We start from the raw sequence: 110,850 nt of genomic DNA, 5'->3' as shown, positions 1-110,850 counted from the left end.
TCATCCATTTTAAAGGTGAGTGCCCAGAATGACACACAGCATTCCAGATGAGACTCCAAACATTGTCTTACATAACTGCTTTAAAGAAAATGGTGTTTTCTGGTGGTTCTGAGATTTTTTTTTCTATATAAAACATCACTTCTAGTAGTTATATTTAGAAGTTCAAGGTTTAAATCATCATCTCTTTAACAAAAGGCTTTTATCCCATCTATGCAGATTACCTGTGTTCTAGCCCTGTTTTTGCCTAGAGAGTGAACACAACAAAGCTTTAGACAAATATTGGAAGTTTTATGTATGACAGAACTTTTCTAATGCTTTTTGACAAATTGAAAATTCCCCTCCTACCCATAGTTTGCTTTTGCTGCTATTCCTTTTGTTTCTGTAGAGACTGGAGGTTTACTTGAAAAAACAGGTTGAGTGTTTTTTGTGGGGATTTCTTTTTTTTTTTTTTTTTTTTTGTTTAAGGTAGTCACAGCTTTCTCATCTGTACGGGACAGTTAGCTGCAGGTACAGATATTTGAATGTTTGTGATATTCAGACAAACGATAACTTGAAAGACCTGCCTAGGATTAAAATTCTTGGTAGAATTCCTGGTTTTGCAAAACAGGGACAGACACTGCTTCTGTGTCTGTAAGAGTAGGGAGCTGAGTATAATAAGTATTCAAGGGGAGCACATGAGCAGTTACCCAAGTTTATAATTTTAACTATGACATTAAAGGAACTCCCTCATGGCTTCTAGAGGTGTGATCAACAAAGAAACTGTAGCACAGGGAAGCAAATTTCTTATTTTCAGGGCAGTAGCGCAGCCAACTCGGTTTGATATCACTTTCACCAAATGAAGTGCTTGTATTACATGTACACACAAAGATGGTGCAAATGGAAAAAAATTAAATAGGGAGGAAATACACTGCCTGGAGGCAGGTGACTTTGTAAGTGATGTGACCATAAAGGAAAAGGAACCTGAGGAGGCAGATGAGAAAATGAGACATTGAGAAACATGCAAGCAACTGAGAAGCAGATTTTGATGAAAGATGGGAAAAGTATGTTGAACAAAAGGGCAATGTAAATGCCTCCAAAAAAAACCTGTAATGACAGAGATGAGGGAACACAACACTTTAGAAAGTGAAAATGAAGGAAAAAACATAAAGCTAAAGGAGAAAACTTTGAGTATGAAAAGCTAATACTAGAGAAATTCTGTATGTTTTGAATAGAGAGCCCCTAGAGGTAACTTAAATAAGTCACAAACAGTGCAGAGCAAGGAGTGACAGTTTTTCCCACCAGAGAAAAATAAGGCACTGAGCAAACACTTGGAATCAAGGATATTTTTCACAGAGGAGAGAGGTTAAGTAATTTGTAGGAGGATCCTGTAATAATTAAGCAACATTTTCTCACACTGGTATTAAAAATTTGCCGGGTAAAAATGTTTGTAAATTTTTAAAAACATATTTTTACTCCTTGACTTCAAATTGGAGAAGCATTTTAAGACTTCAGTTTATTTCAGGCCCTGACAAGTTTAAGAGTTATCCACCAGACCAGGAGTTTATGGATGGGGAATATCTTTTATCATATTCTCCATAAACTGCTCTCTCTTGCAAAGAAAAAAACTAGAACAATAAGATGTATACAAGATTTTATTTTAATTTTTTCACAGACAGCCTGCCCAAATTGGTGTAGGCAAATAGTTTACAATTCTGTAGACTTACCCCAAGTTGACAGCCTGGTTCTGTGAACAGTCTCCTGTTCTAAAGTCAATGGGACTTCCCAAATGAATAAATATATTGAAATCTTTATGTATATGTTTGCAAGATCAGTTCCTATGCTGATAATGTAATGTGGAAGACAAATTTAAAAAAGAAATTTAGGAACATTTGGTGGTGTTATGTCAGCAAGTAAATACTAACCATCTGGTCTCTAGATTGCTAATCTATTTCCCCTGATTTTATGGTAGCATGCTTCCTGTGTCTGCAAGCTTGAGACTACATCATTAAACTTTTGTGTTGATCTTTTTTAATGTTTTAACAGAAACATTTGAAATACTTTGCCATTTTGGGTGCGAAATTTTCTTCCTATGCATGTTTCTTCTGGCTAAAAATTTTTCATTCTGTTGCAGCTTATTTTAAAGTATTTATTGAACAACATTTCTAATAAGGATGAATAATTTCAGCTATGTTCTTTAAAAAGCAGACCAGTCATCCACAATGAATGGCATCCAGTTATGTAGGGCTGACTAATTAGTACCGGTAATTAGGCTGTAAGATCTCAGTTTGATCCTAGCATCACATAGTACTAAGTTGAAGGGACCCTGTTCAGCCTTTCTTGGCTTTCTCTGCTGCAGCAGCAGCACCCTGGTCACTCATACTGAGCTTGCTGTCTACCAGGACCCTCAGGTCCCTCACCACAGAGCTGGTACCCAGCCAGACACAGATCCCCACCTGTGCTGCACTCCTGGATTGTGTTTTCCCAGGTGCAAAATCTTGTCCTTGTGCAACCTGTGTGCCAAGGAAAATATAGCTTGGATATTAGGAAAACCTTTTTCATTGAAAAAGTGATAAAGTTCTGGGATGATCTGCCTGGGGAGGTGGTGGAGTCACCATCCCTGGATGTGTTTAAAAAAAGACTGGATGTGGCACTTGGTGCCATGGTTTAGTTGAGGTGTCAGGGCTGGGTTGGACTCGATGATCTTTAAGGTCTCTTCCAACCTCATGATTCAGTGTATTCTGTGAACTTCATATGGTTCTTGGCAGCCCTCTATTCCAGTCTCTCCAGGTCCTCCTGCAGGGTGGCTCTCCCTCCCAAAGAGTCCACTTTTTCCCTCAGCTTGGTATTATCAGCAAACTTCATCAGGATACACTTGATCCCATCCAGATCAATTATGAAGATATTAAACAGATGTGAGCCCAATTTCCATCCCTGGGGGACCCCACTTGTCCCAGGCTGCCAGTTTGAAAAGGAGTTATTTATTTGCCACCACCCTCTAGCTGTGTCTGGCTAGCCAGCTCCCTATCCACTGCATGGACCAGTCCAGATCCTAATGCATCCAGTCAGTACTTTAGGAGAAGTCTCTGGGAAGATTCATTGAAAGCCTTGGAGACAATGTCCATTGCTCACCCCACATCAGCTGAGCAGGGCCTTGTGTTGTCAGAAGGTGATCAGGTTTGTCAAGCGTGACTTGCCTTTGGTGAATCCCTGCTGGCTTTTCCCAATCATGTGCTTCACTTGACATGTGAGAGCCCCCAGGAAAATTTGTTCTCCGACTTTCCCAGGGAATGGAGTAAAACTCACAGGCCTGTAATTTCCTGGATCCTCCTTTAGGCCCTTCTTGTAGATGGGCTGACATTAGCCTTCTTCCAGTTTTCTAGGACGTTCCCTGATATCCACAACTTCTCCAAGATTATGGAGAGCATCCATGGAATGACATCAAACAGCTCTGCTAAAACCCTTGGATGCGTAACATCAGGACCCATCAATTTGTAGAGGTCAGGCTCCTGTGATAGTTCACAGACAAGCTCTTCTTTCACTGACAGTCTGTTGGTGTTTCATAATCCTGGATTTTTGATCCCAGGACCTGTTCCCAAGGTGAAAACAGAGGTGAAGAATGTGTTGGGAATCCCTGCCTTTTCAGCACTGTGGGTGACCAGTTCACCTCTGCTGCTGAACAGTGGTCAGTATTTCCTTCTCTTTGTTGTTCATGTACCTGAAGAACCCTTTTTTGTGTTTTTGACCTCTGGCCAATTTCAATTTGAGCTGAGCTTTTGCTTTTCTAACTGCATCTGCCCACCCTGGCAATGCCCTTGTAGTTCTCCATGGGTTTTCCATCTCTGGTATGCTTCTCTTCTGGTTTTGAGCAGACCCAAAAGCTCACATTTAAGCCAAGGGAGTCTCTTATTCCACCTACTTTCCTTACCCTTAGAGAGCATGAACTGGTTTTGTACTTCCAGGAGTGTCCTTGAAAACTGACAGCACTCACAAGCTCCTTCATCTTCCATGATGAAGATTCCCAGGGAATCTGTCTCAACTGAGCTCAGAGCTAAATTTCTTGACTGCAAGCTGTTACCTTAGGGGTAAGCTCTGGATTGCTATGCATTGCAAGAAAAAAAAGAATTGGTGCATACCATTTAAAGGTATAAAATTTCCAACAGGCTGAAATGTTGAGAAGCACTTATCACAGCTTGAGGAAGGCTTGTTTCACTGAGGGAAGCTATAGGAATATCAATTTTCTACAAACTGAAAAGTAAACATATTTTAAAAATTAATTAAAATTACTTTAAAAACTCTCCAGGATCCTCATTCTTCTCCCTAGAGGTTTAACTATAATTTATCTTTAATTCAATATAATCAGATTAAATGCAGTCTGTTTTATGAATGCATAAAACCTTGCCCACATGAACTTATGTTAACTATAATGCCTATGCTTTCTTTAAACTTACATGAATAAGATTTTCTGTCTTTCCTTTTCATTTAACTTAACTTACAACTTCACTAAATGAAATACACCAGTGTTAAATCTTTAACAAAACTAACTGTCCACCCAGGGCTTAAATCTACAGCTCATCTATTCAATGATTTAAGCATATTTAGAGCTTGCTCACATTGGTTAACACTCAGTAAATAATGAAACCAAATTTCACCACAGTTGAAATGGCCTAATACAGATTATACCAGAAATGATGCACTTGTTTTGTGTCTCCTTGCTGCCAAGTTCTTGTGATTTGGTATGTGCATTCTCATGAAAACAATCCATGGCCTTATTTTAGGAAGCTGGTTAAAAAAGGCATACTGTATGTTGGAGAACTTTATTCTTAAGCAGACTTTCCTTCTGTAAGATTGCCTGGATGTGTTCATTCATGCAATGACCTCCATGCAACATCCCACAGGCACTGTGGTTTGCTTGCAGAAGGCACCAACACCTTCAGCTGAGACACCAGGAACCAGCTACAGCTGTGCCTCTGAATCTCTTGGCTGGAGACACAGCAAATTCTTCTGATCTTGGCTTGCCCACTCCAAACGAAATGGAATTACTTTTGACGTGTAAGGTATGTGGTTTAAGTCCACTATTAAGAAAGATGTATCTTATGAAAAAAAAGCATAGGCTAATTTTCTTTTTCAGATGAAATTAGGATGTTATGCTAGGCAATAACTTGAGGGATGCCAGTTATAAGGGAAAGAATGTGAAAATGCTTATAGAAGACCAGCCATGATCACCAGGACTTCAGCAGGAAGTGCCTGGGTCACCTGGTTCACGCAAGTCACAGTTGTTATATACTTAAGAAGGTGAAAGAGGAAGTAGGCTGGCACAGGTTGAAATAAATAATCCATCAGCATTCAACTCTTACCATGGAACTGAAATTTTAATAGGAGGCAAGACCTTAACCTAGTTCTGAGAGGAACTTAAGAAGCGATGTTGAAGGTAGTCAGAAGAATTCCACTCATGCTGTCAAGGCCAAAATGACTCTTAACAAATGAACTTTCATTTCAGAAGGTCATTTAGAATAACTGCAAGTCTATTCTTAGATGAAACTAAAGTTTCAGTGGAGCACAAAAAAAAAATCCTCTTTTAGGTAAGTATATCTCAGCGCATTTTATCTAAGTTTTAATTGCTGAAGTTAATCATGATGGGTTTTACCTGGAATAAACAAGTATCTTCTAAATTCATTTAAAAACCATTCAGAATCTAGTTATGAGGTGGGGGAAGATGTGGTGGTGGAAGTCAGTCTGAGCTAAAGCAGATTTGAGTGCCAGGGCAGAATCCTGTCATTCTGTGTTGTTAGGAATGGCTGCTGTTTGTACCAAAACCACCTTTGTGGCACTGCAGCCATGCCATGCCATGCCTTGTCAGCTGAACTTCAGGAGAAGAGATTACCACAAGCACAGCTGTATCTCTGGCAGGTATCATACAGACAGACTGAACTTGGTCCAACAGGACTTTCTGTCCTCTCCAAAGTTTGGAGGTAAAAAGCTTAGATGAGGAAATGGAAAAATGTTTGGACTTTGCCACATACTGACTAGAGCAAGGTAAAATGATTCTTGGATTAACTGCTGAGAGCAGAGGATCCCTTCTCCTCACTTTAATGCTACACAGTTTGTTCTATAGCCAGGGTCCTTTATCAGAGGAATTATGTTAAATAGGAACATGCAAAGTTGATTTCTCTATTACTCGTGTCTCCTCTGCAGTGCCTCAGGCTCTTATTTTCCCTCAGTGTCTTTTCCTGTAGCCATATATCAATATGGAGAACTCTCAGCATGTTTTTCCTGAGGTTAGGGATATGAAGGGCATTTTTAGACTGGCATTTGTCCCTCATCATCAGGACACGTGCTTAGTGATACCTCAGCCAGCAGAGTCCTGATGTATCACTCTTGCATGGTGCATGAACCTGCGAGTCACACTGGAAATGGCTTCAAAGAGAAAAAGAGGGAGACAGGAGCAGAACACTGCAGGATATCATGCATGATCCCAATTTAACTTGCTGTTTAGGTGCCAGGATAGAGCTTGCTTCCTCTGTGAGTATTGCAGAATAAGACAAAAATGACTTTTTTTGCATGGTACTTAGAACCACGAGGAATAACTCCTTGAGACATCCCTTTCCCTCACAGAACCAAAATTACACAGTAGTTCTTCAGAACATGTGAATTCAGCTGCTGGATGATGCACATTTTTAAGCCCAATAGAACTGAAGACACTCAGCTTACATGAGCTCAAAGGGACAAGAGACACAGCTTTAATGGAGCCACAAAGCCAGGTTAATTAGGCAATTTTGAATTAAAACATTAAAGCTTCAAGGCTTAAAGATCAAATAAACAAACCAAACCAACAATCCCTTTAAAGAGAAAAAAAAAAAAAAACCACCAGAATTTTTTTTACATTTTGGTGTATGTGTTTTAACAATATTAGAAGGTGTCCATGACACATTACAAAATAAAAAATGTACACTCATTTAGACTCAGCAAGGCATTTATCAGGAACTGAGGAATTTTGGGTATAAACTCTTTGCCCACAAGAAATAGTGGTGTAGAAGTTTCTGTGCTTTCACTGATAACAAGTAAGGCCAAACTCAATTCTTGGGTTTCCAGTTCTTGACAGAAGTGCATTAAGTGTGCTTGTGTCCTTGAAGTCAATATTTTAGCAGATGTTTTGGTTCTATATATTAGGGTTGCTCATCAGCACTGCAGGTTTAACATGACATCACCTTTAACAACATGTAGCTATACTTAAGGAAAGAAAAATTGTCATCAGTGAGCACTACTCTGTGCTTTCAGTTGTTGACTACAGCAAAATGTTTCATTTGAACTCTGTTAGTGAATTTGGGAAAATAAATACAGCACTTTCTATTGTAGGGGAATTAATTTTCTTAGGCTATTAAAAATTATATTTATATTGTGGTGCTTTCCAAAGGCACTGTCAGGACCAGGGCCTGGCTGTGCCTATTTTCACACAGAAAAAATTGTTCCAGACAGTTTACCATTTGAACCTTCAATTTTGCCAGGGGCACCATTCATATATTTAAATGCACAAAAGAACCTTTCCACACAAAATCTATTTAACTATATTTTAATGTTTAATTAAGTATCATAGTAGGTAAGGACACAAGTACAAAGCCGAGTAGATGCACAAGGATCAATCCTTTTAACATTAAATAGAATTTGGGAGGACACGTCCTCTATTGGCCAGTCAAGATTGAACAGGAGCAGTATCCATCCCCCTTTATTTCTACTATTTCACAGCTCCCTGTAATTGTTTTTGTACATCAGCATGCATGGATGGGAAACACTATCATCCAAACCAAAATGCATTTATACAAAAATATTTTCTTCCATTTCCCACTGCCAGGAGTGTCTCATACCAGGAAGAAAACTACGTTCAAAATAAAAGGAAAAGTTAGATGAACTAGTAGGCCAAGGTAGATCCTGATGGCTGTGTGTTCATACAGTCCCCAAATGTACATGTACAAAACATGATCTTTGCTTTGGAATTTAAAAAATAAGTTCTTTAACAATGACTTTGCTCCCAGCTGTGTATTAACTGGCCAAGCTAACTACACTGTATATGACACACAGTCTTCCCTGCTGTTCAGAACAAAATCAAGCTAGGAAGGTTGGAATCACATTTGTAAACTGAACAAGCATTTGACACTGATCACGTACATTTTTATTATTTTAAACAGCTTGAAAACATTAAATGATAAAAGTGATATTTATGTGAGGATTTTTCTGTATGTCTAAAAACCTTCCATTCCTTTAATTAAGGTAATTGAACAATGGTAATTAAAACCACAGACTTTGTGTCAGATGCTGGACTACGTTTATTTTCTGCCTTCTCATCTGGTGCTTGTGACAGCAATGATCACAGTCCATTACAGGATGCATTGTAAACCTCTCCAGAGGAAGCCTGACAGGCTGTTTGGTGACAGCCACCCCTGGTGTGATTGAGATGTCTCTATGCCCAACATTAAGCTACTTAGCTTCATAAGCCAAAGCTTTTCCAGCCCCAAAGCCACAAATCCTTATCACTTTGTTTCACACTTTCTTCCTTTATTGTCTCCAACAGTGGTGAGAACAGTAAGTTACAGCGGAGACCTTGTGTGGATTTTTGAGGGGCCATTAATCACCTTGTTCCAGATTATAACATGAAGTCTTAATCACCATTTCCAAAAGCACTGAAGCAAAGCACCGAATTCGTTCTGGATGAGTTGGATTTTTCTGACTGCAAGCAGGGTGTGTGAGCACACACACCTGTGGGCATGTCAGCCCTCAGCTCTCACTTCTTCCTTCCTGGGCATGACTTAAATAGGAAATTCTGCTGTGGTACAAAACAACCTTCAGTGAGGCCAGACTAATTACATGCTCCTGTGCTATTACAAAGGGCAAACAATTCTGTTAATTATCACAAATACAACAGGTTCAGGTATTTGGAAGGGGTAATCTGACACTGACATGGAGCAATTAGGTTAGAGTTAGCAGATTCTGATGGCACATTTTAGCATCCCTCCTCTTCGAAGCAAAATAAAACATAATACCTGTGTATCAACTCCATAAAGATTCAGTGGGAGACCTGCAGTTACCTCTGTGGGATACTTACCATTCCACTTGTCACTTTCCAAAAGATTTCCTTCAGTTTCTTCAGCTGTTTACAAGGTCAGACTGAAATACATTGTTCAATTTCCCATTCTATAGGCAAGGAGGTTGTGCAAGCCAGTCCTAGATCTGTTGGGGTAACACAGCAACAGAGACAGTGGCAAAAGATATAAAGTCTTGACAACCTCCTGTGGCAGCTGGAAATAATTGGGCTCTTAAGGGATGGCAACCCAAACCAACACCTTGGATTTGTGGAACACCATTCTCTACCTGTGACATCTTCCCAGCCAAAAGGATAAATAATTATAGCTTCTTTGGGCCAACTTAAATCACTGGATTATTTTTAAAAATTACTGTACCTCACCTGAAAGAATCAACTGTGAGGTTTAAAGTCAACACTCAACTTTCTTCCTTGAGTTTTGAATTTTTAGCCTCCCTAAGGACTTAATAATTACTTATATGAGACACAGTACATTTGAAGAAGTTTGGAAATTTGTTACACTGATCTGCCAGGATATCTTCTGTGAGGATGAGAAAAAGACATAATGCTTATTTTATTTGGTTATTTTTTTCTTTTCAGAAGCTTTTCGCATAAAACTGGATAAGAGAGATAACAAAACTGGCATCTAGGTTGATCTGAAATGTCTCAGATTGGTAGAAACCTCCTTGGGATGGACTGACAAAGAAAAAAAACAGCAGAATGAGAAGGTGAAGGCCAGAGTAGAGGAGCAGGATCCTCTGTTTTTCCAAAGAGCTTTTTCCTTTGCCCTGTGTTTTTGTTTTTCCTGAAGACTCTGGTATCCTGTAAGCACTTCAGCTCAGGATGGAATTATTAAGAAACAATTTCCTAGACTGGGTAAGAATTAGACAAATGACTGAAGTTAAACCATTAAGCCACAGTATTACAATTTAGATGCTATCTTACAGACATAATGGCTGTGGGATAGATATACAGCTCTGGAGACTGGGGAAAAAAACCAAAAATCCCCAGAAAAAGGTAAGAATTCTCCTTGAACTTGTGCCTGGTAAGTTCAGTGTCAGGTTTCCTGTGCATAGAGAAAAAAAATTAAATACCCCACATACAAAGGATTGCTACAAGTACATGTTAACAATTAAAGATTACATTCTTCTGCTAAGATCACAAAATGCTTTCAGGTTCTGTGGGAAAGTCAAAGAGATTTGGTTAATTCTACCCTTTCTCTGACTCTTATATTCTTTACGAGTTTCTTAACTGATGTTAACTTTTTTCCCCCCTCTTCCTATTTCTCCTATTTAAAATAAGAGCTGTCCCCGGTGTATTTTGAGCACCTGCTGCCTGTGCCCAGCTCCACCGGGCGGTGAAGCTGCCCCCTGGCACACACCTTTGTCCTTTAGGCGTCAGTGGCCCCTCAGTGCCCGCTCCGCCTCAGGCTGCCGGTGCAGGCAGTGCCCGCCGCTCCCTCACCCCGCGCTCCGTCTCGCTTTATTCCCGCCCTTCAAAGGCGCGGCACACCTGTCTGAGGCGGCTCCCAGCCCCACCTGCGCTCCGAGCCGCGGGCTGTCGGTCCCTCCCCTCACACGGTCCGGAGCCCGGGCTGCGCTCTGTGTCTCGGGTCCGCCGCGCCCGCGGTGCGGGTGCGAGCCTGAGCCCGGCTCCCGCTCCCGGCCCCGTTCGAACGGCCGCCGCCAGCCCGCGCCTGCGCACTGCCTGCCCCGCCGGAGCCCAGGGCGAGGCGAGGCGGCTCGGGGAGGCCAGCGAACTACGCGCCCCGTCATGCCCCGCGCGCCCAGCTCCCCACGGCCGGAGCGAGCGGGCCGCTCGCAAGGCACGCCGGGAGCTGTAGTCCTCCGGCGCGGGGCATTGTCTCTCCCCTTTCTCTGTCCGGGAACCCGACCGCCACCCCGCCGGGCGAGCGCGGTGACTGACAGCGCCGGACAGCCAGTCGCCGCAGCGCCGTGCGGCCGAGCCCGGCGCCGTCTCCCCGGTGACCGGGACAGCCGCTGCCTCGGCGGAGTAGCCGGAGTCCCGGGGGACAGAGGTGAGTGGGTCTGAGCGGGGCAGCGCCCACCGCAGCCCGCCCGGCTCTCCCATCCCCTTCGCCGCCGAGCGCCCGGCCCGGGACCCCGCTGGGATGCGGCGGGAGGAGCGGGGACGGCAGATGGACGGCGGGAGGGGGGACGGGGGGAGGGGAGCACGGCGGCGGGGGCCGAGGGGAGGCAGGGGGCAGCCGGGAGCCTTGGCCGCCCCTGTGCGCGCCCCTCGGGCTGCGGCGCTGCCCGCGACCCCCGGAGCGCAGCGCGGAGGGGGCGGCGGGTCCGCCCGCGGGGTGGGGGGGGCGCGGGTGCTCCGTGCCCTCCCGTCTTTTACCGCTTGATTTTTCAAATCGTCCCTGCGGGCTCAGGTGCCGCTTCTCCCCTCCCCGCAGCTCCACCCCCCGGGAAGCGGCTGCCCGGGAGCCGGGCAGTTAATGGGTAACCCCGCGGGGCGCTGCTCCGCACCCGCCGCCCCCCGGGTCCCCGCCGGTGCCCGCGGGACGGCCCCGCACCCGCCGAGGGCAGCGCCGGGAGCGTCCCCGGGAGCGGGGCAGCGGCGGCGGGGCCGTGCGAGCGGCTGTGCAGAGCCCGCCGGGCCCGTCCCGGTGTCCCCGTCCCGCCCGGGTGTCGCTGCTGCCGCCCCTAGTGCCGCCCCTCTGAGCGGCGTCCCAACAGTTCTGGAACGAATTTGCAAGAAAAGCAGCGGGGAAAATGCCTAACTGCGAACAAAACCTTTCCACCTTCTTGAATACGGCAGATAAATTAGTCTGAGTTGTAGGCGCATGACTGTCTGTACAATAGCTTTAGGAAACTGTGTCCTTGCTCACATGAGTCTTGTCAGACAAAACAGCGAATGTCCTGTTTGTGTTCCTTACACTTCGTACACTGTCTGCAGTGGGAGAAGAGTTTTTATTAACAACTACTTTTCAGCCTGCTGTTACTAACTGCAGTCAATATTTTTTGAATTATCACACTAGATACACCTAAAGGAAACATAATGGTCTGTCTTGCCAATTGTGGAATGCTGATGAGATTTTTTAATTAAAACATTGTCCTGCCCAAGTTTTCAAACAACTGGTAGCTGTCTTCTACAGGTTGTGCTGTTACATTTCTTGTGTAACTTGTCTATAAACACGTACCACATTTGAATAGTTAGTGGAATTCAAATGTGACAGCTTCATTTGAGCTTTGTAGGGACTTGGCATCAGCTCTGCCTCAACAACTGGCACCCATGCTGAAGTCTTTTGCATTACTTCAAGACCTGTGTGAGAGACGAGGGAACAGTCTCTCTCCTCTGTGCACTTCCACTTTGCATACTTTATTCTCTTGCAGTCCTACTATGAAAAACAAAATAAAGCCAGACAGAATGAAGCCAGACAGTGTCTCTGCACATTAACATGGATCCTGCAGTGCTGAGCAGCAGCCCATTTCCAGAGGCTTTTTGGGAGCTGGTGGTGGTCAGTCATGTACTCCTGATCTCCAGGGGCTGCCCCATGCCCTCTGCGCTGCTCAGTTACAGTTTAACATGGGCTGCAGCAGGAGCGTGCCTCCTGTTTCTGTTCTCTTTGTTGCTATGAGATAACAAGAGCAGGAGCAGGAAACAAACCACCTCTCTCCCTTGGAAGTAAGCAAATACATGTTATTTTCTTTGGAGCAGAGGGTTTGAAAATGACATGAAAAGCTAACATGGATATGTAGCAGCGTACCATACAGAAATGCAGTGTTTGTGGGATGCAGTACATTTCAACTGTAACTGGTATTTTTGCTGTATTATACCCCACAAAGAATTGATCCAAATGGTAGACCAGAATGCTGAAATCTTGAATGCTTTGTTTTGTTTTGCAGTTCTGTGTCAAAGCTGATGTGGATGGACAAATTATGTTATTTCAGATACCTGAACAACTCTTAATGTGCACATATTAGTGATTTTGCCAGAAATGTTCTGTGTAATATTTTGTAGTTATAAAGTTACAAAGCGTTATATCAGTGCAAGTGAATTGGTGTTTTTGTTTCACTGGATATGCTATATGTTTTATAATTTATTACAGGAAAAAAATATTCAGACAAGTTTACTTTGGAATTGTGGAAGTTTGTGCCACTTCTGTGCCATATCTCTTCAGCTCCAGGTTTCAAGTCTGCAAAGAAATTAGGAGAAAAGTTAGCAATTAGATAACTTGATAATTTAGTTTTGAACTAGTCTGTTAACAGTTTGACAATCAAGTAATCTCTGCTTAGGGAAAACATTTTTTTCATAATTGTTCTATTTGCCTGTCATGCCATTATTGCAGTAAAACATACTTGGAATGCTGAGGGTTCTTGCAGAAGAGATATATTTGTCCTTCGTCTTGAAGTTTCCTAGATAAATTTAATGAGATGTTGTTTGTCCTGGGTGTAATTAGCATAAAAATTGCACAGTAATATTCAGGTACTGAGGGAGGGAAGACGTGATCTAGTGAAGCAATACAGTTTGTCTTTGGTTGGTATTTTTTTGTTTTGGGTTTTTTAGATTCTAGACACATTAATAGCAAAAACCCTTTAATGTTGAATTAGTTCCTAATTTTGCACCTACAAAATTTCACAAATATATTAATAGCTGAAAGTCTTCATATATCTGGAACATCAGTATTAGAGGAAAGTAACATGTTAGCAGCCTGCTGTTTTGTCAGGTTTTTGAATGACATTTCATTATCAGTGGTTATCACTACAATAAATGCTTGATGTGTAAGGGTCATAGGTTAGGAAGGAAAATGGGTAAATTGACTTGTGAACAGAGTTGAAAGGAAAACCTCTCTTAGTAAATGCAGAATTGTGATGTAAGACAATGTTGGGGTTTGCCTCTTCCCAAGAGCAGCCTAACTCTATTTTCATTGTGTGTTTTTACAGTGGCATTTAAGATATTTTTTTATAGATTGGAGAGCTGTATAGATTAGCTGTAAAAAAACTGTTTTTCTTATCAACCACTTCAACATTATATGTTGAATCTCAAGTTTTTTAGTAACAACTGTTTTTTATTATATTTTTAAAAGGAGATTATTTATAATCTCATACTCTCTTAATGGTTTCCTTTGCTCTTGGAAGCTAGTAGCACAGTTTTAGGTGCCAGATACTATTGGGCTTTGTGGTGACCAGGTTAACAGCACAGATTCAGAGGGTACCCAGGGGTCACATTAGGCTATTCTCCAGACAGCTGAAAACAGAAATATTCACTATAAGGCAAATTGGAACATGTATGTATTCATGCTCCTAGATAGAAGGTTTTTATTTACCATTGGGCATTTGTTAGTTCTATTTTTGGGGGTTTTTTTGAGAACTATATTTTGAAATATTTAATGGCTATTCTCAAAAAGTAATAGACCTAATTAGAGATAGCTGAATGCGCAGTGACCTCTTGATTCCCAAGTTTAGCTCCATCAGGAAAGGGTCAAACAACATTTAAGATATGAGACAGGATGCCAATTGATGGGGCTTTCTTACAGCAATGTAAGAGTTAAGTTTGGTAAAATGTTTGCAAAGCACTTCTTATGTTATGATTTCCATTTAAAGGTTAGGTGTGAAGTTTCATTACTTCTTAAAGCCAGAGTGGGTTTTTTTTTTTGTCTCAAATTATAGGAAAAGTATTGTTAATGAAGCTGGATAATTGCTATATTAAAACAATTTGCAAAAATCATTCTACACTGAATAGTCACAGCTGCACCATGGAGACATAAAACCCTGATGTCCCTTTGTTAAAAAAACCCGAGAAACTAAACCTCAAAAAGTAAGGCCAGCTGGATCTCTTCTGGTATCTTGAAATCTGTCCTATTTTAGGTTTGGAAGGCTCCTGTGGAATTACATCCTTCAGTTGAGTATCTAGCACAATATTTGAGAAACAGCAGTGGTTTCTTAAATTTGGTAATCAAGGAGTTCAAATGTAGATAAGTAATTAAGACTATAATTCTAAATTGTATTTAAGTTTTGGTTTGGTTTTTAATTGGTAAAACTTGTGAAGTAATTGCCTTGTTTGTTCTAAGCCAGGCAGAAATACTGTGAAAGTAGTGTGCTGTGGATCTAATCACATTCTGAGTGTGGGTTTTTTATTTTTTCTGTAGCTGAGAGCAATGTCAGTAGGATTTCTTGGTCATTTTGACCATGCAAGTAGTGAGTGGGACACCACTAATTTACCACTTTAGATATGATAAAGAAATGTGTTGCCTCTGAGGGTATGTGTATTTATATCTTTCTGTGAATGTATTTATCTAAAATGTTGCCTGCATTTTGCCCAAATATGCAAGATACTTGCTTTCAAGCATGTTATACACTTTAAGTGTGTTACAATGTGACTGAGTTAAGGATAAGCCTGTGGACCAACTCAGAGTAATTATCGTCAGATTAGTTCTCACTTGCTCAGATGGAGTTTATTGCAATTTCATGTAGCTGCAGTCCCATGGGTTTTTCTGTCAGTCATCCTCCAGACCCTGGAAATGAGGATTCATATAGTGCAACAAGGAGATAGTTTCAAAAGTTGAACAAGTTGTCATTTCTTTTATTTGTATTAGTCATTTTCATGCATTTTAACCTGCTTAGTGGGGGAAACCTCTCTAAAACAATGGAATTTGCTCAAGTATATTTAGAACAAGACATCCAGACTTCAGTGCTGACACTAAAATGTAGTGAAATATTCTACTTCTTGCTGTTCGTACAAAGCTGTTATATGTTAATTGCAAAGTCATGTCTAGATTAATGCTGGCAGCATGTGTCTTTTTCACTCCTTTTTTTTTCTTTTATTTTTGAATGTTTAAGCTAAAGTAAAACACATGGGTGTTGGAATGATGGTCTGAAATGCATTTTTACAGTGTTTGCTATCTGACAAATTGTTTTGAGTAGATTAATTGATGGGTGTAACAGTAAATCTGATCTTGGATCCCTTTGGTCTGATACATGACTGAGTGCCCACTTGTCATTGCATATGTAAGTGAAATGTATGTAAGGAAGTTGGTCAGATACTTATTTTGAGCTGTCTTTACAGTCAGTGGAGAGATACAGGCAACTCTAGGGGTAATTAATCCCTTTTATATGATACATGTGGTACCCGTTTCTGTATGCTGTGTAAAGGGGGTGAGGTACAGCTGAGTAGATGAGCATGAGCTCTCATTTTTGTTTTGCTGGGAAAGGATGTATGAGCTTAAATAAGGATTTTCTCTATGCTGTAAAATGCAGTGGTAGTATAATGGTGCAGTAAGCCAGAAGGAAATTGAATAATAAGCAATGGGGGGGAGTTGGGGGAAGACATAACATGCTTAGTATAAAAAACACTGACTGTACATCAAAAGACTTGGATCCTGTTCTTTGCCATTCTGTCACGTTGTCATCTTGGACAGCCACTTTATTTACATTTGCAACTCCTTTCTTATCACTAAAATGAACACCGTGGTACCTGTTCTTTTCAAACTGTTCTGAGTGTTTTGTTAATTCTCTGGCAATAGTTTTTGGTTAGTTCACTAGCAATTTTTTCTCAACAGTAAAAGGAATACTTGGTGCTAAAAGACCGGAAATATGATGAGAATTAAAATGTCCTTTCTTTCTTTCTTTGTTTAGATCTTCATCAGATGGAGTGATACTCTTGAAACATGACAAAAAACTGGACTAAATAAAAATTTTCCTATTTTAGGAAAAAAAAATAAGTCCAAAATGTACAGACCAGGAGAGACGGTCAAACATCGCCTCAACATGCACGCTCCTCCACGGATAAGAAGCGTGGAAGTTGCTCGAGGAAGAGCAGGTTATGGCTTTACCCTCTCGGGACAAGCCCCTTGTGTTCTTAGTTGTGTGATGAAAGGAAGCCCTGCAGATTATGTTGGACTTAAAGCAGGAGACCAGATATTTGCAGTTAATGAAATCAATGTGAAAAAAGCCTCTCATGAAGATGTAGTGAAACTTATAGGGAAATGTTCTGGAGTCCTGCACATGGTCATTGCTGAAGGGATGAGTCATATGGATTCATGTTCAAGCGATGAAGAAGTTGGTTTTTATGATGGGAAGGGGTGGCTGAAACCCAAACCTGACTCTAAAGCTCTGGGTATAAACAGAGCTGAGAAAGTTGTCGAAGAAATGCAGTCTGGCGGCATTTTCAACATGATTTTTGAGAATCCTGCTCTTTGTGCTGGAAACTCAGATAATTCTGCACCAAAACAAAGATCATTTCCAGTTTCTGCTGCTATGAAATTTGAAACTGGCAATGAAAATGTAAGCAATCCAAATATACTGTCAAAGGAAGAAATAGCCAAAGTTCTGAATGATGATTCAGTTTTTAGAATCGGACTGGAGAGTGCAGAAGACTTTGGGTTAGATGCAAGCATTTTGAATGTTGCCATGATTGTAGGTTACTTAGGCTCCATCGAACTTCCTTCAACAACTGCAAATTTGGAAACAGAGAGTTTGCAGGCCATTCGTGGGTGCATGAGACGTCTGCGGGCAGAGCAGAAAATCCATTCCCTGGTGATGATGAAGATAATGCATGACTGTATTCAGCTCTGCAGTGACAAATCAGGTGTTGTGGCAGAATATCCTGCAGAGAAACTGGCATTCAGTGCTGTTTGCCCGGATGATAGAAGGTTCTTTGGCCTAGTTACAATGCAGACAAATGATGATGCAAGCTTGGCTCAGGAAGATGAAGGGGTCCTGAGGACATCTTGCCATGTTTTTATGGTGGATCCTGAATTATTTCATCATAAAATTCACCAGGGTATAGCAAGACGTTTTGGACTGGAATGTACAGCAGATCCAGATACCAATGGCTGTCTGGAGTTTCCAACATCCTCTCTCCCTGTCCTGCAGTTTATTTCTGTCCTGTACAGGGATATGGGGGAGCTGATAGAGGGAATGCGTGCAAGGGCTTTCCTCGATGGTGATGCAGATGCTCATCAGAATAATAGTACCAGCAGTAACAGTGACAGTGGGATTGGAAATTTCAACCAAGAAGAAAAGAATAATAGAGTTCTGGTGGTTGATTTAGGGACCAATCCAAGTAAACACATTCCTAGCAGCATATGGGAGAATCCAGTAGGAAGGGGACAAAATCAGCCTGCTTCCCATTGGAATGGCTTCTGTCATGAGCAGGAGGGAAACATCCCTTTGGAAGTAATTCAGAACGATAAGTCCCAAAATGTTAGCAAGCACTTGAGCCCTTCTGCTCGTATTGAAGTTCCATTGGTTTCCTCCCGAAATTCAGTGCCCCCGTCCAAGAAAAACGCTGCAGGGCTGGGCAATCAGAGGTGGCTGCCTGTGCACGTTTTGCAGGAGTGGCAGCATGGCAATGCCAGCGACCAGGAGTCCTACACAGACTCCACAGATGGCTGGTCCAGTGTGAACTGTGGCACCCTTCCTCCCCCAATGAGTAAGATTCCAGCTGACAGGTACAGGGTCGATGGCAGCTTTGGTCAGCCACAGCTAAAATCTCACAAAAGTGAATGGTCCAAGAAGATGTTCTGCATTCAGAACAAATTTGGCCCTCCACACAGTATCAGGAAATCTAAAGAAGATAAAAAGGTAAGAACATGCTGGTGTTGGTTCTTAACAGTATCAAAAAACCCCACACCCAAACCCATCTGCCTATGGTACTTTTGCACAGTAATATTTGCATATTAAAATTGAAAGGTGTATTATATAATTTACAAAATTTCAGATGAAGAAAATAATACCTTCCACTCTCGTCTGCAGAGGCATTTCATATTCCTCTTTAATTGAGTGCAGCTCTGGAATTGTACTTCTGCTGGAAGTGCTGTCTGTTAGGGCTTTCTCACTTTTCTTCTTGCCTCTTCATTGTTTCCAAATGTCTCAGTGGCACTGAAATGAAAAGGAGACATGACATTTTAGCAACTTCAGTTTCTTCTGACCTTCAGCTGCAAAAGAATGGAAAGAGTCTGCATCTTTAGTCTGGTTCCTTTTTGTAGAAGGCTGGCTTGCAAATGTTGTTATTTTACTGCCATCTATTTTTATAGAGATGTAGTCTAATCATTAGTCAGAAACCTGGATTATATACTTCTAAGTGACTAAGACTGTTTTATTACAAACTTCACTCCAGCAAACCTCTCAATACAAGTAGCATTAAAAACCAACATAAAAAATGAGTAGTGGTAGGTCACAAATCTAACATTCTGCCAGCAAGCCTCTAATTCAAATTTTATTCCAAATTACTGTTTCTTCTTGTTTTGTCTACTGTTAGACAAAATGAGGAGAGTTAAAAAACAAAACAAGGTGTGGGAAGAGTATTCAGGATGATTACATACCCTTTGTGACACACACATTTTGCTGTTGAGGGAGCTAATCTCAGGGGAGTCTGTTGTTGATAACTAGAATTCTGGTAAAGTGGAGGCCATTGTTCTGATACTGAAAGGATCAGCAGCAGTTTTGTATCTGAAATGTTTGCTGACTCCAGGGAAATACAGAATCTTATACTCCAAATTAGCCTTCGGGAAACTTTGTCATTCCAGGCTTAGTGTTCACCTTAACAATACACCAGTGTATAACTATTATATCTACTAGTTTGTTTGTTTTTATTTTCAGCACAAAAAGCATAAAAAAGACTGTACGTGAAAGTTTTGTGTATTGCTGGTATTATTGTTTCAGATGTCCATTATGCTATCCAAATCTGTTTTGAAAAAAAATGTGGTTTTTTCCTCACTTCATTAAAAATATACAACCACTGATCAAGTGGATGACAGTGGAGGTTCATTAGTTGTTTCATACTGTAAGAAACAAAACCTTTCTGGGGATTAGGTTGCAGAATTTAAGAGCATTTTGAGTTTGGTGTGGAAAGAGAGGATATTTTTTATTGCTTTTCCTGCACTGTAAAGCAAGCAGCGTTTGTCTATGTTCTATTGTATGCTTTTTGTGCTGAAAAGAAAAAGAAATAAATTAGTATGTATAATAGTTATACACTAGTGTATTGTTAAGGTAAATGCTGCTACAGGCAGCAATGTTTTCCGGAGCCACAATAAAATTAAATTTCAAGTGTTCTTAAATTCAATGTGATTCACACTTTCAGAAAGTGTGAATCAAAAGCTAAACAGCTAAACAGAAACATTAAATTTGTAAACACTGCCCACCCAAACCACTTAAGACTTAATTCTATCTGCTGCCCTGAAGTCTTTGCTGGTGGACCAAGGAAAAGTCCTCTTTATGTGCAGCGCCTGGTGCAGGTGCATGGTGGATGTTGGTCCCAAGTGCTGCATTGGATGCTGCTGAAATTCCCTCAGGGTCTCTGTAATAAGTTTGTGTCTGCAGTGTTGTCCACTACAGTAATATGGATTAGATGTTTTTCAGAAACACTTATTTCATGGAAGTCAAGATTATACTAATTAAAATCTCATAGCAAATTTTACACTTTGAGATGAAAGATGCTCTACATTTGGCTAAAGAGTAGTAATATTTCACCTACTGTATCATTCAGATCATCATAAACCAACACTAAGTATGTCAATCTTCCCTTTTGAGTCTATCTGATAATAAAATAGGCATTCTGTTCTTTGATTAATGACAAATTTGTTTGCAAGACACATTTAAAATGTTCCTACACGGCTTTAGCATTTAATCTCTTCATTAAAGTTACAGACCCTCTTTTGCATTTTAATTTTATTTTTCAGTATTATTGAAGGCTGTTGAAACTGATGAGAAAAGCTCATAAAGAATATTTGGAGTAATTCACAGAGATGAAGTTGTACAATGTTCTCATCTTAAATCTTTCATGTAAATGATCAGAGGATGTTATTACTGATTATCATACTCTGTTCTTCAGGTGCTGAAGAAATAGGGAAAATCTGTATTTGCATCTTAGAGCCCTAGTTCATTTTCATAAGAGAGAAATTCAGATTTTTTATTATTTTGTGTCAAGGGATGAGGTGAAACTGCCCATTCCTAACCATTATTCAGGTGGGTTAGCTCCTGTGTTCCAGAAAATTACATGTTCTCAACTTCCTATGACCTTTTTAAGTGGTAAGGATTTATTTTACATAGCTTGCTTAGACTCATTCCAGTCACAGAATAAAGTGTATAAAGTGGCCACATAGGATTACATTAATATTTTTACAACCTGGTGGCTGAGTCTAAATGCTGTCTTCATTTGGCAGAACAGCACTTTAATTGCTTTTGTCTTTTACATCAATACTGAAGGTAAAACATCCTATGACAGGGAATGTAGAAGCTGCTAGAGGGAGAAAAGGTTAGCAGAGGTAGAGGTGCTTGTGATGCACTCTGATTCCATATGAAACACTGTCTTCTTCAGAATTTTCATCACACATGAATTCCTGGATGCAATTCTGCTCTAGCAGAGCTGCTGTGCAGATAAACAGTGATGACCACAGCATGTAATTCTGAAAAATATGCTGTACTGTACAATGCTAGTGGGGGGTAAGATGGGCATAAACTGCTTCCAGATTTTATGGCTGCACTTACACAACATTTGTGAATTGTACAGCACGCAAGAGCAGATGTGAGAAAGTGTAAGTGAACATATCTATTTAAAATTGCACTCTCAAAACTGAGCCTGGGAAGTGCTTCTTGTGAGTAGGAATAGATATGGCATTTCAGACCTCTGTTGCAAGCAGTAAGCACATTCTTTGAGCTGTGTTTCCCCTCCAGTGATGGTGTTTTCAGCTCACAGACTAGAATTGTGATTAATTTTATGATAATTGGCAAACCCACTTTTAAAATACTAATTTTCTCTATATGGTGTTTTAAAATTCAATATAAGTGTGAATCGTAGAAAATAGTTTAAAATGCCTAATTTTGTTGTTAGTGGACACCATGAGGTTTCTTGTTTTCTTTAAAATGTAATTATGAATTATTGCCAAGTTACTGAACACATGCTTTCGCAATTGCTGTATTTAGTTTTTTTTCTAAAACCTTTTAAAAAGGTTTTTGTGCATGGCAAGAGAAGAACTAAACCAGGGATATTTGGTTCTAGTCCACCTCTTTTGACTGAGACCTACCAGAAGATATCTCTGGCCCTGTGCACCTCTCATACTGTTCCCTGTACTGAACTTCAACGTTTCTTGAAAGTGTCATGTGAACAGATTTCTGTTGAAGAAATTAGACAAGGAGAATTTCTGTTGAAGAAATGAGACCATCAATATTCTAATGAGAATTTTTTGGTGGCATCCATGTCTTCTGTAGGTCTTAGATGAAAACAAGCAAGGAGAGGCCTGATGATGTTGCTGAAAAGGCAAATCATGGAAGGCAAGATGTCTTTTAATCTGAGAACAATTGAGGAAGATTTCTGGTGACAGTGAGCTTCTAAATTGCTCTAAGATTGATGCTGGGTAGGGGTTGGGTATGCTCTGCTGAGGTCTGTGAGACAACATGAGCAGCCTGGTTATGGTTTAAATTGAAATGGAATAATTCCTGCTTTTTTGTTTGCAATTCCAGCTGCACTGTCCTGCCTTTGCTGTTGCATTGCTCTTTGCACCTTCTTTAGCATCCCACTAAGTTCCAGTCACTCACCTACTCGCTCCTGTGCATGATTTTTGGGTGACACAAGTGAAAAGCACCATAAGCAATCTGAAAACATCAGGGGATGTTGGAATTGGCAGGGGACTTGAGAAATTGCTGAGCAGGGAAGCATTCCTTTCCCTCTAGACTAAATTAATATAAATATGTTTGATTTTGTTCAACCCTCACTCTCTGTTTTCAGGCTAGTGCCTGGCCAAAAATATATCTACCCATTACTGTTTTAAATTAAGTTCTACTGGGAAAATACTCCCTTTTCCACTGGAAAGCTTTATAACAGTCAGTTTAGTCCTTGAGTTCTCTCTCCATAAGGACAGAATCCTAGGCATTGACCTCTCACCATTCTCTTTTAAAAAAAAGAAAGTCTGTTTTAATAGTGTGGCAGTGAGTATAACATTGAGATCAAAAGAGGTTTTACAACCTGAGCCTGATAACTGGCATTTGGGTCCTAGGTTTATTCGAAGTGAATATGACAAATCTATTGAAATGTAATTAAAAAGCTTTTTAAAATTTTGGGTATTGGCTTTTAGAAATCCTTTACTGTTTCACACTTATTATACTTCTCTCTCGATCACATTATTGTCTGTGCTGATGAAAAATGTCAATTTGTAGTTGGATCCTATTTGCAGATCTTAAAAGAAGACAAAATAGAAAATCTTATTTCATGAGACTCATTGGACAATAGTATTGCAGATGTGTGGGGTTTTTTAAAGTTGATACATGTATATATAAAATATTTCAACTGCTTGGTAACCTTCATAATTTCAGCTCCTGAAAATATTGTTAAAATGTAGAAGAGAGAAGATAGGCAAGCTGTACTATGGAGTTCACTAAGGCATCTTTCCCTGCTAATCTAGTTCATGGGCAACTATTTTTATTCCTCTGCTCTGTTCAGAAGTTTAACTGTAAATACTTTAGAGTTGTCTTTGTTTCCAAAGCAAGTGTTGCTGAAAAAGATATGCTGTTCAAGTTAAAAATTATTTTTCTTTTTGGTGATGAAAATCTGTAATTTGCTTCAGATCCAAGAGTTGCAGTTTTTTCTGTTGGTAACTGGTTGGTGAACTGACTGCAAAGCAGATATTTTAGATGCAGAGACAATGTTGGCAAAGCTTTGTGGTTCCCATATTTGTTTTTTGTTGTATAATTACATGTTTTTTTCTCTTTCCTTTAGAATTCTGTTTGCTCACTAGCTTAAATTGTTCCACCACAGCTGTTTTTGAAGCAGAATTAATGGCAGCTGGATTGCTATTCTTATGCAGTACAATTTAATGTTAACTTTTGGATTTTTATAGGCTTTGATCTGATTTGAGATCTACCTCTATACCTTAAAGAGAACTCGGGAAAAATCCCAAACAGCAAGCTAGATCTGAGAATGTGCTCATGTGAATTAATCTGCAAAGAGGCATCTGTAGGAAATAGGTCCTCTGCTTTTTGCTTAGAGAAAATGAAAAACAATTAAATATTTAGTAATTCCATGCTGCCTTTTCATATGAATTGTAATATTCTAAAATTATTTTAAAAATGGTTCTAGGATCTTCAAAGTGTATAAAAAACCCAAATAATGCTGGCTGTGTTTCTTTGAAAAAGAAATTAGATAAAAATCTGGACAGTAAATATCAGAGCGATGCTGACTTTTGTGAAATGTCCTCATTTCAAATTTATGTACTAGAAATAAAATGGCATGTAAAAAAATATTTAGCACAGAATGAATCGAAATAATGAAAAATGGCTTAATATTTATGTTTTAAACATAGAAGCTTTGAGATGGGAAATTATTAAGTTATTGTCTGTACTTAGAAGGATCTGAATTCCTTGCAGTTGAGAAGATTTAGAGGAGACAAGGAGTTGTAAAATACCAGTTTTTCACTAGACAAGAAATAGGGCCATATAGAATAAAGATCTTTAATTAATAAATATAAATATGGAATTGCTAAAACTTATGTGAACTTGTACTTTTGGCATTCCTGGTATCACTTGACTGATATATTCTGCAGTTTAATTAGTGTGGAAAGAAAACACCACATAATTGTACTTTCTGTGTAGTTTCATTTCATACCTGCTAATATTTATCCTGAGAAATACTAGCAGTCTTTCTCTCTACTTTCTCTTAGTGATATCATTTTTGTTTTAAACCTTAATCATCAATTCCTTACTTTCCAATCAGAAGTCAGCTCAGTCTTATCCCTTCCAAAAGTTTTTTCATAATTTTAATATAATTGGTTGCTGTATTTTTATTTTTGAGATGGGTTACCAGAGTTATAAGCGGTTTTAAAAATGTGTGGACAGACAATGTATTCATAAGGCTTATTTCTTGTTTGTTTGATCTTTAATTTTTTTTTCTTTTATGATGATTCCTGGTCAGAGTTTTGATTGTTAATGATTATTTGGCTATACTGAATTAATGCTCCCAGCTAATGGCTACCTAATGTTCAAGATGATTTGAAACTAGTTGTTATGTCCTTTTTGTGTATTTTTCTTCACATTTTCCCCTAGTATAGTAAGGTCTTTCTGTGCTTCTGCAATTTCCAACTATCAACTTCCAACTTATTGAAGATACTTTTATCTAGTTTTACTGAGAAAATGATCTTACTTTTTCATATGCATAAATAACATTGCCATTTTTGTTGGTTTTTTTTGGTTGGTTTTTTTTTTTTTTTCGTTTTTGTTTTTTTTTTTTTTCCTTTCTTTCTTGAAAAGGGATGAGGATGGTACGGAAGCGTAGATGGGTCAATGTTTTATGCCTAATATCCTTAGTACAGGAGACAAGCATTCAATTTCATTTACTTGGATGTTCATGTCAGGACAGTCTCTTTTCTGTGTCTTCCTGGAGTCCCTATAGATCTTATTTGAAATCTTGCAACATTCTTCATTGTATCATGGGCCAAACTGGGATTTAAAATGCCACTGTAATGATTAGAAGGGAGTGAAATGTGTTATTATCATCTGAGCAGCAAAGAAGTATTCTTAAAAGTCATCAAATCTGTTGATCAGCACTGGAGAATGTAGCATTGGAATTATTTGTCGTCCTGGTGTACCCCAACAACAACAACAAAAAAGGTAATTAGAGTGTAATTAAAGCCTGCAGAAAAGCTGACACTAAAGTTTGAATGATGATAGACCCATTTAATTAACCCTTTGTCATCTAACTGGGTTTTGTGAGGTGCTGTCCCTCCATGATGGTGACACAAGTGCAGGGCAGCCTGAAGGGTGTCCCTTCATTCTGGCTTTGTCCACAGCACCTGGAGCTCTCTCTGTGAGCACAGACACACCTGGAGCTCTGTGTGTGAGCACAGACACACCTGGAGCTCTCTCTGTGAGCACAGACACACCTGGAGCTCTCTCTGTGAGCACAGACACACCTGGAGCCCTGTGTGTGAGCACAGACACACCTGGAGCTCTCTGTGTGTGAGCACAGACACATCTGGAGCCCTATGTGTGAGCACAGACACACCTGGAGCCCTCTCTGTGAGCACAGACACACCTGGAGCCCTGTGTGTGAGCACAGACACACCTGGAGCTCTGTGTGTGAGCACAGACACACCTGGAGCCCTGTGTGTGAGCACAGACACACCTGGAGCCCTGTGTGTGAGCACAGACACACCTGGAGCCCTCTCTGTGAGCACAGACACACCTGGAGCTCTCTGTGTGAGCACAGACACACCTGGAGCCCTCTCTGTGAGCACAGACACACCTGGAGCCCTCTCTGTGAGCACAGACACACCTGGAGCTCTGTGTGTGAGCACAGACACACCTGGAGCCCTGTGTGTGAGCACAGACACACCTTGAGCCCTCTCTGTGAGCACAGACACACCTGGAGCTCTCTGTGTGTGAGCACAGACACACCTGGAGCCCTCTCTGTGAGCACAGACACACCTGGAGCTCTCTGTGTGAGCACAGACACACCTGGAGCTCTCTGTGTGTGAGCACAGACACACCTGGAGCCCTCTCTGTGAGCACAGACACACCTGGAGCCCTGTGCTCACCACTTGTTGCTTCCTGGAGAGCCCAGGGGATGAAGTCACAGCCAGCTCTGTTCCCAGCTCCCCCCAGATTCCTTTATCTCTTTCAGAACACAAGAAATCCTTACCCAGCATCTCCCATATTTCAGTCTCTCCTGTTGTCAGACCCTCCTTTTACAGAACTCTGAGTTTCAGTGTCAGTTTGGGTGGGGGGCACGTGGTGCTGGCAGATGAGGGGCAAAGGGGGGTCAGGACCTGCTCTGCTCCAGAGGGACACTCAGTCAGGGGAGTGGATGCTGAGGATGGGAATGGACAGGAGAGGAGCACAAAGCCACACCGTCCAGATCAGCATTGGAGACTACTATAGATGGCAGAATAATATTTATATCAGCTGCCTTTTTTTTTTTTTTTTTCTGTGATCCTTTCATTAATTTTTGCAATTTTGTGTGCGTCCCTGTTTCCCATTCCTTTTCAGAAAGGTCTAAATCAGGAACTTTCTTTCTGAAGTCTTAAACCTGCATTCTTTATAAAGATGAACTGCCAGTCCAGACTGACCTTCTGCTGAGGGGCTCAACAGCCAGGATTAAATTCAGTAAATTTTGAATATCCATAGAAGTTTCAAATTATATGGTCAGTGTATCTGGGCTCCAAACTGTTGTGCACTTCACCACACAAAGTCACAGAATCAAACCTAAAAACCGTGGGAGTTTTTAAAAGCTTCAAGAGCTGGAAATAGGACACATTAAAATTTGGTGATTTTATAGTTAGTATGATTAAGTTCTGTGACACATAGAACATACCAAATTCTGTTGAGCTCCTTAAATTGAGGCAAGCAGTTCTGTGTGACCATTCTAGCATGTGCATGATCCTTTGTATTCTCTTAAATGGCCAGGACATAGGGTAGTGTACTTATTCTACCTGAACTGGAGGAAAAACATTTTCTATGAAAATTAGTGCACAGTGGTAATGATGCTTTTGTCTTAGAGCTCCTAGAACTTTCTTCATCACATTAAATTACTTTCTTATGTTTTTTTAATAATTTAAACTTTTATAACTATTTTGCTCAATCTTGTGAGATTAACTTTTTGTTGTGAAACAGTTTTGAAAGCATAGTTCTATAAATGTAGATGATCAGGCTTTTTACACATTTTTGATTAGCTTCCCTTCTTATATTTTACCTTTCCTTCTTGCTGCTCTTCCATTGAGCAGGCAAACCCTCTGTCCCATCAGATTTAGTCCCTTTTAGTTTCCTAAACTTAAATTTAGTTTCCTCTCACGATCACAGACCATAATGTGTTTTCCATGAAAAGCTGTAAATTTGCTGGAAGCTGGCCTAAAGCCTCACAGTTTTTCTTTCTCCTTTTCTCCCCTTTCTGGATTCCTGCTGCCAGCTCACTGTATTTTTTGTTGTCAGGGATGCCAGAACTCCTAACAAAAATTCCCCCCTTCCTGAGTCTCTTGTACTCCAGTAGCTGCCTGTCTCCTCCCTTGCTAACCCTTCCTGCACCTCCAGCTTTAGAACTGGTACCAGAGGAGAGGAAATCTATTAGTGATACCCTGGCAATAACTGCAGAGAGGCACAAAGATTATTTAGCACAAAATGGAAATTTCAGGTTCTTGCATTTGTTGCAAAGTTACAATACTGGATAAATGCATTTGCTGGGAGATGAAGGAGCACAGCACAGCTTGTGCTATAGCTGGTAATTCCTTTAAGCTAATTGAAGATGTTTTCTGAAGGGGTTTGGTTTCTTTGTGTTCTGAATAATTGATCAAGTTTCATCAACTTTCTTCTGTGCACTCAGGCTCCAGGTTACAGCCACATACTGGCTGTCATAGTTTCATGTTGCATTTCTTTGGTAGTTCCAGCTTGAAAGAGTTCCTGTGGTGCTCAGGCCAGAGTTGGCAGTGAATATCATGAGTTATGCTGGCATGACTGTCTGTGGATCTGCCTTGGGAACAGGATTATTTAATCTTGTAAACTCTAGTTTACTGTTAGTGGAGATGAGGGCACAGCCTGCTGAATTTGTGAGCTTGCAGGAGAGGTCGGGGTGCGTGCAAAACCCTTAAGCTGCCAAAAATCTTATATGGAACTGCTGCCTAACTTGTTTATCTGTTAAAAATACTTTTAAGAGCCTATCCTTTTTTTGTTCTATCTTTAAATAATTAGAGTTGTGCAAATCATCTTATATTGGAACCTCTTTATTCTTTCTGTCCGTCTGTCTGCAGTCACACATGAGTCACATCCTTCTTCACTCCCTCTGCCTTGCTAATAATGAAGTACAATGTTTTCTGCCTTTTCATTTGTACTTTTCTTGTACACCATTCTTGTTCTCAGAAAGAAACCATTCTCACTTGGACATTTCACAAAATGCTGCTATATCAGTCCTCCTCTGGTGACCTGTTTTCAGTGCTCTCCTTGTCATATTTGCACTTGCCATTTCCTGTTTTCCTAAAAAAAGGGTAATCTAGTAATTTATTAGAAAAAAATAAAGGACTCAGACACCATTTAATTGTCCTTATTTTCTTATGATTGTACATTTTACTGGTATTTCAATCCATTCTAGTTTTTACTTTTTTATAAGAGTAGAAAAAGGAATGTATTTTTTTAGAGCATCAGTACCTTAATTCCTTTAATCCCTTGTTGTTTTTCCTCTCCATCTGCCAAATGATAACAGGATAAAGGCTTTTAGAGATACGTTCTTTTATACTTTCACCATCTCTGGAATAGTAGTGGCAGAGTGGCAAGTATCTGCATTGCAAATAGGAGAGGATGTATTGCTGTAGCACAGGCTTTTCACTGATCAACTTGTTTTCACAAATTTCTGTGCTTTTTGGTTGGCTTCTGGATTTCTGAAAGTTCTAAGGTGAAGGCACTTTGTAAAATGTCAGGTGAACTTCAGTTTCTAATTCTGTTCTCTGATAGAATTTCTTAGGTTTTCTTGACTATTTAGATATATTCAGAGTTTCACAGATTTAGCAACACTGTTTTTGGAAGAGAATATTTAAGGTAGCATAATAAACAGTTCTAGGGCTCATAGTCAATCTCTGTTAAAAAAAACCCAAACAACCCTGCAGTCTAATGTTCATGCAGCAAATGTCAGTGTTTTAGCTTGGCAGCTAATAGAGAATGTAGCAGCATATTTTTCATAGAGTGGTTTGGGTTGGGAGGGACCTTAAGATCATCTTGTTCCAAGCCCCATGCCACAGCCAGGGACACCTTTCACTGGACCAGGTTGCTCCAAACTGGCCATGTTTTTGGTCATACATGTATTGTTCTGAAATGGTTGTGAATAATTTAGTGGGTTTTAATATCTGCTTAATAGTGTAATAAAGGCTTTTAGAAGTACAAAGATTTCTTTATGTCTAACAGACTGCAGAAATGACATTAATATCAGTCATTGCACTAACAATCTCTATGTGCTCAAATACAGTGGATTTCTTTAGCTGTGCTGATTAGTACATTCTAGAAGTTACAATGGCTGTTTTCTGTTCAAGTCATGGATGCTTTTATTTCCAGCTCTTCACAGTCCCATGAAAAACATTTGCCAAAATGGTGCTGTTTGCTTAAGATACGTGATTCTTTCCTTCTTTGTGTGCATGTGTGCATGCACAGCCATTTTTTTAATTGATCTGGAGAAGGAGGTCAGCCTTCATAGTCTGAATGTCTGGAATAGAGTCAAGAAAAGATGAAAAGGGAGACTTCCCAGGAAATTAAATACTTGTGAATTGCAGTCTTTTTTGGTTTTTTAGTAACGCCCTCCTTAATTTTCTAGATGATTAATTTGATTTTTGAGAGCAAGGAAGAGTTTTTTGTCAGTTGAAAATATTTTCTTAATTGCAGTTCTTATCCAGATGGGTTGGGGAAATAGTTAGCTCAGTGCATTTTTCTATTTTGTAATCATTGCTTAAGCATTGTTTTATTCCCAGGGTCTCTTTTTTTCTTAACCTGTTGTTATCTTTACTGTTCCACCCAGGGCTCAGTAGTCAGTTTTGCATAACAATATAAAAAAACCATTCATAAAAAATTTGATTGGATACTAATTTACTCTCTCTTTTCTAATACCACACGATTTACAAGTTGGTTTTTTTTTGCTCTGTCTCTTTCTCTTTGTTATGCTTCTGACCACAAATAGGTAAGCAGCATTTATTTCCAAAATGGGACATCTGGTGGTAATTAATCTTATCTAGAATCTGCTTCTCAGTGGAATTTAATTAGATTTATCTTTAGGCAGTTGGTTCCTGTTCCTTCAGTTTGTAGTGTTAATGTTTCAAAAAATTTTTGAGTGCATGTTCTTAATCTCCCAGCATCATATATGGCAGTGTCTATATTTAAATAAATACTGGACAATTTATATTCTTTTTTGGGGATGAAACAGAATGAATAGGGAAAGTGTATTTGTTATTCTGAATAGATATGTCTGCTACTGATAGTTTTTCCATTTTTTTCCTTTCACCCTTTCATTTTCAATGAAAGCTGAAGTTCTCTCAGGGCATCCATCTACTTTTTAAGAAACACATCAAAGACCATTAAGCATCCGTACCATGTAACTGTTTCATTAGTTTCCAAGTACCAATTAATGATGCCATTAATTTGCTGAGTTGTTGGTAGTCTGATGGTTTTGTCACTAATTCTCAGATTAAAAATGAAAAAAAAATTAAAAAATCACAGAACTAGTGTGATCACACTTGACTAGCGGTGAAATTGAGTAGATGTAGATGTACACTCATGTTGTTCTAACAGAAAAATTTATGCAGGAGGAGCCTTGTTGATGTTTTGATCAGCAGTGCAGCAGCAGTAATGGATACAGCAGAATTTAGTCAGGGGTTGGGGTGAAGTTCACTGTGTGGCACAGATTAGGTGTAAGCTTTCCATCCACACAGGAAGGGCTGGTGTGGCTGTAGGGGATGAGGCAGGTGTGAACCACCTCAGCAGCACCTGCCTGGATGAGCAGATGATTTTAAAAGTTGCTCAGAAAGATGCTCAAAAAGACAGGAACTGTCCTCATTCCACTGGGTGTTGCTTGTTAACATTTACAGAGAGCAATTTTCTTCTCTTCACATTTATTTGATCATTTAGCAAAAGCCACCTAAGCTTGTTTATACTGCACATGTAAATGCTCTCTTAAAACCTTGGAAGCTAATATCCAGCTGCCAGATTTCCATGTTGCTGTGGCAGAACCTGCCCAATTTACTTCTCAGCCAATAAAAAAAACCAACCAAACCAAACCCTTAGTAAATAGAAAATTGGGAAGGAAAGAGATTTCATAGAAAAGGGATCACTTTTAATACTGAATGAAGTTGATCTCTCAAGCTTGTTGAGGGGATGAACCCTGCTGCATACTTTGGATCCAGCAAAGTTTTGTCTTGACAATTCTTTGAGCTCATAAACATGTTGGGAGCACTGGTGATGGCCAGAGCCCAGTTGCTGTAAAACAGTGATGTCTCCATGGGAATTAGCAAACAGGCAGTCATCTCTGAGGCTGTACAATGCTCTGGATGCTCTTCTCTGCTTTGTATGAGTGGTTGTTGGCATGAGGCTGTGAGGATGTGAAATTTGTGCTTGTTCTTTTGATTAATGTGATGTGTATAGACTTCCCAATGAATGATCAAAGGGGGACCAAAATATTCCAGAACTCAGAGCACAGAAGCTTGCCCAAAGGAAGAAATGAACACAAATAGAAAATTTTTTAAATATTACAAATCTGCCAAATGCAGAGCAATTATAAAAGTACTAGTAAATGTATTTTTAAGCTTACTGTAATGAAGAAAGATGCTGACATGAAACAGAAGGGAATTTGCTCTGATTTAAAGTCTTTTATTTTCTAAAGCAAAAAAGCATCAGTAGACAGGGAGGAATTTTCCCCACATTGAATGTAACAGTGAAAGGAATCCAAAATTTTGGGCACATAATCACAAGGTTTTGTAATGTAGTGAGTTTATGTACATCTGCTTAGCACCACTCACCAACTGTGCCTAATTTTAGGTTCAAGCTTACACTTTGCCATTTGGAATAAACTTGATATGTATATGCTGAGTAGCTTAACAGACATCTGGTAACTTTTTAGGGAGAAAGAGTATGATTATAGACATGAGAGAAAGCAGATTTAATTACTGCAGCACCAGTTCTAGTAATGGAACATCCAAGTGAGGGAGTTGCTTTCCTCAGAACAGAAGTTCCTGCAATTTTGTACTGTTGTGATTTCAAAAGTTGGACTTTGCAGTAGCAAGGCTTTTAAAAAAAGAGTAGTGAAAATAAGATTTTTAAAAATGTGGGGAAACATTTCAAGAGAAGCTGGGTGAGATGAGTTCTAGGATGGTAATTTCCTATAGAAAACACAAATATTTTGTAATTAAATGTTTTTCAGTTAAGACAGGAAAGAGCCAGGATCATCTTGCATTTATTATTGACATGTCTCGTGTGCATTTTAGCAACCTAACTGATGACTCATGTTAATACAGTAAATTAATGTGGAATGTTTAAGATATTTGACTTGAGACTGGAAAAGTCAAATATAATGAATTTTAGTATTTGATTTTACAGGGGCATAGTGAATGACCAGCTTGTTTTGAAATTGTGATCCTGTCACATTTCCTTACAATTCAGATCTCACTATGATCAGCAATGTACTAAAAAGAAATAAATTAATATATATTTTCTGAAAGGAAAATACATATTAAAGAAATAAATTAATCTATATATTCTGTTTTTTTTAGGGTGCAAAATTTGGACATTCAATGGGATTAAATCAGGCTCCTCCTCCACGTTCCTCTGCTCGAAGATCATTTGGAAGATCGAAGCGATTTAGCATTACTCGCTCTCTGGATGACCTCGAGGTAATTAACTTTCACTTAAAATTAGAAGTGAGTCTTAGAGAACTTATAGTATAGATAATGCTGATAATTGCTGAAAGAAAGTTAATAATGTATTAGTTTAATAAAGTTATTTGCTATCATATGACATTTTTGTGAGGGGAATACAGATTTCAGGTATCAACCTTTTTCAATATTTCTTTAATAGGCTACATCATGGCCATTCTTTCTGTGGGAAATTCTGACTTTATTTTTCATGTCATAGTTGATCCTGTGTAAATCCAAACAACACACTTTTGTTGATCAAAATGTTCATAATGTCCCAGAAATGAATGTATCATGATATATAGAAAAATCAAATGTTCATCATATTCTGGTTTTTGTTCAGCTGGTGAATTTTGACAGCAGTTGACAAAAGGGAATTCCTAATCAACTTGGTGATTTTGGGTCCTTTTAAGAGTAATATTATGCTCTTTTACATCTGGTTTAGCATCAGCTGATGTCTGGCTCTCAAAACCATACTAGCTTTGGAGGAAACAAGGAATGAAAAGCCATCCTCCTGTTCTCCTGTAGGAATATGGCTTCATTATATCTTCACTCCTAGTGTGCCTCCTCAGGAAAACCTGAGCCACAGTGATGTGAAGGTGAATGCAGAGATTCTTCCCTTGCCCTTTACCATGCTTACTTGGGGGAAGGCTGGTGACTGGGGAGAAACAAAAATCTGTGCAGAGCTCTTGGCACAGGAGCCATGCATTGCATTCTGCACCACCTCAGCAAGGGAGGGAGTGTGGCACACTGAGCCCTCCAAATGGGAAGGAGGTGTTTAAACAGCATTTGAGATGGGAGGAGGGAAGAAGGAGACACTCTGAGTTTTCTGCTGTGGGAAAATGTAGGAAGAACAGCATTTCACTCTGAACTGAAGGAGAAGGGAGCTCAGTGCAGGGGATGTTTAGGGAGCAGAATGTATGGAGGAGCTTCTGGCATGCTTAGGGAATGCAGGTAGGAACTGTAATTACCTATTTCTCAGATGTTTTTCTATTTTTCTGTTTTTCATGGTGGTCTATATTCACTGAACCTTTTAGAACCTTTTAAGTGTCTTGCTTTTTTTCTAGTTATAGAAAATACGTGATTTCTTTGCACTCATAACTTTAATACAGTAACTGCATAACTTAAACACAACAAGAACTTCTGGATAAAAGTGTTTGGGGACCATCCAGCTACATCTTTCTTAATCAGAAAATGGTGATACTTCTAATTTGAAAAAGTTTGCTGTTACATATATCCAGTTTAGACAGAATTTCTGATTGCAGTAAGAGTGAATTCTCTCAGAATACCAAAGAATCTAGTGCTAGCAATTCACATGCAACAGGAAAAACATGGTTCTTTCCTCTTCCCACAGTCTTACAGATCAAAATTTCATGCAAGTTTTTTGCACATCTCATGTTTTGAGTGTTTTAAACATCAAAAATAAAATTTAATTTCTGTTGTTGGAGCTGTTACACATTGTGTAAATATTCATTAAAACAGGCAGTTGGGACTTCCCATTAATTTCAGAAAGATATGATAGTTACTAGCCTAAAAAGTCACTTTTTCCCCCTCATATTCTAGCTGGTATTCATTAGTGACTGTAAACGGAGTAGCACCAACAGGAGGGATTGGGTCAATCTGTGTCCCAATGTTCTCATCATTACTGAGTTACTTTGGAAAGGGAAAATTTCATTCTAGGTCACACGATGAACTGGACAAAGGAATGGTCTGAATTCAAATCTGTATTTGGAGGAATGCCCTTACTACATGTAGCTGTGTGGGTGTGCACTGTTCTCTGTCCAGCTACTTCTTTGCGCTTTGAAATCTTTCTTTTGCTCTGCATGCTGTAAGAGAATGGTATCTCAGATATCCCAGCCACCAGGGGAAACAGCAATCCAGAGAAGAGTTTAAAAAGCTTTGTATGTCAAAATAAAATAATGTTGGGGTGTTTTAATTTTGGTTCAAACTTCAACACTGCTGCTTCAGCACTTGTCCCAAGTACTCTTACATTATGTGAGGTAGAACATAATGTTGTTAGTACATGTTTAGTTTATTTCAGGCCGTCTATTTAGGGGTGGTGGAAGAGGAAATAACAATAGCAGGAAATTCTTAGAGACTCCACCTTTGGAATAATGACCATGAGTGTATTGTATAGGTTGCTTGCTTGCTTTTGTGTTCTTTTCAGTTGTCTTGGCAGACTGGATTAGGTAATAATCCAAACATGAAATTTGGAAGTTAGTATGCTTCTCTGAGCTTTATGGGTTTGATTCCTGCTGGCATCCAAATTAATCTTCTAAACTGAGCAGTGTAAGTAGGTTCCATGGAGTTTCTTTTATGGGCATTTAACACTGTTCATTGCTTACAGGTCTAAAAAGGCTGTGTTTGGATTTTTTGTTGAAGTATGAGCAGTGTGTGAAACAGCAGCTGTCAGTGTTGCTGACTGCTGCCATAAGGTGGCGTGATTTCTTTGAAATTTGTTATTTATTTATTTTTTAAAGTGTCTGTCAAAGAATACAGTGTATTCATAGATATTTTAATAAATAAAAACATGATTTCACGAGAAAATGTCACTTTTTCTTTTAACTTGTTAGATTACTTCTGGCTATATGTGCACAGACAGAATTCTTGTAAGATTAGAATTAATGGTATTGTTGCCCCTCCTTAAATATTTTCCTCTTAACTGCAGAAGCTGTATTATACATAGAAAAAGCCAGACAAATTTGTAGGATTAACATCTTGGTGCTGTTTTTACTGATAGAAACTGTATACAAGATTTTTTTAAAAATGCAGGGATCAAGATGGGACGAGAGGGGAAAATTAATGGTGCATTTGTGCTATAATTGTGGTAGGGAGAAAGTCTCACAAAACAGAAAATGCACAATTTTATTTCTGAACTGTGGAAATTGTGCTTGTTCACAGCAGGTCTGATTATGATTAATTAGTCTTTAAATTGGAACTGAATTCAGAAAATGAGCATGTCTAGTATGTGCCCTAGTTATGCTGTTTTCACAAGAAATGTATTTAGAAAATTTTCTTTATTAAATTACAAGAAACCTGGTTTTGTTAAGAACAGATTTATCTTTTATCTAGCAATCAGTTTTTCTATGTGAACAATTTGTTGTTATGAAGAAGTGTCTATTAAAAACCATGTTAACATTCTGTGATTTGTACCAATTTTACTTTTTAGCATATTTGCTGATTCATATTTTCAAGGAGTAACTTAAGCTAAAAGTACCTTATGATTATTTAATATTTGGCTTAATGAGAGGGTGTGATCCTGTCTTTCTTCCCACTTTTCTTTCCTGTAGATAAATGCCACTACTCTCATCCTCTTGCACAATTCTGTTCTGGAAAAGATGTTTATAAATTTATAAACAAGTTAAAGGTGTCTCTGTGAGACTGCAGACAGTAGAACACTACCTATGTAAAAATTTACCTTAAGCACAGTAATTGTAATTCTTCTATTCATCACCAGTTTTGGTAACACTTTCAGCTGTAGCCATTCTACTCATCTTTTAATTTTTGTTGAAGTCTGTAAAAATGGGGGAACCTTGCAGTATTTTCTTGAAGTCAAAAAATTTAGGTTCTTCCTCACCAAGAAGAACATTCAAAGCTGTTTTTTCCTGAAAATAATTTTGGTACTTGTACTTTTTGCATTTCTCTGTGGTTAAAAATAGGGCAGAGTAGTATAATGAGAGACATAATCTCTTAGGGAAACAAGTGTCAAATTCTGTAAGTATTGTTAATTGATCATTTAATGCAGAGATATTTTTAAAATTAAAGATTATTTAATTCTTTGAACTAAGTATCAGGATAAGAAAAGATGGCTGCAGCTTTTCTTCTTGTTCTCATCCTGTTTAGGAAAGCTTAAAGCTATGTTTTATATTATAAACCACATTTGTTGTATCAAATTTCTAGAGTTTAGTAATGTTTTCAAAGTTGGAATGTATCATGTATTCCTTTTAAAAATCAGTGTGAAGGCTTTTGTTAGAATGTTCCATCTTAATTATAACCATTAATAATGTAGTATTATTAGGTGTTATTATAGATAATAATGCTTGATTTTTTTTTTTCTGTTTTGTTAATTCTACTGAATCAACTACTTTTTGCATTTCATCTGCTATTTGAAAGCATACAGCACATCTCTTTGGTATGAGATTTTATACTAATGGATGACATGTCTCTGCTGGATATTAGCTTTGGCATCTGTGGGTGGCAAAACTCCCCCTAAATGCTCATTTGACTTAATAAGGAGTTTTTAAGTGGGTACCTGTTTTTGTTTGACTGATTTAAATAATCAGACAAAGCTTACACAGGGAGATAATAGCTTATATTAGACCTACTAGGTATACTATGAAAATCAGACAAGAAGATCTAAACATGCCCCAAACTTTTCCCACCCTCTCATATGATCTAATAGAAAGTATTAACTCTTCCTGCAGAGGTTGATTTATTGATGTTCTTAAATCATCACCATGGCCACAATGCCACCACTATGGCAAGTATATGTTTTAAATCAAGAGACCTCTTCATTCCCAGCTTTTCACAGTGAATTCAAAATTTGAAAAGAATGTATAGTTTAATTTTACCTCTTGGTTAAAAATATGTTATACTGTGTACCCCCTTTAAGAACGGCATCTTTGGCAATATTTTGTCCAAATTTTTACCTAAGATACAACCAATCAATTGGCGGTTTTGCTGTCAGCTTTCATGGAAGGGGGAGGAAAGGCCAATTGTGAAATAGCAGTGCACACATGAGAAAATCTCCATTCTTGTATGTAAAAGGCAGTATTGTATTTTCAGCATGCTGATAATGAGTTCCTAAAGGTTTAATCCAGTCTCATGTGCGGGCACTCTGCAGTCTGAGTGCTAACACTGAGCAGCCCCTGAGGCTGCTGTGTTGGAAGCTTCATGGATCTGTGCCCACAGATGAGGTTCTTGTTTCTCTTCTCCCTTTGCACTGCTCCTGGAGCAGTGAGAGGTGTGCTTTGTGATTTCAGACTCCCTCGCTATACTGGCCCAAACCCTCCTGCTGGCCATGATGTCTGGCTGTAAACAGTGCAACTCAGTCATGGCATTACACATTGATGGTTTTACCTTGAATTACTGATGTGCTCATGGAGCTGATCAGTGAGACTTTGAAAACGTCCAGTGGTTTGTGCCAGGCATTCCTCTGCTTTGTTCAGGCCCTGTGCTGAGCAGTCCTGGCTGGAGCTGTTCACCTGCTGGGCTGCACAGTGGCCACACAGCTCAGTGAAACACTGCCAGGACATGGGGATTGCACTGTCTGGGCTGCCATGCTGTCCAGCACCATTTGGTTTCACATTTGCTTCTCTAGACTGCTCTGTTTAGAATTTCAGACTCCCCAGAGGACCATACTCAGGCTTTTACTTTGGTATGTGGGATCTTATCAGGTAGTTTATTTAAATCTCTTTAAGGAAGGAAACATCATGCTAGTAGTATACATTTTTCTTCACAGATTGTGGTCTAGCATTACTGTTAAGTTTTTGTGGTATTTTATACTATACCATAATTTTAAAAAGATTTTCACTATCTGCTCTTAAGTTTACATTTATAGACTTTTTCATGGAAAGTTGTGCTCCTGACACTGTTTTGTAGTATCTGACAAAGATGGGTTGGTCAACAGATCAACACAGTTGTGTGCAACCTCTTAATTGTGAATTTGAGGTACTTATTTCTCTATATAGTCCAGAATGTTAAACTGTGGGGTTTTTTTTCCCCAGACACTGAGAATAATGGGATTAATTTTCTGTTACTTCAATTCGTGAAATGATCATCCTTCAATAATGTTACTGTTTACTGTTTTCTCCTGCTTTTGTGTTATTTTCTTTACTTCAGATTCTGGAGAAATTTGCCATTTCAATTTGCATGTAAGAAGCAGAATAGCCAGAGAATGTGCTGAGAGCTGGATCTCATCTCTGTGTTTTTTGTGAGGTGCATAAGGGCAGTGCTCATCACAGCAGTGCTCACCCCATGCTGTGGTGCTTGAGAAGAAACCAACAGTGTTGCCTAGGATGGATTCCTTAGGGAATGAGGTCCCCATCTGTGCAAAGGCAGTTGGGACAGTACAGAGAAATTTCTTCTTGAGGAGGCAATCAGTAGATTGTCTGACCCTGCCACTCAAGTGCTTGTCACTGTCATATTTGCTGAAAAATCCCTTTGCCCAGGATTTTTCTCCTGGGAAGCTGAGAAGCCTCAGAGAAAAAGGAAAACAATATTATCTTATTTGCTTCTCCTGTGTTTTGCTGCTTTGGAATGTGGTTGGAGACTGTTTATGCAACATGTGAATTGTTTTTCGCTTAATGACCAATCATGGTCAGGCTGTGTCAGGACTCTGGAGAGAGTCACGAGTTTTTCTTTAGTATCTTCTAGCCTTCTGTAAGTATCCTTTCTCTATTCTTTAGTATAGTTTTGTATAGTATTCTTTTATATAATATAGATCATAGAATAATAAATTAGCCTTTTAAGAACATGGAGTCAGATTCATCATTCCTCCCTTCCACATGGGTCACAGAAAATACCACAAGTGCTGTCCCAGCCTTATTGCCTCCAGGCTTGGCTCTCCAGCACAAGCCCATTTCTGCCACAGAGCCAGAGACACAATATGTGCTTTCAGGCACTAGAGATAGACTTGTATTCTGTATAAATTAATTTTCTTGTAGTATCCAGTACTGCCATTCTCAAGATGTGTGTTTAAGGGGACACAGGTGAATTCACAGGCTGTAAATACCTCTGCAGTTTGTGGAACTACAAGGATCAGACAGGATGAGCGAGTTCAAGTAACCACCTGCAGCTACAGAGGGGTTGCATTCCTTAGCTCAGCAGTGTAAGATACTGGGATTTGGCTTTGGCTCTGTTATTTTGGTTCTGGTTTCCTTGAGTAGTGACAGAACTGTCAATGCTCACACAAATGGAGCTCTTGTTAGGTTGGCAATCTCTCAGGCGTGTCTTTCTCCCCAACCTAGCGTTCTTCAAAAATGTGGCTTACTCTCTTTGAACTGAAACTGTTCCCTCTTCTGGGTCTGAGGCATGTGACATTAAGGCAGAATAGTGCTAGTTTACTGCACTGATTCTGAAATGCAGAACTATTTGTTGCTTAAGGTTGATCCTTACTGCAGTTTCTTATATTACATTTGTTGATTCCAGGGCATCTTTTAAGGCTCCTCCCAAGAAGGTGAGCAGTGAGGTGATGCTACTCCAGGTAATGAGGATGAGAGCAGTCTCTGAAGATGAGACCAGGCTGCTTTTATAAGTCTGAATAACTGGGCAACAAAATGGCAGATGAAAATGTATGCAGATAAATGTAAAGTAAAACAAATGAGGCAAAATCGCTCCAGCTTCATATAACAAATGATATATATGTTTCTCAGCAGACTGTTTCTTCTCAGAAGTGATGTCTTTGAGTTATAAGGGAGAGTTGCATGTAAACAACAGCTCAGTACAGTAGCAATGAAGCAAAATCCTGTATTACACATTATTACAGAAGGAATAGATGATTCCATTGCATACAACTGTGGTTTGTTTTTCCATACCTGGTCTCTTTATTTTAAAATGTTCTGATATATTAAGAGAAGAAAAGATTTAGAAAAGTGTAAGGAAGAGTGGAAAATCATGGGTGGCATAGGAAAAGTAGTTGGGATTGATTGCTCATCTCTCCTTCGGGACAAGAAGTCGACACCATTAATTAAAGATAGCTGGAGCCAGGAGCGAAACAAACAGGAGAACACGACTGTTCACGTGGGAGGTGAGCTGGTCTGTGGGATGCCTCACCACTGAGTGCTGTGGATGCAAGAAATTTGCATGTCCTGGAGGGAAAGTGGACAAGTATTTGGAAAAGAGAGCCACTGGGGGTTATTAAGGAGACAAGCTATACCAGGCTGAGGAAATCTCTTGAACTAAAAATACCTGGAGTCTGCGAGAATGTCATCAGGGAAGTGTCTGATATGCTGCCCTGTGCTGCTTGTTGGTAGACTTCCATGTGTGGCCACTACTGGAAACATAATCCTGGCTTTGATAAACCCATGTTCTGACCTGATTGTGTGCAGAGATGTGAAGGTGGGCAGTGCCTTTCCCTGCCTGTAGGACTGTGGTGTTCTCTTGGCACAGGAGCTGTGCTGCCTTTCCCTTGCTGGGAGGTTGTTGTGCAGGGCTGCAGTACCTGCTGGTGCTGGTGCTGGTGCTGGTGCCTGCCCTGGGCACTGGAAGCATTCCCGTTTGTGCTGCAGTGCTGTGGGGATGGCTCTGGCCACTGCCCTGCCCAGAGCTGCTGCTGCTGCTGCTGCTGCTGCTGAGATTGTCCAGGCAGCTCCTGGGACGAGTGGGAATGAGGAACTGCCTGACTGGTTTGGCGCCGCCGTCCCTGCCCTCCCTCGCTGCTCTTCCTGTTACCTGGTGTGTCTTTTGACATGACAAAATAATAACTAAGGAGGGGTTTTTGCTCTATGATGAGACCTGGTTGATGTTTTTAAGGCTTTACTGAGTGAACTGGATTGGTTTTTCTAGAGCATAATCACAGAATAGGTACAGCACATATTGATAGCATCTGCAAATTGTTTCTGGTTCTCTCATGCTTAAACTGTTGGGATTTTGGGTAGGAGTTTGTACCACCTAATTTTCACTGTCCTCAGGCATTTATCTGTACAGGGAAACTACAGAAACAAAAAGGAGTCAGCTAGAACTTTTACTAGAAGCTTTTTATTTACTTACTAGTATTTCTTATTCACTATTAAATCATTAAAACATTTCACTAGTACTTCTAAAACTTAAAATATACAGCAAAAAACCCATCCGCAACTTCCCTCTGGACAAAGGAACTGCTGAAGGATAATGTTTAAGGATTATTTTTGGGCAGAAAGTGCATGATTTTTTTTTCAGAAAATGCACAGATATTGCAGGTCTGTCTGGAGAGTAGGTGTGGTATTGAAAATTATGAGAGTAATGTTACACTTGGAACATGATCCTCGTAAATGCCAATGCTCTGCTTATTCACAAGAACACGGAGAGTTGTGGTAGGATGAGATAGATTGCACAATCTGCATACATGTGATTGTAATCACTCCAAGACACGTACCTACATGCCAGAAACTGCAAGAAGTTTGCTGTGAGTCTTACATGTTTTAACAGTGTATTTTTAAAAGTATTTTTAGATTACATTTTAATTATTTTTAGTAGAGATTGGTGACTCTGTTCATTCAGGTAATATGCTCATCAAAGGGGAATGTATTAAAAAAGGGAATACTTTGGATGAGAAAGCGATGTTGACTCAATGCTGAAACAAGTTTGGACAAACCTTTAGGACAGAGTCCTGTTGGCCCTCATTGAATGCATTTTACATTAGCAGATTCCTCAGCAGGGCTGTTGTCTTTACAGAAGCTTTATTGTTACGCAGGACCTGCCTAAACACCATTTTGAAAGCTGCCTGTTCCTTTTGATGAGAAGATACAGAACCAGTACTGAGGGCGGGGAATGTGCTGGGGAGGGAGGAGAATGGGAGAGGTGTTGATAGGGCAGCAGGCAGAGAAGCCTCATTTTTTTACTGGACTCTGGAAGAAGTAAATATGTGTTCAGAAAGAGCGTAATAATAAAGTTGAAGGGGCTGTTTCTTAACAATGAGCTATTAAACCATTTATACATGGAGAAAACTTTTACTGATAGTCAAGTGTCTGTAAGTATAAAGTTTTGTTTGTCTAAAGCGAGCAGAAAACAGGAATATGGTTTAATGAGTAGTCTTCCGAGCTAAGAAATCTTGCAGTGAAATATGGTAAATTATGCTTCTCAGGATTCAATGAGGTTTTAAAGAGACAAAGTTCGTAAGTATAAGTATTTAAGTTGACTTTCTATATAAGCTGTTATAAAATTAAGAATACACCATTTTTCTAGCCATGTTTAAAATTCTTTTGCATTGTATTGTTTTTAAAGTGAGTGTAGTAGATAAACTGATATTTCTGTAAGTTTTTTTATAAATCTTTCAGTTAATTTTTATTATTCTTGCACGTGTTTCCGTAAAGCAAAAATGTCTTTACAGATATGTTACCTTGTAATTGTTACACTGGTTTTTTATAAGTTCTGCAGCTAAAGGGATTTTTCTTCTTCCATCTGGAATTTTATCCAATAAAACAGAATCCAGATGGTGTGAGTTATTAGAATAACTGAAAATAAATGAAAGGTATTTATAGAATACAAAATTTCTGAGGTGTAGAGACTTAGATCAGTTTTGGCTTGTTGTTGCTCAGAAAACATTTATTTTGCAAGTAAACATACTAACTGTGTTATCAAATTTTGACATTATAGTCTTATTTTTTCTGTCTATATATCTCAGTATAAAATTGTCTTAAATGCTAAAAGTATGGCAGCAAAATTTTCATATTTTAAAATCAGGAGGGAAATAAATAATTGCAAAGCATGGGCAAAATATTATATGCATTATTTACTTATAATATAGTAATTTTCATTCTAACTTTTACATTGATTTCCTCAAAATCTATTATTTTTTTTTGGGCTACGTCAGTAGTAGGAAATTCAGAAGTGACTAAATGTGTTTCAGTGATCTGTCACTTAATCATATCCTCTTTAATATGCAGTTTAAATTTAGTTTACTGTTGGACTGCAAGTTACCTTCCATTTGGATGTGCAAGTAACGCTGTTTCTGCATGTTTTTATTATTGGAGAGAATTCAGTTGTCTTAAAATGTTGATTAACAGAAGGGGAAAATAAACCCAGGAATTGTTCACAAACATTTTTGCAAAAGTATATTTTTAAAATTTTCATTTACCAGTCCTGGAGAATTATTTTTCAAACTTTGAAATATGGATCATAGAACCAGATTTTTTTTTTAGAGTGGATTTCTGGATGGCAAACCTTGAACTTAGTACTTGAGAACGTGCACGGGAGTGTGAGCAGTGTGGCAGACAGCAGAGGGCACTGGAGCAGTGGTTTGCATCATTCCCTTTGCTTTGCAGGATTTGCTGTGGGGGAAGTCTCAGTGTCTGACAAGGCAGCTTGTACTTCACTTATTTATACACCAGCAAGTTCCAGCTAGTTCTGCTTCAAAATATTTTTGTTAATATTGCATTGGAATAGGAAGGGCTCTTATTTCAAAATTCATAGAGGGAATCCACAGTGCTGTAAATGAGAGAATCTTTCCTCTTCTCATCAGTAGCACATATGGGATCTGTTTATTGTTGAGTAGCTGGCAAATTGTTGACAAAAATATATTTAGACATGTTACAGAAAATTTGGAGAATTAGGGGAAAAAACATTTTATTTTATGGCAGAGTTTTCTTAATTTTAGTGTAGGCTTTTTGATGCTTCTGCTTTTTATTTCAGTAACTGGGATCAGTGAGCTAAATCATGTTCTTAAAATGTGGCTGTCATGCAAGTAGTTGTTACTTTAATATGACATTAAAAAAAATCAATACTTGGTGAGATTTAAGATCTTTGGTGGTTCATTCTGCCAATGTCTCATTTAACTTAGTACTCTGTGTGATGAGAAGCTGGTCCAGGGGATTGCCTCTTTCTGGTTGCCTGGTGGTTTTTGTGCCTATTTTCTTCTTTTAGGAGTCAGGGATATAATAAATCCCATTAATCTTCTGACAAGTTAAAACTTATCCAGGCTCCCTGTCATTCGGTCTTTCTCTTCAGCTTTTTCTGCTCTGAAAACAAATGTACAAAAGCAAATATGAGCAGGAAGTGGAGGGAGGGTAGGAGAGAAAAACAGATCAACCTTATCTGGGGTCGCTCCCCCTTCCCACAGTTTAGCTCCTAAGCAGATGGATGTGGGTTTACAAATGTCGTCTTTGGTGGAGCTGAATAAGGCTTTTAAAGCTGTTGTACCATATTTTAACACTTCCCATTAATAGCTTTGCAAATTAGCACTCCTTCTGCTTTTGACCTTTGACCTCTGAGTTGCCTGCCCAATTTACAAATATGCTACTCAAAATCAGAAGATTTTATATCTGTAGCTGCTGAAATAAGCTGTGAAAATGTAGAGGGATATGAATTTTTTAAAGGGCTTTCAGTGCCACATGACACTTCATAGCCATGATCATTATGTGCTGCTGCCTAATTGCTAGAGCTTATTTTTCAGTGTTGGTAGAGCTGCTGTATGGAAAAAATGGGGATGTGTAATGTAATGCTTAGTTCAGTGAAACAAAATCAACAATTTGTCATGTCTGTTTAAAGGAAGGGATTATGAGGTTTACAGTGCCTAGAATGTGTAAAACATTGCCCACCCACAGCGTTCCCAGCAATGTTCGCTGCAGTGGCTCCAGTGAGCTGCTGGTCTTGCAGCTGCATCCCACTGTTGCATGAGGGGTCAGTTTCCTCTTATTCCTTCTTGTGGGTAACATTTTCTCCTGTTAAAATTGTACAAGTACTTTTGGTCTTTCCAGATGATTCCTAGAGGATTTAGCTTGGGTACTAAGTGTAAGTGCTATTGATAAAAGTCCTATTTTGTGTTACCCCAAAGGGATGTTCACAGGAAAGTTCTTCAAGCACTTCTGATTGTGATTATTGTGCACCTGATTATTTGTAATGTTGTTGCTATTTGATTAAAGTATTGACAATGAAAATATATTCTGCATCCCACTTGGTTTAGTGTCAAAAAAATGCAGTATTTAAGCAGCTCTGGCATTTTTTCTTTATGAAGTTGCACATTTTTAATACTTTTCCACACACAGTAAAACTGTTCTGTGCAAGAACCATAGGGCACTTGCTTCTGAAATCCTAGAATAATGGAGGGTGTAATTTGTAGTTTTTAAAAGACATTTCTTCCTGTCTACCCACCCATTTGTTTCCATTGCATTTGTCATGGTATTAAATGCTTGGAGGAGCATTCCAAACTGCAGTGGTGTGCCTATTCAAACAAGTAATCAATCAAAAAAATTAACTTTCCGTCACAGCAATTGGCTTATGTCTGTAAAATTCTAGTTAGAATAGGCTTCATCTGCAAGGAAATTAAATTTCTTCCCTGATCACTCTAAATTAAATGGAGAAGATTAAGTTTTTCTGTTAACCAAGTCTCTTCATCCTAAGTGCAAAATGAAAAGATGTGCAGGCTTTTACCTATTGGATGTAGCAAGTCAGTCTCACCATGAAATATTGAGTAAAGGCTCTTCTCTTTCTCATTTTCTCTCTTTGTAAGTTCCAAGTAGCATTTGCCTTTTTCACAGGGTGGTTTCTGTATTAGGGGCTCAACCTGGGAGCTGCACGGCTGTGGGGGGTTCCACATGCTGCACTGAACAAGGGAGAAAGTTCCTCTTTCCTAAATGCACGTCCACCTCGGGCTTAAGGACATCCCACTGGCGTAAAAATGCCCAATAATCTCTCCCGGATTGCCATTCTGGGGTTTATTTTTAGCAGAAAATTGTGTTCTGATTGCTTTAAAAATAACAGCAGTGAATGATTTAGGTACTGTCAGTGTTGTGGACAGCAGCAAACTTCCTGAAATGCTGTACTTTCCATATAGAGTCTCTTGAAGACACCGCTGTCACAGGCAAGTGAATTGCACTTCCCTCTTTCATTACAAGGAGCCTCTTTTGCTCTCTGTTCCTCAGGCTCTGTGCACAGAACTCTCTTGACATCAGCTGAGCACAGGTTCAGGTCCTGAGGGAGGAAGGGCAGAATAGAAGTTGGTTTCTGCAAGAAGAATTTTGTCTTTAGTGACAAGAGGCTACTCCTAGGTTTAATGAAATGTGCCAAGTCTCCTTGTACAGCAGATTTTTATGTGCAGTGTTAAGCACTGAAAAGTTAAGCAGAATGGACTATTTGAGGTCCTATGTTGTTCTGGCTTGCATTATGTAAACCTCTAAAAATAGTGATTTACTATGTAAATGTTTCTCTAACTAATGTTAGGGTGATTTAACTAGTGTTTTTTTGGAGACTGTCTTGGAAATCTGTTTTATTGAATACAGGACTACCATAGGGTTCAGCATCATTTTATTTTCCTGATTTGTTATAGGAAAAGATCTCAAATACAATCAGCATGATTTATATAAAATGATCGAGCTTTTCTGGTGAGAGATAATTGAGATCTAATCTGAATCCCTGACGAACCACAGCTTCCTGCATTGGCCTGTTGCTATTGGTAACATAAAGGGAGTAAAATAGAACTTCATACGAAATGCCTTTAAACTTTACTGGCATGTACAGGCATGGAACAGCGCTGAATTTTTGAGTTTAATCTTTGAGAAGCCGACGTGTTAAGGAAATGCTTTTTCCATATTAAGTGAAGATGAATTTAGGAAGAGTGCTGCTAGGAAAAATAACTGCTGTTTCTTATGAGGAGCGGGTAAGTGATGTGAATTATATTTAGCTAAAGCAAGGCATTGTTGTAGTGAGAAATTAGAATAGGCTATTGTTATTGGCAAGAAATTAGAGAAGAATGGGATCAGCTTCAGAATGCTTTTTGCTTATCCTTTAAGCTTTTTTACTTTAAAGTATTTGAGTTAAAATTCCTTTGTAAATGCAAACATTGGGTTTTATTCTAAGAGAAAAGTAATATTGTTGTACCAACTAACACTGAGATTTTCATTTGTATTTATGAACTATGCACAGTATGTATAAAGCTAAAATCCCAGTATGTGTAAAATATGTGCCTATTATTTAATTATGTGCAATATATTTTGTATATACTTTCTGTACCATTATATCAATATTGTATCTTTAGGTAAGGCTGTATATATTTTGTATATATCTTTATAAAAATAATTTTAGGGATGGATTTGGCACTTACGGTGCTGTGTTTATAAGTGATAAGATTGGTTTTGTTTGGGGTAAAAAGTTGAACATTTATTTCTTAAAGGAATTCCAAATGTCACATCATTTATTCTTCATATATTGTTTTTATAGATTCAAATATTTGACAAAATTATATGGAATGTATTCAGTAAAGTTATTCTACAGTAGTTGTACAGTATGTTTTTCTTCAGAACTCTTACATATAGAATGCTTTTGTGTTAACTGTTATAAATGCAATTTGGTGGTAGAGAATTGTAAAGTGAAATTGTGTAATAGTCCTCCTTTAAGTGGCATTCTGAAGGGGCACTCTTCTCAAAGAATTCTAAATCATTACATTAATTGCAATAACATTATGAATTGGGGATAAAAAGCCTGTAATGTTATGCTACTTTTTAGGTGAGAAGTGCATTTGAGTTTTTTTATTAGAAGGAAAAACTAGCAATAGTTGATGAGTAATGTGGCTTTATTTTTTTATTTAAAATGTTAGAATTGTATATACCATATTTTGAGGCACGATCTCCCTCCCCATCGAGAGTCCACTGGAGTTCGTGGCATGAACTATGTTGATGCTGTAATATATGTGAAAATACATATATCTCATGTAAATCCTGGAGTGATGTGACTGAACACCTGGGGATCTGATTATAATTCATACATTGGCAAAAGGAGAAGTTGATTCAGTTTTTTTAAGAAGTACTTTGAACAAAGCTAGATGCAAGCAGATGGTGAGCTGAGTGATAGGCTTTCCCTGAGATAAGTGACAGAATGGTTCAAAGTTGGCTCTTTGTATTCAGCCTGAAAATCTTCAGATCCCAGCAGACTTCCTAGCATTATCCTCTATACTGAAATCATATGAGAAAATTAGTATAGAAGATTGGTGGAGCTAGGTGTGCTGTTCTAACCTGGAAGGCTTATTTACAGAGACTTTATAAAATAGTGTGTGAAGTGATGTTGTGCTGGGTAAGTTACAGATCCTGGCAGCACTCAGAGAATTCTTTGGATGCAGCAAGCGATGCCTGCATTGCAAGAAAGTGTGCTTTGGAAAGGCAACAGAGAGCTCATTTTTAATCCCTTTTATTCCAAATCTTTCTGGATGCTGAGGAAAAGAATAGATATTTCTGTTTAGTCTGTGATTCTGTCATTGTTAGAATAGGAGAGAGAAATAACATATTCACTCTCCTTACAGATTTCACCCTGTGTGTCTCAGGAGGAGTGGGAAACAGAGATGTTTCTTGGCTCAGGAAGGCACTCACCCCCACTGTAATGGCACAGATGATTTCATGTTGCTCCATTTTATTGCTAAGGCCTGGCATTCCCAGTATGTGTCACCCCTCAGTATCCCCCTCTTTCCCTTTGTTCTACTCCAGTATTTGAGCATGACTTCGATTTGAGTAACAAATCTTGAGGTGGAGAAGAAGGAAATTTTTGTATTCTGTTGCCTGAGTAGTTGTGCACATGGATTCATGTGCTCAATATAATCTCTGGGCTATAGGTGGGGTATTTTTTGGTTTCTGCAGGATGTTGTTATGGCAGAATTGGACAGTACCAAGTCACTTCTCTGGGACCTGATCCATGCAAAATGGAACATTTAAGATGGAACTAAGTGGATAAGAGTTTCTGTCACCTAAAGATGTCAGCAGACAAGCTTCATGTGGGGGTGCACACATCTAGCAGGTTATAGGCCATGACAGCTAAAAGATACAGCCTGTTCCAACCTTATGAACTTTGAGCCTTATGAATTATTCTCTTCTATGCCCTCTCTCCCTTTGTACCGTGTTGTTGGTGCAGGGTACTATGTTGTCTACTTCTGTTCTGGGAGAAAAATTAGGCACTCACACAAAGTAGTTTTCTCCCTGATAATTACTGTAAGCTTAAACTATTTTAGATTTGTTGCTAGCAGATCCTGAACACAACATCAAAAGCTCTCAGGCCCTTCTGGTTTTTCCACCTAGCCAAGAGAGATGATGCAAAGGAAAATGTAACATGTTTTCTCTTATTCAGAACTTTGTGCTATCAAATATATGCTGCAGCATTTGCCAGTTTAGAGAGACCTAGAGCATCTTTTATGCCGAATGGTAACTGGGAAGCCACTCTTCAGCTTGCTGGCCCTGCCACTGAGCTTCCCTCTCAGATCCTGCCCTGAAGTCCCTGGAGCACAGTTGCATCCCCCAACTTTGTGGGGTGTGTGTCTGTAAAATTCAGCTGCTAATCCAGCTAGATGAGCGAGCAGAGTTCCCATTAAGGGATATACTGGAAGGCATTTTAGCTTTCCTAAATTAGATTTTGTTAAATTTTGGTAATTTTTTGCCATCAGATTGCTGGCATATATCATGGGCTTCTTCCTAAACCAATTTGGTAACTGGGGTAACTGGAAGAACCAATTTCAGTTCTTATCTGGTTGTGAAAGATTTGATGGTTTCATACAATTAGATTTTATCTCTTGATGATAGCTCATAGGTACATTCACAACATATATGTTCTGGCATTTTAATTAAATGCTTAAATACTTTAAAAAATATCCTGACATTAGCCCTGACTGGCACAGTGTCATGCCCTGCCCTTCCCCCTCTTTCAGAAATGGCTGCCTACAGGAGTAATTAAATTTTATATCCTTCTCATACATATGTTTTTCAATAGGTGGTTCTTAATATGTGTGCAGTGTTACATTTCATCAAATATTCAAACTTTTTTGTGTAGCACATCAAATTTTGTCCTGAAGAGCCTCCAGTGGTGGGAAACGTGAGTGCTGAAGAATGAAAAAAAGCCCCCAACATAAACTGTATTTTTAAAATGAGATCATCATAGTATTTGAAAAAATCTGGTCTTGCAACTTATACCTTTCAAAGACAAATCTAGACAAGTTTCAGCTGAACAGTTTAGAAGAGAAACTTCTTTGTCTGAATGTGGACTGCATGCAATTTCTGACAGGTTTAAACTGAGATTTCTGAGTACTCACAAACGTAGTTTGAACATATTACTGTGAATTCTTGCACAGTAATTACAAGCTTTAGTTTCTAGGCTTTATTGAATTAGGTGGATTTAGTTACACAGATGAATTGAAGGAAATGTTCTCAAGATATATTTTATTCTGTGATCTATAGAAATAAATGGATAATGCCTGGAACACGATAGGTGTATTTACTGACTGTAATGCAAAATATATTCATCCTATAGGTGCTTTTCTAAAATGATCTGACATAAAAATTACTAAGGCCCTGCTTGGAGAGATTTTAAGATGCTGGTATATGTAATGTAACAAGGCATTTAAAATAAACAAGCAAAACGAACCTGTGGTGTGTCAAAAGTTCACTGCATTAACTTATGCTAAATGGATTGAGATAAAACTCTCAGTGTCCATTCGTGATTGAGCTTTTCTATGTAATTGCACCATTTTCTCTTGAACATTATTTTTTATAATTGTTAACTTCCCAGTTTTTGACAGAAGTATTATGAATATTCTTTCTGTTGTCATGAAAATCCTAATAATTTTGCTTCATACCTTTCAAAACCATGAAGAATTTTACTTAGTGTTTGAAATTAGGTTAATGAAAGCTAACAAAGTATATGAACATTCCTAAAATATAGATATTTTGAAAGGATTTTGGGGTTTTTTTTCTGTCTAATGTGTAAACTGATACTATTACTTTACTTTGAGTCATCATTTTCTTTGTGCTTTTAGAAATGACATTGAAGTTGTTTATTCATTAACTGTACTGTACAGTGCTGTGCTGAGAAATTAAAAGCAATCACATTTATAAACCAGATTTCAGTAATGCAAATTAAATTTTCTAAATTACCAACATTAATTAAATTATGGCTTCTGAATTTATAACATGATCACTAGGCTTATGTGCAAAATAGAAGTAGAAAAGATGTCCTAAGCCCCACTGAAGGATTGTAACCAGAACCATATTTTTGATACCTGAAACAAAGCTACTAAAGGGAGATGCTTGGAGATACTTTTTGTTGTATTATTATTCTTCACAGATCCAGAAGCATTTATGTAGTTATTTTTAAATTTATTTCCATTTTTTCAATTTTTTCTTTTTAATTTTTTTTTCCTTTTTTTCATTTAAAAAATCATTTTCATGAGAAGCGTATTTGTGTTTATCTGAGCTAGCACCAGGGGAATGATGCCAATAGAGGTTAGTTTAGACTTTGAAAGTCCCAGAATAGCTCAGATCCTCTCCTGGTGATGGGAATGGTGAGGCCACTCCACTTGGTAACAAGTTCTTCAGAGAGTGTTAACAGCAGGGTGAGAGCCTGCAGTGAAGGAGAGAAAGAAAGGAGAAGATATTACTAAAGGTTTTTGTGGATTTTGAAGAAGAGTGGGAGTGTTTATTGCCAAGGCTGAAAAATACAAACTATGGAGAGGTAGCTGTTAGCTTGAGTTGTGTTTATATTTGTGCTTTTCTTCTTGTGTGTGTTTCTGACCTTGAAGAAGTTTTAGATACTGTAGGGCTTTTTAATGAGCAGTACAAGTGAAGAGAGTATTTTTTAAATATTTAAAAGGTTTTCTAAAGGTTCAAGGACGCTTTCAATGACCAAGAAAAGATTGGCCAAACTAAAATAAAAATGCTTTCTATTAGTCATTAAAAAATCAATGCAAACTTAAATCTTAAAAATCATTTGTCCTCCAGACTTCACTCAGCTGAAGCTGAATCCAAGCATTGGAGTACCTAATTGGGAAATGGTCAGTACTTGGATTTAATGAGGTATCAGATGCCTTGAGGCCATTTATGATGAAAGTTGGGAAGTTTAGGGTAGATAAGCACATAAACTTCAACATTTCACTAGAATACTAATTGTCCTTGAAAATCTGATGTACAATAGGTAGAGGTGGTGAGGAGTTCTTACTTATTCCAAGTTAAGTTCTAGCTTATTGCAAGCACCCTGAACATCCTTTTGGTTCTGTGACAGTCAGAATGACTGACAGGGAAAGTTTTCAGTCACCTGACTGACAAAACACTGAATTTTCATTTTAATGCCACATATTTACAAATACTACAGCAAATTAAAAATTTAATTCATATTGTTTTCCAGTCTTTGCAGGTCAGTTTTAGGTATCTTCCTTGTCACAAGTACCAACTGATTGTCTCTGCCCCTCTAAGAGGGACTTTTGGGAGCAGTGTAATTACCACAGTAGGAAATGCTTCTTCCAGTGAATATTGGTGGGATCAAGTCCTTGGACAGTAGTGGTTTAAAGGGATGAATTTCATGCTGGAGATAAAAAAGCTGTCAGAAATAACAGCTGGCTTCTTTAGATTTACCTCTCTAATATTATCACTTATTAATAAGATTACAAAAGTAGCTAACACTGCAAATGCTAAATGAATCTCAGAGATTTCTGATATTTGCCATGAAACTTCAGTAACACTTTTCTTTTTTTCTTTTTTATTGCAGTCAGCAACTGTTTCTGATGGAGGTAAGCTGAAGCTTGTTTTTATGTTTATAATGAAAAATAATCACTTTTCCACATTAAGCAACGTAATATGTGGTAAATTATGTGATATATTACAAGATGTAAGTCCAAGGTGGTGCAGAACTCTGTGGCTGCTTTAGGAACTGTGCCAGAGAAAATACTGCAGGCTTGGGTTCACATACTTTCACTGGTTTATTTGCATAATATTTTTTTTGGTACATTTATATATACACATTTTTATTATAACTAGGCTTCTTCATTCGTAATAATAGAGGCAGAGCTGATAGACTTCTGTGTAATTGGATGGTAGATAAAATCTCATTTTCTGTTTTATTGTCCTTAACATACCTTGTTTGCTTTTAAAGAGGTACTGTAGCTTCTAAGTTGTAAGCTGTGTTGGCGCATTTGCTGAGGTTGAACTTTGTTAAGTGTGATCCTTTTTGAGAAGGGGGTAAGTGATTTGATATTTGTAAAATCCCAGCATGGAGCTTTTGCACTTCTGGAATATTCTAAGTAAACTCATCTTTATTGCACATAAGCTGGTTTGTTTTGATTTTAACATGCCTTTAATGTTTTAAAGGATGTCCACTCTTTGTTAAACATTAGAAAATGATTTCTCTGAAGCTTTGAAGTTGATTGAAACAGTTTAAAAAAGGTTCCTTAATGGAATAAAGGAATTTGTTTAGTGGAGGGTATAAAGGAGATGGCTTTTCTCCTTGTCTACTGTGGCAGGAGTTGGTTCACTTGATCCTGCAGAAAAACTCATGTATTTTTGTGTTTGCTGTACTTTGACAACATTACAAGACAAATTTATTAAATAAAAAGGGCAAAAGGCAACAAGATGTGTTGCTATAATCAGTGCAGTGAAATGGAAAAGATATTTGGAATGCTACAGATATTTTTTTTTATTACATGCAAATGTAAATGAAAATTAGCAATACTATTTACAAAACTTCTTCATATCCTAATTTCTGATTCCTTGCAAGACTAAAACTGCATTTCAGAAAAACATTGCTGTTTTGGTCCTTTTGCTGGAGCCATTTTCCAGTGGCTGACTTGGTCAGGTATTCTCCTTCTCTACTGCTGACATAGTCTGATGCTTTACTGTACTTCTGTCTGGATGAGAAGTAGACTCTGTGTTGTATCTGTCTTGTCCACAAAGTGATAAAATAGCAAAACAGAAAATAATAGTGCTTATTCTGCTTTCTATTTCTAAAACATAGCCTGTGTTTTTCTGGGAAAAGTATGGGGTTTTTTTCTCCCCACGTGTTACCTTCTTGATATAAAAATCAAAGCAGACCACAGACTTTCTTATTTTGTATGTAGCTGTTGAGGACCAAAAATTTGACTGATCTTTTTTTAGGTAAAATGCAATGTACTTGTGTCTTGTTTCCACAAGGAGTCTTGTTCTGTGTTGTTGAAAGTTATTTTGTTGCCTATCCAGACTTGGGAATCTCTGTGATAGTACTCATACAATAATTATCCTGCCAGTTGAAAATTTATTTTAAAAATTCCACTTATTTTCAGTTCTTCCAATATGATTTGTGTCTAATTCCAAATCTTTAGGTAGCTGTTATCACAATTAATTCTATACAGTTTTTTTAACTCATGAAATTTAAGGGCCATGTAAAGTCACAGAGGTGAAAAAACAGCCAAGAAATTTTGTGCTATTTTCTGCTGAGTTGTATTCCCTGTTTTTTTAGCTAGTTCAGAATTTAACATGAACTCTCTCTTCATTGTTAAATACTATTTAAGAAGGAGTATAATTTGTGCAAAAAGTGGTAGTTGAACTATAGTGAATAATATCAAATCCATTGAATAATATTGAATCCATGCTTAAATCCCAGATAGCGGGTTGGAAAAATAGGAACCAGAGAGACTGTAACCAGAAAAAGTGAAATTAAATGAATTCCTAATTCATCTTTAGCTGCATTGAGTAAAAAGTTGTGATTCATCTGTGAATTATATTTTCTAGCATTTACTTTCATTGAGGATGGAACAGCACAGACATTTTTTCAGTTTTCCTTAATCTCACTAGTACAGAAATAGATCCACAGACTTAGACATTTTAGGGTATGTTTAGTTTAGAGAAATTTTCGCCATAACCATTGGTACAGTGCTGCATGCTTCCCTTCCTAGACTAAATCTTTGTCATCACAGAATCACAGAATGATTTGGGTTGGAAGGGACTGTAAAGGTCAACTTGTTCCAGCCCTGCTGCCATCCAACCTGCCCTTGACACTTCCAGGGGTGGTACATGTACAGTTTCCCTGGGCAGCCTGTTCCAGTGTTATCATCACTGTCAGAGTGAAAAATTTCTAATATCTAATCTAAATCTACCTTCTTTCAGTTTAAAGCTCTTTGTCTGCTCTTGTCAGAAGTCTCTCTCCAGCTCTCTTGTACCCCCTGTAGGTGATGAAAGGTGCTCTAAGGTCTCTCCTCTTCTGCTTGGTATTATTAATTAATATTATTATTTGTACATGTACCTAGATACTATAAATACTATTGTTAAGCTTTAGTTTGGGAAGAAAATTAATGTGTAAAAAGCAATTATGTGTTTATATAAATCTCTTCAGTATGGTGGGAGGCACAACAGTTCTTTGTACATTTTCCTTCCAAAGTCAATGAAGTTTTATGTCATATGGCTTTTATTGTGTTAGAGCCTGGCCCTGGAAACCATCTAGCCCTTTGTGTTTATTTTATATTTTGCATCCCAGCTTGTGCAAGGCTGGGATGTTCTTATCAGCCAAAACTCTGCACTTGGGCATTGCAAGATAGCTGATGTGTAAATTAGTGTTGTTTCCAGATGTGCTGACCAGTGGCAGCTCTTAACTGTAATTGATTTGTGTAATGAATCGCAGACAATCAGAATGCAAACTGCAATAATGCTTAAATGCAAGATTACTGCTGTAGATCAACTAATCTGCTCTAGGGGTAGCAGGAGCCATTTGATGTTACTACAGTGACCTGTAATTAGCAGGTTTCTCTTATTTCCCACCTCAGGAGCTGTCCCTGTGTGCTGACTGTGGGAGTGTGTACACAGCACGCAGGCTGTGCCTGATGTTCTGAGCACTGTGCCATCTGAATTGTCACAGGGATGATCAATAGGCCCCTGCTAATGACTGACTTTGCTATTTATACCTGGAAGGCACTTTAGAAAGGAAAAACCTTAAGGTCAAAGGATCTATAACAGAAGTACCATCATCATTCATGTCCCAGACAGAGGTGGTGAGGTATCTGAGCTAGGGAGAATGTCTGAGTCAGTTCTCACCTGCTGTTCCCTGCAGAGATCAGTTCCACAAAGCTGAAATACTTCAGCCTAACAGATACTATATGCACACATTTCTTCCTAAGATAGGACTTTGCTGTAGTTTCTGCTGCTTTTTGCTTTTAGTGTTCATCACTTGGAAAGAATTTTCGTAAGGAAAAGTGTTCCTAAAGACCTTTCCGAAAGGAATCTGATGTTTGCAGTAATAAATAATGTAAAACTGTGTTTTAAAAAGTAACTGAAGAAGGTAAGGCAAAAAATTAGCAATGAAGTGCAAAATAAAGCAAAACACTGTTTATGCTTTTTGCACTATAACTACAGATGGATTGTTTCCTCTAACAGGTATATGACTTATTTGTCAGTTCTGCTGGTGGTGCATGCTCACTGTAGCCGTGTTCCACTGTAGCATAAATAATTCAAGTTCCTTTAGCAGCAGTGGCAAAAGGTCTTTCCTTTAAATTATTTATGTAGCATTTTATAATGCTTTGTGTTAAGTATACTATTGCTTCCCTCTGCTTGAAGCAGCGAGGGTAAGGAATCAACTTGTTCAGAATAGAAGCTCCCAGGAGTTGCTGTGAGGAACTTTGCTAGCTTCCCTCATCCCAGAATTGCAGAGGAGCAAACAATGTGCTGTGCAGTCAGGCTAACCTGCACCCAATGGGTTCCGGGACGTTGCGGCTGAACTTGGTATGGATTCAGAAGGATGGCTTTCAGTGAAGGGCTTGAAGTGTTTCATTAAGTGGCACCACAGTGGTTCTTACCAGCTTTATCCAGGTAAAGTATTTAGTGATTGTATGATTTGTGTGCGTTCCTATGATTGTGAGGAATGTGCTTAGCGTCTCACAATAAAAAAAAAAAAGTATTTGTAGGCTGAAAAATACATACAAATGCATACAAAATAACCTTCATTTATTGTATTCAGGCTTATGGCTTTATATTATCTAAACCAAAACTTCTGAAGCCATCCTATCCTGAATGCTTTCAAGACTTAGTTGATTAAATGCCTGTATTTTCTTACATAATGCTGTTTTTGTAAAATAAATAAAACCAAGACCCTCCATGGAATGTGTAACCACAAAATGTGCAAAACATTGTATTTTGAGATTTTTTAGATAGCATTCTGTGTCAGTTCTGTATTTCCAAAAGATAATAAATTAAACTGAATGAGTTTGAATTCAAAGTAGTTTTTCCTCAGTAGGTATGGTTGCTGTCAAGCAGAACAAAAATGAAGTTAGGTCCCTGGGATTTGAAATGTTTGATCAAGGAGCCTCCTTTTACAGGTAATACAGGATAAGTCGGTGCTTCCAGCAGTGATGACAAAGGAAGGCAGGCATTTGGAAACTTCCCAGCACTGCTGCAGTTCATGTTGTCCATGCAGAGCTGGGATTTTTCACATTAAAATCCTCTGGCATCCTGAGTTTCCCAACTGCTCCTTTTATTTTTTAAAATATTTTCAAGGGAGAGGAGGAGGAGTCCACTTTGCACAACAGCCCTGTGGTGAGAGCATGTGAGGGTGGGAGTCAGGGCTCTGTGTTTCCTCTGATGACCATCACAGAGGGCTCATTAGATGAAATATGTGGCTGGGTTGGAAAGTTTCTCCATTCCTGCTTTCCAAGGTGGGCTGCATGTACCTAGGAATGCATGAGCTGTGAGGGTCAGGAAACCTGATGCTGGAGTCTTTCATTGGAAACATTCCTCTGCAAGGGGAGTGGAGCAGGAATTATGCCTTATACAGTCTTCATTTAAGTGTGATTCGGATAAATTGGGTACTTATGGTAGAATCAGGAATGTGTTTTTCCTTCTATCTGACTTTCTTTTTCTCCAGTTCTCAATGGTGTATCTGCACTAGGCTGTGACTCTTTTAATTGCAACTGATGATCTGGGTGTTGACTAGAATAACCAAGCCTGTTTTGGCAAACAACCTTTTCTGTATTGTTTTCAGCTTGATGAGTACCACAGCAGAAAACTCTACAGATTTTAAAAGCAAACCGACTGCATTTTTTCATTAAGGGAAACCAAAGCTGTGCCAGGGTTAAGTATAAACTAAATAGTTATTTTTGAAAAAAGTCTGAATTACCTAAATTAAATCTACCAGAACACAGACAGTTTACTGGGAATGAGTAATCCCTTTATGCTATGTTAACATATTGGAAGACCTGTGCTAGTAGCTCTTTGGTTGCTGGAAATAGAGTCTCATTTTGGATCGTTTGTTTTCATGGGATCTCCAGAGCTGGGAGTGTATCAGAGGAGGGAGAACCCGGTGCAGTTTAGAGGAGTGTAACTCTGAGGAGCTGGAGAGAGCAGGCAGCTGGTAGCAATTAAAGGTAGTTAGCAGTTCCCCATGGTGTAAACACTGGAGGCTGTAATTGCAGTTGGGTTTCCCGGCTGCCATGGGGAAATTGAACGCCTGCCATGGGAGGGAGGTGATGCTGACTGCCTGATGATGGCTGTGCCTGCCACTTCCCAATCCCTCCCGACTCCTGAGGCACTGTGACTCCAGCCTCCAGAGCTGAGCTCTTGGTGTGGCTGCTCCCTAATTCCTCTCTGTCAGCCAAGGAGGTTTCAGGGGCTTGGTATGTGGGATGAGTTTGCCTTTCTGACTTTGCCTGCAAGGAACAAGGAAATTTTCATCACTGGGGATTGAACCCTCCAGGAGTGAGGCAGTGTCTGAAACTGTTCCAGATCTATCAAGAAGTGGGTGTCTGTTTGTATCCTGGACTGTAAAATAGAGCACATGCACCTGTGGAGCTAAAGCAAAATACTACAGATAATAAAGTTAGATATCATCCTCTTCAGAATCACATTAACTTCTTTCACAATAGTTTCACTCTGGTGACAGATAGTCTCTAATGAAGTTAACAGTTGACTTGGTTATGCTCTTTCACATGTCTTAAAGGAAAAAGTGAATAAATATTTGTATAAGAAAATTTGTCATTATTTGCTGACTGTTTGTAATTAGCCTTGATTAATATGATTGGGCAATCATAATTATTTATATGCCTGATTTGTTACTAGTGTCCTTAAAGATTATCATTATTGAAAATACAAAGTTACATTTTGTTTTTCCCTCATCTAATTTTTTATCTTTGTCTTGTTTTATTTTTGTCTTAAAAAATAGTTTTGCTTACAGAAACTCAGAGTAGTTAACTGTTACATCTCAGTGAATATTTCTGAGCTAAGAATATGTTTAAAAATGAAGTTTTTTACTCTTAAAATTTTTTTTCATATCTTTACAACTATCTTTATCACTTTTCCCAATGCTTGTAACTGTTTTTGAATGGTGCATTTTTTCAGAGCTCTTAAATCCAGGGAGGAACAGTAATGTTTTGTAACATGAAGTTTGGAAATGCAGAGTGCCTTCAAATACTTCTAACATAAAAGGAGACCTTGGGAGAGCGTATAAAGTACCCGGGGTCTTTTTGGTGAAATTACTCATTGCTTAAGTTAGTCTAAGTGATTACCTGAGGAAAATCATAAAAATATCCCCATGAAGCACAGTCCATTTCTGACTGGTTGTGAATTCAGTTTTTTCCAAGAGATTGCATTTCTAGTGAGCTGCATACTTGCTTTTCCATTGGCATAAAACTGCTGAATATACCATCTATTTAATTTGAGGGTATTATTTTCTTACATCTGTTACTACAAGTTTTTCAAATAATTGAATGTCTGTGATTTTTTCATCCCTTCATCAAAGAATCTCATTCAGTTTGACATCTCTCTGTGTGCAACCTGTCCTGCTTTGAAGCAGGGAGATCAGACCAAGTAGCTCAGGCTTTAGTTGTGTCTCCACAATGAATTAAACCTCACATCTCCTCTATAAAGTGTGCAGCTGTGAGTTCAGCATTATACCAGTTTTACATTTGTGTACACTGGGGGGTGGAGGGACCATCCTGATAAAGGATATGCAAGAAGTAAATGATGAATCTGTGAATAGAGCCCTGCTGTAAGCAGTTCCCTCTCTTAGAGCAGCCATTTCTTTCCCCTTTCTACTTCTGTGAACAAATGGTCACTTTGACTTTTTTTGTGTGCCTATTTTGATTACTGACATGACAAAGATGATCTGGAGTTAATACTTGGGGTTTTTAGTCTGCTACACTAGGGGTTTTTTTGTGTTTCTCTGAATTCTCCATGGGGTCTTTTTAATTTGTTTCTCAGAATGAAAAATCACTTCTGTGTTTTCAAAATCTAAAGGATCTGTTAAATTCTCATCTTGGGGTCTCTAGATTATTCCAGTATGTTGGCTGAAGTCTGGAAGGGATCCCTGTTTTTATCAGAAACCGTAATAAATGGAGGATCTATTGTTAGGTGTCTCTTACTTCCTGTGGATGAGGAAGGCATCCCTTACTATCTAATTTTCCTAATGTTCTTTTCCACAATTGACTTCTCTCCTAAATTTTCAGTATGAATGGGAATCTTGTATTTCCACGCAAAATTTCAGATTGCTTGTCTGCCAATTGAAGTGTATATGAAATTTTGCTGCCCCCTTTCACCTCATAGGTTTTTGCCCACATTCTGATGAATAGTGGGTGCTCGAAGGTCAACTTTCCTTGGATTACCTTCTGAAGGAGTGCAGTCTATAGTGCAAGAAATATAAAGAGGAAAACGTATTTTTTTTGTGGAACAAGAAAAAAGATTTTGTTTTAGACCTGTCCCTTCTTCTTCTGTCAAGGGACTGCTGTTAAGACACTCATTCAGTTTTCTTTGCAGTAGAACAGAAGAAATTTGAGAGGTGTTTGGGGTGGGTTTTTTTCCTATGCAGGTGCTCTGAACCACTGTGAGTTTGAGCAGGAGGCGTGATAAACCAAATAAACAATCCTGAAGAGTACGAGTGTAATCTATATAATATATATATAATAGTACTTAATAATAGTACATATATAATAGTACTTTATTGACAGCTGTGATTTCCTTTACTGCAGAGCTGAACAGCACTGAGTTGAAGGACTGCATCAGTGAGAACAGCCTCAGCAGCAATGCCAGCCTCCCCAGCGTGCAGAGCTGCCGGCGCCTGCGCGAGCGGAGGGTTGCCAGCTGGGCCGTGTCCTTTGAGAGGCTTCTGCAGGACTCTGTTGGTGTTAAATATTTCTCGGTGAGTTTTGAGGGACAGTGAGAGGCTTTCCAAAATACCTGATACTGCTGCTGTAATTTTCCTCTATATTTTTTTTTATTGACACTCTCCTTGCACAGGGCAAGAGATGGGAGTTCATTCGTGCTCTGTTGTTACCTGAGCATCTTTCTGAGTTTACACAGGTTCACAGTTGAGTAATAGTAATATTCAGATTGCCATGCATCTCTGCATAGCTTCCATTTTCACCTGAAACTTCTGCTATATTCGGCGTTGTCTGGGAACTTCTAGAATGCTTCCCCATTTGTAAAATGCTTTTTTTCCCCTATCTGTAGCCTTTGTACAAGAAGAAGGAAGTACTTTTGGGTTGTTTTTTACATCTATCTCCTGAAACATTGGAAGCCACATAGAAGGTGTTTTCAATGATAGAGTGGTTTATTTTCCTGTGAAAAGTTTTTAGAAATACTTTTTGGAAGTAGTTATGGTAGTTAAAACCGCAACTTGAAGGAGTAATGCTGAATATTTCCGAAGCATAAATACTTCACAATACATAAAAAATGTTCTGCACAGCACATTTATGAGGTATTAAATACCATCATCTCTATTTTGCAAGGAAGCTGAGGGTACACACTTTTGCTTTGTTGCACTGTAGTGTGTTGCTGATTCTGAGTGTGTTGCACAGGGACAGTTTGTGCTGCCCAAGTAATTTTCACATTAGGAATATAAAGAAACATCTGGTACAGGAAAGGTAGATTATTGAAATCTGCAGTAACTCAGAAAGACTCTTTTGCTTGATATAAAAGTATTAAGAGATCACAATGGTCAATAAGCGAACTTCCATGTTAACTGGTGGGGGAACCCAAAACCCACATTAACAGTGAACATCTATTTGTGGAAACAGAGAAGAGGAAAGCAAAATAATACATCCTGGATATTGTGTTCCTTATTTTAGCAGAGTAGTCTGAGAGTTAATAGCATTTCTGCTTTCATACTGAGATTTCTTGTCAGACTGGAAAAAAAAATTACAGTTCTGATCTAATGTTGGAGTCTGTCTAAAAAATGATGCAGTTCATGGGGCTCCTACTGAAAGTTCAGTTGACTTGGTTCTAATTACTTGTAAACCTCTGGTAAACTTGTGTACACTTAGGAAATTGCTGCATTAAATTCTTTGGCTGCTATGTTACTTCAAAACTTACATTATAAATGTAAAAAGTAGCTCATATAATTTTAATAAATGTTCAGATTAAAAGGTTAAAGGTACACATCATTTCACCAAAAGCCAACCTCAGATATTCTGGAAGTTTTACTTTTTGCTCACATTTTTTTCTAATTAGAACTTTTTAAAATGAATATTGCAACATTCCAAGTCTTAAAGAAATACCAACTTTAAAAAACAATTAGGGAATGTTAAAGTTTATTGTGTGCACCACCATTTTCTTGAGGCCCAGGAGATGTCCAGAGCCATTGCTTAGATCTGTTAACCTGGTTGCCATAACCCTGTGCAGTTACAGATTGCTGCCAGTATCCATGAACACTGAGGCATCAGCATTTAATTTAGGGTTCCACAGCAAGTGTCTTGGTGCATGTGGGATCCAGCATCTGCCTTTCCTGAGGACAGCTTTGTCACAGAGCAGGAATTGATTTCTCAGATGGATAGATTTTGCATGTTTTGCAAATAGTCACACTTTGCATAGTAGCTGCTGCTTGGAGCAGCCAGCCAGGAGGTGAGAGCTGTTTGCAAGTGCCCCCACAAGGGGTTCAGGGCAGCCTCTGCAGCTTCCCAGCCACGGGTGGCACCTGCCTTGCTGCCTGGTGTTCCAGCTGGGGCACCCCTCAGCCCTCCTGGAGAGGCTGAGATGTTGGACAGCTGTGCCCAAGCCCTGTGGCCACAAGGAAGCAAGGGGAGATGGACTCTGGGGTCACAGGGAGTGTGCCAAGGGGGAAGTAGGCACTTGTGTTCTGGTTCTTGCTCTTCTTGCTCACTCATTTGGTTCTCTTTAGATATGTAATTGCATGTAATGTGCAGAAAGGTTCCCCTGGCTGCTCTCAGGATTGTCTTTTATGCATTTGGTGTCTCAGCTTATGTATCCAAAGAACTTTAAATTCAGAGCTTGCTTGGGCATTTAGATTCCCTGTATTGTAGTTTATCTCAATTGCTTTCTTACAGCTGGACTCCCTAAACTGTTATGTAAATCTGAAAAGCACAAATAAACTTAAGTTTACTTCTGTGTAGATTCTTCTTACACAGCTTTCTGAGGCTACTTTGTATGATAAGGAAGCTTCACTGACACCCATGTGATGACTGAGTGAAGGTTGTGGTGGATCAAGTTGTTTTTTTAAATATTTTTTCCCCTGATGGTTAAAATTCTTTTAAAGATGCTGAGAGAATATTGAATTATACAGATTTCAATATGAGACAGTTTGTAATTGTAGGGTTTTCCAGCTGAATCAGTACCAGTGTTCATTTGGACTTTAGGATTCTGTAATATCAAGGTCCTGAGTATTCTGTGTTGTACTGGGAGATATTTTATTTTCCTCTCAGTAAGTATTTTCCAAAGAGAAACAATGTGGCCACGTCAAACACAGTGAACAGTGATAGATTTTTTTTTTATAGTTGCCATGTGATAAAAAAATACACTGTAATGAATCCAGGATTGGTTATGGGCACTTCTTGATAAACATCTACTCTGTTATATCGGTAGAACTGCAATTAAAGACATTTACAGTGTCACTTTTAAATCTAGTATATGAACTATTTAAATTTTTATTTAAAGTGTATTCACCAGTTTAAGCACTACTTAGCATGGCATTTCAAATTTTGTACTTGCAAATGATTTGATTGTAACTTGATGTATTCTTCTAAATGTATACATTAGAAAAGACAGGAGAAAGAGGGGAGCACCAGGTATGTATTGGACATATATTGATTTTTACTTTAGGAAAAAACTGGATTGTGAGACTGATTGAAAGCTTACATTTATGCAAACTTTCCAAGCATTATATATATGTTTTTTAAGCTGACAAGTAACTTTTCTTTGAGATATTTATTTATTTGCTTATTTTTTCCCCTAGGAATTTCTACGGAAAGAATTTAGCGAAGAAAATATTTTATTTTGGCAGGCCTGTGAATATTTTAACCATGTACCTGCACATGATAAAAAAGAGGTAAGTTAGTGTTGTATTTCAATACCTTGTGTTGCTTCTTCAAAAATTATTACTCCTTCAAGATTATTGAAATGAATGGAGCTGTGCTTGGTCTGTGTACTGTGACATCACTAAAATAGGGTGGGATGACCTAAGCTTAAGATGTTGGATATGTTCAAACTGCAGCAAAGTGCAGAAGTAGCTCTGTGAGGATGAGTTAAAGTATCCTGGATGTTGCAAATGGCCAGCAGTGGAAGCCCAGTGCATGGAAGTGCAGAGCAAGTTAATTGTCCATGTCAGGGAGAGGCCTCTTGTACTCTTTGAGCTAAACTGCCTCCACCAGCCAAGACTGTGTTTCTAAATAACTTAATTATCTGCTGCTCCAAGGGCAGGGCTCTCATGTTTGTTCACAAATTATGAGAATCTCCATCTCATCCTTTTGAGGGAATCCTACATTGGTCAGGCAGTTTGGGTGAATTTTGAACTTTATGCAGGCTGGCAACACTTCTGTCTACACCACAGCCAAACCTGGTCAGGTTTATGTGGTGGAAAGAGTTTCACCTTCCAAGTCCCTCTTAGTTCTTTTGTCTACTAATGAGGATTTTTTCTTCTACTTTCTTCTGTCTTCAAACAAAGTATTTTCTGAACACCACCCTTAAGGGCTGTGGGCTCAGCTTGGTGGGTTTTTCATTATTTTCATGATGTGGGTGTTTCATATAAACAAGTTAAAAATAAGTGGTTTTGACTGTAAATATTCATATATATACTTACCTTTTTCTTACTTCTAGAAATTTAATCTTAGAGGATGTATTTAAATAGTAACTGTTATGTAAAAGGTCTAAAAATCTAAAAAAATCTACTCTTCTTTTACAAAAATACTTGCTGTGCTTCACTGCTTGATTATTTTTATTTTTATTTGGAGGACAACTACTGTTCAAGAAATATTTGATGAATATTTGTAATCATAAAGAAAAAAAACCTATTTATGTGCTTAAAACTCACAAAAACTGATATATGAAAAATACATATATAAAAGATTCAGGAGTGGCTATCTATTTTTGGGTGGAATGTATCAGTGTAAGAAATGCCTAGCTAAAATTATGGTTTTAAAACCAACATACATTTAGCATTTCTTTTCTGTAGCTTTCTTACAGGGCTCGGGAGATCTTCAGTAAGTTCTTGTGTAGCAAAGCTACAACCCCAGTTAATATTGACAGCCAGGCACAGCTGGCAGATGATATTCTCAATTCTCCCCATCCAGATATGTTCAAGGAACAGCAACTTCAGGTAACCATAGTAACCATGAATGCTCTATGTTTATGTCTGTTATCTTTTCCTTTATAATCTATAAAAATAGTTTTACATGCTGTATATTTTAGACTCTGTTAGAAGAATAGAAAAAAGTCTGCTTGGCTGTTTTTCTGTTACGTGGAGAGAAGATTTTCACTTAACTAAAAAATAATGTGAAAAGTACTATTATTGAAATGAGGGTTAAGTGCAAGTAAATAATTCTATGTGTTGCAGCACCATTGCATAGAATGTTTGCATATAGCTGCTTTTCTTTTCTTTAGTGGAGAGTTGAGTACAGAAATAGTGTCTGGTTTTGGTTTTTAAAATGTTGTATTTAGGGAGTTGTTCTCTTAGGCTTTAATACTACTGTCAGGCAAAGAGATTTTAAAACTGTTGGAGTCTGAAGACCTCTGAAGTGGATGTATTTTAAATTATTGATAATCAGAACGGTTATGCAACAACAGGATACACTTCACATTTCCTGTAGATTCAAGTTTCTAGGTTTTTTTTTCCTATGTCATCTCTTTGGTAACTTTTCCACCCTACCAGTTTATTAGTAGAAGTAGTTTTGATATCATAATTTTGGAATCAAGGCCATGGCATTAATGATCCAGGTCACAGTCTTGGGACACAATCTCAGACCCTGTGCTTTTGGGCAATCTGAGCAGCAGGGCATAGTGTCACCCTCCTGCGGAGTGCAGATAGAAGGTAGGTCTGGCTGCTGCTCTGGTAGCTCCCAGCTTTACAGATACTCCTTCTGCACCTCCCAAGCCTGAGCCTTCTGTGGGAATTACCAGTCACCACATTCCCAGACATTTTTTCATGCATTTGTCATCCTGGTGTTGTGGAGACTGTGCCTGAATTCCTCCTTATCCTCTCCCATTTTTTTTTTGGTGGAGTACAGAGTGTCCTGATGAGTCAGGTGACAGGGTTGATGCAGGTTTTGTCCCTTTGAAAATGCTGTATCCTTGGTAGGAGGGCTCGTAATGGGGGAGAAAATGCTCATGGGAAGTGCTGCTGTGCGTCCAGTCCCAGCCACAAGGCCTCTCTGTACCTGACCTCTTATCTCAAATTGTCAGTGCCTCAGTGAGACCCCTCAGTCAGACCCAGTCCTTTCTCTGGAAAATGAAGTGAGGCAGGATGAGAGCTCCTTCTGCTTCAGGACATGGCCTTGGAGCCTGGCTGAGGTGCTGGGGTGTGCTGCCTGCCTGGGCAATCAGCTGCTTGGTGGCCCTTCATTCCTTGGCTTCAGGGAGCGCTTCTGCAGGCCAGCTTGTGGTCTTGCTGGATGGCACCGTGTGATAACACACAGCTGTGGGTTGTGTAGTTACTGCAACACACCCACAAAGTTGAGCTCATGGTGGTGACACAGCCTTAATAAAGTGAAAGCTCTGCATCTGTGGTCTTTCACAAGATTTTTTAGATTTGAGCACTGACCACAGAGTGGGTGCTGCTCTGTGGTAGTTGTTGAATGAGTGTGGTGCTGGGGAATGGGGAGTGTTGCTCTAAGGCTGCAGAGGAGTGGCAGAAGTCTGTGGGAAAGTGCCTTGGAAACACTTTCAGGCCATTCTCTTTCAAGCACTGTCTGTTGGGAATACCCCTGGAAGTTGCTTTCTGTCCATGTCCTGACAAATTTGTCCATGATCTTGTTGTTAGAGGTTGTAATGGCAGTGTGGATGCAGCCAAAGTACCTAGTTAGGATGTTGTTCCTTTTTGTAAATTGAATAAGAACAAGCATTTTCAGTGTTTCTGGATGGAGGACAGTGCAGGGCACTTGAACATATTAAAATAAGAATAACATAGCATGTACTTCATGAAGATTTGATAATGGATGTAAGTTTTTCTGCTCTTGTTTATCTGAAAATTTCAAATTATGCTTTTAAAATATATGTTTCTCATTTGTAAGTACAAGAACTAGCATCTGCTAGCCTTTTCGCAATAAGCAGAAATCATTAAGATATGTAAATATGATAATAATTCTAAATATAGGAAATCATAGATGTAGTGTGGGCTAGAAACATGGGGCAGATGATAATCAGCTCAAGGTAAGTTAGTTACCCTCTCATGGCTCTGTCCTGCAAAGTTAGAAGGTTGTAATTTTTTTGCTGTATTAAGTATGTTTAATTTGCAGACTGTCAAAGCTGGCATATACAGAAGTATTTTTCCATAGCTTACCATGTGGAAAACAGTGCATTAAAAGGCAGCAGCTAAGCAGAAAGGGGAATATACAGAGGGGAAAGTAAAAAACATGGAAGTTGGCATTCAGTTTGAGTTGGGTTTCTGTGACTCTGCAGGATCAAGTTCTCTCTGCTCTGTCTTGCTGTTTACAGGATAGGTTTTGGGCTAAAGCCTGTTGGGAAGGGTGTGTCTGCACAGTCTGAAGCATGGTTTCCATCTGCAAATGGGCCACTCAGTCTCAGTGATGGACTTTCCTTTACACTCTTGGGAGTGCCATAACCTGCTCATGGTTCCTACCTTCCTTGGCTTGTGGGGAATTTGTCATGTCCAAAGAAGTAGCCATTCATACTGTTTTTTCAGATGAACTGAATCATGGGAGAAGATATAGAGCTAAAAGTATGGATTCACTTAAAACAGCAAATTTGCAAAAATGGAACAAAACCCTTAAACCTTATCTAGCATTTAAAAAAAAGCTTGTTTTCACTTTCATAAAATTAGCTTTGTTTAAATTTGCAAAAATGGAACAAAAACTTTAAACATTATTTAGCATTTAAGAAAAAGCTCTTTTTCACTTTCTTAAATTTACCTTTGGTTAAATCAGCCTCAAATATTTGCTCCAGGCCTGGTATAGAGCTGCTTTCTTCTTCTGTGGTTAAAGATAAATGTTGATCGTTTAATGTAAACTGTTCTCTTTTGAGATCTACAGCACCTTGATTATTGATTTGCCCAGAGATACTGATGGGTTTTTTCCTTATCAATGGATACAGGACTGTAGTTTACTGTTAACACTTGTCAGTTCTGGGTTAATGATGTGATGATCCTAGAGGTCTTTTCCAGCTTAAATGATTCTATGACTCTGTGAACATTTTATATGATGCAAAGGACTCTCAACTTCTCCTCACATCAGCAATTAACATAGTGTGTCTTGTATCATTGTGTATTATTGCATATTGTGATTATATCATATTTCTGTGTTTTAGAACATAAACTTTTCTTGTTCACAGCTACCTTAAAACATACCTGCATAACTTAATGCTGTCACATACAGTGCCAGTGTAATAACCTTCGAAATGTTTTAAATGGCCAGATTGCTACATGCTCCACACAGAATGGCATCAACACAGTAAAAGAGGAAAGTGTTGTCAAGACTCTACATCATCTCAGCTTGCAGTTTGCACAAATCATAACTTTTTTTCTGAACCTGTAATAAGGGAATAAATCAAGTTATATTTCACTTTAAAATGGGTGCAGTGGATTTAGCCAGGTCTAAACAGTGTCATACCTATGCTGCTTACAGCCTGATATCCTAAATGTTATGGGAGCTTCCTATTGCAAAGCAGCTTCATTTTCTTGATGTGCTACTGGAATGTATGTACCCGTTATCCATTGTGGTTTAATTTCAGATATTTAACCTGATGAAGTTTGATAGCTATACTCGCTTCCTCAAGTCCCCCCTCTACCAAGAGTGCATCTTAGCTGAAGTGGAAGGACGTCCTCTTCCTGATCCTCAGCGTGTTCCCAGCAGCCCCACCTCCAAACACAGCGTCAGTTCAGACAAGTCCAACATGTCCACACCAAAAAAGGTGACTTGTGCATTGTTGTTATCACAAAACTGTGGTTTTAAATAATGTTTTTCACGTTCTTTGGAAAATCAAAGATAACCTATAAAATGTGTGGTTAGAGGTGTTGGCAAATACAATTGCAAAATTTTATGTACTCAGGAATATACTTTGAATCAGTTTTCTAGATATTGAATTGCTGAATATAATTTAAAATCTTCATTATTATTTAACTGTATGTGTACAAATAAAAAGTAAGTTTTATTTTGTTAATACACCAGTTCAGAAGCTTATTTTGGTTGAATATGGGAATTAAGATGTGATAATTTAACCTTTGCTGAGAGGAGACATTTTATCAGAAGTTTTGGAGAAGGCTTAACCTAAACTAGCTCATTTTGGCTAAGGGTAGTTTTTAATTTCTTAGCTCCTACTAAACTAAGATAATTCTGTGTTAAATAAGTACAGTTGCTTAAAAATTAGACCAGTAGTCTTACTGACTGATCCCTTGACATTATTTAGGGTTTATTTTTTCTTCTTGTAGATAATACCACCATGGCATTACATAACTGTATGGGTAAATTATAACTTCTCATTTTTCATGTCAATCACTACAGATTACCCCATCTGCCATTATGTATTCTTATGACTAGGAACCTTTAAAAAGTAGCATTTCAAGGAATATTCTAATATTCTAACAAGAATACTAGCTTGTTAAAAGCAAGTTTAGTTTAATATCAAACATTCCTGACATTTGTATTCTTCAACTCTAATAAATACTTGATTATACTTGTAAATGTTAAACAGTACTTTGTCATTGTCTTTGAAAGCTGTTCATGTTCAAGCCTAGCCTAGGAAAAATACCAAAGTGAAATTCAGTGTTTTAAAAGCAAGGCAAATGGCCTTTCCACATTAACTTAGGCATTACTGGTGAGCTGGGGACAGTTCTTTCATATTTGCTGGAGCTCTCCATGGCTCATTTCCAGCTACTGTTTTGTACTCCCTACCAAGCAGCACATTTCCATCTCTGTATTTCTTTCTGTTGCCACTGGTGAGGTTTTTTTGGTTTTTTTTTTTGTTTTTTGATTGCTGCTGAGAGGACTGCTGGCATAGACACTTGTGCGTGGGGTAAAGAAGGCAGCTAACCTGGCCATCACACTCTTGTTTTGGGAAGAAGTGTGGGGAGGTTTATTTTAGACAATATACTCACACCTGTGATCAAACCAGTGATTTAATTGTGTTTTGGTGATAGCTAAGTGGTAAGTCAAAGTCTGGAAGATCTTTAAATGAAGAGTCAGGAGAGGAGGACACTGAGAAGAAAAAGAGGGGAACATTCTTCTCATGGTCAAGAAGCAAGAGTTTGGGAAAATCACAGAAGAGAAGAGAAAATGGTGATTATCCAAACGGTGAGTATCACATTCTGCTTTGTTTCAAAGTTGTTTCAGCAATAGATATGACTAATCTCACCATGATTAGTTGCTATCTAAGTGCGTTCTTGGGAGTGACAGAGGAAAGGAGCTGTCAAGTCAGAAGGCCAGAGTGTGGCTAGTATTGCTGCAGTTTTGCGGAAGATGTACAAGTAAACAGATAAAAATATGACAATATTTAAATTTGTTTTTACTGACTTCCACAAGACTTTTTTTTTTAACGTTTTGGAACATTGTGCCTTTCTGTGTGCTGGTAATTGCCTTTTCAAGCAGAGAGCTGCTATTTTTACAGAAAGATAATTTCAAATCTTTACAGAAAAGTCCAGGATCAGTACAGCAAATAGTGCTGTAGTTACAGCTATTTAAAAATTCCTCCATCTGTGTTATCCTACTTTTCTTTCTTTTATCAGTAACACACAGGTATGTTCACTTTTGAACAGTCACCATCTGTTTTCACCTTCCCTGACTAAAATGAGAAAGGAGACTCAGAGGTGTGAAAGCCCTTGTAACCTGCTGTTTTGTTACTTAATTGTGTTTGAGAGTTTAAGGAAGAGTTCCCTTATGAAAACACCTGTTCATGGCCTCTAGAGGAGATGAAAGTTTTGCAGTAAATTATGCTGTTGAATTAAAAATGATGAAAAAATTCCAGCAAAGCCCCAAGTTTGGTCCGTATTTGATAATGCAGTTTTTGCTTCTGATAAATTCCCAGACCCACAAGATACCTTTGTTCATATGGATAATTTGGGTGTTCTTAGTATGTTCATATGTGAAAAGACATCAGTGGCATTTGCCGTGATCATGGACATTTCCTTCTGAAAGTGACTAGTAATTGTCTTAGATTTTAGTGTTCTAATACCATACTTGCACTTTTAAAAGTATTTATCTGCCTTGAGAGTATCTGAAGAGGTAGAATAATTATTTTGAGATGAAATATTGAAATCATGTTACATCTAATTAACAAAACTAATATTATTTTAAAAATATTTTCCCCTTTTTTTGATGTAAAACAAATGGCTTTATTCAGGGGTTACATAACCAAGAAGCACTTGACCAAAAGTTACTTTGGTTTCCATGCTTCTGTGCACAGTATGAAGATTTGATGGTTTCTTTCCTTTTAATGAAAAAAGAAAAATTTGTGACCCAACAAGCTGATATTTGAAATAGTTGTCTGTATTAGCATAAATAATGAAATCAGCCTCTTTACTGATTGCTGTTTTTTTGCACAAACAGATTCTTTTCAGTCCAATGGATTGTCCTACAGACGGGAATCTCAAGGCTCCATGTCATCCACTGCAAGTCTCGACCTGGTAATGGCTGCCTCTTGCTCATGGGCTACTGGGGGAGCAGATGAAACAGTGAAATACTGATTTTCTAAGTGGTGTGATGTAGCTTGTTTGATGTAATGCCTTGGGAAAGGGGTTTCAAGTGATGCAGCTGCAGCACAAGATGTAATATCAGGCAATTTCAGAGTGTTAGAAATGCAAGAGAGGTTGTGTTCATATATTATTTCTTATGCTGTCCTTGGATATGCTTTGCATCTTGTCTGTCTTAAGATCAGACACCAGTGAACTACAGAATAAAGTTTCCCTTTTAAAGACTGTAGCTCTTTAAAGCTAGTTTGTTCTACCTGCAAGGATGAGAATCTGTTTTAAACAACCACAAGTTAAAGCTTTTCCTCTTCTTGGCCTCTGCAGTAAGGGGGATGCAAGTTGCATTAGGTTGATTTTTGTTGTGCCAGTGTCCGTCTTGCTTCTTCTCTGTTTTCTTTAAAGCTGTGTGTTTTTGTCATTATGACTTAATTTGGTCCTAAAATCCTGAGAGGTTTGTTGTGGACACTTTGTCATGCTAAGAAATTAACAAGTGAAGACACTGTGATTTCTAACCATCAAGTTTTGCCTTCACAGTGTAAAACTAATGAGGTGCAAATTTAAAACAGTATTAATAAAACATAGATGTAATACTTTATTTATCTATGTTGATATGGAGGAAGACTCTAAAAAAAGGAAATTTTAGGTTTTTTGTGCTGTTGGTGTCTCTCTGATAGAATAGATTCTGTGTAATTAACCATCAACTAATAACTGTGTAAATTTATCTATGCTAAAAATATTGATCAGGGAAACAAGCATGGTGAAGTCATGTTTATTTCTGTTGCAAAAAAGTCTTGTAATAAAAAATAGAAAATGCAAAGGCTCCCTAAAGCAACAACCCCTCATTTCTTTCCCACTCCCACATGATTTCTATCAGAAAGTTACTGTGATTTGAATGAGAAGCACCATGTTAAAGAAGAGAGAAAAAGCATGATGAGTACCCTAAAAGGCTGTCAAACCCAGTATTTTTTAGTGTCCTTTTAAGTTATAAGTGAGCTTTTTGTTAAATTTTCAAAGATACTTTTGATATTTAGTGGTAGTGTTGCTATTCTGCTGTTACTCTAGAATAAAGGTTAGTGCCTAGTCCGTAGCATTGTAGTTCTAATTCGCTTTAATAAAAACAATTAATGGTCATGAAGCAAATAATTTTAAAATTTTAATTTCTCTGTGGTGTATTTGTGCATAGAATTTGTATTATGTTGAAAGAAGAGGAAATTTTGTGAGGAAAGATTGAGCAACCTGATGTTTAAAGGCATTCTTCTTCACTTAAATGTTGATTCATAGGGTGCCAATGGTAATTTTTACATCAGCAGGACATTATTGAGCACAGACATTTAACTATTTGGATGCTTAATGAGATTTAATTTACTTTTATAATTTTTACTTAGGAGTTCTTTAGTAAGTCTTATAACTGTTTTACACACTTGCTGTGTAAAACTTCACCTGTTCTTGAAATAAATTCAGATTTGTGATTTAGATTTATGATCTTTATCTAAATTTTTTCCCCCGAGATTTAAATGTACCTAATATTTGTGGTATTTGGAAGGATTTCTAGCGCAAGGTAGAAACTATGGTTGTTGGCTTGGTTTGATCTGGGTGGGCTCCAATAGTTTATATAGTCCTCATTTTCCCATTGGTCACTGACCTTTTTTTTTTTTCCTTTCAAGTCTGAAACCTCAAGATTGCCTGCATTTGTGCCAGATAAAGACAAATCCCCCAAGTACTGCTGCGTAAACCTTCCGGATGGCTCATCCAGCAAAATGGCTGTGAAGTCAGGGTTCTCCATCAAGGAGGTGCTCGCTGGGGTCTGTGAGAAACATGGCATCAACATAGCTGCAGTGGACCTGTTCCTCGTTGGAGGTGATAAGGTACTGCATATTCCTGGGCTTTTTTGGAGGTGTTTTCCTCCCCATTTTACAGATAAGGAATTCTGTTCTCTCCATACTGACACACATGTCCTGGTTCTGCCCATAGCGTTACATTGGCAGTGCTGGTTAATTGAAGGAGAATTGAATTATCCATGAAGAAAGCAAATGTCTGGTAGTAGATGCTACTGCATTAAAGCCCTAAAACATAGTGACATTCAGTTGCTCAAAGAGGAATGAGATGCATTAATGGTAGAAATGAGGTACAGGTTTTAATATTGAGGAAAATTTCCAAGACAGCAGTCTGTGGGGATGATGCAGTGTGTGTGAGATGGCTCTTAGTCAACAGAAATGTTCTCCAATTCAAAGGGAAGTTGTGGACATGAAGTATTTATTCTCTTAAATTCATGCTTTTGATCCATCTAGATGATTGCAATGACAAAAATCAATGAATGTTCATAGTTATGGGCTTTTAAAGCTTTTAAGGACTGTTAGCTGGCTGTATTTCCTAATGCATTATTCTGTGTTATTTATATAAGTTGAAGAATCTAGGTTTATTTTAACAACCAAGTTCCTGAACACCTGCTGACTCCAGTGGAAATTGAATTTTGGTCATTGTTTCACACCTAGCCAAAAGAAAACATGCTTTAATCATGTTCCATATTGTAAAGGAGCAGTCACTGAAATGAGTGCAGCCTATATTAATAATATTCCGAGTTACCTTAAAAAAATTTAACACAGCTGCTCTTTTATACATAGTTTAGAATTAATTTGCTCTCTGTTCTTTTATCCCTGACATGTTCTGCAGCCCCTGGTGTTGCACCAGGACAGCAGCATCCTGGAGTCTCGGGACCTGCGCTTGGAAAAACGCACTTTATTTAGGTAAGAGTGAAAAATAAAGCCTTCCTCTGGCCTTTCCCTCCCTGCTTCCCAGTTTGCTTTTTGTAAGTGCAATAAAGGAGATATTGCCAGTTCCCTGTGCAGTGAAAGAGGAGGCTGTGCAGCTGCAGGAGGGGGCTTCCTGGATTGCTCTTAGGATACAAGTGAGATTTTGATGCCAGTGTTCCAGTTTAGGGACATTTAAATATTATTGTGATATTTATTGTCAAAATGCTCAAGCTGAGGCGGCTCTGAAAGCATTGGACAGATCTGTGGGTCCAGAGGGACCTTCCACATCAGAAAGACATGTTTAGTAGGTTGGAATAGCACAAGAAAGATGTAGAAATTGAACTGTAAGTCTCCTAGCCTTAAACTAAATGGATGTATTTATTGATGACCTGTTCCCATTCAGTTTTATCCGTATATATTTGCCCACCTGGAAAATTACAGTAAGACTAATTGTATAAATAAAAATCCTCTGATGAACCCTGAATCTTAAAGTCAATGTTAAATTATGAGTATGGATATAATATAATGCAGTACATTATACATTTAGTTTTATGTAATATATTTGGTAGCATGTGTTTTTTTCAAAATAACATTTGTAATTTTTTCCAAAATGAATCCAAACTAATGCTATGAAAACTCCTGAAATAATTATTTCAGGAAAAAGTATTGAAGCAAAATGTACTACATTACTGACCTGGACTTTTGAAGTGAATGAAGTTTATTTTGTGAGGCATTCCTTATTTTGGCTCTATATTACTTTTCCTTAGGAAGCTAGGCTAGTTTCTATTTAAAGGTACTTCAGGTTAATAAATACTGCATGGCATATTCAATTTTTAGATTGAGATTGAGCAGTCTTTTATTAGGTGTGAGCTTGTTGAGTCTCCAAGTTAAAAAGGAACTTGAAGTAGGCAGTACCATATGTTATTTGTGTGTTAATTAAAATGTAGAAATGTTCTGCATTATTCCATTCTCTGAGTAGATACTATGTAAGGAAATATAGTCAAATATTTGGAACATTTTCAGACAAAGGAGAAATACTATGTGGGTATACTTAGTTACCTCAGTGTTTGCCACTTTTGTATCAATTACCAGCTAATGATTAAAATTGAAAATTTCAATTTAGTAACTGTTGAATTCAAAGAAAATATAAAAGACAAAGTTTCAGTTATTCTGACTTCTTGTGAAAGAGAAAAGTCAACATGACTTAACATCTTGTGTTTAATTTTTGTGAGATAATAATATCTGATGATGATGTACATTTCTTCTGATTGTTTTGTTAGTAATAAGCTCGTCCTTGATTTCATACTATAGTACCATTGCAATTAAATGAGGTTTATGGAGGATTCAGGGCATAGATGAAGAGCATTTAAAAAAAAAAAAAAAAGCCAAAACCAAATCAAAGCTGGGCACAGTTCTGTGCAGGGACATAGATGCTAATGAAAGTTGTTTGGGTTGAATTTTGTAAAAAAAAAATTGTATTTAATTATTCTTTTACTGTTTTAATAATGCAAAATTGTAAAATATGCTCTGAAAAGAACTGTCTTTAGCCTGTAAATTCTAAGTTAATTACTTTTACACCTTTGGTGTATAAGTTTCTCTTATACTGATATTTCATCGTATGGTGGCACCAACCCAAAGAAGTAGCACTGGAATTCCACAGTGTTAGTCTGCTTAAAAATTAAAATATTTGTCCAAATCCATCTCATGTAATTGCATAACAAGTTGTGAGTCTGTCTTGTGGAACTGAGAAGAAATATTTTTCTTGCATCCAAATCTATAGTTGAGGCACGGAGTCACTTGGGAAGGACTCCTGGACCAAACTGGTCAGATAAATCTGCCTGTAAATATGGAAGTGCTGTGGAATGCTTTTTCTTGGTCTGAAATAGACTGCCTCAGGCCTTCACTCAGTTCTGGCAAGCAAAACAGTAGAATTTTTATTTGTGTTAAATAGAAGTAATAATAAATTAAATATAATAATAAAGAAATAAAAATAAAATAATAGATTCGTTGTTGCTTCAGTTAACATACATTCATGCTACTGCAGTTCCAGCTAGCTACTGGCTGTAAATTGTTACAACTATGTGGTAGATTTGATTTGAGATATTTCTGTTCACTTTATTTACTGGAGTATTTCACACTTGATGTTGCAATTGCTGTGTTGCAGGCTGGATCTTGTTCCTATCAACCGGTCAGTTGGTCTGAAGGCAAAACCCACCAAACCAGTAACAGAAGTCTTAAGGCCTGTTGTTGCAAAATATGGTTTAAATCTTAATGAACTTGTGGCAAGACTAGTAAGTATTCTTTGATGTAATTCAAGCAGCGATATTTTCTGTCTGCAGAAGATCATATGATAGTCCCTGGAATGATTCCTCTCCTGAGAATTAGGCATTTAAATATCTACAGCTACATTTTGAGATAAAATGCATTGTAATTATAACCATTATGCTTAGTAGTAGTTACCTCAAATATTTAGTCTACATCTGTTTTATATTCTCTTCATAATAAACCCAACATCCAAAATAAGCAAGCCTGAACTTTGCTTCTTCCAGAGCTCAACTCTCATTATTAGCCAGGGAAAGTTGGTTGGATTAAAGCTTTTGTTCCGTTGTCCTGGGAATCATGAAAGTTGCCACAAATCCCCTTGCAGAAATATTTTGTTAAAGCAGACTGATTCAACTTCTCTACTACTGAACTCTTGGCTGGCATGTTCTCCTTTCTTTTGTGCTGGAATACCTAGGAATGTAAAGTTAATTTTGTGGTATTTCTAGTATGTAAGCTGTCTTGGCTGAACCAGTCCAAGTTTTTAAGATAACTGAAAAGCATGTTGGAATAAAGATAACTTCATTTAATGAAATTACAAAACTAATGAAATAATACAATCAGTTCAGAATAAAAAATAATCTGAAGTGTTCTCTGAAAAACATGACTTGCTGAGCATACACACACTAATGGTGCTAAGAGTACTTGAGCACACTCACAAATTGGATGATTTTTTTTTCTCCATGTATCATTTTCCCAAATTCCATTCTTCTCACAGAATAGGGTTACTCTCACTGAAATCAAGGTAGTTTTACACCACTGGAATAAACGTTTTTATAACGGTAGAAGGATAGATTGAAGCTACTCTGAAGCATAAAAATGCCTTGCTTGTTTTCTTTCAAAAATGTCAGACTGCATAAATTTGTTCTGAAAACAGCTTTTTCTCTATTACATACAAACTGTGATCCGACTTTAGAGTGGTGAGCAGGAGCCCCTTGATCTTGGTGTCCCTATATCTAATCTGGATGGCCAGCGGGTTGTTCTAGATGAAAAAGAACCATCAAAGGGTAGAGGTAAGTTTGTAGAAAAGCTTTTGTTTGTGGTTCCAAATCAGTTTTACAAACCCTGACTATGGTTAGTTTTTCCTGTTGCTGTGAAGGTGAGGTAAATGTGAATAAATTTGTATCTATCACATATAGCATATATTCTTTTTAACTAAAAAGCAGTGCAGTTTCTGAAGATTGAAGATTAATGTAATCTGTGATAGCAGGTACTTTTACTGTTGCTGTAAGAAATTTTGCAGTAGTAATGTTTGAATTGTTTGTTTGCACTGAGCCACAGATGCACCCACAAACTTAGGAACATAGCACCCAGTAATAATAATGAGAATCAGGTGCCAAATATCTTCGGTGCATTTGGCAATTATTCAGCAAGGAGCATTCTGTGTAAGGAAAACAGATGCAGTTTGTACAGCAGCTGCATATGCTGCTATCATAATATCCTTCTCAAAATGAGAAAGTATCAGAGCCTACTTCTCCAGTTTTAAGTGATGATTTTTGAAAATAACACCAAAAAGGATAAAAACTCATGACCCTAGGCAACATAATCGGAAAAATAAAAATTTATCAGCTAAACAGTTGACAATCTCTTGGCACAATTAACACTCTAGATTAATGTAAGCACCCTTATGAGTAAAGGTTTGGTTTCATTAGCAGACCTTTTTAGAGATGTCAAACACTTATTTTCAAAAACCAAATTAGATATGGTTAAATTAAATAGACTTAGAGCAGAGATCCTCTTCAAGGAAGAGCTGGGATTATAAAGATGGAGGTATATATTGAGGAGAATCAGATTTGTCATTTTCCTAACCAACAGAACCAATTGTTATTTTGAAAAACAGTTTCGATCTAAATACTTTCACACATAATTAGGTTAAGGATTACAAGTCAAGCCTAAATCCAGTGTGCTGCCAGCATCTGTAAAAGCCTAAATCATAGAGGATCATTCTGGCAGTGATTCTGTGGCAATGTACCAGTGAAAGGGGGCAATGATTCTGTGTTACTAAATTTGCTGTAGGCAGATTTAATTTGATGGAAGCTTTTGATTACTTAGACAATGGTAAGGAGCATACAGCAGAAATACAAAATAATTGATGTGTGAAACAGGATGGAAAAGATTTAACATGGCCTTTCAATGGTCCTTTCTGCTGATTTTCTTTTTCATTTTTAAATTAGATTGTTGAGAATTGTGAACTGAATGATCAGATTTTACGATTATTTGTTCTAAATCAACTGAAAATTTAGTGTGTAAATGAAACTTCAGCATCCTTTAACTTTAAAAATAGTGGCAGTGTGAGGAAAATCTGAAGATGAGAGGCATATTCTGGTGGGGTTTTACTGAAAGATATCAGGGTTATCAACTGTGCTCACTATTTTCTGAGTACTGATTAGAGTGATTTTAAAGCAAAAATCTGTTGTGTCCATCCTTGTCCCTTAAATCTTGCTTCTTTTAAATTGGTAGTTACAGAAGGTGACTACCTTATTTATGTTCAATGTTTACAGAGAAACAAAGAGGCGTGTTAGTAAAACAGACTGCAACTGTATCTTCAAGAAGTCAAGGATCTACTGTAAGTCTTCTGCAACGATTTTTCTCCATTAGATCATCTTCTGTTTCCTTCTAGAATTCTGTATCAAAGGCTGCATTCACACATGATTTTGAATCGGCCAAATTCTGTAACTAGATTGAATATAGCTGTTATCTGTCTGATAGTTTTCCACTGTCAACAGCATTTATTTGTGAAGAACTTTGTTTTCATGATGAATCAGTTAACTCTTTCACTGTTTTGTGTTTGTTGTTTTGTGTCTCATTGGCTTATCTGTGTTTAAAAAAAAATTGAGCTACTCTGTAGTTCAAAGGCCATTTCTGTCACGTGAATTCTTCAGAGTAAACAATATTATATTTATTTCTACATTTTTTTGGGAACTGCTATGGCAAATGTTCTTTGCCATAATCAAGACTAAACTAAAGCATTTATTGTGATGTTAGAGAAATGTGTTTCCAAAATAACTTTCCTCATTCCTTTAGGCCATATTATGTATACAATGATAGAGCCTGAATGTAAGTAGTACCTTAACTTTCCTTCTAATGCAGGGAGAGGGAAGAACTCTAGGAAAGTCTAATTCTATCAAAATGAAAGGCGAAAATGGAAAAAATGCTAGGGAAGTCCGGCTGTCAAAGAGAGAAGACTCTATTGCAAAGATTGGGAAAAAAAAAAGTCACAAAATAAATTTGGATGAAGCAGAGGGTATGTGAACTTTATAGCTTACATATTAACATAAGTAGTCTTAGAAAAAATTTGTGTCTGTGTAGATACCACGTGTTTAATACTGTGTTGTGAAAATCATAGTCATGACCATTATATTTTTGTTTGGTGTGTTTGAATTGTCAAGTTTTTATAAGTTGAAAATTTAAAAATACCTGAACACTGATGTAGGTGTCCAGTGGGATTTTCAAAAGTGAGGGGTACCTAATTCCTGTAAAATAAAAGGGGATTAGTTACTCCACTGCAGTTGAACATCCCATTTGATACTCTCTGTAAGCTGTGTAGAAGCTTGGCTTTCTGTTCACCTCTATATAAGTGTTTGACAGGCACTGCACAGTAGTGTAGACCCAAATGTACTCAGGTAAGAATTTTTGTAAGTTTTCTGCTGAACTCTGTAACAGCCAGAGCAGGGCAGTCAGGTTGTGGAGGAGATGTGATGGGCAACAGAAAAACTTGCATTCAGCAAAAGTTGTTTAGAAGTAGAAATAAGCAAAGAGGTTATTGGTAATCTTGCATTTCCTGAGTCCTATTTTTACCTTTTTTACATCCTAATAGTTCTGGTGATATCATTGGAAAAAAAACTCATGAGAGAATTTGCTTTCTTATAGAAAGATATCCATGGGCAAAAGAGAAATAACAATTATGTAGCACTAGAAATTTTGGCATAACACCCTGTGCCCTAGGACGTGAACTGAAGTGATGACCTGTCTGTCAGCCCTACACGCTCCTCCCTATTTTCCCATGAAGAAAAACAAACCTCAAAGGACCATATTTGACCCACAGATTAAAATTTACTGCTGAAGTTACCCCGTATGCATATCCAAAACCTGGTTATGCACATTTATGCAGCAAATGAATGTTTACCTTTGAATGTTCATCTGTGAATAAATATCCACTGACTAGAACTGAAAAAAAAATGCTATGGCTAAAACTTCTACTGCAAAATATATGGTTTTTTCATATAAGTGTTATTACAATATATTAGTGCATTTTAAATTATTTTCTGTTTCTTACTCTTTTGTTAACTTGTTTTGCACATTTTAATACTTTCATTTTTTTTCCTAGGACTGAGTAAAACATTAACATAATTTGAAAACTTCAGAATTCGAGGCTTTCACATTTTATTTTGAGTTTTGTGATATTTGTCAAAGTTTGAAAAATGCATACCAAATGTTGTAGACTGTTTTTTAATGCAAAAACAAACAACTGTTCTATGAACTTTGAAATTTCAGAAACATTTTTGTATGACACATCTTAGAAATGTTGCATGTTTTAATATGCCTACCGCCATTTTGCAAAACTTTGGCAATAAGAAGCATTTTGAAGCTTCCATCTTGGCTACATTCAGATTTTACAGCATTTGAAAAAGCATGTTAAAAAGTCATTTTTATGAATACATTGCAAAGCCTGCCACGTATGAGTAGAGGATTTAGGAATAAGGTCATACAAGTGCAAGTGTACGACTTCATATTATGCTAAGTTAAAATGATACTAATGTTCTGTTGCTTTATTCCTTAATGGCTTTTGCTTCAAACAGTATTTATAAGCTGGATTGGAACTGTTAATTTTATTTAATTTGTTGGAGATGGCCTTTTAAAGCATATTTTAATATTCTGTAGTTAAAGTGCTTTCTTCTTGAAAAATTAGGACATGCAGAGACCCTATATTAAGAATTACATATTTTTATATGTCTATGTTTTGTACCAAAGAGTTTGTTTATTGTTGCAATGCTTCTTTTTTGAGGAGTGGTATAATTCTTGGCTTACAGTTGATAAGTTTCTTGTTGCCAAGTTTTGAAACTTTTTAGAACAGTGTTGATCTATTATGAGTATTATTTATAGAAACATATTAAACCATTGGATATCATTAGGGACATGATCAGAAAATCACTTCTAATTGTGTTAAAGCCTCTTTAAAAAGCTGCCCCATCGCTTTTGGTAATGGCTCCTTGGATGGTTACTGACTATCTGTAAGCTACTGATTCATTGCAGCTCCAAATAAAATGGGGTTACTTAAATCATCATCTGATCATACCCTGTGATGATAACATCCTGGTTTAAAACTATGCCATGAATTGAATTGAAACTGTGATAAAATATAATTACTCTGAGAGAAAGTCAATATAACGAGGAAGTTTGCAACATTCTGAATCTTTGAATGTTCAAATGGCATGCTATTTTTGAGTTAAGATGGGTAAAACCCATCCAGAATATAAAAATGTGCACCCATTGTCTGTAAGACTAGAGCCTTGTTTTGTATAAAGAATTAAAAAATCCTGCATGTGTGTACAGATTTATTAACTGCGTAAAATTGAAGACGTGTTCAAGGCTCAGTGAATTGCAGCTGTTCTAAACTGCAAAACTCTTACAATAGCAATGCTGATGGTCTTAATTATAGTGATGCTAGTGAACATTGCTGCAATTGAAAAAGTTCCTAATTAACATGGGATCTTATTTCAAGGCAGCATTGAAAGAATTGAAGATCTTCATGGAAAATAAATGTGCTGAAAATGTACGTTTTAATAGCATTGCACTTTCTGACAAAAACTTGTCAATTTTGGGTTTTTCCCCAATAGAATTTTTTGAACTCATATCCAAAGCACAAAGTAACAGAGCAGATGACCAACGTGGACTGCTAAGGAAAGAAGACCTTATTCTTCCTGACTTTCTTCGTTTACCACCCACTGGACCAGAACCATCCTCATCTACACCCGCAGGTTCTAAAGGCAAGCGAGTTTCAAAAAGCGATGGCAGTGATGGATGTACATCACCCAGTGGAAAACAGGAGTCCCTGCAAAACTCTAATGAAAATTCAGTAAAGAAAGTGGGTTACTCAGAAAACAAACATAAGTCTGCTTTGGCAGCGCTCCACAGCCAGAAGACTTTCAGTGTCCCTTTCAGCCCTCCGTTGTCTCCGATTCCGCACGCCCAGGAGAGCAACGCCGCAGTGTGGAAAAGGCAGTCCAGAGAGCTGCAGGCTGAAGGCATTCAGATGGTAGATGATGAGAATGTGGCAGACTTGACTCTTGTGGCTGAAGGAGATATTAGCAGCCCTAACAGCACTTTGCTACCACCGCCACCACCAACGCCACTGTCAGACATCAGTAAACTCACGGAAGCCAACTATCCGCCCCCAACTCCTTTTGCAGGTAATCAGGAAAAATCTGGATTTCAAAGATCCAATTCAGGTATTTCTAGATTTTAATAGTTTTTCCTTTTGTGTAAAACTACTTTTCCTTGGCACTGTTAATCAGTATTTGGCACCCATTAAAGCAGCAAAGAAAATTCTCTCTGCACCTTAATTTTTATTTTTTTTTTTAACCAAAAAAAGTAGGAAAAAAGATTTTAATTGCCTTAGTCTGTTCTAACTGTTATACTTCTGGTTGCCTTTAACAATGTACTTTTGTTTGGATTTGGCATGTAACCATAAGTGGCCACATGCAGACAAACCTTTGAAATACATCCACATGCTGTAATTATCTCATTCACCCTCAGAGTACAAAACAGGATATCAGCATTTTGAGCTCCATAGCACTGTTGTGTTCCAGATTTTCTGATCCATTTCTCATAATGAGATGCATGATTAGGATTTGGAAGTTTAAGTACTTTAACAAAACCCCTAATTATTGAAAATTGCAGTATTGTTTATGATTAAAATTTTAAATGGATAAGCCTCAACTTAGGATATATTTCACTAATAAATTTGATATTTGTGACAAAAATAAAAATGTTATTTTTTTTAACCCATACTTTGCTACACAGAGAAATAGATTGCATCTATCACACCTTCTCCCAGAATATTCACATATCAAGTAGCTTTCTAATAGACAATTTTAAAGAAAATATATAACTTTTTTAGGAAGTAAGTTTCATGGTCTAGCAATATCACAGAGCAATATTAGCCCAAGGCTGAAGTATGGAATTTCTTTATAAACATGGACTCTACTAATAATTGCTGTTACCAGAAACAGGATTTTGAAGACAATGGGTGTCATGACATTGACATTTACAGTCATTGTACTGTGCATTTTAATGTAAAATATAAGAAGAGGTATCTATGTGCTACATTTATTTTTGATGTTTCACAAACATATGGTGCCATATTTGTATGATCACATTTCTTTGTGATGTGGGAATATACATTTTAATTATTTATCTTTTTACACAGAGTATTTGATACTGTTCTTTATCTGTATGGTTGATGACTTGTAAATACTTCTTTGGTTGTTGGATGCTTATAAATGGCAATGCAAATTATTTCATCCTCTTGGCATTTTAAAAGCCAATTCCTTTATTAGTAGTATCTGAGAAATGTTCTATTAGCGCTACCACTTAATTTCTGAAACTGAGTATTAGACGGACTTGTAACCAGTGCCTATGAATAACAGAACCACAAAATGTACTTCAGACATGTTGATGTATATATGCATAGGTTTGTGTTGGTGTCTTTCTGATAATATGTCAAGTGTACAACATAGGTATCAATTTGCATATTTTTCAGTGAGAACTGTTTAAAAAAAACCATTTGCACTTAAAAAAAACTTCATGAATTTACAATATTTTAATGCATGCCGTAAGTTCCTGTGTAACCACTGAGCTGTAGCTTTCCCTTTTCCCACTTTCTACTTTTTACTTTGTAGAAATCTTTGTGTAGTTTTCACATGTATTTTGTATCCTTGTTCTCTCAGGAGTAATAAATTCTAGCTCTAGTTACGCAAACTGGTTTTAAGCTTTCATTTTATTCATTATTTTAAAAATTCTTTCAGTCCCGGATTAAGAATTCTGATTGAAATTACCTTCTTATGACAAACAGATAAATAGACATGAACAAGCAATTACCATGAGACAAAGCTGACAAACATTAGATTTATTAACAATTTAGACATCCAAGGGCAAATGCTGTCTTGAGATGCTGATGGGTCACATGTGAAATCCATAGCATTGGCATGTGCTCCAGGAGGCAGATAAGACAGGAGATTTCTTTGGAATTAGTCATAACAGGAACTCCTGAAAGGAGAATTTCTTCTGTCTTTGGGTTCTTGGGCTAAACTTTATATTCATTACTTTCCTTCTTTATTTTAAACTAAAGCAACTCTTCCCTGGTCTTTAAGAAGTGAGCTGGAGATCTCAGCTCGTTTGATGTGGAATAACCAAAGTAACCACCTCTTTATTTGATAGACTTGGGTAAGAAATGAGGGGTTGGTTGGGTGCTGGAGACCACACTACTCTTTTCACTCTTTGAGATGGGTCCTACATAACAGCACTGTGAAGCCTAATTAAAAAAGAATAATTCTGCAGAGAGGCGTGTCGTGCTGTTAACTAGGTCTCATTGTGTTCTGGGGAATGAAAATCCAGTTTTTCCAAAAGTCACTGTGTTCTCACATATTTGTGGGCCTCCAAGAAAAAAAATAAAGCAGTTGAAAGTCCTGTGCAGTTCCCCTTCTAAAACGATTCAGACTTTTTCACAACAAATAAGTAATACCATTCATATTTAATTTATTTTTTTAAATGAATTTTAATTAGCATGTATTTCAACTAGTGTTCTATACTTTCAGTGGTGATTGCACCTTATTATTTTGTCATAGTCACCCATGAGTAAGTAATCTAACTAATTTTGCAAAACTGAAAATCTAAATTTCTTTTCGCTTTCTGACAAACCAGATTTTTTTTAGATATAACAAAAATTTAAAAAAAAAATATAAAAAACCTTCCTTTTTTGCTACAATCTTATTGCATATATTAGCTGCATTCTACACTCCTCACACACTACTATTTAATGGGAACTGTATTCTATAAAAGAACGGTGATTTTATGGAAAAAATGTGGGGTGAATCAAAACTTCTCTATTTTCATGACTGGAGTTTGCATGGAAAGGCTGTTTGATGATGTACATAATTATAATAAAGACTTCTGGAAACTCTCTCCAGTCAAGAATTGAAATCTCAAAGGACTAAATCATTAATAATTGTTGCTTTTTTAAGTGCTTTAATGGTTGTTCATTCATAACCCCCATCAATGGAAATTGCATTTCTGATTGGTTTATTCAATTAAAATGTTGGGATATAAAGACAAATAATGACTTCATAATTTGCAGAGGTCTCTGGTCTTGGTTCCAAATAGGCCTAAAGACAAATGATGTGTGTGCTTACCCTGCACATTTTGGGCTTATAAATGCTGGGAAAAGGACTGGGAGGAGTGAAGGGTCCCTCATGTTCTGCAGGGGGCAATTTGCTGGTGTAGCAAAGCCAGGCCAATGTCCATCCCTCTAATGGCTAACACTTGGGGTTTTTTCACTTGATGATCTAGAAAGGAAAATATGAACAATGGAAGTCAGCCAAAAAAAGTTTGCATCACTCAGAGCTATTGAGAACACATTTTCAAGCTCAGTTCTTAACTTTCTGAAATAATTGAAATGTTTTTATAATGTATTAATACTTAGCTATGAAGTAAATAGCAAATAAATTAGCAACACAAGAATCATTACTCTTTCTAGTTGCGTTACTCATCAAGAGAAAATGTCTTTATTTTGAATAATCCTGCTAGTTCTGGCAAATTTCCCACTTTAAAAACCAGAGGTTGCTGGAATCTGAAGACATTCTTTCATGTTTCTGCATATAATGGTGGTCCCATCTGTGGAAGAAATAATTACTGTGAGGTGTGATTGGCTTGAAGTGATGCATTCATTTTTGCAAGTGTCAAAACGCTGATTGAATCCCCTTGGCTTTTATTTTGTTTTATTTTTCTTTTTTTAATTGCCTGGTATAGTCTGGGTACTTTGAACATTGCCCAGTTTTTCCCAAGAGGCTGGACACGTGTGTTACCCATGGGGAAAGGCAGCCTCCCAAACCTGTAGGCTCCTCAAGAGCTGTGTTAAGCCACAGGCCTTGCACTGAATTGTTTATTTGCAATATTCCACAGGTCAGAGTTGTTCATGATGGCTTTTGCCTCTACTACAAAGTAGGTGGGCATTTTGTCATGATAGCAACTGGGCTGTTTCACTAAATACCATTTCAACCTAGATAGGACAGTTTGCAGCAATCCAGACTGAAGTGCACAGACTGGAGGTTTGAGTCCATCAAATTGTTCTTCTTTCTCTTAAAAAAAGACACCCGTTCTTTTAGGGGCATTTTTTTTTCAGCTAGAATGAGAATTATTCTCAAAACGACACTAGAGTTACAGTCAGTGGAATTGTCTGCCAAGTATGAAGGTCTTTTTTTTTTTAAGGAGATGTATAGACTGGATCCAGCACTGCAACTGAAAAGTTTATTCAAAACTATCTTTTAGCAAGCCTATGGTGCCATTGGTTAAGATAGAAAGCCAGCTAGGGGAAATAAAAGCATGGCAAACTCTCTGTAAATATTGCATAGTGGAATGTCTATGGAAGTTAAAGAATTAATTTAGTTTAAAGTTATATAGCTTTTTTTTAAAAGAAACTGCTGTTTTTCTGAAATAGATTTGTATCCTCGAAATAAACTTGCTTACTTTCCTTTTGGAAAGAAATCTTTCAAAAATGGAATAGTTAGTACCAGTGCTAGGATGTTTTTGTTGTGAAAGATAAATGATGCAGAAATAAAATGCAGAATAGTCTCTCAGAGTCTGGTATAGGCTATGATTCCAAAAGCCCCCCAAAAAATCCCCAGCTGATCTTTTTTTATTATTCACAAAAAGGATGCAGTACCCCACAGCTGAAGAATAGAGATCAGATAATTAGAGCAGAGATCAGTGGTATTTCTGTGACTTTTGCTTTTTTTGGCTACTAAATGTTTCAATTCTAATGGTAATGAATTCCAAGTGGAAAAAAGTTTGTGGTAGTTGAGATTAAGAGGTCATTAAAAGAAATCACATTTCTATCTTCAAAATTTGAAAAGAAACTTTTTTCTGTAATAAATGATTCGATACTTATGTAACTAATATTTTATATAATCTCTTAATTCATGTGGCATATTTTAGAGACAGTCCAGTGGTGTTCCCTATGTAAATCAGGATAACCACATGAATGAAAACATAAATAAAAAATCAAGAAGAGGGGGTGATTATGATATAAAAGATGTAAGAATAATTTAAATCATTATTTTTAACAAGGGCTGTTTTCATGTGGTAACTTATATCCTTTACTGGTTCTGTGTAAATTTATAGAAGATAATTGGATTCTGGATCAATATAAAGAAGTACCCATGAGAATCCAGAAATACTAAGGCTGGGATGTGTTAATCCTCTTTTAATCAGAGCATGATTCAATGAGAGAATTACATGTAGTACATGACTGTGATCCACAACAAACTGAGGAGAAGGGGAGTTTAGAGTAGACAAATGGGAAGCAAGGAAGACCTTGGGGGATGATTATTTGAAATGTAAACTTATTTTGATCAAGCAACAGGATAAACATTTTAGAAAGAATTGCAAATTTTATCACCGACTGGATGAAATGTTAGAAAAATGGCAGCTGCCCTTTGAACCAAATGCATGTGGGCCAAACCCAGATCTATTCAACCCATGGCAGCATTTGGATGATGAAATGAACTTTGCTGAATTATTGGTGAAATGTACCCAGTAGCCCAGTGAAAACACATTTTAGACATTCATAATTGAAAAATAACCTAATGAATGGCAGATTAAATTAAAATGGATTCAAGTAATTCAATCCACTATCTCCCAACATAGGACTCTGCAATAATTAAACCGCTGTTACCGACCACTGATGGAAAACCAAAACAATAAATGCTGGAAGATCACACTGAGGGCTGAGTATGTGCAGGCTGCTGCAGAGTTGTTTTATCATATCTACTGCTTGGAAAGTAGTCAAAAATGTTTCAGGTTTAGCAGTGGAGAAATGGAAAGTTTGAGCAAACTGGACAGTGTTATTGAGGGCACACATGTCTGCCTGGATCAAAATTCAGAACTTTTAAATTTATTTGTGGAGTGCTCCTGGATTTTAAATGACATTGTGTGCAGTTCCCTTCAGCTGCTGTTGTAGCTGTGCACATGAAGGGTCCCTGCCTTCAGCAAACACAGAGTCCAGTGCTCCCTCTTTTGCATCTGTATGCCACTGGTGAGCTCCCTCTTCCATGTGATATTTCAAATTTGTCCTTCTGAATAATGGTTGGTGCTTTGTTCTTCTTGTGAATGCTTTGGAGATGAGTGCAATGAAAGAATTTCCATCTGCCCATCTCTAAACTTAATGCTGCAAATGTACTCACAAAATTCCCAGGAAAAAAGTAAATGAACTGGTAATGTAGAGTATTGCTGCTTTGTAGCACAACCCATTTCCTGGCTCGATGCCTTCATTTTACTGAGTCAGATTTCAAGGCACTGAGCATATGCTGCAGTTGCTGTTTCATCATGCAAGTGAAATTCAGCATATAAAGTCAAATTTCCTTTGAAAAGATTTAGCATAAACTGTATGTAGGAATCTTTTATTAAGTCTGCTTTCTCCTTGGTGCTGTATCAATTACGAGATAAAAAGAAGGAAACTGCCAAAGAAAATTTACCCTCTGGTATTCTAAAACTTTGATGTAAAGTATCCTTTTCCCTTCAGAAGCATAAATCACTGTACAAACTTAAAAAAAAAAAAGATTCCTGCAGTAGTAACAGTATGTCAGCCAGTGTGGAAGTCATTCATCCACTACTTAAAAGAATCCATGTGTGGGAGGGCTAATATGCAGAAGTAGCATTTCCTAACAGTTTAGGACAGAAAGGGATAGGTGTCTGTCTGAGAGTGAGACTGACAGATTATGTCCATGTTAAGGAGAAGTTATTTATATTTATGTATTTCCAGGACCCTGAAATAGAAGTGACCACCAAAGGGCTCCTTTTCTCAGTCCCCTGTAAGAAAATGCTCTCTCAGGCGGTGTGGCACCACCTTGGGGCAGGCTCCATGGAGTCAGAGGCTGGAGCAGTGTCTGCCCAGGCTCCCGTGTCGCAGCACACCCCGAGCTGCCTGGGAGACTGATTGCATCTGGGGATGGAACAAGCCTGTAAATCTCCAGTCCCAGGAGCTGCCCCTGAAAACTTCAGGCTTCTTTTCACAAGTTATATTCTAAGTTTTATGAAATACTTCAAACAGATTTTTATCTGCTCTAAGTCGGGTACAAAATCATTAATCTGGAGCTCATTTCCTTTAACTGAGATCAGATCCTCTCTGGCATTAGAAGTCAAATGCCTGGGATCAATGGTATGAAAAGCAGGATATTCTTGTTATCTTTCAGTAGAACTTACAGCCATCTAAATAGTTAATGATTTTCACAAGAACAGTAGGATTTTAGCAAAGGTAGAATGATGAGTGAAACATTCAATTTACATGAAAGAGATTTTATTGAAAATCGTAACTAAAATTTAGCACATTGAAGATAAATGCATTTATTGATTATGGTATAGAAACAATATAATTGCAAGGTGTTGTGAGCAGGCCTTTAAATCATCAAGAATCTGCATTAGACTTAGAGTTATATGATCCTCTCATCTACATTTGACTGTTAATGCTGCTCCTGAAATTTCCAGGTTTTTTGTGGAATTCCCTGTGTGGAATTTGGCCACATGCTCCCTTATTCCTAAACTACCTGGAAGACAGTGTCTTGTGATCTTTTGCTTAGATCTTAAAGTTGGAGGATTGTTTAATACAGAAGAAGATTTCCCTTTGTCTTTATAAATATAGTTCTCCATAATGACAATATTAAATTTAGAGTGCTTGAGAATAATACACAAAATCCAAATATCACAAAAAGAGAAATATTGGTAACAGAAACCAGGAGATCAGCCAAAACAGTGCCTGATTGTAGTCACCTTTGGAAAAATGCAGGTGGGTGCAGTTAAGCCTTCTAAGCAGTCATTTGGCTGTGAGTCTGTAACACAGCAGATCTCTGGTTTAAAGACAAAGGATGACCTGCATCTTCCCATCTTTAAACCAGCTGGAACATATCAACAAGATCAGATGCACAAGAAAATTTCTCAAGAGCTGTGTGGAATGCTTAGCAAGGGAGGAGATTACCAATAGGGATGAAACAGGCTGGAAATTCACCTGTGTGGCTGCTGCCCTAAGCCGTGTCTTCCTTTCTCTACTGAAGTTAGGTAGGACATCTGAGAGATTAGATTTGGGAATGTAATAACATTCCTGACATGCTCCATACATGGCAAAGCATCTGCAGAGTGTTCCATGGAGGTATTCATCACTTCAGTCAAGAATATGTGAAGTTTTCCCTGTGAAGGCCCTCTGCGCCTTAGATGGTGCCCTGCACAGCTGAGTGTCTTCAGGCATTTGTTACTCAGAAAACATGAGAAGGAGACCAGTGTAAGAGTGTTACAAACTGCATGGAAACCTCATTATAAAGCTCCACTAAGTACATGCAAGTCTTGAGTCTACTTAAAAACTTGTGCTATACATTTATGCACAAGCTGGTTTGGCAAATCTCGCCTACTATTTGTGTTAAATAGCCTTGCTCCATAAAAGATTTTTCTTAAAAAAGTGAGGAAAAAAATTACATTGAAATATTTTTTCTGTGTAGTGCTACTCTTGAAATCATCTTCCTATTTGGTGAAGATGAGCTAAGATATTTTCTACCCTGACAGGAAAAGTGAAATCATCTTCACAGTGTCCTCCCTTAGTAATTCCACATTCTTTTGAACTGGTATTTTAGACAAGATGTTCTGTATTACTGCCCTGCCTCTAGTAGTAATTTATTTGATGCTGCAGAGAGATTGCTCCTAAAAAGGACATTAATGGAAAAACATGTCTATAATGTGGATATGTTCTTGTTCAGATGAGCTTATGTCTTGTGAAGCCTGGGAACAAACATTGACCTTATTTCTGCTGTGTTCCTATTGGGCAGCTTGCACACCCAGTTGCTTCGTGTGCTGACTCAGTGACACCATAATTCCAAGACTTAATGGCATTTCTTATATTTAACTGTAGAAGGGCTTAGCACCCAAATAAATTCAGCAATACTTGCACCTTCCATAGTGTTCCTCAACAAGAGTTTCCAGCTCTTTCATCTCTTGTGCCCTGTTAATGCAGGCTGTGTCTTTTGACTGTGGAAAGTGTTTCAACGTAGTCCAAGTCAACAGATATGAGACCTTCCGCCTCAATCAAAGATGTTCCTTTGCATGACATTTCATAGGAGGATGTGTTCTGAGTGCTAGGACAGCTGGGTGACTCATGCTCTGTCAATGCCATGTATTTGTGGGAATTTGTCATTAGTAGGCATTTCAGCAATTTGTAGCTCTTCTAAAGCAACTTGAAAGGAGAGTCACAGGTCTTCCTCAGAGGGTGTAGAATAGTAGATTAAAGAGATCAAGAGAACAATTCAGTACACTCATGTTAAGATAAACGTTCCAGAACAGAATAATAGCATTTTGCAGCCCAGCCAGGCAAGCAGCAGTTAAAATTAAGGCAACATTTAGTTTCAGTAGGGAGATTTAAACACAAAGTCTAATACAGTCCCATTAAATGTTAGCTGCAATTTAGTAGGCTGAAGTCATGCTGGGCTAGCAGGGCTGGGAGCTTTCTGCCTCTCTGCTCAGCTGATTTGTTTGGAGTTTGCTCTAATTCCTCTGAAAACACAGCAAGCATTACTGATGCAAAATACTCACATTACTCATGTGGGCTTCACTACAGCTAAAACACTAAGCGTTGCACTACTGAGGATTTTAACTTATTTTTCTTAAATAGAAAGCTTTAAGCCTCAAGAAGACCCTGGAGTGATTTGATTGAAAGTGTGTGAAAGTGCTTTTTTGGTCTTTTTCATTTGCATTTCCTCCATTCTCCATATCAAAAAGTTCTTGATTACGCTGATTATACATGGAAATTTCTTTTCCTTGCATAAAACTGTACCAATCACTTCATGGAATAAACACAAATAAAATATTTGAAAGACAGCTATGGGATTTAACCACACCAGTCTCATGGGATTTGTGTGGCTAAACATGCTGGTCAGGCACTTGCATGTACTGTGGCACAAAATTTGAGAATGCTTTGGGTAAAGAATGTCAGATAAGATGGTATATTTTAAAAGATGGATAGGAAGATATATGGAAAAAGGGAATTAAATATGAAATTGAAGTCCCTACTTAGACCTGCTTTTGTGCCTTGAAAGTTTCTCTCTTTTTTTTTAATCTTGGCTCTCAGTTGGATCTAATGAAAGCAGTTCTCTGTATCTGAAAATGTTGTCCCTCTTTATATCATTATGGGGGGAGCCTCAGTTCCAGAAACCATGTTGCTAACTGTGGTGTGAATCCTGAAATCAGCTCCTTCATCCTTCCCTTCTTGCTGCTGTTGACACAGGCAAATCAGCTTCTGTACATTTGCTTTCAGAAGCTCCTTGTACTTTGCAGGGTCACACCTAACACAAAACTGGCTTTTGGGAGCTCGAGGGTTTGAACTACAGCTGTCTTGGGATAGTGATGACTTTGTGTGAATAGGCCTGAATCTTGGCGCCTGTGATTTTAGATGTAACTCAGGTGTTCCTTGAGTGTTTAAAGCCCTCAGACCTCAGAGGGTTGTGCAGCCCTTCAGAAGGACCTCAATAGGCTGGAGAGGTGGGCAGAGAGGAACCTTCTGAAGTTCAGCAAGGGCAAATGCAGGGTGCTGCTCCTGGGCAGGAACAAGCCCATGGAGCAGCCCAGGCTGGGGCTGACCTGCTGGGGGGCAGCTCTGCAGAGAAGGGCCTGGGGGGCCTGGTGGACACAAGGTGTCCATGGGCCAGCAGTGTGTCCTTGTGCCTGAGAGGGCCAGTGGGGTCCTGGGGTGGGTTAGGAGGAGCAGTGGTGCCAGCAGGTCTGGGGAGATCCTGCCCCTCTGCTCAGCCCTGGTGGGACACATCTGGAGTGCTGTGTCCAGTTCTGGGCTCCTCAGGACAAGGAACTCCTAGAGCAGGTCCAGCAAAGTACCACTAAGTTGGTCAAGGGTCTGGAGGATCTCTTTTAGGAGGAAAGAATTGGGGAGCTGAGCCTGGTCAGCTTTGAGAAGAAACAACTGAACTGAGAGGAGACCTCAGGAATGTTTATAAATATCTGCAGGGAGGGTGGAAGAGGATGGAGTCAGGCTCTGCTCAATGGTGCTGAGCCACAGAACACAAGGAAATGGGCAGAAATTGATGCACAGGAAGTTCCACCTGAATAAGGAAGAACATCTTCACTGTTCTGAGCACTGGAACTGACTGCACAGAGAGGGTGTGGGGTCTCCCTCACTGGAGATATTCCAGAACCATCTGGACAGAATCCTGGGCCATGTGCTCTGGGATGATCCTGCTTTAGCAGGCAGGTGGCACCAGATGCCCCACTGGATTCCTTCCAACTTGAACCAACATGTGATTCTGTGAAGTTGTTTCTTTTATTCTTGTCCTGTGGCTCATAACTGCTCTGTTGCAGTTCAGGACAGTGACCTGCAACTTCAAATAATCCCTTACTAGTCTGCTAGAGAATTAAGCCCTAGCCAAGTAAAAATACTATCTCAGCAGGGTCTTGAAGACCAGTTCAACTGAAGGAACATCTCCCATTCTGCCCCAGTGGAAGGTCCTTCTTCTCCTCCACCCTTGGGTTTGCTGCTGTAAGAATTTTTTTGTTCTAGAGATGTACAAAATTATACTAATTAGTTATTTTTAATGGAGTATTTTCAAGAACTCTGAAAAATGCTACATTAAGACAGATACATATTAGTATTTCACATTTATCTTTGAGATCCAGTGTTTAGTTAAATTTCCATCAGTAAGTCTCTTTGGTGGATGACTATCCCAGCTGACTACCTTTGGGGCCTCAGAAAAGGCTGCAATATTGAAAACTGCTAAAACCAGAAGATACATAATTCTCTTGTTCTGTGTTGTTTTTTTTTTTTGTTTTTAATTCTTCTGTTAGGTGCAAACAGAAAGAAAAATGATTCACAAGGGACTTCAGGAAACTCCTATGAGCAGACCTCTCACAAAGCCAAGGCCAGCAGAAGCTTTAATCCTCCTGGTGTGAGAGGGAACCCTGGAATGGAGCTCCCTGTGAACAGGATAATTGATGTGGATGGGGTCAAGCTGGAGGACTCTGGAACACGTTCCTGTGATGATTCTGAAGGGAACCTCAGCTTTGAAGGTTACATCTCTGAACTGAGATCTTGCCAAGGGAGGATGAGGACTGGAGTTTACCGGACGTCAGACCTTCCCTCTCTGATAACTGTAAAGAGTGAGAAGAATAAGGCCACTGAGAATCAGTACAAAGCTACTTTTGTTTAAATCTCTGCTTTTAATTAAATTTTCTGGTATTTTGCTTGGCATCAGCAACAATGGAGATATGTATTAGAGACATGTTTCTGCAAGATGTAAGTGGTTTTCAATATCTACTTGCCTTCAAAGAGCTGGCTAGAGACCATCACTTCTGATATGAGTTGCAAGTCCTAGAATGAAAAAATAGTATTCCAATGAAAGTATTGAGCTATTTGGTTTTGCTTTTTTTCCACTTCTGTATTATTTTCCCTGGGATGATTCCATTGAACAGTGCAATTAAAATAATTATTTTGAACCCTACCCTTCTTGTCTTTATTCAAGGCAAACTTACTTTAAATTCCCCGATCCAAACATTTTATTTAAGATAATTTCAGTTTAATCTTCTAATGGTATTCCCTGTGTTTTAGCAGATTTTTGAAATGTAAGTAAAATCAGTTACTGCTGTAAAAAAGATTTGGATATTTTCTTAATGTCTTCCTGTCTGTCTCATAACATTTGGGAAGAGGTCCAAGTGGAATTCAGTCTTGTCTAATGCATTGTCTGGTTGTATGCAATAAGACATTGTTATACAAGCAGCAAGAAGCAAACAACAACAAACCAACAAAACCCACAACAACAAAAAACCCTACCCCATCCAACAACAACAAAAAAAACCCCAAAATAAACCAAAATAGTGAATTTCCTGTGCTGGGAATAGTAGCTGCTTTCATAGCCAACACTGGTGATGTTTCCATACCAGAGATATTTATCTAATTACACAGTGGTGTGATGCTCATTGGGTCCCTCCTCACCGCTGGTCTCAGTGCCTTTTTACTTTGGAGAAAGGCAATTTGGTTATTGCCCTTTCAATAAGGGTTCAGTGCCTCTCCCTCTTGTCTATTTTCATTTCAGTTACTCTTCTAGACTTAGGTGGAGTTCTGAAAAGGAAAAGATATTCAAGACTGCTGAACATGTTGGTTTTGCCACCTGCTCCTTTTCCTGTGTTACCAATTCTTCAGGAGAGGTTATAAGCCTGGACATGCAAAAGAGTGCACGAAGAATTGAGAGTGTTGGAAATCTGCTCATCATACTGAGGGATATAGAGAGGCTTCTGGGGGGTCACTGGTTTGAAATGATTGTGAGAATTAAAAAGTCATGCTGCATCTCTCCTGGACTGCAGATCCACACAGGTTTAAAGCATCAAGGTAAATATCGATTAATTCCTCTTTCTCTGCTCCTAAAGCATACCAAAAATAACCAATATTCTGAGTAGCTGAGTGTAGGGGGATACAGTATGGATAAATGAAGGTGGTATAGAAAATAATTTTATCCCCTAAAGAGTTGCAGCTGAGCCAATTGCTAAAGATTAGGAGCAGGCCTGATGTTAACAGGCCACAGCTGTAGCCAGTCAGAAGAGTGTTATAAAAGAGTGGATTGGTTGGTTGGGGGATCTGGAATCAGTGGCTGCTGTGAGGACAAGGAAGAGTCAGTGCCTGGAGGAGCTGCCTGCGAGAAACATCAAGGAGGTACAAAACTCTGGCAATGTGGAACCCTTGCAATGTAATGAATATAGAACTCTTGCACTGTAATGACAACAGTTGAGAGTACTGGATGCTGTCACTCAATTTCTTATACTCAAATGTGTAAGGTGAGAAAGAAGGTATGTATGATTTTGCAATAACAAATAGGGATTCCTAAAGCTTAATGTTTAAGTGTTACATCAAATACTCCAGTGAGATTAAGGGATACAACACCCATTAGCTTTAATACTTTATATTTTTCTACTGGTAAGGGATTTTGCCTTTGATATTGAGGAAAAATCTTTGTTGACATTAGACTCAACTCAGTGTGGGCCCGAATGAAGGTATATGCTGTGGAAATAGCTGTACTTTTTAAAACTTTCAAGCTTTAAACTAATTTTAGAGTCATGATAAAATCGTGGTGGCGTAATGCTACTAGAGAGTTGGGAAACACAGCAGGCAGAACACAGCTCAGTGATGTGAAAATACTTTAATATTTATGTATTTTTAAAGAGTTTATTTCTTTTTTTTTTTTTTTTTTTAATAGTATTGTGCTAATAGTTGCCCTTAAGCAGATATTTCATTACACAGATAAATGGCCGTAATTTTTTGGAAAATCTTATCTTCTGGAAAATCTGTAGCTTTGTTCTAATCAAAACTAAAAAAACTAAAATAACAGCAGTCAAACTCAAGAGAGGGCTTTTTGACCTGGGTTATGCTTTGCACTGCTTTTGTGTCTTGGAAAATAAAGTCCTAGCATCTGACAGATAAAAACTTGAAATTCAAATGCAGTCATTACAGTCTTTATTAATCTCTGATCAATATATTAGATGAAACAAGGTTGCTTATCTTAAATTGTGCAAGGGCACTCAAATGACTGGGAGTGAGCAATGCAGAATTCTTCATCTGGAAAAAGGGACAGCTGAGGGGAGATGCAAGAACAGCTGAAAAACCTCGAGTGCCATGGAGAGGGAGTTGATATTCACACTCCTTTCTAATGCAAGGATTAGGGGCCATCAGATGAAACTAAGAAAAGCCAGGTGTAAATCAAAGAGCTCTTTCTCCACCCTCTCCTGTTTCCTATCCCTGAGCTGCTGTGCTCAGAGAAACAAGCAAATGGAAGTTCATAAATTCTGAGTGCAACAAAATGGGTTTTATTGTATCAAGGATTCAAACGGAATTTGACAGCATGGGAGTCGAGTTGTGTGCAGGGAAATGAAGGATGTGGAAGAATGGAGTTTTCTTTAACACAGAGAAAAGCTTTGGCATAATGCCTGGAAATCCTGTAAACAAAGGGACATGGGAAAAGCTGTTTCTCCCCATGCTATGCTGTCATGCCAATCAATAGCAGATTGTTTAAAAGAATGAGTTCTTAGCTAGAACTAATAGAAATTAATTCCTTAGACCTAGAAGTCATTAATGATATCAGCTTTCCTTTCAATATCTGGCAGAATATAAAAGAATCAGGAGTTAATAGAAAGGAATGTGGGCAGCCTGTCTGGCTGATGGTTTCCAATATTTTACTAGGGATGTGGTCTAGTTTTTATTACTGTGTGACTTCAGCATGATGATATGATTTGAAGTTGCCTCCTCATACTGTGATTTACACTACTAATCAAATTTACTTACAGTTAAAAATCAGCCTAATTGAAGCCCTGCTTGATAACTTGATCCTTTATCTTGCCAGCTTGTTCCTGAAGATAATTGAATTCTAACTGGCTTTATTTCTCTTCTAGTTTTCCTGGTTTTTTCCATGTGGAAGCTCCACTTGTGCAGAGTTACTCTTTTCTCTTCCTAATCCCATGATGATAAATAACAAGGGTCTTTTCATCCTTTTAGGTGGAAGAGGGAGGTCTACTGACCTGTGTCAGTACTCAAACCTGAAACTGTAATAACCAGCAATGTAAAAAAACTCCAATCCCAACACTCAGAAAATCCTGCAGCATTCCAAATCTCATTTAATGTAGCAGTTGTCTTATATTTCACTTGTTGTCATGGTATCTGATTTTCAATTGTAGTGTTTCAGCCTCATTGGTTCCACAAGTCAGTTTTGTTGTGGTTTAATTTTAAAGGCTTTGTGAAGAATAGAAAATATAAATCCAGGCAAACTTGCAACGAGACTTCTCCCATAGGATTACTGCAGTTTTGTGCCTTGTCAACAAGTTTGTGATATAACACACATGCAAAATAAATCACTGCACAGTTTAGCTCTGGGGAGCTGTGTGACAAAGAATAAGGGGTTATGAAGACGCAAAAACAGGCTTTGCAAAGAGACTTTGCAAGAGCTTTACTGCGCCGTGGGAAGGAGCCAGTACCTGGCTGTGTTGTCCTTTCTCGTGCCCCTGGAAGTCTTCTGGGACTCTTTATTGTCCTTCAAAGATGCTGTGTCCTCCTGGCACTACTTTTCTTCCTGCAAGTTTTGGTTTCCTTGTGCCTTTGCTGTAGCCTGAACTGCATTATTCCTGTTTCTGTTCTGATGCTGGAATTTAATGTTCTTAACAGGAAACTTCTAGAAGATGTGGCTCAGCTGGCAGCCTCCTTGTCTCATTGTAGCAGAGATAACCAGGACTTATGAGCATATTTTTATTTTTTGGAAGTAGCTTGATTTTCACCACAAAACTGAAATCCTTGCCAGTAGTTGTCTCTCAGCAGCAGTGCTGCTGCTCACCCCAGCCCTCTCCAACACAGATTTGACAGCAAATAATACTGTCATTTCAAATGGCCTCTCCCAAGGTACTGGGAGACAAGGGAGAGTGTGTGTGGTAGTGTGATGCAAACACCTGGAGGCATCTTTTCACAATTTCTCAGAGATTTTGAAAAGTTTCCAAAGGCTCAGTTGGATAGCAGCAGGTCCTTACCCAGGGGTGTGAGAAGCCAAAACAGGTCTGAGGCACCTCCCAGCTCCCAACCACAGCTCGGTGACTTGTGTTTAGAAATGCCCCTATTTTCTGCACCAACAGGCAGATTTCCAAGCCTTGTGGGATTGTAGCAAAGCTGTGTGACAACAGAGTTGCTCTGTGGGCAGCGTGGGTGTTCACCCTGTGGCAAAACAAGGGGCACATCCAGGTGCTTCTCTCTGTGCTCTTGGAATAGCATCCCAGGTTTAGCATTGTGGAGTGATGGAGAACTGTGTGATTTGTGACCCCTAATCCAATGCCGGTTAAAATACAGGAAAGGATTTCATTGATCTTACCAAAATGCTTCCTTTCTGTAGACCAACTGTCACTTTTAGCCAGGTTACTATTGATTTTTTCAGAAGAAAAAAATTGTTGAGAAGTGCTGGATGATCACATCTGCAAATCTTGCCTGTATTACTCAAAATATTAGCAAATCCAAGATGTTGCACACGAACCAACTTTCTGAACTGTTTGTGTGAAAGATAAAAAATTGTTTATATTTTTTGTCCCAATTGATAAATCTGTTGTATAGTCTAAAATGCTGCTGTACAGAATTTATTTTTATCCTTATTTTATTTGTGGTTTTTCTTTAAATATCTATATGATTAGTTTCTAATATGAAAATGCACATTGGTTTTCTTCCTCATCCCTTATCTCCCCAAAGTATTAAGAAATCCTGTACTGCACAATAATGTTTATAGAATCTTAAGTGTGTCAAACTCATTAAAATGGTAATTGTGTATGTAGTAAGTAAATAATTTATACCACTAGAGCTGATAATGCTTAATGGATATTTAATTTCAATGTTGGGGAGAAAATGTGAAAAATATTTTTTCAGTTATTCTGGGACCTGTTGCCATTTAGATATTGCAGTTTAAATGGAAGTATGAGACAACATAAAACTCACATGCATTTTATTAGATTCTGCAAAAATATCTTAACCCTAGCCTACATAAAGAAATTCCTTTAAAAGGGGATCATTAAGAATTCTTGCCAAATATTTATATACCTTAAAAATAGCTCATCCTCAGGAATTTAATAATAGTAGGGTATGTTTTTAGCCTTTAATTATTTCCTTTTGCTCTATTCTAGCAACACAAAGGGATTGCAAGCCTGAATAGCCAAATGTTTTCCAGGTACAGTGTAATCCTCCTCTGGCTTCTTGTCTGCATAGTCTTGGTGTTGTCTGGCTTTGTGTGGTGATCTGAGGAGACCAGAGCATCAGAGCTGCTCTTGCTGCTAACACAGCTAAAATATACAGATGCTCTGTCTGCCAGAGAGAGATAGCGAGATGGATGGAAGGCAGGTTGGTTACAGGGCTTCAATGCCTGTGTAAACTAAGGTGTATCAGTGACACATCCTTCAATGACTCCCTTCTCCTCCACATCCCTCTCTGTGCTTGGAACAATCTGTGCCAGAGCAAGAGGAATACAGAAGTTTAAGTACCAATAGTGGAGAATAATGTCTGATGGGAGTGGGATGAAACCTCTCTTCCAGGTCCATGCTAGCACTGTATTTCTGTCTGTGATAATCTCATCCCAGTTTCCAGGTAAGTGTGAATCCCACCCCTGTGTGTCCGCAGAGCTGCAAATGGAGCATTTCCATGGGTGCCCAGAGCCTGTAGCAAGTGTCAGGGTGGATGCTGTAAGGGCATTCACCCACCCCCCTGGAGAAGGTCCTGGAGTCCAAGTTTGGGAAGTGTATTCTTAAATGCCTTGTGTCTGCCTTGCCAGGGAGCACCAACCTGTTCCTCATTTGCATTCTTTGCTTGCAAAGATTTGCTCACCAACTAGTCTAGAAATCAGTTATTGTGAAAATTCACACCTCAGTTCCAGAGAAGGCTGATAAACAAAAAAAGGCCAGCTAGAAGTTAATCTGAAAAAAGCTAATTCTTCTTGGAGTGGCGCATTCTTAGGCCAGGGCACAAAAATGAAATTAATGTTTCTCCCCATTCCTGAAAGAGGTAACTGGGGTCTTTCTTAATGATTTGAGTATTTTCTGGAAAGATGAAACCTTGTGATGAGGAGGAATTTAATTACTATGACTTTACTTATTATTCTCCCTCATTTATAGATTTGCTCATGCATTCTTTTCAGTAGCTATTTGCCATTATTTACCAATATACCAAGAGCATGCACTCCCTCAACAGCTACATAACCTCAACCTTTTCCATGATTTAAAAATTTCCAGAGGCAGTGCTGTGTGCAGGATGAAGCAATGCCTGGCTGAGATCAGCCCTCTGTATGCAGAGCAGTTAGCTGAAACTTGTTTGCAAGAAGGAGATAATCCATGGTGGTGGGAGCATATCTCTGATCTTGACCTTGCTTATTGGAGTGTTGACTGAAGTTTGTGTGTTAGAAAATCCAGAGCCACACATGCTGCAATTTCATTCCCAGGTGAGATTGTGAAGGGAGGCAGATGTTCATCTCCTGTGGGAAGGTCTGGATGGTGAAGCTCTGCTGGTCTTGCACAGCCTGCATCTCCTGGAAAAAGCTGCTTCTCCCATTGCATCTTGCCTGTTTGTTTTATGCTCTTGTGAGAAACGACTGATGCAGATGTATGAGATTCTGCTGCCATTTACTGCAATGACATGAGCTTGTGCCATTAAAACACCCACTCTGTGATGTCATAAGAGGTATTTTTTTCTTGCTTTACACTCTGTAGTCAACAGGATTCAGCCTCCTGTTTGCAATAGAAAGTCCAGTTTAATTCAAAGTACACTTAGCAGAGCTGATGAAAGACATGATTTCTCTTTTAGGAGAACCCAGTTGGGATCTTGCCTAACTTTAGGTGTCTGCTCCAAAGCTGCCTTTGTATCCTAAATACTAATACTTTATGTATTTGTTAGGGATGGAATTAATACTGTCTGGGGATATAAAGAATTGTTTATTTAATACCTTCCATGTATATAAAGAATGATTTGTTTCATCCTTGAGCTGAAACATGCTTTTGCACAGGTGACTCATACCTTAAATTTAACACTTCTATATTTCAAGGTCTCCACTGCCTAATCTGTGAGCCTTGATAGCTGCCTCAGATGTAAATGCATATTCAGGAGGCCCCTGAAGCTAGGTGGGGTGACTCTCATCTGCCAGTTCCTCCTGATCTCTGAACAATGTAAGTCAATGACAGCTCAGATTGTTTCAGCAGCAATTACACAGAGCAGCAATTACATTTCTGCAGCAATTACAAGGAGTGGCACTGGAAGTACAGGAAAATGAGGGGGGGGGGGGAAGAGAGAGAAGGAAATACAGCAGGGATATTGACCATGTTGTGAAATCTTTAGCCTAAGCCTGTTCTTGAGCCTGTGAGTTGCACACAGTCACTTCTGAAGCGAGGATTTAGGCAGTGGGGAGAGGGCTGCTCTTCTTCCTGGGGCATCTCTGCCTGCCTTGTCTTTAGGAGTGCAGGAAAAATGGCCTGGGAGTTTTGCCAGGGACAGAATTCCTATTGATTTGGTGAAAAAAGTGTGCATCAGTGCCCAGCAGGATGAGACCATGGACTGGCAAGAGCAGAGGGAGATAAGAGGCATCAGTAGTGGGGTTTTTGTATGCAGTGAGAGGGCAGCCCTGCTGGGAACACTGTGTCCCTGCTTCCAGGAGGCAGCTTTATCTCTCTGCCTCCTTGATACATCACCATCTCTCCCAAACATACCCCAGGGCATGGGACTGAGATCCAAGGGTCCTTTTCCTGCGTAGGAACACGACCTTGGCATCAGGGAGACTGCAGGGAGAAGCTTGAAGAGACCCTTACAGATTTTCCCCTCAATTTAGGATAGAAAAACCCCAGGGAAAGCTGAGACAAACACTGTGCTAGATCAACAAACCTAGGATGAGTGTCCTTACAATGATATTGAAAAATGCAGTGTCCAAGCAGCCCTGCTGGCCCTGGGCAGCTGCCTCAGTGATCCTGAGGGATGGGAGCACTCCCTGCACAGGTTTAGCAGAGGGCACCTCTTTGTCTGGCTTCCCCTGGTCACTGTGGCCAAAAGGCTGATCAGGTGGTGACAGCTGACTCTTCAGCCCTTGGCATAGGAGCTGCTTGCAGAGCAGAAAAAACATCTGGTTTATACACACAAACACACACACACACATATATATGTATATATACACACATACACACATCAAAAGCATACAGAAAATGTAGATATATCTATATATACATATATATGTATACAGGTTTCCATACAAGATACTATTAGGCCTGCAATCAGAATATTTGGAGCATTACTTATTGAACTCTGCTCTCCATCCTACCATAGGGGATCACCCCAAAGTCAAGGCAGGCTCTGGGGCTGGCATCCTTCCCATGAGGTTGTCCCTTCCTTGTTAGTGCTCTTTCCCCTTCCAAAGGGAAGACTTCAGCTGCACCAGTGGAGCCACTTCCCTCACACATGCCTGACTTTAGACCATTTTAAAGTATGCCATGGGGGCGTCTAATATGCTAATGAAGAAAGTGGGTGGAATTGCAGGAATTTGAGCACAGCTAAAAATGTAAGTGCCTAACAATTGCAAATCAGCCTGTGCTCAAGTTACCTAAATGTTGGCATCGGTGGAAGGTGGGTGCCTCCACACCTCTTCTTGTCAGTTTGCAGTGAGTACACAGCTAAAAAAAACCCCACACGCCTCTGTATATGGGCCTACTGTTTCAGCCAGGGTTATCAGCAAAGGTTTATACCAAAGTCCTTGAGAAATACAGTTACCTGCTTTCCACCCTTATTCATGCAGTGGGAGGAAGAGTCTCTTCATGCAAACACACCCTTGGCTGCAGGCATGGCATTTTAGATAAACCATGACATCTGGGTGGAACAGAACTAAGTGCTATCCTGAAATGGACTTCTAAAAGCTTGTTTAGATCTAGGTTTGGGATGTATAAATTAAGGTTCTGCATATTGTGGATTGTAGCAGAGCTTTAAATCACTCACAGATTGGTGTGATTAGGAGTGTAAAACCACAGCTTTGTTTTGTTTCTGCAGCTGAAGCCCAGCTCTTCCATTGCTATATCAATATAATTTGGTTTTTTTTTTTAGCAGAACTGAAGGTTTTTTGGCTGCATCAATAAAAACATCTATAAGCACAGCTGCAGATAAAGGCATTAAAAAGATGTACCTGCAATATAGAGATGCAACTGCAGGGGCTGTATCTGGCCATGGAGATTTCACAGGGAAGTACACGTGAAAAGAAGTAGTACAGAGAAGTACACATTACAAAAATGGCCCAGGGTGCTGGGCTGTGGAGGGCCCTGTGCCTGCTCCTGTGTGATGGAGGCTGTGCAGCACTGGACTGGGGAGGAGGTGACACCTTCTGGAGAGGGCTGGAGAGGGATTCATGGTCTGATCCTTTTAGCTGAGGGGTGGCACAGCTCTGAGCGCAGGCCCAGAGGTGTGGGAAGAGAAGGTGCTGGTGCAGAGTAAGATCAGAGAGGCCATGGCTGAGGGGCAGCAGTGTCAGATAAACACCAGGGTGTGGGGTTTAAACAGAAACATGCCAAGGCCAGCTGGAGGAACCACGTGGAGAACATCCAGGAGCAGATCCATCTCCATGTGGAGATGTGATGGAAAGGGGAAGGCCTGCAGAGCTGCCAGAGGAGGTCCTAAGGCCTGCAGAGGAGATCCCAAGAAGGCAGTGGCAGCAGGGACACCTAATAACATCCTGAGCCCATCCTGTGTGCAGAGGGATGACATTCCCTCTGCGGTCCTGCTCTCTGAGGGGTTGGAGGCTGCTGGGAGATCATGGGCCAGGATGGGACATCACAGCCAACATGTCTGAGGGGAGGAGAGTGAGTGAGGGAGATGAAAGAAATAACATGATAGATCTGAGCACTGCTTCAGTCCCTGGAGAGAAGAGAAAGGAAATCAGTGCAGAAAACCCCAGAGCTGTGAGCTGGTGGGTGAGGGAAGCCAGGAGAGCTGCTAGAGATCCTGGAGGAGTGTGGGAGGTGAGAGGAGTGAGGAGGAGAAAACATTTGGCTGAAGACATATATTTCAGTCCCAGGATTATCTGCTAAGGGCTGCAGCACCCAATCCATGCTTGCGCGATGCCAGCTGCTCAGCAGCAGCGCTGGCAGCTGTGCTTTTCACAGCCTTGTGAAAGAGTTTGTTTGGCAGGCATTATCCCCAGTTTGGGGACAGCAAATTCTGGTGCAGGAGAGGACAGACTGGGACTCCAGTTCTTCCTGAGAGCAAAAAAGCATGGCATTTTTTTCCCCTTGGGTTTCCGAAGCTCCCAGGGAAACAAGAGGGATGACACACAGAGATGTTCATGGTCACAATGTAGCTGGATTTTACCCTGTTTAAGGCCCACAAAAATAACGATCCAGTTTGATTTCTTTTTTCTTGCTGAAATAAGCAAACAAGAAAAATGATTTCAGCTTTCTGTCTTTGCTCTAGCAAAAGAAACACAATGGCTACAATGGCTTCTCTCAAGGCACCACTCCAGGAGACGTAAGGGAAGGTGGAGGCTCACTTGTCACCCAGGGGTGAAGGTGCTGGTTTTGGGTGTGAGTGACAAGACTGAGGTTGCACCATTTGCTGAGACAGGTGTGACCTGTGCCCTGCTGTGCTGGGACAGCTGAGGAGTTTGAAGGACAAAAGAGTAAGGGTTCCTCATGCACTCACAGTGCTGCTGTGTTACCTTATTTATTTAAAAAAAGTCGCTATGCTTTTAGCCATAAGTGTTCACCTCAGTTCTGGTGATTTGAATATTCATTAAATTTCAGAGACTCAAAGTCTATTATTGTGAGATTTGGTAATGGTTCCCAGGATGATGGGAATGATATCAAGCAGCAGAGATGAAGGAAATCCCATCTGGCAGAGACAACAAAGTCTCTAGTGTGGTTTGCAGGTCCCCCAGAAGAAAAAAAAAGGGAGTTAGTTGGGTTTGTTCATCAGTTTCATGTTAGCACTGAGTCCCTTGTTAGAACACCAGGAACAGAACTGCCACATGTGATTGCTTGCATTCTACACATTCCTGAAAGATAAATCAAAAGTTGTATTTTTAATACCAGAGATAGTTCTAATTACTTCCTGTTCACATGTACTCACCAGGCTGTACAAAGGTCCTGGACAGAGCACACTTGCAGAGGTTTTAGATCCTGCACCAGTTCCTTGTGCTACCAATGCTCCTGCCAGTGTCTCCTTATCTGGGAAGCTGGATCTGGCCTGTGTAGCAATAATGTCAACTAAAGTCATGAAATCAGATCATCTCAGGCGACAACACTACCCCATTAGTTTGGGTTACTTTATCACTGTTAAAAAGCTTAGAAATTTGCAAAAATACAGGGGGAATCTCCTCACTCCCCTGTCATGAGAAAAGTTTGTAGTTTTTTTTCAGTTTTGCAGTAGCTGAATGGAAGTTTTCTCAGAAACATTTACAATGGTCAGAAAATAATGAAAAAATGGAGGACAGATGAATGTGCAGTTACCAGACATCCCTCTCACTACCTTGGTAGCTGGTACAGAGGAATGAATGCAAATGGATGTGTGTGTGTGTCTAGGCTTGTCTTTTCCACTTATGTCTAGTCAACTCATTGATTAAAAAACCCTCTGCAATTTCATTATTTCATATTGATGGCTGACTCAGTTAATTTATGTTTTGCAGATATTTAATGATTTAGGGTAGTTGTTAATATTGTTTCATTATTATTATTAAGCAGTTCAAAGGCTGGGCTCAGTCTGAGCTCTTATTAATTATTTTTAAATTTTAAGTAATAAAAAACATTGCAGTGTGGGAAATAAGGAAAAGGCAAATGTATGAGGCAGCATTATCAGTATCTGGTATACAGCCACAGCAAGAGTTCTGTCTCTTTCTCCTCATTTATTGTGTGTTTATTTGCCTTTGCTTTTTCTCATGATGTCAGTATAAAGAGGAAAATGACTGCTGAAATGAATGGATTTCAGCCTTTGATACAGAAGGATTAGTCTGCAAATATGAAAAAGAATTCCTACTCTTATTTTGAAACTTATCATTGTCATCAGTAGTAGCAGAATATGGCTTCAAATACATTTGGGTTCTGTGTTCTGTAGGAAATGTTCAAAATTATGTACAGCAAAATTGAGAATCAGAATGTGCCTTTCTTAAAAGGAAAATGGAATTTTCTTTGAAAACAAGAGCCAGACTCTAGCTGTAATTTTACTGATGGGATGAGTTGCTCCAGGCCTTATAGCTGCCAAATATTTTATCACTCCTAAGCCAGGTTTTCCTTTAGCTTATTTGTACAGATTTTCTCTCTCTTTTTTATATTTATGTATATGTATACACACATATATTCATTTCCCTTTAGTATTTTACAGAGCCTCATTTGAAATGGGGACTAGATGAAATCTAAAACCTAATGTCAGGGAATTTATCTTGAATTCCATATGGATTGTTTCTATAGCTTTGTTACTTTTCTCATGGTTGTTAAGTTATTAGCTCCATAGACACCTGATTCTTATTTCCCTGTATACGAAGTTTCCATCACCAGACTGGAAATAACGAGTCACAGATGAAAAGACTTGAGAAGGTGGTGGAGAGCAGCTCTGCAGGCTCCTCAGCCTGACCCATGGGACAATGCTTTTGGCACAGAAATTATTCTTTGCACCTATGAACTCCCAAAGGCCCAGAGCCCTGTGAAGTTTATAAGAATTCAGTATCAAAACTGAGTCTAGTTTTCTGACTAGTTTCCTGCCAATAAGATAAAATGTGTCTCAAAAACACCCCAAACATTTTAACAATTGTACAAAATGCTTGAAAGAGGCAGACAGAGTTTCTTCTGTTTATAAACGGCTGAAAGATTCACTGATCATTTAACATAATTGACCAAAAAACCACACCTCAAATCCTGCCTTTTTGCTATGGCTGTAAGACCTGTTCAGACACCTCTCTGCTGAACAAAGGCAGCACATGGAGCACTTGGGGATTTCAGTGATTCAGATCCATCTGAACCCTAAAATCACTGTCCAGACCTTACTCAGGGATAATTCCCATTTTATGGTGGGGCTTCTCTGGCAGCTGTTGCAACTCCTGGGTTTGATGACTTTTAGTTTGTGCCAGCCCCATCCTATCAGCTGAAGTGGCTCCTGATGTTGGTATTTATTCCCTTTACCATGTTAAGGAATCAGTTTGAGCCAAAAGCTTGGAGTTGTGAGTCCCCAGAAGGACACTGCAGCTCTTAGTGGAGATCTACAACATGAACTGCAGCAGCCGGGAGTAGACAACACCAACAAGAGATTGCATTCTTGCTTTTCTTCTCTGTTACTTTTAGGCATGGAAAAATGCTTCTCTACAACACATACGTTGGTCACCACAGAAACACAGTGTTTCTGGTCCTGGAAGTGGATGATTTTTATTCTGGAAATGGGTGGAAGAGGGTATTTCCACAACCTTAAAGAAGTATCTTCCTTCTCTCCTCACTCCCCTGCTTCTCCCTTTCTACAAAACTTTTGGGAATTCTGGAGTGCAATAGCAGGTAATGGCTCTTTTCCCCCCACTTTCTTCGCAAAATTTCAGTAACCTTGATGGTAAACAGATGTCTAAAAGCCATTGCATAGGCATTATTGATTTGAAACCTGATGGCCAGACTGAAAAATGAGGAGAGGAAGTGGAAATCTATGTTTCAGCTTTGCTAGGTGTTCTCAGGCAGATCAGACTGTCTGTACATCCTATTTCCAGATTTGAAATGAGTGAAAATAAGACAGATCTATTCTGAAGCTTTATTTACTTCCAGTCTTTAGCAACAAGCAATGCACAGAGGCAAAAATTTTTCTTCTGCCTGTTTGCTGGATTTTGGGAAGGAAATGCCAGCTTTTCCTACTTCCTGCTGTTCCAAGCCTTGCTCACAGTAGCAAAGTTTATTCCATAAACCTATATAGGCCTAGTTGAACTAACAGGAGTTATTGCTGTGATGAAAGGCAGAGCAGTGTGTCAGTTCCCTGCACCACGATAAACAATCATGTCAAAACTGTGCAGGGATAGCTCTGCTTCACCACTGGGCCCTACTGCCATGGCTTTGTTGGGTCAAAAAAATGAAAAAGAATCATTTCCCTTCCATAGCTGTGCTGGTGAAACTTCAAAGGGCAGCACACAACTTGAGCAAGGACTATGGTATTGTTTCTG

At 38.6% G+C, this 110,850-nt stretch overlaps 1 protein-coding gene across 6 annotated transcripts; it reads left to right on the top strand.

Moving 5' to 3' along the window:
• The first annotated feature begins 10,990 nt into the window (after positions 1 to 10,990).
• Positions 10,991 to 96,650, top strand: RGS12 (regulator of G protein signaling 12). Of its 6 annotated transcripts, none has more exons than XM_063157458.1 (18): positions 10,992 to 11,087; positions 16,657 to 18,606; positions 33,237 to 33,356; positions 53,520 to 53,541; positions 61,726 to 61,895; positions 64,944 to 65,036; positions 66,159 to 66,302; positions 69,887 to 70,066; positions 71,292 to 71,445; positions 72,697 to 72,773; positions 74,501 to 74,701; positions 75,507 to 75,580; positions 77,751 to 77,877; positions 78,822 to 78,918; positions 80,407 to 80,471; positions 80,996 to 81,149; positions 83,743 to 84,315; positions 96,008 to 96,650. In XM_063157458.1, the coding sequence occupies exons 2-18, from the start codon at positions 16,750 to 16,752 to the stop codon at positions 96,367 to 96,369; spliced, it is 4,470 nt and encodes a 1,489-aa protein (XP_063013528.1). In that variant the 5' UTR covers positions 10,992 to 11,087; positions 16,657 to 16,749; the 3' UTR covers positions 96,370 to 96,650. The 6 variants fall into 6 exon arrangements, with proteins under 6 accessions (XP_063013529.1, XP_063013530.1, XP_063013528.1 ...); XM_063157457.1 differs by having other exon boundaries at positions 83,743 to 84,354; XM_063157459.1 differs by lacking the exons at positions 80,996 to 81,149; positions 96,008 to 96,650 and having other exon boundaries at positions 10,991 to 11,087; positions 83,743 to 83,940.
• Positions 96,651 to 110,850: the final 14,200 nt, after the last annotated feature.

The sequence above is a fragment of the Melospiza melodia genome, chromosome 5 (genome assembly GCF_035770615.1).
Source record: "Melospiza melodia melodia isolate bMelMel2 chromosome 5, bMelMel2.pri, whole genome shotgun sequence".
NCBI lineage: Eukaryota > Metazoa > Chordata > Aves > Passeriformes > Passerellidae > Melospiza > Melospiza melodia.
This window is presented reverse-complemented; position numbering and strand designations above follow the sequence as displayed.

Bases quoted from the DNA above. Each gene is read 5' to 3' on its own strand.
- RGS12 (XM_063157457.1), top strand. From the start codon at position 16,750: ATGTACAGACCAGGAGAGACGGTCAAACATCGCCTCAACATGCACGCT. The intron at 66,303-69,886 runs GTAACCATAGTA...GTTTAATTTCAG, and splicing joins TCAAGGAACAGCAACTTCAG to ATATTTAACCTGATGAAGTT. The intron at 78,919-80,406 runs GTAAGTTTGTAG...CAATGTTTACAG, and splicing joins AGAACCATCAAAGGGTAGAG to AGAAACAAAGAGGCGTGTTA.